Source organism: Podarcis raffonei, chromosome 3 (genome assembly GCF_027172205.1).
Source record: "Podarcis raffonei isolate rPodRaf1 chromosome 3, rPodRaf1.pri, whole genome shotgun sequence".
Lineage (NCBI taxonomy): Eukaryota > Metazoa > Chordata > Lepidosauria > Squamata > Lacertidae > Podarcis > Podarcis raffonei.
In genome coordinates, this window is record NC_070604.1 from 109,636,781 (window position 1) to 109,780,959 (window position 144,179).

The window sequence follows — 144,179 nt, forward strand, 5'->3', positions numbered from 1 at the left end:
AGTCGTTGACCTGTGATGGCTCATTCACAGCTAGAGCTGCTGAAGAGCTGCTAGTACTCTCACTAAAGACAGCATGGGACTTAGATGAACCATCCAACTGAATTTGCTGCATTAACCCCAGTGTCATTTGCAGAAATGGTGACGGTCAACTTTGAGCATATTTTATTGACTAATATAGATCTGATTTGTGGTCTCCCCCCTGCAAGCACTAGCACCAGATAAGCTCAGTGTACGAGACCCATTTTACAGTTATTAAAGTCATCCACATCCCATGCTCTCCCTGGCCACCAATAGAACCAACTGAAATAAAACATCTTACAATACTTCCAGAATATGTTGTTGTTTAGTCGTTTAGTCGTGCCTGACTCTTCATGACCCCATGGACCAGAGCACGCCAGGCACTTCTGTCCTCCACTGCCTCCCGCAGTTTGATCAAACTCATGCTGGTAGTTTCAAGAACACCATCCAACCATCTCATCCTCTGTCGTCCCCTTCTCCTTATGCCCTCCATCTTTCCCAACATCAGGGTCTTTTCCAGAGAGTCTTGTCTTCTCATGAGGTGGCCAAAGTATTGGAGCCTCAGCTTCACGATCTGCCCTTTCAGTGAGCACTCAGGGCTGATTTTCTTCAGAATGGATAGGTTTGATCTTCTTGCAGTCCATGGGACTCTCCAGAGTCTCCTCCAGCACCATAATTCAAAAGCATCAATTCTTCGGCGATCAGCCTTCTTTATGGTCCAGCTCTCACTTCCATACATACATGTATGTATGGAATACATACTTCCAGAATATGCTCAACCTTAATTTTCATGTTAATGGCTGATCTGGATGCCACCAGGAATGCTTCAGCTGGTGTTGCAACATGTGTTAGCCACTCCTTATGTAAAAATGCAAAAATGCAAAAATGTGTAAATCTGGTAAAGTTGCGTTTGTATGTTAGGAAAAAAATGGCATTAAAACGCTGATGAATTTAACGAGGATTTTTCTTACTGTATAATAAAATCGTTAGGTTGTCATCATGCTGTAGTTCATGTGGCCACCAATAGGCAAGTAGAAGGCACTTTAGAGAGCAGTTTGCCAAACTTCTATCTAAAGCAGCTCACCGCATCATTAAACACCACAGGAGTGGTGATGTTAAAAGGGGTGGGGGGTGAGCTGTGCAGGAAGTGGGTGGTGGTCTGGGGCAACCTGTGATCAGGTAGGAGTGAGCTTATACTAATCTTCCCCATCTTCCCCAGCTGTTTTGGACTACAACTCCCATCAGCCCCAGCCTGTATGAATACATGCTAGCTGGGGCTGATGGGAGTAGTAGTTTAAAGCAGCCGGAGGGCAACTGGTTGGGGAAGGTTGCCTTGGCCTATCCAGCTCAATATTGCTTACACTAATTGACAGCAGGCTTTTAGGAAGGGTCTTGTCTGAGGATGCCCAGGGTTTAGCCTGGGACCTTCTGCATACAAAGCATTTGCTCTGCCACTGAGCTACATTCCATCCTCAAAGTTTATCCCTCTGCTCCCTCCAGGAAGACTGACAATCAGAAGCACTGCAGGGAACACTGTATATTAGATTTGCCATCCATGGAAATAATGAATAAATAACATGAATGAATGCCCCCTTATTGAAGTGTCCCTGTGTACATGTGCTGCCATCCTAGGTGTACCATATGCACCCTGCAGAAATAGGCCTGGACACTTTGTACTCCTCATGTAGCTAAACACAACTTGACTGTTTCTGCAGCTGTGTGTGGGAGACAAGTGCCTGGCATTCCTTTTTCTTTTTTTTGAATGGCTCCCTCCCAGGGTTGGCAGGGAACTGTGCTGCTGAGAAAATTCTGTATCTATTAATTACTCCAGGGAAAGATGTTGTTTGCTTTGAGCAAGCACACACAGCACTGATGCTTGCTCACCAGTGGGCTACTTGGAATGAAGTCCCCAGCAGCACTCGGGAGATTTCAGCGATATTTGGTTCTCCCCAGGTCAACATCTGTTTTTGTGATTTCTGACTTTTGGTTGTGCTTAAGTGTGACCAAGGGACGTGGGTGGCGCTGTGGGTAAAACCTCAGTGCCTAGGACTTGCTGATCGTATGGTCGGCGGTTCGAATCCCCACGGCGGGGTGAGCTCCCGTCATTCGGTCCCAGCTCCTGCCCACCTAGCAGTTCGAAAGCACTCTTAAGTGCAAGTAGATAAATAGGTACCGCTTTATAGCAGGAAGGTAAACGGCGTTTCCGTGTGCTGCGCTGGTGCTGGCTCGCCAGCTGCAGCTTCATAACGCTGGCCACGTGACCCGGAAGTGTCTTCAGACGGCGCCAGCTCACGGCCTCTAGAGCGAGATGAGCACGCAACCCTAGAGTCGGACACGACTGGCCCGTATGGGCAGGGGTACCTTTACCTTTAAGTGTGACCAAGAGACTGGAAACCACTGTAGGCAGCAGAGCTCTGGGTGCAAAGTGCCAGTGGGTTTTGTATTCCCTGGGTAATCCCTTTTGGGGGAAAAACCTGGGAATGGGGAGAGAGATGGCTGGGGCATCAGTGGGGAGAAGTCCCATGCAGAATCCAGAGCCCATGTGCTCCAGGCCTATGAGATGGTGGTAAGAGCAGCAAAGATGCCTTCCTTTTAATTAATTAAATTAGCAGCTTGAGATAATTCATGCCCACCCTTCTACTGTGGTTGCAATAGGCAAGGTGGTGTACAAGAAATTAACATTGCAAGAAAGGCGCTAAAAAATAAAAACGTAAAACAGTAAGCAATGGAACTTGCAACCTACATGTAGAGACTGACAAGTGTGATGATTATACACATGAAACAAGAATTCTGCTCTGGATGTCACTGTCAGTATGCATACATGGAGCAAAATACAAAAAAGTGGTTGCCACACATGATGCTCTATGTGTTTGATGTTCTTCCACATGTGGAAGCATTTTCTATAGAGAAGTATAATATGCAAAGCAATCATGTGTGTGTGTCAGACTATATCAAGCAAAACATTTTTCTGAAACCTCTTATAGCAGTATTCTCCCACCCACCAGCCAGTTCCCTAATCTTCCCTTCTCCCTTGAACAATGTCCCTTGGATTAAAGGCTCCAGTCTTCTTCCTTAAAGATTTCACTTTTCAAGGTTCCGCTTTCTAAGACCTGTGTCTCAAAGACAAAAGGCTGTCCATTCATCACATCAAGCAAGCCAGATTCCCCGCTCTCCTGCTACGATTTTACAACTGCTGAGCAGAAACGGACAACCTATCCTTATAAATTCCTCTTGAAGAACTCAGGAAGTATACCTGTGTGAGAGAAAGAGAAGGCCTCTTAATCAAGGGTGCCGACTTGCCCCCCACATTGCAGGGGGTGAATCACGTGACGCGTCCCACTGCAGCGAAGCTGGGGCTCATGTGTGAGTCAGAGAATGCTCCATACCTGGTAGAGATCTTGTGCAGAAAGGGACTATCTCTTGGCCTCAGCATTGGGCCTGTCATATGGGGATGCTCGTAATGAAGAAGTAATAGTAATAGTAATTTATTATTTGTACCCCGCCCATCTGGCTGGGTTTCCCCAGCCACCCTGTGTGGCTTCCAACAAAGATTAAAAATACATTAAAATGTCACACATTAAAAACTTCCCTGAACAAGGCTGCCTTCAGATGTCTTCTAAATGTCAGGTAATTGTTTATCTCTTTGACAGCTGATGGGAGGGCGTTCCACAGGACGGGTGCCACTACTGAGAAGGCCCTCTGCCTGGTTCACTGTAACCTCACTTCTCGCAGTGTGGGAACTGCCAGAAGGCCCTCGGCGCTGGACCTCAGCATCTGGGCAGAATGATGGGGGTGGAGACGCTTCTTCAGGTATATTGAGCCAAGGCCATTTAGGGCTTTAAAGGTCAGCACCAACACTTTGTATTGTGCTCGGAAATGTACTGGGAGCCAATGTAGGTCTTTCAGGACTGGTGTTATACGGTCTTGGCGGCTGCTCCCAGTCACCAGTCTAGCTGCCACATTCTGGATTAGTTGTAGTTTCCAGGTCACCTTCAAAGGTAGCCCCACGTAGAGCGCATTGCAGTAGTCCAAGCGGGAGATAACTAGAGCATGGCAAGACAGTCTGAGGGCAAGTAGGGTCTCAGCCTGCATACCAGATGGAGCTGGTAGACAGCTGCCCTGGACACAGAATTGACCTGCGCCTCCATGGACAGCTGTGAGTCCAAAATGACTCCCAGGCTGCACACCTGCTCCTTCAAGGGCACAGTTGCCCCACTCAGGACCAGGGAGTCCTCCACGCCAGCCCGCCCCTGTCCCCCAAGAACAGTACTTCTGTCTTGTCAGAATTCAGCCTCAATCCTTTAGCCGCCATCCATCCAACCAACCGCCTCCAGGCACTCACACAGGACCTTCACCGCCTTCACTGGTGATCCTAGCTCTCTCTGTGTGCAGGGATTTATTTATATTTCAAGTAAGAGGAAGCATTCAAAGCTGCACTCACACCCCGCTGCAGTTTCAAATGGCACAACCCAGAAAAAGCCCCCCCCCCAGCTGGTCTGTGCTCTAAGCTAAGTCGAAGTCACACCAAAATCAAAGTACTCAGAGTTTGGATGCAACAGGGAACTCTGATTAGTTGAAAAGCAGAAGCTAACGGTTCTGATCTTCTCCTTGTAGCCACACTAAAGGAGAGGAAGAGGGAGCATGGAAACCTGAGACTGGTGCAAGTACCAGCACATATGCAACACTAAACTATAATTTAGCACAAGCGTGGGGGACCTATTGCCCAGCAGATGTTGTTGGACTCTAACCCTTCCTGCCCCCACAGCCAGCAAAACCAGAGGTTAGGGATGATGAGAGCTGTAGACCAGCAACATCTGGGGAGCTAAAGGTTTCCCATCCCTATTTTAGCATTTACATCTTAAGCAGCTCAGTGTCTAAAGGGAGAGATCAGAGACACAGCTGGACAGAGATCAGAGGGGAAGAAGGGAACGCTTTGGGCTTTTAAAAGTGCACCTTCTGAACTCAATCCTTTGCCAGAGTTACCTCTGAGAATTCCAGTGTCTTTATTGCACAAGCAGGCTAGGATCTTAAATGCGAAGAGCAATTTCAACTCCTCGATACAAATATTCCAGCGACCCTGATTTATTTGCTTAATAGTTTTCTCAACCTCACGCTGCTGTTGTGCTGTTTGAGTGCTCGATGACAGCCTTGGATTTTTTATGCTTTTTTTTGCAATTGGCCAGATCCTCCCAGAGGTTACCTTGACCCCAGTTGCAGAGGATGTACCAGATAAGTGGAATTGTAGATAAGTGAAAGCACTTCTTGCAGACTTCATCAACACACTCCCTCTTCAGCTATATATACTTGTCCTCGGCTGTTATTTATTATTTCTCTGATATTAGCTTGGGCAAAAGGAGATTTGAGAAGTGGAAGTACAACATAGTCAAAAGGCAATTGTATCAATAAAGCTCCTTGGAGAGGCTGCAGTTTCCAACGGACTGCTAATGTCATTTGCCATGGCTATCAGCGCCCTTAGAGAGGGCATTTGGCCACACTTTGTTGTTGTTTAGTCGTTTAGTCATGTCCGGCTCTTGGTGACCCCATGGACCAGAGCACGCCAGGCACTTCTGTCTTCTGGCCACATTTTAAAGGCCCCCTGACCATTAGGTCCAGTCGTGGCCGACTCTGGGGTTGCGGCACTCATCTCGCTTTATTGGCTGAGAGAGACGGCGTACAGCTTCTGGGTCATGTGGCCAGCATGACTAAGCCGCTTCTGGAGAACCAGAGCAGCACACGGAAATGCCGTTTACCTTCCCGCCAGAGAAGGTATATACCTATTTATCTACTTGCATTTTTGATGTGCTTTCGAACTGCTAGGTTGGCAGGAGCAGGGACCGAGCAACGGGAGCTCACCCCGTCGCGGGGATTCGAACCGCCGACCTTCTGATCAGCAAGTCCTAGGCTCTGTGGTTTAACCCACAGCGCCACCCGCGTCCCTGGCCACATTTTACTTATATGCAAATAAAGACCTTGCTTTTGAATTTCCTGTTACTGTGCCAACATTCCACCCATATACTACTCAGTTCCTGAACTTCCTCCAAAATTTCAGGTGAGGAACCTGTGCCTAAGTAAGACTCCAACTCCTATCAGCCTTAGCCAGCATGGCCAAAGGTCAAGGATGATGGGAGTTATGATCCAATGATGGGCCACGGGTTCAAATCTTCGCCAGAAATTATTTTACTTAATATCAGTCCACAACACGTAGCTGGTATTCCTGCTTGGCATGTGGAACATTTTGCAGTGACCTTGTTAATTCCTGCCCTTCTATGCAGTTTGCCTAATCGCACTGGACTGGTAAATGTTATAGTGTGTGTGTGTGTGTGTGTGTGTGTGTGTGTATGTATGTATGTGTGTTTGCAAGACATCCTTAACTTCTCAAATTTATTTCCTGACCGTTCATCGTTCTGTAGTCTTCCAACAGAACACCAACCCCAAAGTTCTCGGTCACAAAGATGAGACTTGGCGAAGCCTCAGGAACCCAAATCAAATAGGAAACAGCTTACAAGCTGCTTCCACCAGACATGGAAATTTAATAGTACCCAATTGCCGCTGGCCAGTTTTAAGCTTCTTATAGAATAGCTACTCCGTTTCCAGACTTGTGGAATCCAAATAACATTCTGTAGCCACCAGCACAGTCCCTGTGGGGAATATACGGTTTCTTTAATTGGAGGTTTTTTTTGTTTTAGCAAAGGTTGGATAGTCATAATAATAATAATAATAATAATAATAATAATAATAATAATAATAATAATAATTTATTATTTATACCCCGCCCATCTGGCTGAGTTTCCCCAGTCACTCTGGGCAGCTTCCAATCAAGTGTTAAAAATACAGCATTAAATATTAAAAACTTCCCTAAACAGGGCTGCCTTCAGATATCTTTTAAAGATAAGATAGCTACTTATTTCCTTCACAACTGAAGGGAGGGCATTCCACAGGGCAGGTGCCACTACCGAGAAGGCCCTCTGTCTGGTTCCCTGTAACCTCACCGCCAGAAGGACCTTGGCGCTGGACTTCAGTGTCCGGGCAGAACGATGGGGGTGGAGACGCACCTTCAGGTATCTTCAGGTATACCTTCAGGTATACTGGGCCGAGGCCGTTTAGGGCTTTAAAGGTCAGCACCAACACTTTGAATTGTGCTCAGAAACATACTGGGAGCCAATGCAGATCTCTTAGGACCGGTGTTATGTGGTCCTGGCGACCACTCCCAGTCACCAGTCTAGCTGCCGCATTCTGGATTAGTTGCAGTTTCCGGGTCACCTTCAAAGGTAGCCCCACGTAGAGCGCATTGCAGTAGTCCAAGCAGGAGATAACCAGAGCATGCACCACTCTGGCAAGGCAGTCTGCGGGCAGGTAGGGTCTCAGCCTGCGTACCAGGTGGAGCTGGTAGACGGCTGCCCTGGACACAGAATTAACCTGCGCCTCCATGGACAGCCGTGAGTCCAAAATGACTCCCAGGCTGCGCACCTGGTCCTTCATGGATGCTTTAGCTGAGATTGCTGCATTGCAGGAGGTTGGACTAGATGACCCTCAGGGTTCCTTCCAACCCTATAATTCTATGTTTCATAGTGTATTCTTCCCTCCTCACCACAGTCCTGATTATGACTGCTCCCCCTGCAATTTAAGGGGTGGAGGAGAAAAGAAATGGATATAAAAGCAATGAGGTTAGGAAAGCAAAGTGTTAAAGAGTTGATTCCCAGAAAGTCGAGATGAACCACAGAGTTGGAAATGGGCAGAGCAATCTATAGAGGCCATAACATATTGGGGGATATTGTGGGGGAACTGTTCCATTGCATTCAAGATAATGTGTCCCCACCCCCCGAGCTCTGGTGGGAGATATGATAGATGAACAGAGAAAACATGTTCATGATGCCATGCAGTGAGGGAATGAAGTGGCGCTATTCCATAGGGCAGCACAAGACACAGCTCAAATAAGGATTTTATTTTATATGGCATCCATGCTGGCCATTTATGATAATATGAAATACAGTAGAAAATGGGGTCTGCTGCGACCCACAAATACACATTCAATTTCAGTTTCTTATTTTTCCAGTCTTAAATTCAGTTCTTTACATTTCCACATCAGTTTCGTTTTTTTAAAGTCCTCGTGAAAATTCACCAGCATTTTCATGTGGATTTCTTCTAATATACACATGTGTCTGTACTTTTGCCTAACACGTAATTTCCCCCAATATAAAGCAATATGTTATTTTCACTAATAAATGCTTTTTCACTCGCTTTACTCCAGCACGTGTGTTTTAGTACCCATTACTTGGCTGCAAAAGGTGTAGAAATGCAAATTTTGGTCCGTGCGTTGTTTCAGAACGTGCAGCTTAGGCGCATTCACCTGAATGCAATTGGAATCGGATTTCTTTCCTCCCTCTAAAATTCTCCCCCATCCTTCAAACCAGTTTCTTAATTCACAGTCGTTGCTCCACCATCAAGTTAACAGTTTTCAAAGTTTGTCTCCGTGAACCCTCCAAGTTGTGTTGGTTAGTTACCTGATCCTTCACCCTAAGGTCACCAGGGTGGGTTGAAACATTAAAACATAGTATTTGAAACAGTTTAAAAGAAGCTTATAATCACAAATATAAGGTGGGTCCTATTAAAGATATACCTCAAATGTCAAAAGCCGAGCTTGAGAGGTCTTCAGTGTTTGCTGGAAGCTGTACAATGAAGATGCCAGATTCACCTTTGTGGGGAGGAAGTTTCACAGCCTAGGGGACACCACAGAGAAGGCCCTGTCCCAGACAGCCACCCCTTGAACCTCTGAGGGCAGAGGAACTAACAAGGGGGCCCCCTCTGCCGATCTCAGCACCTGAGAGGGTTTGCAGGAAAAGAGGTGGTTTTTTAGATTGAGTTGTTTAGGGCTTTAAACACTAATGTGAACACCTTGAATTGGGCCCAGAAATGAATGGGCAATCAGAGCAACTGTTTTAAAACAGGAATTATGGGAGATCTCAATGGAACCCCAGCCAGTAACCTGGCTGCTGCATTTTGTACCAATTGACGTTTCTGAGTAGTCTTCAAGGGCAGTCCCTTGAAGATCCAACCTGGAAGCCCCTTGCCTTGCAACAATCCAACCTGGAAGTTACTAGAGCAGGAATCCCCAACCTTCAGCCCTCCAGATGTTTTGGACTACAATTCCCATCATCCCTGACCACTGGTCTTGTTAGCTAGGGATCATGGGAGTTGTAGGCCAAAACAACTGGAGGGCTGCAGGTTCAGGATGCCTGTACTAGAGCATGGAGCACAGTGGCTAAGTCATCTCTGTCCAAAAGGGACCATAGGTGGCAAACCAGCTGGAGCTGTAAAAAGGCACTTGTTGCTACTGAGGCCACCTAAGCCGCCAGTGACAGTGCTGAGTCCAGGGAGTCAGCTACATTAGACAAAAAATGCTTTGAATTCATTATAAACATGCAACACCAGATGGTGCCAGAGAGCAAAAATAATTTTATGCGATTTTTACATAGCGTTTCCCCCCCTTTTTGTTATAACAATTTAATTTCTGACTTATAGCGTTTCCCGCCCCCCTGTGTGCAGATCCATCCCAGGAGCACCCCCAAGCTACAAACTTGCTTCTTCTAGGGGAGTGCAACCCCGTCCAGGGCAGGCTGCTTCCCCACCTCATGGATGTGAGAACCCAGGACACGCAACACCTCTGTCTTTTCAGGATTCAGCTTCAATTTCTCTACCCACATCCAATCCATCACTGCCTCTCCTAATTCAGATGAAACAGAGCTAGAGCTATCACCTGCATATGGATGACACTTCACACCAAATCTCCTGATGACAGTGGCCATAGGCCTCAGACAGATTTTAAATAACATGGGTTGACAAGATGGAGCCAGGACAACTCTCATGGTGCTGAACAGTATCCTCCCATGACTACTTTTGGAAATGGTGATGGACATAGGAGAGGGACCGCTGAAGCACTGTGCCCCCCACCTGCCTGAGAATACCTCAGAAGGATACTGCGGTTAATGGTAACGAGAGCCACCAGAAGATCAAGAACAATCAGGGTCACAATTCCCCCATCTCTCTCCCGATAAATGCCATCAAAAAGGGGGACCAAGGCAGTTTCAGTGCCATGACTAGGCCTGAAGCCAGACTGAAATGAGAACAACTGAAAGCACCGGTACATAAGACATGAGAGATCTGTGAACTATTCCATTAGGGTTTTTTTAACTTAAAAGAAGCTGTGAGTCACATCAACTTCATAGTATTATGTGGGGAGTTAACCCTTTACCCAACACCATTTTTTAAAAAAATAATACTCTAAGCTTCCCCCTTTCTTGCCACATGCTGCTGTTTGTTCTGGTCAAGAGAAAATACATGTACTATAGCTCACCTGATTTTTTTCCTTGTGGGCAAGCGGAAGCATGAGGGGACGTTTAAATCAGGGAAACAGCATAAGAAGAAAGGGTTAACCCCCCCTCCCCATGCAATATAGATAATCCATTCCTTGCCCTGCTGGCAGCTTTCAACTTTTAAAAATGAAGATGCTGATCTTCCAGGCTGTATCTATTGAAGTGTGACTCTGAGCCTCCTTGAATATTACCAAGAAATTACACTGATTTGGAGAGTTAATGCTCACTCTTACCTTTGGTTTAGGTTCTGGGAACCAGGATATGAAAAAAGAGGGTGAATCAAGGGCCTGCAGTCCCCATAGTGTAGGGAGCCAGTGTATCACCTAGAGAGCTTCTCATGAGACCCACAGTGCTTCCCTTTTATTACCGAGGCAAACATGTAGACAGGGCTAAATCAGCGATGGAGCACACATTTTGCATGCAGAAGGTCTCAGGTTCAACTTTCAACATATTTGGTTCATAGGTAGCAGAACCACTTGGAAAGACCGTTGCATGAGAGTTTGGAGAGCGTCTACCAATTCAGTAGATAAGGGGTGGGCAAGCTATGGCGAGATGTTGTTCGATGGCAGCTCTCATGGTCCTTGACCATTAACCACATGGGCTCAGGCTGGTGAGAGTTGGACTCCCACAACATCTGGAGGGTCAGATTTGATACAAAGCATCTCAAAACATTCATTTGGGGCTCACCCAGACTTCCTTTTGCACTGCACTTTCCAGGCACAGGTCAGGCGGTGCCCTGTTCAAGGCCAAAATTCGGCAGTCCCCGGCTCTTGCCTTCCATGCTGCTAAATTCATTATGTGATAGCTGCAACGCCTTATGGCCCCACCCTTAGCTTAGCACCTGGTGTGGGAGAACTGGTTGTGCTGCCCTAAATCTGCCTCTGCTCGGACCCCCCCCCCCCCGTTTTACTACTGAATCAGAGCAAACGACAATTCGCGGAAAACCCAATTGCCTTTTTCTCCGATTCAGTGGTAAAGTGTGGGTTTTCCTGGGTAAAGTCCCAGGACAAACAGACAGCTACAAAATCTGCTCAGACATGGAGCTTTAAAGCCCAGACCTGGGCCTAGAAATGCAATGCAAAAGGAAGTCTAGATGAGCGCTAAGGAAGCTTTTGGTTTGTGGGTTCACACAGCAAAGGGGGAAAATAAAACCTCCCCAGAAGTTTGAAAATCAAGTTTTTGTTTTGCAGAATCAGTTTGAATACCTGGCAAAATCAAGTCGCAACACAACTCACAGGTAGGCATACTTAATCCTAAGAACACTGAGGTTTGGTACATTTTGGAATGTAAATGGTAAGAACAGAAGCTTTTGTCTTCTTTTGTAATTCTCTGTCTCTCCCGGAAAGCATGGGTCCCTCTTTGATAATTCTTGGCATAACTCCATGGATCATAGAATCATAGAACCGCAGAGTTGGAAGGGACCCTAAGGGTCATCTAGTCCAACCTCCTGCAACGCCAGGAATCACAGCTAAAGCATTCATGACAGATGGTCATCCAGCCTCTGCTTAAAAACTTCCAAGGAAGGAGACTCCACAACCTAGAAAGCTTTTTCGTATGTTTAGTCAGAATCTCCCTTCTTGGAACTCGGAGCCGTTGATTCGGGTCCTACCCCCGTGTGTTCTGAGTTCACATGATTCAGGGGGACTAACGCATAGGCAGGTCCCTCGCTGGCTTTGGGAGCAGGTGTACAGTGCCCGTTTTTCATATGAGAGGTAGGAACGGTGGAGGAGGTTTCTGTTCGGTAAATCTGAGCTTGCTTTTCGCAAAGGCCAAATTTGCTCAGCAAAATGAAAAAATCCTTGCGGAAATTCTTGGTGAAGATGGCGTACAGGAACGGGTTGGCGCACGAGTTGATGGGGTAGAACAAAACCAGGAGGATCTTTGAGTTGGAGACGGTGATGAGAGGGTACTTGAGCGATGCCGATATGGCGAAAAAGGAGATGGGCGCCATGCAGAGGAAGTCCGTGAAGATCAGGACCGCCATGCGCTTGGCAATTTTGGTGTCGCTGTTGGATGAGATGATGTTGGGGTTCCTCACGGTGATGTAGATGCTGATGTAGCAAGTGCAGATGATGAGAAAGGCCAGGATGTTCAGTACCAGCAGAAACATGATATATGCCTGGGCAAGGCGAGTTTCTATATCCATGGGTAGGCAGATGCTAACTTTCATGTAGCTGCTGACTTGGAAAATGGGGAGGATGGCCACAGTGAAGGCAAAAGCCCATCCGACAAGCATGAAGGCCACAGCGTGTCTGAAGCGGACTTTGCGTTCCAGCTCCATGGCATAGGTTATGGTGTGCCACCGCTCCAATGTAATGAAGGTCAGGGTGTAGACGGAAAGTTCGCTGGCAAAGACGGTGAAGAAGCCGGCTGCCTTGCAACCCGCACCCGTTTGCCAGTCGATGGCATAGTTGTAATACTGGCTTTTGGTCTGTATGTCTTTGATGGCGATCAGCAACAGATAGATGCCGGTGCAGAGGTCTGCAAACGCAAGGTTGCACATGAGGAACCGAGGGACAGTGAGCTTGGACTGGCTGTTGACTATGATCAGGAACACAACCAGGTTCCCCATGACGGCGAGGATGCTGATGAACCATATGAGAACCCGGAGGACGTTGTAGCCCATGATGTCTTCACAGGGGTTGAAGGCATCCGGCTCAGGGAAGCAAATGACTTCAACCTCTTCCTTGCACAGGCTTTGGTAGTAATCGTGCTCGTCGTCCAGGTCAAAATCTGTCCCGTCAATATCTAGCAGAAGAGATAACTTATTGCATATGGGGTGGAAAAAAGAACTGGAAGGGAAGAAAAAGAATATGGTCACAAACCTCAAAAACGCAGCAAGAAAGAAAGAATTGTGCATACGCAGGTACACACACAAATACAAATGCCAACTATTGCATTTTCCCTTGTTAACTGTGGCAAAACCCTTTGCAGTTCTCTTTTTAATGACAAATTACACAGGGCTTTATATTGAAACCTCTGGATCCAGGTCAAGGTGCAGATACTTACCTTTAGAATCCTAAATGGCTTGGGATTCAAATATATGAAGGGGCACCTACTCCCATCTCAACTTAATTCTTTAAGATCATCTCCCCTATCCATGTTCATTGTCCATTGGCAGCACAGAGATAACCTACAAGGCAGAGGCCTTTCTCACCAATGGTACCCCTCCCCCCAAGAACTTGGTCCATTCCCACTAATTATACGCATGCTCATGTGCAATTTTGCACAATGCAAACATTTTTGCAAAGCAATTTCCCCCAATATAATGTAAGTTATTTTATATATCTTTTGTGCTTTTAAAAAAAATAACATATGCACTTATATGGACAGTTTAAGAGCCCCAATATATGCATTTATGCATGCATTGCCTAATAATAATAATAATAATAATAATAATAATAATAATAATAATAATATATTATTATTTATACCCTGCCCATCTGGCTGGGCTTCCCCAGCCACTCTGGGAGGCTTCCAACCAAATATTAAAAACAATACAGCACCAAATATTAAAAACATTAAAAAGAAAATACAACCTGTACAATAGCCTAACAAAATAGTAAAAGTAAAAACAAAGCCAAAAACAATTGTACTAAAATAAAACTAACCCCTACCCCAACTCGACATTTGTCCCACCCCAAACAAAAATAAAAATGAAAATAAAATAAAAAATATATAAATAAAACCACCTTTCACAGTGCAACAAAGTAAAAACGCTTTTAAAATATGTAACACAATTTTTGACATTTGCTGCAGCAGTAGCAGCAGCAGCATCAGTGTCCTGAGGCCTCGCTGGAGCCTCTTAAAGCAGTGGCGGTGAGTGTGGTCCCCACCCCCTAGGAATTGGCTTCCGGGGGGAGTGGCCTTCCTCAACACCCACAATGCCTAGCGGCAGAATTGCTCTGCAAAATTCAGAGAAGTCTCCATTTCAGCTATGTTTTGGTTCGCATATTATTTCAGGAAGTATGAATTAAGTGAGCTCCCCTTCAAATGCGAAACGAACCGAATTCTCTCTCTCCCACCTCCCCAATCCCTAAACAGCCCCAGCTTCATCTCTCGTCTTCCTCGTATGTGTGGGAGGGAAGCCTATCTTGAACACAAAAGCTGACTTGAAGTCTCTGCCGCCGAACTCAATCCCATGAAAGAATCATCACCTTTCTTTGATTTCTTTGATCAAAGCTTAGGAGGAAACAACAGCAACTCTCTGGATGACTGACTGCAGAGGAGGTTTGGAAACCGACATTGCATTTCTATGCCAAGTGGAGTGGTGTGTGTGTGTGTGGAGAGATAAAACAGCCACCCAGCCCACACTCCCCTCTGTGTGGGAGAGAGGTTGTTGGCTAGAAGAAAGTCTTTCTCTTTCTGAACGTTGAGGAAGAAAGCATTGCTTGAGGTGGAAATCTTTTACATTGGCAAATGGAGAGTCCTGAGAGGGCAGCACCTTAATGAGGTTTCGTGCAATCCTATTCTGATTCCACCAGCCTTTCTCTCTCCTGTTCACTCTTGTTATATCTCCCTTGCATACCTCCACAGAAATTCCCAGGAGAATTGTCTCGGTCTTGAAATAAACGCAGAGCAAATACTCAGGATATTTCTAGCAATATGATGTGCATTATTTATCGCCTTTGGCCAACTTGGGAGACTGGGGCATGGATCTGTGTTATACGTTCGACCTCCACAGTCAGAGGCAGCAGTGGTTCTGAATACCAGTTGCTGGAAGCCACAGAAGGGCAGAGCGCTGTTGCATTCAGATCTCGCTTGTGGGTCACCCATGACTGCCATGAGAAGAGGGTAGAATCAAAGAATTGTAGAGTGGGAAGGGGCCCCAGGGGCCACCTAATTCAACCCCCTGCTGTTATGTACTGAAGTTCTCACCCTGGGCCAGCAGGGGGATACTGTAGATAGTTATGCAAATAAGGGATCGAAAGTGACGTTCAGTGATTGGATAGTTTTAGAAAGTGGTTACAGTAACGTTGTACTGGAGCTCTATATAAGCAGGCTGACTGAACCCATCAGTTTAGTTCTGTCCTGGCTTGTGAATAAACAAGAGCTGTTTGAAGAATCGTTGTGTCGTCTGATATGTTCACCCACAACCTAACACCTGCAATGCAGGAATCTCAACTAAAGCATCCATGACAGATGGCCAGCCAGCCTCTGCTTAAAAACCTCTAATGAAGGGCAGATCAACACCTTCCAAGGGAGTCCATTTCACTGTTGAACAGCTCATGAGTCGAGGACCTGCCACCCGCATAGGATTATAATAAGACACAAAGGCACATTATTTTAGGTTAATGGGCAAAATAAGGCCACAACTTTATTGGTTACAGCATTTGAGTAGTATTGGCTTAGGCACTGGATAAAAACAGCAGTACATGACTCCACCCCGCTCAGCAGGGAGTCATTTCAGGGTTAACAACCAGTGGGAGGAGCTTGTTGATGCAAATACAACTGGAAGCTTCCCCATTACGTCACCAGGGGTCGTGCCATGGCCCTGGCCACCAGCAGGGCATCAGACAGGATCCATGACTGCCAGATTCCTTTAACGGAATACCCAAAAGAGGAGGGGTTGATGATGGCCATACCCAATCCTCCAACACAGCACACCTATTCCAATGCCTAATACCAGAAAGTTGTGACGAGTTGCTACAAGGTAGGCGGAGAAACCAAGAGACTTGTGCCAATTCGCCAAATGGATAAAAAAGTCCTACCAGGCCCCTTGGGCAACCAAGGCAACCATAGCAAGGTCAATACGCAAAAGAAGCTGACCTAAAAGGGAGGAAGGGTGGGAGACCCGATGCAAGCAGGAACAGACTGATATTAAGCTGGAATCTCCTTTCTTGTAGCTTGAAGCCACTGGTTCGGGTCCTTGTGACAGCCCTTGAGATATTCGAAGATTACTATCTCATCTACTCTCAATGTCCTGTTATCCAGGCTGAACGAAGGGTTTTCTTGTGTGAGTTTCTTGTGGCTGATTAGCTGCTTTCTCTGTGCAAAGGTCAGAGGGGGCAGGGCTTCTGTTGAGGTAGGTGATTAGCTGTGGGAGGAGCTTGTCAGAGCTTGTAGGGCAGCAGCTGAAGAAGGAACAAAAAGGGTTTTCTTGTGTGAGTTTCTTGTGGCTGATTAGCTGCTTTCTCTGTGCAAAGGTCAGAGGGGGCAGGGCTTCTGTTGAGGTAGGTGATTAGCTGTGGGAGGAGCTTGTCAGAGCTTGTAGGGCAGCAGCTGAAGAAGGAACAAAAAGGGTTTTCTTGTGTGAGTTTCTTGTGGCTGATTAGCTGCTTTCTCTGTGCAAAGGTCAGAGGGGGCAGGGCTTCTGTTGAGGTAGGTGATTAGCTGTGGGAGGAGCTTGTCAGAGCTTGTAGGGCAGCGGCGCGCGCCTAGCGGCGCGCGCAGTTTGATCCGTCTTTTAGATTTAGGGGAGCTAGTCTCAAACGTTTGTTGGGGGAGATATAGGTTTATTTGGGGGGATTTATTTGTCCTGTCTTCACGCTTTTTATGATGGAGGACCGCTGTAGTCACCCCCAACAACACCTTCTCAAGATGGAGGGTGAGGGAACAGCTGCAGTCGCCTGTGGTTCCTGCGCAATGTTTGCCATCTTGCCAAAGGTTGCAGGCAGCTTTACCTGCAGCAATTGCATGTTGATTGCCCTCTTAAAAGACAAAGTCCAGCAACTGGAGGAACGTGTAGCTACGCCCCAAAGAATTAGAGAGCTGGAGCTCTTCTTGGAAGCAACAGAGCACACCGTCTCCACCAAGGAGGAGACAGGGGACTCCCCTGAGAAGGAGGCTAGTTCACCAACACAGGAGCCAGATATATGGAGAAACGTGACTCAAAGAAGTAGGAGGCCCAGGGTTCGCTCTGATTGTTTAGAAATACGCAATCGCTTTGAGGTCCTTTCCCCTAGCATGGAAGACGAAGAGCAGACTCCATTTGAGGATCTCTCCCTCATTACAGTAGATCAGGTACATGAAGACGAGCAGCAAAGGCAGTCCTCAGGGAATGTGCAGGCGACCTTGGAACGGACAGCTCACGGAAGAACCCCGACCAGACCTAAGAGGAGGCGTGTAGTGGTGATAGGGGATTCCCTACTGAGGGGAACAGAAGCAGTGATCTGTGGGCCTGACAAGATGTCTCGGGAAGTGTGCTGTCTCCCCGGGGCTAAGATCCAAGATGTAACTGAACGACTGCAAGGAATCATAAAACCCACTGACAAATACCCCTTCCTCTTGGTTCATGTGGGAACCAATGACACTGCAAGCAATAGCCTCCAGAAGATCAAAAGAGATTACGAGGCTCTGGGCAGGAAATTGAAGCAATTAAATGCACAAATTGTCATCTCATCTGTCCTCCCAGTTGAACGACGTGGCCCAAGGAGAGAGGGAAAAATAGTGGAAGTGAACAACTGGCTTCGCAAATGGTGTAAACAGGAACGGTTTGGATTCTTAGATCACGGATTGCAGTTTCTTGAAGATGGACTTCTGGCAAGCGATGGGCTGCACCTCACAACGGTTGGGAGGAATGTTTTTGCAAAAAATCTCAGAAACCTCATCAGGAGGGCTTTAAACTGACTATTGTGGGGGAGGGAGACAGTGCTCCTGAAGGTAGGAGTCTATCAATTGATGAAGATGATCATCCAAATGTCATAGACCGAATGGAGCAAACAGCACGCAGACCTAGTGGTGGGAGGAAAAAATCCTTAAATAAGAGACACGGGGGAATGATTAATGGACTTCAATGTCTGTACACTAATGCGCAAAGTATGGGAAATAAACAAGATGAGCTTGAGCTCTTGGTACAGCAAACTAAATATGACATAATAGGAATCACTGAAACCTGGTGGGATAAGTCCCACGATTGGAATGTAATAATGGAGGGATACAATCTATTTCAGAGAAACAGACCAGACAAGAAAGGAGGAGGAGTGGCGTTATATGTCAGGGATGTGTATACCTGTGAAGAGATCCAAGATTTAGAACCTCAAAGCCAAAGTGAGAGCATTTGGGTCAAAATTAAGGGAGAGAAGAATAACAGTGACCTCATTGTGGGAGTTTACTATAGATCCCCAAGCCAAACGGAGGACATAGATGATGCCTTCCTGGAACAGATGGCCAAGCATGCAAAAGGAAGGGAGATAGTAGTAATGGGGGACTTCAATTACCCGGATATTTGTTGGATGTCAAACTCAGCCAAGAGCATAAGGTCAAACAGATTCCTCACTGGCCTTGCAGACAACTTCATTGTCCAGAAAGTGGGAGAAGCAACAAGAGGAACAGCCATTTTAGATCTGGTCCTAACCAATGTTGATGACCTGGTTAGTGGGGTAGAAGTGGAAGGATCATTAGGCGCGAGTGATCATGCTCTTCTGAAGTTTACTATACAGCGGAAAGGAGCAGCCAAGCATACTAGGACTCAATTTCTCGACTTTAAGAAAGCCGACTTCATAAAACTTAGGGAAGTGCTGGGTGAGATCCCATGGACAGTAATACTAAAAGGAAAGGGAGTTCATGATGGCTGGGAGTTTGTTAAGAGGGAGATAGTAAAAGCACAACTTCAGGCAATACCAATGAGACGGAAACATGGAAGGTGCCTAAAGAAGCCAGGGTGGCTATCTAAAGAACTTTTAACTGAGTTAAGATTAAAAAAGGATGTGTACAAAAAATGGAAAAGGGGGGAAACCACCAAAGAGGAATTCAAACAAATAGCCAGCACGTGTAGACACAAAGTCAGAAAAGCTAAAGCACAGAATGAACTCAGGCTTGCTAGAGAGGTTAAAAGCAACAAAAAAGGCTTTTATGGGTATGTTCGTAGCAAAAGGAAGAACAAAGAAACAGTGGGGTCACTCAGAGGAGAAGATGGTGAAATGCAAACAGGGGACACAGAAAGGGCTGAACTCCTCAATGCCTTCTTTGCCTCAGTCTTCTCCGATAAAGAAAACAATGCCCGACCTGAAGAATTTGGAGCAAATGATTCAGCAGAGGAAACACAGCCCAGAATAGCTAAGGAGATAGTACAAGAATACTTGGCTAGTCTAGATGTATTCAAGTCTCCAGGGCCAGATGAACTGCATCCAAGAGTATTAAAAGAACTGGCAGATGTGATTTCAGAACCACTGGCAGTCATCTTTGAGAATTCCTGGAGAACAGGCGAAGTCCCGGCAGACTGGAGGAGGGCAAATGTTGTCCCTATTTTCAAAAAGGGGAAAAGAGAGGACCCAAATAATTACCGCCCAGTCAGTCTGACATCAATACCAGGGAAGATTCTGGAGCAGATCATTAAGCAAACAGTCTGTGAGCACCTAGAAAGGAATGCTGTGATCACCAATAGTCAGCATGGATTTCTGAAAAATAAGTCATGTCAGACTAACCTGATCTCGTTTTTTGACAGAATTACAAGCCTGGTAGATGAAGGGAACGCAGTGGATGTAGCCTACCTTGATTTCAGCAAGGCATTTGACAAGGTGCCCCATGATATTCTTGTAAAGAAGCTGGTAAAATGCGGTCTTGACTATGCTACCACTCAGTGGATTTGTAACTGGCTGACTGACCGAACCCAAAGGGTGCTCATCAATGGTTCCTCTTCATCCTGGAGAAGAGTGACTAGTGGGGTGCCACAGGGTTCTGTCTTGGGCCCGGTCTTATTCAACATCTTTATCAACGACTTGGATGATGGACTCAAGGGCATCCTGATCAAATTTGCAGATGACACCAAACTGGGAGGGGTGGCTAACACCCCAGAGGACAGGATCACACTTCAAAATGACCTTGACAGATTAGAGAACTGGGCCAAAACAAACAAGATGAATTTTAACAGGGAGAAATGTAAAGTATTGCACTTGGGCAAAAAAAATGAGAGGCACAAATACAAGATGGGTGACACCTGGCTTGAGAGCACTACATGTGAAAAGGATCTAGGAGTCTTGGTTGACCACAAACTTGACATGAGCCAACAGTGTGACGCGGCAGCTAAAAAAGCCAATGCAATTCTGGGCTGCATCAATAGGAGTATAGCATCTAGATCAAGGGAAGTAATAGTGCCACTGTATTCTGCTCTGGTCAGACCTCACCTGGAGTACTGTGTCCAGTTCTGGGCACCACAGTTCAAGAAGGACATTGACAAACTGGAACGTGTCCAGAGGAGGGCAACCAAAATGGTCAAAGGCCTGGAAACGATGCCTTATGAGGAACGGCTAAGGGAGCTGGGCATGTTTAGCCTGGAGAAGAGGAGGTTAAGGGGTGATATGATAGCCATGTTCAAATATATAAAAGGATGTCACATAGAGGAGGGAGAAAGGTTGTTTTCTGCTGCTCCAGAGAAGCGGACACGGAGCAATGGATCCAAACTACAAGAAAGAAGATTCCACCTAAACATTAGGAAGAACTTCCTGACAGTAAGAGCTGTTCGACAGTGGAATTTGCTGCCAAGGAGTGTGGTGGAGTCTCCTTCTTTGGAGGTCTTTAAGCAGAGGCTTGACAACCATATGTCAGGAGTGCTCTGATGGTGTTTCCTGCTTGGCAGGGGGTTGGACTCGATGGCCCTTGTGGTCTCTTCCAACTCTATGATTCTATGATTCTATGATTCTATGATTCTATGATTCTATGAACTTACTCAGCTCCCTCAACCGTTCCTCATAAGGCTTAGTTTCCAGACCCTTGATCACCTTGGTTGCCCTCCTCTACACGTGCTCCAGCTTGTCAACACCCTTCTTAAATTGTGGTGCCCAGAGCTCTATCTTTATGTTCTTAAATAGTCACCTGGGGTGACATCTCAGTTAGCAGGGAGCAAAAAGCTCCTAGCCGCTCTTATCCGTGCTTAAACAAGCTATGGGGCCAATTCATATTTCCTTGTCTTCTATCTGCCTCCCATGTTATGGCAGAGGGCTTTAAGCTTTCCAGCCAGGCCTCTACCATGGCACATGTATGTGTTTGTGGAAGAGCCCTTCTGAGCTGCCCTAACCATCCACCTGAATCTAAGGGAACAAGGGAGGCGGAAGTGCATTTATTTGACCTGCACCAGAAGCAGGGGAGACCCCCAAATCAGCTAGGAAGACAGCTTGCTGTAGTTCTTAGAACCTCTGCAGGTAGCGAACATGTCTGTTGTCAAACCAGCATCTGTTCAGGGCTGCCCCAAGGTGCCTGGTGACGTATTGTAACAACTTCACGGTGAGTCCCGGCACCTATTTTTCTTGGGGGAAAGCACTGTACACACACTTCTGTCTGTCTACCTATCTGTCTATCTATCTATTCTAAACACTTATCAAGTGAAAGAACCACTGTCCATTTGCTCGTGGATTACTTGTCAACTGCAAAGACAGTTGCAAAGCTGCAATCTTACACACTTACCTGGGAGCAAGTCGCATTGGACTCAGCTGGGCTTACTTCTGAATAGTCATGCACAGCATTGTGCTGTCAAGTACTTCTTAAGCGAGGAGTACATACTCAGGATCACTTAAAGCAGATTGGTTGTGCCTTAAGCGCCAGGACATCCTGAGCATATGCACTCTTGGTCTGCAAATTTCGAACGTGAGTGGTGGACCAGGAGGGTCCTCATAAATAATAATAATAATGGATTTTGCAAGGCTGAAGCCAGCCCACCTGTGCCGTGAAACACTGAACCGAGAAGCAGTTAAATGCATGATCGGCAACATAAACCAACAGAGTTTGTGGGTTAATTAAATCAATCAACGTGCAAATCTCAAAGAATACTTGAGAAAGATGGAGATAAATGAGGAGGACCCTTGATGCTCGAAGGCCCGGCGATACCCCACTGGTGGCAAATCATTTGTAGGGAAGGTTGATTTAAGAGGCTGAGGAGGCCCTGTGATTAGCATTGGTAAAGCTCCACGGGGGTCTTGCTAATGAATCTTTTCGAAAATCAGGGACGCAAATGCACGCTGTGAGTGTATCAATTTCATCGCGCCCACTCCTATCCTGTCCTATGGCTGCCCAAATGTCTATGGTCCTCTTCCCATCTGCCAAAGTGATAGAGAGCCTCTGGAAGCAGCCTTTTATGCAGTCAGTTCTTTTGTGAAGGCAAGTCTTGCAGACTTGAGGATTGTTTCTAATTTGCCAGTGTCTGTCATTTACATACATATTCTACATGGGAGGACCAAGCAGGCATTCAGATAGACTGAATAACATCAGCATCCCCCCCCCCCCAGAGGCAAACAATGTGTACCTGAATGTACCACCCAAAGCCTGCTTCTTTTTGGCAAGCTGCAAAAAAGGAAAGATTTCTCTTTCTTCTGTTGGCTGGATTCAAAATGGCCCAACAACTTTCTTGGTCTCTCGCCTGAGCAGGCAAGGGTCTGTCTGGTAGCGAGCAGGGATGAATGAATATGTCAGTTTCGGTTTATCTCAGATTCTCATTTTCCTAGTCTTAGGTTCAGTACTCTACATTTCCACACCAGTTTGTACAGGTTTTGTACAGGTTCGACAATTTGTCAGCATTTTGGAACAAATTTCTCTTAATGTACACATTTTTGTATGCTGCTATAATGCAACTGTATACATTCAGAGCCGTAGCTAGGTGATCTTGCGCCCCTGGCAGAACCGTCCAGATTACGCCCCCTAGCCGCAGACAAATTAGCTCTCCTTTCCCCCTCTCCTCCAACCTCCCCCCTCCACCCATTCAATTCACCCTCTATTAAAAACCTTTTTCTATGAGGCAATAATTGATATTTTTATTTATAGGCATGTTTATGTACATGTTTTTAGCTGATTTTTGCGCCCCCTCCTCGCCTGTGCCCCTGGCAGGGCCCCACTTCACCACCCCCTAGCTACGGCCCTGTATACATTATTTCCACCAATCTATGCAGATTTATGCAAGCTTTACATAGCAAATGTACTTTTTGTACTTTCCCGGAGAGCTGCACTGCAGAAACGAGTGTGGTTTTTGAAGGATATCTGATTTATGATAGCCACATTCAAATATCTCAATGGCTATCCCATGGAAGAGGGAACAAGCTTGTTTTCTCCTGCTCTGAAGGGTAGGGCTTGAACCAATGGCTTCAAGTTACAAGAAAGGAGATTCCGACTCAACCTCAGGAAGAACTTTCTGACAGTAAGAGCTATTCAACAATGAAACAGACTCGCATGAGAGGCGATGGACTCGCCTTCCTTGGAGGTTTTCAAGCAGAGATTGGATGGCCATCTGTCATGGCTGCTTTAGCTGAGATTCCTACCTTGCAGTTCCCTTCCAACTCTATGATTCCATGATTCTACGATTTTTAAGTGGTGTGTGAAAGCTCTTGGGCCCTCTCCAGCCTCCTCTGCCTTATAAGAAAAAGGCCTTAGCAAAAAGGAAGAGGAGTTGCCTTGCACCGGTGGCTAACTAGCAACCCTCCATGCTGTTGAATTCCCACTCTCATTGGTGAATCCTTTAAAACAGGAGTGGGAAACTGCGGCCCAACATACCTTGCTGGGCTACAGCTCCCATCATCCTTGACCACTGGCTATGCTGGCTGGGGCTGATAGGAGCTGGAGTCCAACAAATATATGGAGGGGTTACAGGCTTCCCAATTTCTGGTCTAATGGGTAGTCCTTACATCTGGAAAGGTGACCATGTTGGGAAACTGTGTACATGTAGTACATTGACACAGAGTCAATTAAGGTTTGGCAGACAGCCAGAAGGCAATCTGAAGGAGTAAGTCTGCCTGGTGATAACAGAGACATGGAGACCGCTCCCTGATTGGTCAAGCTCTCTCAAAGGAGTGATAATTAATGGCCTACTAACTGTTAGTTCAGTGTTCAGAGGTTCAGAGTTCTATGTCAGTGTAGGAGTTGAGAGTTGAGAGAGAGAGCTAGCAAAAGATCTGTGTTCTGTTCCTGTAAATGGTCCACTGTATATAATAAACACCTAACTACAAGTTCCTGGTTCCTGCTTCGTCTATCCTGTCTGCAGCCAAGTTGCCAATTGCTTCCGTGGATTCTGCGTTGACTCTGCTAGGTCTGGCTAAGGTCCTGCAACTAGTCAGAAAGTTGCGAAACCAATAGGTTTTACCAATAGACCATACTTGACCATTGGTATCTCCTGCTCAAAGCATGAGAGCTGGGAATTCTGTGAGCCTGCGTGTTTTTGAAACTGCTTGAGAAACTTTAAAGGTACTACACCAGTCTCTTTGGCATAGCAGGACAGAGAAATGGCACGTGACAAACACCATCTAACTCAAGACAGACTCAGACACTTACAGATAAATTCAGACTCTTAAATGCAAAGAATTGGGGCCACTCACTTTTGTTTCGTCCAGTTTGCAAATGCACAGCAGTGGCTTGGATAGGTCAGGTTTGCCTCAATCAAGGAGCGGAACTTGTCCAAAGGAGGTAGTTTCTTTAAGTTGTACGCAGATCTTGCTATCAGCTTGTTAATTTTCTCCAGTCCAATGCTGGGCAGCTGGCTGATCTTGGTCTCTGAAATATCCCTTTAAGAAGAAATGCGATTGCTTCATAATTCCAAACAAACCAATTCACTACTTACATGGAACGCTGGAGACATTTTGAGAATCTCCTTCATTAGCAACGGAAAATAAACTAGCAAGAAACACGAAAAATAAGAACTGATAATATGATCTTGTGCAAGCTTCCTTGAGAGTAAGCCCTACCGAAGACGTGGGTCTTACTTGTAAGTAGGGACATCAGAAGGCATTATTTTTTATCGTGCCCTCTCACATGTAGCAGTGTTTCCATTCTGCTGCAGTTCATCTTCTGCCAAAACCCAGGTTACTTGTCTTACTGTCCTCTGTGGGGACATTACCAACCTTAGGTCATCAATTACCTAAACTGCATCATCATTCTGTCATTCTACCCCATTCATATCAATGTAAAGGGAACACAATGCAAACGGGAGAAGAAATGTAATCAATAACGTATTGCTTGTGGGCTGAAAGCCAAAAACAACAGGGAATACCGGTCATATTCACTGAATTGATTTCTGTTTCGGACATGGGAATAAGCAAACACTGGCAATTTCTGTTCCCATTTCTGTTGGAGTTCTCCAACACCCCTATTTGTAGGTAAACTCTCCTGGGCTCAATACATAGTTTCTCATCTATATGCTCTGATCCTTGTGTTAAAATACTAGAAACCTGCAGCTAAAGACTTGTACAGATACTTGAAGACATTGAGAAAAGCTCCTAGCTATGGTCTTCAGCATCCAGCTATTTGCACCACCAGCCCTCTGGGTCATCAGAAGACCAGGCTGGCTAGTCCTTAGGATGGGAGTAGTTTTTGAACACACCTCTCCAGCCAGCCAGGCAAGAGGCTTTTCAAGGACACCTTCCCATCTAGACAAAAGCATCCAAGGAGGGTTCGAAGAAGGGCATGAAAGGGGTGTGGCCTAATGAGAGTGGGTGGTGGCCTGGGGAACACCCCACCTTAAGGGAAAAGGTGCCCTTAAGCTGCATATTTAGCCTGAAGGGAGTCAGCTGACTCTACAAGCCAATCAGGACACACCAGACTCCATAAAGGCCTTATATCCAAGCCAGTTTCTCAAGCGGTGCAGTGAGTCCTTACAGACTCTGCCTGTTGTGGTTCCTGATTTCTGACTGTCTCTGATCATGTCTGGATCTTGTTTTCTGCAATTGAGCCCCAGCTGCAACCTGCCTTGGAACTGGGCCAATGCCTGGCAGTCACTTCAACAGACACAAAGACGGATAGGGCTCCTTAATCTTTCAACAATTTTGTGGGAAGAGGGAATTTCGGCAGGTTCACCCATGTCCATGCCAGATTAACTCTGCTGATAACATGTTAAAGGTACACGTGCCCATTCTCTGTTGCCTGCCCTAACTTCAACCTGTACCCCATTGAGCATCACTTTGTTCTCCCTGGTCCTCAGGGCATCTATCTCCAAAGCTCCTTTGCCTATTGGTTCCTTCTCTGCCGTCAGCACCCAACCTGTTTTGTCTTTAGATCCTGCGTGAATTTTCTGCCTCACCCACTTCCTTCTTAGAAATCACACTGTTTGCCAAAGTTCTAGCAAAGCTGACACATTTGATGCATTTGTCCTGGGCAGTTAGAATGTTCATGAGCATCCCATGTTAGCCTGTAGACAGGCAGCCTGCAGGTAATAGCTGGCTTTTAGCTTTCTTTCTTTTTTGGGGTGTGGGGTGGGGTGTGGAGGAAACTCATATAAAGGGATAGGGATGTCAAGGTTGCTAGTACCAAGCCCAGTTTTCCAGGAGGGAAGCCATGCTGAACAGATATGATTGCTTTCTGCAAGAAAATAGCAATGAGAGCTGACAAGGAGGAGACAACAGGCAATCTGTTTGGCTTCCATGCCCGCAAAATACAGTTCTTGCAGCATTAGCACAACAAGACATTGACACTAGAGGGGTGTGTGTGTGTGTGTGTTTGTGTGTGTCCAGATGAAGCTTCACAGCTGCAAGGCCACAATACATGGAAACAAACCAATGTATGAGGAAAAGTGCCAAGCAGAGAATTCAAGTGGATTGCCATTTGGTCAAGGACTGTCTTCACTGTGCATGAGTGGTCTGAAGGAGAGAAGGCACCCCAAAAATGAATGGGTGTTGGATGATGGCACAAAATGAGTGGTGCAAGGAGGGATGATTCCCTGACAGATGCTGAAGCTGAAGGGGCCTGGAGAGGATAAAAACTTGAGAGCTTCTGCTCATTGCAGAAAATTGACCATTAGGTCAACATGAAAGCGGGTGGGGTGGGGTGGTGAAAATCTGAATATGACCACTGTTCATTGCAAAGGGACGAGGGCAGACATACTGGTAAAGCTGATAAAGTGGCTGCTTCGTAAGCCCAAGACATAACGAATGACATTAGGTCAAAAATGTTGTCCAACTGGATGCTGGCGATGAAGCTTTCATCTTGGGTATTGAATTGTTGTGCATTTGCATGCTCTTTGGAAAGCCCCAGGGATAGAACTTGTTCCTTTTCATGGGCAGACTGCACAACTAAATTTGGGCCAGGTAAGGGAACCAATCTCAGGTCCAAGTATAGAAAGGGCCGGTTCTACCATTTGGCAGGCAGAAGTGGCCCACCTTGATCAGCATGTAGATTTGGAGGTGCCAATAAAGCAGGGACTGGGGAGACGGCAGCCCTTGAGATACAGTTGGACTCCCCATCAGCCCCAGCCAACAGGACCGATCATCAGGGATGATGGGAGTTGTAGTCCAACAACATCTTGAGGGCCACAGGTTCTCCACCTTGGTGTGAACCGGTCTTCTTGCTTGCCCGCCCAATCTCTCTGAAGCACCTTATGTTGGTTAGAGATGGATAGGAGAAGACAGGGTGGATACCTGGCTAGTACCCCACATTGTCCCGAGTTCCAATTCCATTGTTAGCTTGAGCGGCACCACCTTGCAACTCAATGTTTTACGCAAATGCTGGCTCTGGATTCTTCTTTTTGAATATAAACTACTTGGCATTGTTAATTGTCACCTGAATACTGATTTGGGAACAACAAGCCTTAAATCAGCCTGTCGGGCAATTTAATAAAAAAATACCATTTGTTGTGCTGGTAGAAAAGAAGAAGAAGAGGGGGGTTGGAAAAAGAAAGCAAGAAAAAGAATTGATTTAGTCAATTCTGTTTTCGCCAAGCAAAGATGTTATTATGGGTCAATCATTCCTGTAAGTGAAAGTACGTTTGGGTGTATTCTCCGGTGACAGATGAGTAGAAAAACTCTCTTTCATGATCTTGGCCAGGATAAAAAAAAGAGAGAAAAAAGGCAATTTACCATCCACAGAACGATGTAATAGAACAGAATAATTCTCATAAAAATAACTCAGTGTTTGAATTTGAAGTATCGGATGAATCTGAACTGCAGTGAAATCAATTTGATAACCCATCAGAATGTGATGGTGTTTGGCTCCTGCTTACAAAGGCGTCGCGTTAACTTCTCGCTACAGGGAAACGGTGGTTATTTTCCTCCCCCCTCCCCGCCCTGCCGTAACCCCATCTCAAAGAAATGTTTATTGCTTGGCTGCTACAAAGAAGCTTCAGTTACAGCCTTATCCAAATATTAAAATCACGGATAAGGAAGAGCTCGAATCCTGTGCAGGGAAAGCAAAACAAAACAGGGGGGTTGGAATAAACATTATCAGGAGCAGAGGACAAATACAGATGGTGAGATTTACATAAGGCTGGTGATGCTGTGGGAGTCAAAGGCCTTTCCGCTGCCCAGAAATGGAGGGTTCTGCCCGAGAGAGGCAAGCACTGCTGAACATGATCGTACGATTAAAAAACCCATTAGCCTGGACACACAAACAGAATAACCACAGGGAGCAGGTCTTGCTGGTCCATGCCCCTTAAGACAGCAGGCTGGGGTGCGGCATTTTTGAATTCTGAATATGTGCCTCCTTGTCTGTCGTGACCACTCATCTGAGATATTGACATAACGGCAGCAAAAAATTAGTGAGAATTATTACTTACAAAACGGCTGGTCCATTGGCTCCTAGGAAAACTTCATTAGGTAATTTTTCCAGCTTGTCATTACCACTCAGATTTCTATGTTAGAAAGAAGAAATAAATAAAAGTTATGGTTACTGTTTGATTTTTTTCATCATCAACTAGCAGCTAGGGTTGCTTAAATGGCTAATGTTTAATTGACTAGTCAGTTGTTTTGAAAGAAAGGCTATGAACCGATCCAGGCCCTGAGACCATCATTGGGAGCCCTTTAACTTTAAGCACGAGCGCCTGAGTTTGCTTTTTTCACCTCTTCCCTCCTCTCCCCCCTTTTGTCTTGTGTATTTTAGACTGTAAGTCTGCTCTGGACAGGGGCGGAGGAAGGGGGATGCGGTGGAGGTGCAGTGGGGCTGCCCCAGGTGTCACCACTGAGGGGGGTGACAAAATGCCAGGCGGCACTCACCGCAGGGCCTGCAGCATGCCTGAACCACATGTCTCTCCTGGGAGTGACACGGTGGCTTGGGCGCCCACAGGCTCGGCTCTGCCCCAAACGGTCCGCCCGCCGCCTCCCCCTCAGCTGTAGGGTGGCTGAGTGGGAGGAGGCAGGCAGACTCCTTGGAGGCCCTGCGGAGTGTCCTACTCTGGCTTGCCCGGCCCTGTGGGCAGCTGGCCCCACCCCTGGGCACAGGGCACGCATGCCGCCCCAGGGTGCCTGATCGGCTTGCTCCACCGCTGGCTCTGGGGCAGAACAATCTGAAATGGAGTCAGCGGGGCGTGAAGTGTCAGTCCCACAGCTGGACCTCAAGCCCTGCCGGCTTGTGACAGCCAGGGTAGAAGGTGGGGAGGGTATTCATTATGCCAGTTCCAGAGAGACATAGGTAAGGGGCCCAAGGATCAGCCCCCTCAGAGGACCCAAAGGACTTTGGCTCCAGCTTTGGATTGGAGTTCCAATAAACAACCCTGTTGTCAACAGTGCTTGGTGGACCATTGTGAGACTCCATAAAGCAACGTCCACTGTTCCTCTCTCTGTTATGATTTCACTCCACGGTTGTAGGATTTACACCCCTGTTTTGCCACCTCTAACAACACAGTGATCCTTAGCTGTGTGTAAGCTACCTGGCTTAAGACTCAATATCCTATGCAAAGAAAGAACTTAAACACAAACACAGAGATTAAGCTGTATACCATGGGTGGGCAAACTAAGGCCTGCGGGCCAGATCAGGCCCAATTGCCTTCTGGATCCGGCCCACGGACACTCTGGGAATCACTGCGTGGATCGCCAGCGCATGTGCGTTCTTTGCCTCTCCATCCCTCTCCCTCACACACCGGCGCCTCCTCCCTCCCTCCTCCTGGCTTCTCCCCGCCCTGCCTAGAGGAGGAAGGGGACTGGGCTTTGTTGGTGCCAGCAGCAGCAACGCTCAAGTGGCTGCCATTTTAAGCAGCCCCTCTCCGGAGCCCTTTCGCGTGCCGCTCAACGTTCCTCCGCTGCCGCCGCCAGCCCCTGCCGCTTGCAAGACACAGGTAAGCAGCCCCCCGGGATCGTGGTGCTCTTGCATCATTATTTCCCCCCCAAAATATAGTCCGGCCTCCCACAAGGTCTGAGGGACAGTGGACCTGCTGAAAAAGTTTGCTGACCCCTGCTGTATATGAAGTCTGTTACCTAAAGAAATACACTGAGCACGATCCAATTACAGTTAAGCATTTTAAAGCACTAATTCCTATCAATGGGAGATGGATGTCAATGGGTGGCATTCAACCAAGGTTTACTCAGAGTAGAAATTATTGGGCCTAGCATAAACTGCATACCCATCAAATGCCTCATAAAAACTAGGACATCCCTCCCCCCCCCCGTCGGAGCACAGCAGCCATTTTGGGTGCCTTGCTTTCATGTGATTTTGGGCTGAGATCTCACATGGGTCACATGAATCACATGGGATTTCCGACCCAGAAGATGGTGTCCTGGATTTGGGCCATGTCACACTGGAGGGGTTTCAACTGCTGTGTCTCTAATCTGAGTTCAGCTCAGTTGAATCCGCCCTCTACTTAAATCTGTTCTATGGAAAACAAAACTGTAACAGAATAACTGCAATATATATCTCCCATGGAATGCCCTCCAAAGAGTCAAATCAGTAGAATAATGAAATAATACACACAGATCAGACAAGATGGTCCCATTGAAGGCATGGTCTTCAATTTCGGTGAGTCCATTTTTATTTAGCCTTCTGCAATAAAGAGACAATGGCTGTTAGACTCTATTCTATGTTTTTTTTTTAAAAAATGGCAGCATTCTACTGAAATTCTCCTTAAAACAACCCCCCCCCTTTAAAAAGGAATTTGTGGTAAATAACTTTTTTTCATAAAACAACAATAGCCTTTAAACTGTGACACTCCCACAGAAAGTCAATCAGACTGTCTCTGGAGCAGTGATAAGAATTCAGTGAGTTGCATCTACCATGTGCCACACATTCTGCAGGAAAAGGAGGGTGTCAATCAAAATGTTAGCAAAAGGATAACGGAAGGAAGAAAGTTATTTGCTTCATTTATATACCACTTTTCCACCCAGGAATTCCAGGCGGCATACAAGGTTTATCCCTCTCCCCATTTTATCCTCACGGCTGTGCTCTGTGGTAGGTTAGGTCGAAAGAGAGTGAGTTATCCAAGATTACAAAATGAACTTCATAGCTAATTGGGGATTTGGACCTGGGGCGGCCTGAAAGACATGAAAAGAAGTGTCCCATTTTTTGCAATGTAACAGTTCTTCAAAGTTTGATTTGCTCATTTAAAGGGGGCAATCCTGCTATGCATCACATCATTTGCAAATATTCTAATTTTCTAATTGGGTTCTTCACCTCAAAATAATGCATTTATCAAACTGACAAGTAACTTCATTACCTTTACATTTATAGACCAGAATTACTACTTAAGGTTGTTTCCAGATGGCCTGTTAATTGAACATTCATCCTGATTGGCTTGCAGGGAGTTCAGACAATATTGCGCCAAGCAAAACTTATCCCACGCTTTCCAGTGCATTTTCTGGACACTTTTGTTATACCAAAAACACAATTTCTCAAACAAAATATTGCACATTTTGCCCTAGTGCATGCACTTTTGCACACATTACTCACCAAGAAAACTGCACTGCACTGCCAAATTAAGGAAAAATGCAAATTTTGAAAGATTGCTATGTTTTGATTTGCAGATTGTTTAGGAAAGTGTGAATTAAACCTGAATGGAATCAAATTCTCCATGCCTACATTGCACAAATAGCAATAGCAAACCTTGGCTACAGTTCACGGTTAATGCGGAGGGCGCTTGACCCTGGTGCTTCCCAGTTGGGATGACACAGCATGCCATGGCAGGAAAGAGAGCCAGGGAGAAGCAAAGCAGTTGCAAGCTTCAATCTGGTAGCAGGCATGTTCCTGCAAAGTCATAGTTTGGCTTACCACGTTGTGCAAACCAGACTGAGGGATGAGGCAGGAGAGCATTCAGTGCCTTATGCAATTGCAAGTTTCTTTGGAAACTCAAAGCGCTTTCCAAAATGACGAAAAAACAGTAATACTAGGGAATCTCGACAAGCTTGCAGAGGAATTTTTCTCTGAGGGAACGACGATAGCTAACCTGCCTTTCCCTCTCTCGGGCTCCTCGATTCATCCCAAACAATCTTCTTCAGTCAGTTGTATTTATCACTTCCACCCCATAATTTGCCTCCTCCCCTGCTCCTATTGTGACTCGGCAAGACTCATCCACTCTTAACCCAAAGTGGCAGGCTTGAGTGATGGGCTGACAATGAATCATTTAATTAAACTGTCAGAAAGCCTCCATGCTTGGCCTCTAATCCAGAGCGAAAGCTGCCCATTCGAGCGATACGCTTATCTAAGGTCCAAGAGGGTGTGCGAAGGTTGACATGGAAATCAATTACAGTCATGGTTGGAGAGATTACCCTTTTGACTGTGAAAGGCACGTGCCTGGTAGTGTCACGTCTTTGATGCATGTCAGAGGCGATCACGGCTTACGAGGAAACCTCCCGTGATGCCTCTGGAGGTGACAAGACAAGCCAGAGAGAAATGGCTTCACAGCTAGGCTCCCTGACATGAGTGCTTGTGTGAAACCAAGAGGGTGAGCAGGAGAGAGAACAAATCAAGATGTGGACCCCCTGAGGCCTAGCCTGCAGCCGTTGAGGGGAGAGTCAGACAGGGAGTCATTCGTCAGCCAGGAAGCTCCTGACAAGACTTTCCAAACAAGGTCAGAGCACTGATGATGATAATAATGAAGACTAATATTGCAATAGTTTCCATTAGCCATTAATTAGTCATTTTAGGTAGGTGCGTTCATTGCTTTGTTTATAACTCCTGCAAAACTTCCTTGTTTAGACCATTCTTTCCAGACAAGTAATCTTAATACGTAACATTATTTTATTTAAAATTGCTAATACTGGGCAATACCTTGCCAACAAATGTCTGTATAGTAAAAGCTATGGTTTTCCCAGTAGTGATGTATGGAAGTGAAAGCTGGACCATAAAGAAGGCTGATCGCCGAAGAATTGATGCTTTTGAATTATGGTGTTGGAGGAGACTCTTGAGAGTCCCATGGACTGCAAGAAGATCAAACCTATCCATTCTGAAGGAAATCAGCCCTGAGTGCTCACTGGAAGTACAGGTCCTGAAGCTGAGGCTCCAATACTTTGGCCACCTCATGAGAAGAGAAGACTCCCTGGGAAAGACCCTGATGTTGGGAAAGATGGAGGGCACAAGGAGAAGAGGACGACAGAGGACGAGATGGTTGGACAGTGTTCTCGAAGCTACCAGCATGAGTTTGACCAAACTGCGGGAGGCAGTGGAAGACAGGAGTGCCTGGCGTGCTCTGGTCCATGGGGTCATGAAGAGTCGGACATGACTAAACGACTAAACAACAACAACACCGGGCAAGAGTTGCCCAAATGAAGCCTGTCATTGGAAGCCTTGTTCAAGGGGTTCTGCTTTCATCCCTTCCCCTTCAAACTGGCTTGGGGGTGTTCCAGAAACCCCCCAGAACAGCTCACAGGAGGAGGAAAAGCCGATATGTTTGCTCAGACAGAACATCTGTAATACCACAACGTTGAATTCCACCCAATGGTCCATCGCACTCACCACAGCTACTTCTAAGATTGCTGGCCTGATCTAGTGGTCAAAGAGAGCTACAAGGCTGGATGCCTTTGGATGGAATTGCAACTCAACCCTACTATGTCCTCACTAGGTGGACTTGGACAGGACACTTTCTCACAGCCTCGATCTCCCCATCTGCAACATGGGGGATAACAATACTGATTTACCTTGTTGCAAGGATGACAATAGTGCCATGCATGTGAAGCATGTTGAATGCTTAAAGGTTTTTTTTTTTTACACATCCTAAGCACCCAAGCTTCTCAGAGTAAACATATAGTCTTATTGAATAGGGCTCTCTCTCTCTCTCTCTCTCTCTCTCTCTCTCTCTCTCTCTCTCACACACACACACACACACACACACACACTCACACATTTGCTTTTCTGTTTTATCTCGTCGTCAGCACATACTATGTTACAGCCATACATAAAATAATAGGAAAAAGATAGCATAGGTATAAAACAAAAACATATGATAGTAATAATAACATATCTAAATTCTTCCAAGATTATTTCAATCCTCTATATCTTAAATTATACTTCCCTTCCGCTCTTTCCATGGTTTCCTATCTACTATCCTTTCAACTGCGTTTTCTTACTCTACTAATTTGTTTTCATTACCTTACACAATCTCCAGTTATAACATCTACTACTGAGTATTTTTTCAGCCCGTTATGATTGTTTTCTTGTTATAATATCCCCCCCCCATATAATCCGTATATAATATCCAATCCTCTTTCAGTGTTGGGGCCTTACACTTCTTAGCAAGCAGGCTGCACATTGTACCTTTGCATTTCCCCCCTCTCGAAATTCACACGACACACCGAAGAAGGGGGAGCTCTATGAAACTGAACTATGTTAGGTTCGGTTGCCCTGTGGCCCTCCATCAGCACCAGCCAGCATGGACCAATGGTCAGGGAATGATGGGAGTTGGAGTCCAGCAGGACATGGAAGGCCACAGCCCTCCTGTCCCTGCTCTAGGTTCTTTTTATTCCTTTTCTCCACCCCATTCGTAATTGTATTTGTTGTTTAGTCGCTTAGTCGTGTCCAACTCTTCGTGACCCCACGGACCAGAGCACGCCAGGCACTCCTGTCTTCCACTGCCTCCCGCAGTTTGGTCAAACTCATGCTGGTAGCTTCGAGAACACTGTCCCACCATCTCGTCCTCTGTCATCCCCTTCTCCTTGTGCCCTCCATCTTTCCCAACATCAGGGTCTTTTCCAAGGAGTTTTCTCTTCTCATGAGGTGGCCAAAGTATTGGAGCCTCAGCTTCAGGACCTGTACTTCCAGTGAGCACTCAGGGCTGATTTCCTTCAGAATGGATAGGTTTGATCTGCTTGCAGTCCATGGGACTCTCAAGAGTCTCTTCCAGCACTATAATTCAAAAGCATCAATTCTTCAGCGATCAGCCTTCTTTATGGTCCAGCTTTCAGTTCCATACATTACTACTGGGAAAACCATGGCTTTAACGTGTAATTGTATATGCCCCTGCAATATCTCACTGACCCTGGCTTGCCTCTTCATCTTTTTCATACAGGATTGTGGTTGGGATACTGCCTTGAAGAACTGCCAGTCATGCCACTCAGGTTACATATGGCTCAGATCTGATCTGGCAGGCTGAGGGGGCTGGGGAGGGATCTATACTGCACAGCAATTCTGCACATCCTTGGACAAAATGGCCGTCCACGAACGACCCGCATGGAAACTTCTACAAAGGCACAAACAAATGGTGACCATTGACTTGGTGATAGCAACAATGCAATGCAAGCATCTGCTTCAAGGGGACATTTAGATATGCTCACCCCACCAAAAGAAAGCGAAAAAAAGAGGGAGGGGGAGGAGAAATCAGGAATGGTTCATTAGGAAACATCATTGTTCCTGCATGACGAGAAGGCTTCTTAAGGCCTCAGCGTGGCACCGGACTGCGAAGTCGCCTGTGACAATATATTAACATTATGCACAAGCGTAGCAAATTATCAGCCTCTCTGCCCATTGCTTGTCTGAGTAATGGAATGTCTGCAGCCAGCAGGAAAGATGAAGTCGTCCTGCTGTCCTCTAGAGCACCGCTTGAATGATGTGGGGCTGCCTTGGCAAGTGTAAAAAGAGAGACTACCCTGGGCATCATTACTTTTTAAATTTGCTGCACGTTGCGATTCGAGAGAGAGAAGGAGAAGTTGATGAGTGGAAAAGAAAAGAAGAAATCCAGTTTGTTTGGCGTGGAGAAGGCCTGTTTTCATGTCCGTGAAACCTAATCGGCTGGAAAGTTGCTGTGGATGCAACTGCAGGGTAGTTCTTCCATTTTCCAAAAACTAAAAAACAAAAATAAAAACCCAGGATAAACTGCATGGGCTTGGGGAGAAGGAGCAACGCAGCGGAAACACAGAATCATAGAATTGTAGAGCTGCAACCCCTTGCAATATAGGAACCTCAGTTAAAGGATCCATGGCAGAAATACTGAAAATGCAGCAGGAAAAGAGCTGGAAGTGTGTTGATGAAGAGTATAGTGATTTTTATATGGAATATGCATCAACCAGTCCCTTTTTATCTAGGACAGTACAGTGGTACCTCAAGTTAAGAACTTAATTTGTTCTGGAGGTCCGTTCTTAACCTGAAACTGTTCTTAACCTGAAGCATCACTTTAGCTAATGGGGCCTCCCGTTGCTGCCGTGCCGCCGGAGCACGATTTCTGTTCTCATCCTAAGCAAAGTTCTTAACCTGAGGTACTATTTCTTGGTTAGTGGAGTCTGTAACCTGAAGCGTCTGTAACCCAAGGTACCACTGTAATCATTTACAGCATGTTTAGCCTGGAGAAAAGGAGGTTAAGGGGTGATATGATAGCCATGTTCAAATATATAAAAGGATGTCACATAGAGGAGGGAGAAAGGTTGTTTTCTGCTGCTCCAGAGAAGCGGACACGGAGCAATGGATCCAAACTACAAGAAAGAAGATTCCACCTAAACATTAGGAAGAACTTCCTGACAGTAAGAGCTGTTCGACAGTGGAATTTGCTGCCAAGGAGTGTGATGGGGTCTCCTTCTTTGGAGGTCTTTAAGCAGAGGCTTGACAACCATATGTCAGGAGTGCTCTGATGGTGTTTCCTGCTTGGCAGGGGGTTGGACTCGATGGCCCTTGTGGTCTCTTCCAACTCTATGATTCTATGATTTCCCAGGGCCAGGCTCTGGTAAAGCAGTGTTTTTAATTACTACACAGTATTGGGTAGGATTCAGACTTCACCTTCCATGGAATGGAAAGCTTTTGATCCAGTAGACAGATCCTTTGGTCAGAGACAGATTTTCCCACCCTCACGGCTCCCAGCACCAATTCCTACATTGCTCTGGAAGATCCCATGACTGTATAGAACAGTGTTAGTAGCCACTGTGCTATAGTGGTTAGAGTGTCAAACTAGGGCCTGGGAGACCAGGGTTCAAATCTCCACTTAGCCATGAAGCTCATTGGGTGACCTTGGGCCAGTCACTGCCTCTCACCTTAACTGACCTTCCAGGGTTGTTGTGGGTATTGAACGAGGAGGGGGAGAAAAAAGGTGGGAAATAAATGCAATAAAATAAAATAAGTTCTGGAGGCTAAAGAGGGAGGGGGGAATCATAAAAGGTCACCTCCCCAATCACCAACACCACTCACTAGCAGGAGTGAAGGATCCAACCCAATATTAGTTTGTTTACATGAGCATCAAAACCCTTGTTTAAAGTTGGAAGTAGGTTAACATGAGCACATACATGGGCAAAAATAAAATAAATCCTATTGACCGGAGAGTACTTACATATCAACACGTTCAGAACTGAGCCCCAGGAAAGAATTTCTTTCAATCTTGTGTATGTTTATGTTGTCTTGGACGTCGCTGAGATTTATAGAAAAAATACATTTCAAAAAAGGAAATTAAAACGCGCCCTTTTGATGCGTTGTTGGCATACAAGGCATCAAACTTTCCTTGGTCTGGAAGATTTCTAATCCGCCTTTCAGTGCTAAGAGCGAAATAAAATCTAATAAAGTCAAATACTGACACATCTGCAAGTAAGAAAGAAGCAAATTATCTTCAATGTTTTGACAATGTTGAATGTTGACAGTGAGCTGCTTTGGGAACAGCTCATTGTGGAAAAGGAGCACATAAGTAAACTCAAATCAATCACTGATGCCCTCCCATTGCTATTGCAACAAGGGGAGCAGGAGCGGTGTTGCTATGGTCCAGCCATTGCCATATGGGTGGGGGCACCACCCCAAAGGACCCCTGAATCTTGTTGGGATGTTCCGTTCCACCTTAAGGAACAGGCATGATTGTTGTGTGTCACATGTCTGTTTACACTCCAGCACAGCTTGCTGGGAACGTCCGTTTGTGTATAGCGTTGCCCTGTTTTGCTTTGGACACGAAGGAGAACAGACATGTTTCCTTTTGTCCTAATCTACACTGAATAAACCTGCTTGTAAATATGCTCACACAGCCTCTCGTGCCACTTCTGTTTGTGCAGCGTTTGCTCTGCTGAATAGCGTGCTCAGTCTTCTAAAGCCTGGAGCCGCAGATTTATGCTGCACCAAGGACCAGAGTTCTTGGGAGAAAAGCAATGACAAACCTAGACAGCATCCTAAAAAGCAGAGACATCACCTTGCCGACAAAGGTCCGTATAGTTAAAGCTATGGTTTCCCCAGTACTGATGTATGGAAGTGAGAGCTGGACCATAAAGAAGGCTGATCGCCAAAGAATTGATGCTTTTGAATTCTGGTGCTAGAGGAGACTCTTGAGAGTCCCATGGACTGCAAGAAGATCAAACCTATCCATTCTGAAGGAAATCAGCCCTGAGTGCTCACTGGAAGGACAGATCCTGAAGCTGAGGCTCCAATACTTTGGCCACCTCATAAGAAGAGAAGACTCCCTGGAAAAGACCCTGATGTTGGGAAAGATGGAGGGCACAAGGAGAAGGGGATGACAGAGGATGAGATGGTTGGATAGTGCTCTCGAAGCTACCAGCATGAGTTTGACCAAACTGCGGGAGGCAGTGGAAGACAGGAGTGCCTGGCGTGCTCTGGTCCAGGGGGTCACGAAGAGTTGGACACGACTAAACGACTAAACAACAATAACAAAGGACTGGAGTTCACCTGGCACACTGGCTGGTGGGCTGGAGCCAGCTGGGGGCCTGCCAATTGCCCCTGTTTCCTTGGATGCATGGCAACAAATCTGACCTCAAGGATCATGCATTCTTATGGATATACAGTATGGATTTGCAGCCCTCTTCAAGTGTTTTATCTCCACTCAATCGCAGTCACACGTAGAGAAGCAAAGGCCTAGCATCACCCCTCCCTAGCACTGTTGGGGAGGCTTGCCATACATCAGGAAAATTCCAGACATGTCCTGTTTTTCAGGTGTAAAAATGGTGTGTGTGGTGGTGGTGGTGGGGAGGGATATTTTGCCAAATCGGCAAAATGTCAGGGAAAACCCGGATGTAACGCAGTAAACATTCAAAGACATTAAAATGTTGAAGATCATTGGTTTCTTTTTTACTTGCAGATGTTTCAATGCAAAATTCAGTGTGGAAATCTGGTTGAGATTTCTTTCAACGAACTAGAACTGTTTCAACTCTTGGCATGGACGAATTCAGTTTTAAATAATTCCGCCTCCCTCTTTCCTTCATGGGCAACCCAAGAAAAATGGCCAAACCTCCAAAATATTAGAATAATCCAGTAAAAAACTTACAGCACAAACTTCACGGAAGAATGTATCTGGTTAACAACGGGTAAATACATGATTGCAGTGTTTGATAGCAACCTAGAGGGAATAAGTAGAGGTTGTTAGCACATCTCTGAGGAAAACTAAAGAATAACAAATGACTGAAATGAAATTGAGGAAGAAAAGTTGCAGGCAAATTTTTGTTATCCTCATTTTGTTATTCAATATTTAGTTGTTGTCCCCCCCCCCCAACATTCCAAATTCTGGGTAGTATTCGATGTCTTTTATAACTCTGCTTACATGTTTTTCATGTGCAGGACATATTGCGGACATATGGCTTCATTTCCAATTGGTTCATGTCCTGCAGCTTCCTGCTGAAATCCTGCAATGTTGTTGTACCACACCTTTGCTGCACACAAGAGCACCTCTCCATACGACAATAATGCAATAATGCTGGGGAAGCATCACCAGAGCAACTAATAACATGGAATGATGTGCAGATGATCCAGTATAAATCCACCATTAATGTACTACTATTGATGTGTTGCTTTAGTCACAAGAGACTAGGGCCCTGCGGGATTTTTCCGCAGTGCCTGCAAGACGGAGCTGTTCTGCCTGGCCTTCGGCTTAGACTGACACTGACCCCTTATATGGGATTTGGTTTATAAATTTTCCCTGGGCTTTTTTTCTGCCCCTTGTAGGACCAGCATGGCTAGTTGGCTCGGGTGAATATCTGATGTTTCCTCCCTTTATGGTCTTGATTTATGGGCTACTACTAAAATGAGGCTGTATTTTAATTAACTGGTTGTTGTTGTTTTTCTATTACATTTTGTTGTAATTCATATTTGGTGTTAGATGCCCTGAGCGGGGTATAAATAAATTTATTATTATTATTATTATTATTATTATTATTATTATTATTATTGAAAAACAAACAAAACCCATGCCAGTTTGGAGGCATCATATTAAGCCTACAGTTCCCAGGGTTCCCCAGGGAGACGAAATTATGATAAACCCAGTTTAAGCCTTGGAAGAGGAAACTGCAGCCATCGTTTCAGAACTTTTGCTGTGCTTTATATACCAAAAGAAAAGCATCAAAACAATTTAAGAAACATGCAATGCCCTTAGGCACCTAGAAGACTATTCAATATTGGAAGAAGGTAAGAAGATTCTGAGGGCAACAGGGCTCTGCCCCCTTGTGATTCCTAGCAATTGGCTGACAGTGGAGGTAAAACAAGGCTACGCCTAGCAGGGGTCAAGAACGGCAGCGATAGAATAAAGGATGCATCATCTTCACGGCTGTGCTATGGCTATGATTCCAAAGTGCTTCTGACAGCACAAGGAAGAATCATCAGGTATTCATGTACAAATGTGAGCATCGATGCAATGCGTCAGCCAGTCCTAATGGCATTCTAGCCGACATCGGGATGAATGGAGCCGCCATTTCCATTCCAAAGTGAGCCCTCAAATAAGGTGTCTGTAATGCACGTTATCAAAACGTTCTGTAGAGTTTCAGCTGGGCCATTCACAGTCTAATAAGGGTTCATTATCCTTCACATTTCCTATCCTCCGTGCATTTGCTTCACAGGAAAGCAGCATGCGAAGGAGGGATCATGCGAGGGTGAGCATGCGAAAGCTGACGAATCTCTGCAATCGTTATATATCAGAAGGAACAGCGACGGGCCTGATGTCTCATTCAGTACGGTTCATCTTCCTGACTGTGCTTCGTGGGAGCAAAGGCATCATAGGAATCTTTCACTCCACATGGGGCTCAAACCCACGACTCTGAGATTAAGAGTCTCATGCTCTACTGACTGAGCCAAATGGCTGGAGCGGGATTGAACTTTGCCATGTGGCTGCTGCACCTTTCCAGCTTTCTTTTATAAAATTATCTGGCCGATTGGCTCTTTTGGCTCCTTAGCAGGACCTCTAGATAGTGCACAAAACAGATGAAATACTGTGAAAATCCCTGAAACGAGAAGTAATCAGCTAGGAATATTATCTTATAAATAGACTAAATAATAAAAATCAAAAAGTTTAAGGAAAAAATTAGAAAAACCTAGATAGTGGCAGGGATGAAACTCAGGGGCAGGCCTGGTCTACTTAGTTATTTTAAAGGGTGAGCCCAGTCTACATGGTTGTTATCATCCTGCGGTTTCAGTATTCATCTCATCTTCTACTTGCACTGCGTTCTTATTGAACCTTTGACTTGCGTTAGGCGTATGTTTCCCTTTTCTTGACAATCTCTCAGAATGACACCTTGTAACTGACTAACATGGCTTCCTCTGCATGTCAGCTTTGGTATAATAAGTGCAACCTGACTCATCGTGTCTTTAAACATTGTATGGTTTTTGGGGTAAAAGAACTACAAGATTTTTCACTAAGGCTGGGTGGTTTGATCATATGAAGCCTCTGTTTGTCAGCTTCACTAGCTCCCACTTGAAGGCCAATTTAAAGTGCTGGCTTTAATCTTTAAAAAGTCCTAAACAGCTGGGGGCCTGGTTGCCTTCTTTTCTGTTAGAGCGTTTATTAATTTTCCAATAAAAAACATCCAATTAACATATCAAATCATAATCCAATAAAAATAAAAAATCTAAAATAAAAAAAGATCCAATTGTCTTCCGAATTTTAATTCTGATTTTACGGCTTCCCACAGTCTGAACGTCAAAGCATCTCCAAACCTCAGTCCTGCCTCTCACGATGTTTCCATATTTCCATATCCGATTTCCATATCCGATTTCCATATCCGATTTCCCCCTGCTTGGCAGGGGGTTGGACTCGATGGCCCTTGTGGTCTCTTCCAACTCTATGATTCTATGATTCTATGATTTTCCATATCCGATTGCCTTCTTTTCTATCTGGATATTAAGATCCTCTTTGGAAGACTTGCTCCAGTTCTCTCTGCCAAGTGAGGTTCATAAGCCTTCTGGATCAGGCCAAAGACCTATCTAGTCCAGCATCCTGTTCTCACAGTGGCCAACTAGTCGCCAATGGGAATTCCATGGACAGGACCTGAGTGCAACAACAGAGCTTCGCCCACTTGTGATTCCCATCAGCTGGCAATCAGAGCGGAGGCAGAACTCCGTTATCATAGCTAGTTGCAAATAGAGTTGTCAAAAGATTCCAGCCAAAATAGAAACGAGTGGATATTGACAATGTCCACTTATTTGTCCCATGTCCAGAACAGAAATCAGTCCAGCAAATGTGATCAGTAGATCAGCATTTGCCGGCATCGTTGCTTTCCGTCTGCAAATCATGTTTCTTTCCCCATTTGCATTGTGTTTCCTTCATGCTGATATGAATGGGTGGAATAATGTCATTTATAGAATTTATTCAAGCTATGTTATGTACGATAATTACACGATTATGTAATTGTGCTTCAGTAAGATGAAAAATGTAGTTTTGGGTGGAAGATGAACTGCAGCGGATCAGAAACAACGATGCATGTCTAAAATACAACAGCAATATTTTCCTGGTAGTGAGGGCAGGTAACCATTAGGAGAGAGTCTTTTTTGGTAGTGGCACCACAGTTATGGAATAGTCTTCTCAGGGATGCTCACTTGGCACTATTTTTGTGGCCTTTTCAGCACCAGGTGAATAATTTCTGTTTGTGAAGGCCTTCTAAACAACTTAAGTAACATGGCTGGGCTTCTCAGTTTTTTATTTTTTTTTAAAAAAGTGTGGTATGTTTACATATAGGTTTTCTAACACACTTGTTTCTAAGGGCAGCACAGGGCAGGCTACTGCAGAAGAAATATACACAGCGTAGGTCAGGCAGAAGGACCATAGCTCAGCAGTAGAGATTCTGCCTTGCATGCAGAAGGTCTCAGGCCACTGAACCAGATGGGCCAAGGATCTTATTTCGGTATGAGGCTCTGTTCCAGAGCCTTTTCACTAAAGTGGGCTAGAGCAGGCATGACCAAACTTGGCCCTCCAGCTGTTTTGGGACTACAACTCCCATCATCCCTAGCTAACAGGACCAGTGGTCAGGGATGATGGGAATTGTAGTCCCAAAACAGCTGGGGGGCCAAGTTTGGCCATGCCTGGCTAGAGGAACAGAGAAAAGTGTTTAGAGGGTGATTCTAAATGGCCTCGGTCCAGTATATCTGAAGGAGTGTCTCCACCCCCATCGTTCTACCCGGACACTGAGGTCCAGCGCCGAGGGCCTTTTGGTGGTTCCCTCACTGCGAGAAGCCAAGTTACAGGGAACCAGGCAAAGGGGCTTCTTGGTAGTGGCGCCTGCCCTGTGGAACACCCTCCCACCAGATGTCAAAGAGAACAACAACCACCAGACTTTTAGAAGACATCTGAAGGCAGACCTGTTTAGGGAAGCTTTCAATATTTGATGCATTACTGTATTTTAATATTTTGTTGGAAGCCGCCCAGAATGGCTGGGGAAGCCCAGCCAGATGGGTGGGGTATAAAAATTATTATTATTATTAATTATTATTATTATTATTATTTTAACACAGTCGTTGTTGGCTTCTGTCGAGAGACAATGGAGCACGCCTCTGGGGCGAAGTCGAACCACTGGGTTAGCAGCACCAAAGTGATCCCCCTGGGGCACAAGCCTATGCAATGTGTCTGGAGGTCTTGGGCTGCCCCGATGACAAGACCCACCCCCCTCAGCCTCACTGATGTGGTCCAAAGGAAGGCAGAGCAATATGTTTGGCACCAGCTTGGCTGCAGGAATTGCTGGAAGCCATTTATTCTTCCGAAGATATCTCACAAGGAGATTTAGGATCAGAGTTTTCCTTCTCTTAGATGGGCTACCTTCCCAGGTTGACAAGCCCCATCTGCCCCTCACTCCCCTCTACAGCTTGTGCAGAAACCGCCGTCTGGACCGTTGGACCCACTACAGTGGTACCTCGGGTTAAGAACTTCATTCGTTCTTGAGGTCTGTTCTTAACCTGAAACTGTTCTTAACCTGAAGCACCACTTTAGCTAATGGGGCCTCCTGCTGCCACCGTGCTACCGGAGCACGATTTCTGTTCTCATCCTGAAGCCAAGTTCTTAACCTGAGGTACTATTTCTGTGTTAGCGGAGTCTGTAACCTGAAGCGTCTGTAACCTGAAGCGTCTGTAACCCGAGGTGCCACTGTACTGGCCTTATCCATTCAATCTGCCGAAGCCTCTCTTCACATGCAGGGGCAGTCAACAAGGGTTTGAGACCTGTTGGCTACCCACACCAGGTTCAGCTGGCCAGTTGAAGCCATTCGCAGGGTGTAGCCGCTGTCGCATGCTGACAGCTTGTAGGAGCCACAGGTGAGAGCTGAGTGGACAAACTCCCACAGAAGGAGCACAACGTGTCACCCCCCACCAGAGCTACTACCCCTCCCCTAACACCCCTGTTAAAACATATTCACAAGAATAACCAATATGTTAAGAGCCAGTGCCACTGTTTCAGGGGGTGTTGTTTTTCAATCTATTTTCTCTTTTTGAATTTGAATTGTATATCTGAGGATGAGAGTGGAAGAGATAACAATGGTGGTTTCAGGGCATTCTGGCGCCTCGATTACAAATGCAAAGTAATTTTGGAAACAAAAAGAGTCCAGTGGTGTGATCTGAAAAGGCAAAGATATATTATCCCAGCAGACAATGCCTCCATTTACTCTTTTCCTCTAATGAGGCTTGTATCTGTGAAAAGGGCAGCAAGTTACCATTTGGAAACAGATTTGCATCCACTCAGGAGGAGCAATTAACAATTTCATCCTCTGTGTGAAAAATCTTTGGAAGCAAGTCAAGGGCTGCCTTTCATTATTATTATTAATATATACATATATGAGCCCCTAACAAACATAATCGGACTCTAATGATGTTTATTAACTTCTGCAACTTAGGAAAGAATGCCGCCTAAATAAGGGATTGGCCAGCTTGAAAGCTTTCTCAATCACCAGCATGGATGCTTTATTAACTACACCTTTAAAGTTAAGGGTTGTGGGTTTTTCCCCCCAATTAACACGTGGGAGAAGATAATTGAGTAGCTGCAATTTCCCCATCTCAATTTAAACAAATATTCACAGGATTAAAAACAAGACGTAAAGCCAGATCCTGCGCCTCTTTTTATTCTGTAGCTCAGTAAAAGAGGACAACCCTTGCGCTCAGAAGACCCCCCAATTAGGACAAGATTCACATCACTAGACGTGATGAAACCCCTGAAAACAGGGAAAGCTCCATGAATGGACAGGAAAAGGTTCTGTGAGAAAGTGAGGCAGATGGTAGGCCTTTTCATATCTGAATTCAATAATAATAAAATAAAATAAAGTAAAGTAAAGTAAAGTAATAATAATAATAATAATAATAATAATAATAATAATAATAATATTTCATTTATACCCCACCCTCCCCAGCCGAAACTGGGCTCAGAGCAGCTAACAATGATAAAAGTAACACAGCATTCTCAAATCAATTCATTCTAAAATCAATTCAAAATCAAATTAATGGTAACGATTGGGCTAGAGTTCTATGAGGATTACCAAAGGAGGGGGTCAGGCTGTGCCTTGGCCAAAGGCCTGGTGGAACAGCTCTGACTTGTAGGCCCTATGGAAAGATGTCAAGTCCTGCAAGGCCCTAGTCTCTTGTGACAGAGTGTTCCACCAGATCGGGGCCACAGCCGAAAAAGCCCTGGCTCTGTTTGAGGCCAGCCTAACCTCCCTGTGGTCCGGGACCTTCAAGATAATAATAATAATAAATTTTATTTATATCCCGCCCTCCCCAGCTGAAGCTGGGCTCAGGGCGGCTAACAACAATCAAAATAATCCAACATTCTAAAAACATTCATTATAAAATTAATTAAAATCAAATTGATGGCAACCATTAAGCAAAATTCTGTGCAGATTGCCAGAGGAGGGGGTCAGGCTGCGCCCTGACCAAAGGCCTGGTGGAACAGCTCTGTCTTGCAGGCCCTGTGGAAAGATGTCAGGTCCCGCAGGGCCCTAGTCTCTTGTGACAGAGCGTTCCACCAGATTGGAGCCGTGGCCAAGAAAGCCCTGGCTCTAGTTGAGGCCAGCCTAACCTCTCTGTGGCCTGGGATCTTCAGGATGTTTTTATTTTCAGACCGTAAATTTCCCTGTGGGACATACCAGGAGAGGCGGTCCCGTAGGTATGAGGGTCCTAGGCCGTATAGGGCTTTAAAGGTTAATACCAGCACCTTAAACCTGATCCTGTACTCCACCGGGAGCCAGTGCAGCTGGTATAGTACCGGATGAATATGATCTCGCAGCGAAGACCCCATAAGGAGTCTCGCCGCGGCATTCTGCACCCGCTGGAGTTTCTGGGTCAGTCTCAAGGGCAGCCCCACGTAGAGCGAGTTACCATAATCCAGTCTGGAGGTGACTGTCGCGTGGATCACAGTGGCCAGGTCAGGGCGAGAGAGATAAGGAGCCAACTGTTTAGCTTGGTGGAGATGAAAAAATGCCGCCTTTGTTATAGCTGTAAACTGCGCCTCCATAGAGAGGGAGGTATCGAAGATTACACCCAAACTCTTAACGGATGATGCTGGCACTAATTGCACCCCCGCAAGAGATGGGAGTTGCCCCCTCAATCCCATATCGCCCTGTCCCAGCCAGAGGACCTCTGTCTTCGAAGGATTTAACTTCAACCGGCTCCCACGTAACCATCCAGCCACAGCTTCCAGACATCTGGTCAGTGTGTCTGGGGCCGAGTCAGGATGGCCATCCATCAACAGATAGAGTTGGGTGTCATCGGCATACTGATGGCAACCCAGCCCAAAACTCCGGACAAGCTGGGCGAGGGGGCGCATAAAGATGTTAAAAAGCATCGGGGAGAGAATCGCACCCTGAGGCACTCCAAACACCAAGGAGTGGCGCGATGACAATTCCCCCCCCAAGCGCCACCCTCTGTCCCCGACCAGAGAGAAACGAGCGCAGCCATTGAAGGACTGTGGCCTGGATCCCCACGTCGGCAAGGCGGTGGTCCAGGAGTTCGTGATCGACCATGTCGAAGGCTGCTGACAGGTCTAGAAGAATCAGCAGCCCCGACCTGCCTCGATCCAGCTGCCTGCGGAGATCATCTGTTAGGGCGACCAGAGCCGTCTCGGTCCCATGACCAGCATGGAAGCCGGACTGGAATGGATCAAGAGCCGATGTTTCATTCAGAAACCTACCAAGCTGTTCAGCAACCGCTCTCTCAACCACCTTACCCAGGAATGGAAGATTCGAAACCGGGCGGTAATTGGATAGATCTAAGGGATCTAATGATGTTTTCTTTAAGAGCGGACACACCACTGCCTCCTTCAGTTCCCCTCAGAATATCCCGGTGCCAAGCGACAAATTGATGATATCACCCAGGGGGGGCCTGCACCTTGTCTGGACACGCTCTAATCAGCCAAGATGGGCACGGGTCAAGAGGACAGGTGGTGGGCTTTCCAGCTCGGAGGAGTCTGTCCACATCGGCTGGGGATATCCGGTCAAAGTGGTCCAATACTGGACCCGAGGACAGTCGAGGGGCCTCCAGTTCCTTTATTGTATCCAAATTGGCAGGGAGGTCATGGCGGAGCAACAGAACCTTCTCTGCAAAAAAGCTCGCAAATGCCTCATAGCTGTGTGTCAAATTGTTATTTAAATTTGGCTGTCCTTCAAGGGACGTTAAAGACCTAATTATACTAAATAATTGCGCCGGGTGAGAGCTAGCGGAGGCAATGGAGGCCGAGAAGTAGGACTTCTTAGCGGCCTTCACTGCCATCTCGTAGGTTTTCATAAAAACCCTATAAGATGTTCTTGAGGCTCCGTCACGGGCACCCCGCCATACTTGCTCTAGCCGTCTGAGGTCCCGCTTCATTTTCCGAAGCTCCTCGGTAAACCAGGGAGCCCGGTTTCTGCGGGGTCGCAGAGGGCGCTTAGGTGCGATCTCATTGATGGCTGCCAGGAGCTGGATATTCCAGCCCTCAGCAAGCTCAGTCAATGAGTCGCCAGGGGGAGCAAGGTCCCGCAAGGCTTGGCGGAATCTATCAGGGTCCATCAGCCTCTGCGGGCGAGCCCAAATTGGCTCGCCACCTAAGCAGGGTGGGGGTGGAAAATCAATCCTGGCTTTCAGAGCGTAGTGATCAGACCATGGCACCTTCATCGAAGGAGACATGATTACATCTATACCGACGCCAAAGATCAAATCCAGCGTGTGGCCTGCTTGATGTGTGGGGCCCGAAACAAACTGGGAGAACCCTAGTGTTGCCATGGAAGACACCAGGTCCAGAGCCTGTGAGGAGGGAGTGGCATCAGCATGGATGTTGAAGTCCCCCAATAACAATAGGTTAGGGAACTCCAAGGCCCAGCCGGCCACCACCTCCAGCAGGCCTGACAGGGTGGCTGCTGGTGCGCTAGGTGGTCGGTACACCAGCCAGACAGTCAAGCTCACCTCGGAGCCCCACACTAGGCCAACACATTCAATGCCGGGGATCGATGGCGATGGTAGAGCCCTGAAAGAACAGTCTTCCCGGATTAATAAAGCCACCCCTCCCCCCCGTCCCACAGTCCGCGACTGGTGGAGGACGGAGAAACCCGGGGGCGCCATCTCTTGTAAGGTAACAGTTTCCCCTTCGCGCACCCAGGTCTCCGTCACACAAGCCAGGTCAACCCCCTGCGAGGTGAAGAAGTCTCGCAGGGTGGCGGTTTTGTTGTCTATAGACCTGGCATTGCACAACACCAGTGACGGAGGTGAGTAATCCTTGCTCACCCTACCTTCTTTCCTCGGGATGGGGCGCAGATTGGAAGGGGTACGAGCATATCCGTATCTCGATCCCCTTCGCCTATGACATCTGCCCCCACCACCATACCTCCCTCGCCCCACTACGGTAGCAATCCCAAGCCTCAAACCAACCTCCATTTACAAAATAGAAAAACAAATCAAACCAAAAACAATTGTACCAAACAAAACCAATCCCCACCCCACTCAATATCCAACCCCAAACCAAAATAAAACGGAACAAAATAAAAATACATCAATAAAAACCACCGTTCACGGTGGTACAACAGAGTAGAAAGTAAAAACCCCTTTAAAACACTTTAAAATATATAAAAACATTTTTAACATTTGCTGCAGGAACACCAGTGTCCTTAAAACTGTAGCGGTGGCGAGTGTGGGCCCCGCCCCCTAGGCCTGGTGGAATGGGCCTACAGGAGGGAGCGGCCTTCCCCAACACCCATGGTGCAGCAGCAGCAGCAGCAGCAGTGTCCCAGGGCCTCAATGAGGCCTCTTAAGCTGTGGCGGTGGTGAGTCAGTCTGGGCCCCGCCCCCTGGGCCAGGTGGAATTAGCCTGAGGAGGGAGCGGCCTTCCCCAACTCACAGTGCAGCAGCAGCAGCGGTCCCGCACCAGATGTTTTTGTTTGAAGACCGTAAGGGCCTCCATGGGACATACCAGGAGAGGCGGTCCCGTAGGTACGAGGGTCCAAAGCCGTATAGGGCTTTAAAGGTTAAAACCAGCACCTTAAACCTGACCCTGTACTCCACCGGGAGCCAGTGCAGCTGGTATAAGCACCAGGTGAATGTGATCCCACGGCGAGGACCCCGTAAGGAGTCTCACCATGGCATTCTGCACCCACTGGAGTTTCTGGGTCAGTCTCAAGGGCAGCCCCACATAGAGTGAATTGTTAGGATATTTCCGTTCCACCTTAAAAGGGAGCAGGCTTTGTGAGTCACAGAGTCTGCGTATTTCCTGTTGCACAGGATGTTTCTGTTGTGTCAGTTGCTTTCGTTTTCTTCTTGCCTGAGCATACCGATGCAGGCGGTCATGGTTTCTTTGTTCTGACCAACGCTGAATAAACTGTAAATATGCTCTCCTGCTGTGCATCTTTTGCTGTGTGAATTCTGCTGATAGAGTGTGCACCAGCCTAAGAATGTGGCAATCTATTTCTGAGGCTTCGTGTCGCTAATTGCTGATACTGCGTGTCTACGGGAGATTGATGGATCGTCCGGCAGCCGGCTTGGGGGCTCAGATGGACTTTGTCTCCCTGGCAGTATCCCAACATGAATTACAATATGAGTCTAGAATATGTCCATGGTTTAATGTGGAGAATAAGCTTATAAAATCATAGGATTGTAGAGTTGGAAGGGACCACGTGGGGTCATCTAGTCCAGCCCCCTGCAATGCAGGAATCGTTTGCCCAACATGGGGCTCAAACCCATGACTCTGAGATTAAGAGTCTCATACTTTACCAACTGAGCTATATTCTTGTGCCACCATTCATTTCCCACACTTCATAGGTCATTCTCCTCTGCATCACTGCCTTTCCACAGCCTCCCCATCCTGGGTTTGGATTTTCTTATACCAGAGATGCTTCATGAAGGAGATGGTATAGAAAACCCAAACAGAGGGAAGGGAAAATGCAAGAGGGCAGTGATTTGGAGGAGAACATCATCCGGACAACGAAGAGTTAACAGGCTTGTCATCCGCATCAAACAGCAGTATGGATGAGCCTTCTGGAAAGTGAAGGAGAATAACTGATATCAGCTGAATGAAGGAGATCACAAGCTGTAAGTTTAGAATTGGGATATTGCAGCTGGTGGGGTGTGCTGGGATTGTGAAAGCCATCTGAAAAGAGCTGCTGTGCGACTGAATTAAAGATTAAGGAATAAATGGGGAATGGATAAAATCCTGACTCAGAATGTGTGCAACTGGTATGTAGGGGGGGAGGGGCTATTGGGCTCCTTTTATTGGAAAATTTGGTAGATAAACATCTCCCCGCCACCAAGGTGAGAGGTCAGAGGTTTAGGCAAAGCGCATGATGAACCAGGGGGATGTTTGGAAAAGAAACGGATGCGGGGAACAGATCTCCCAATCTGCACTTGTTTCTGCTGCTCAAGTGCCTTGTCTTTATTCATGACTTTCTAAAAAGCCACTTGAGGTTTCTCAGCAGAGTGTGCAATGCTGTGATGAAGCCCGCAGGTTTCCCTGTCTTTTCTCTAATTCCATTCCATCAGCTGACCAGCGTGAAGTGAAAACGGGCGCCAGGGCTGGACCGGCACAACATTTGTAAACACATTACCATGCCGGAATGAAAAATAATACAAAGTCACACGGCAGAGCTGGCGCCAGGTGCAGGGGGCCTCAGCTTCGAAGTGATGAATGGCTGCTTGGCCTTTGAATTTGTCACAGCTCTTAAGAACCAAATTGAGCGGCTCCCTCCCTCCCTGAAGCTGGTCTTGTTTCCGTGCAATAAACAAGAGCCAGGGTGGGGAAATTGAAGGCTACGGGGGCACACTGTTGCCATCTCCTCCTCAAAGTTCTCTCTCCGAGCACGAGGGTTTGATGCTTGTTAACCTTTCTTTTACACGAAAGCTACTAACAAGAGGAAATGAGCAGCCTTCCCTGCAAAACGCTCTGTGGATCACGTTGTCTGCAAGTTCAGGTCTGCAGCAGGAGCTACATGGCATCTATACAAGTGGATGCCCACTCTGTTTCCTAGGCATGCCCATAGCTCAGTGATTAGAGCATCTGCTTTGCATGCAGGAGGTCTCCGGTTCAATCCCCAGCATCTCCAGGTAAGGCTCAGAAATCCTGGAGAGATGCTGCTAATCAGGGAAGGGGAATTATGAGACTCCTTTTGGAAAAACAGAAGTCAGGGTCTGGTCACCAGCAAGTCTGGTTTCCCCCATCAATGTTGTCTGCCTTCAAAATGCTACAATTCTGCGATTTTATACTGGTACAGGGATGCGGGTGGCTCTGTGGTTAAATGACAGAGCGTAGGACTTGCCGATCAAAAGGTCGCGGTTCGAATCCCCACGACGGGGTGAGCTCCCATTGCTCGGTCCCTGCTCCTGCCAACCTAGCAGTTTGAAAGCACATCAAAGTGCAAGTAGATCAATAGGTACCACTCCGGCGGGAAGGTAAACGGCGTTTCTGTGCGCTGCCCTGGTTCGCCAGAAGCAGCTTAGTCATGCTGGCCACATGACCTGGAAGCTGGCTCCCTTGGCCAATAAATCGAGATGAGCGCCACAACCCCAGAGTTGGCCATGACTGGACCTAATGGTCAGGGGTCCCTTTACCTTTACCTTTATACTGGTACTAAATGTACCGCTCAGGTTTTCCAGTGGGTGGCATTGCGGCTAGGCTTTTGGGACTCTGCAGTGATCCAGCAAGGGGGCAGAGAGTTGACACCCCCTTCCATGTTGTCCCAGCTGCGGGGCCATGCCCAGTGTGGCACTGCTGGCCAATCAGTGCCGGGCGGGGGTGGGGCTGTGGGAGGGCAGACCCTCCATTCTTGCTGGTGCTTAGGCATTGGGTAAGCCTTTGTTTGGATGGAGGGGAGGTTGTAGCCTCCACCTGCCGCTCCTCAGTAAGAGTATCCTGCCGAAGGGATCCGCGGGTGTGGGTTCTTTCCGATGTCCAGACATGGGCTAGGGCCATGTCACTGTTACGAAAAAGGAGCAATGCAGAAGCGAGCTCCAGGTGGCTGGAATGCAAAACAGGATGTGAATGTTATGGGACTGTACCGTGGGAACAAGGGACAGTCTATTCTGTGCACTGAGCACCGGATGTTAGCTCAGAGTGTCACATGACCCTGTACTGGAAGTACATGGGTGGAGTTATTCTCTCTCTGCTGTTGGTAATGAGAGAGTACAGACACGTTTCTCTGTACTGCTGGAAAGACAGGAATAAAGGCATGTAGATACATTTCTGTCTGTCTCTTTCCCCTCCCTGGCAATGGGAGGGGTGAAGTGGTGTGTTCTTCTTCACGTTGAGAAGGATCGCCGATAAAGACCTCGCCTTGATCTTGCCGGGAGTCGCAGACAGGGAGGTCAACAAGGATTCAAGCCGGGCACCTGGAGGGTGGCCAATTCCTCTGCCTTTACTGGCTTGAATCAACAGTCACAACCCCACCGGGGACCCCTCGGAGTGCCCCTATTGGATGTAAGCCATAGGGCTCCCCCTATTGGTGGTTTACCCTTAGTTGGACTCCCTGCAGGTGGGTGGGAGTCAAGATACAGTCTGGCTTCACTCAATGCCGAAGCCAAACCGCTCACATCTTTAACCAATAAATTCGTGGCCTATTCGAACCCCAAAACCAAAATACTCGTGTCCATGTGCTTATTGTCCATTAGACATCTGAAGGCAGCCTTGTTTAGGGAAGTTTTTAATATTTAATGCCGTATTGTTTTTAACACTCAATTGGGAGCCACCCAGAGTGGCTAGGGAAACTCAGCCAGATGGGTGGGGTATAAATAATAATAATAATAATAATAATAATAATAATAATAATAATAACAACAACAACAACAATGAAGAAACTGTGGGGCACATAATTAGGGTTTTCTCATATAGCCAGACTTTCTCCTCTGCAGCAAGGAGTCTCCCATGTAGGAAATTTGTATCATACCAGCTGTGCTGAATCAGGGCTAAGAATAAAAACTGCGATGGTGTGGGGGGCAAGGAGGGGGGAGTGTGGTCTACAAAGCCCCAAAGCCGCCCTTTCCATTTTAATAGAGTCCGCTGGATTTCATTATATTTCCTCTCTTTACTTACGACCGAAGAGATATTATCAGTCAGATTCAGGTCAGATGCTAACAGCAGCTTGACTATTTTTGGAGGGTACTTTGTACAGAGGGTAGGATTAATTATCCACGAATTATGATGGAAACCCCATGGGAGCGGATGTGGCAAGCATATCGGGAGACCTGCATCCATTGTGAAGGGTGCCATTCAAACAGATGTGGAATTAAACTTGACAATCAGATGCTTTCTTATTAAAAGGCATCTCATCACCCAGCGCTGCATATAAATGGGAACCGCAGCTCATGGCTTTCCATGTGAAGTTTAAATGCTCATTGTGAAGTCAGGAGAGAAAAAGCGTTGAGTAAGTAAGAAGGGAAAACATCACTTGCTTGGACAATTTAGATCAAAGTTTTCCAAACTGTGTGTCATGACACACTAGTGTGTTGGCTGCAGTGTGTAGGTGTGTGGTGTGAACGCTCCTTCTAGGGCTGGAAAGGAGTTAGTTTAACCTCCGGTTCGCTACTAAAATTGAATTGCTGTGTCGTGAAATGATGCATGTCTAAAAAAGTGTGTCGCCAACATGAAAAGTTTGGAAAGCTCCAATCTAGATTATTAGGACCATTTTATCCTTTGCCCAATACAGTGGTACCTCAGGTTACATACGCTTCAGGTTACAGACTCCGCTAACCCAGAAATATTACCTCGGGTTAAGAACTTTGCTTCAGGATGAGAACAGAAATCGTGCTCCAGCGGTGCGTCAGCAGCTGGAGGCCCCATTAGCTAAAGTGGTACCTCAGGTTAAGAACAGTTTTAGGTTAAGAACGGACCTCCGGAATGAATTAAGTACTTAACCCGAGGTACCACTGTAGCTGCCAATCCAGTTCTCATGTGGCACCTTGATTCAGCACTTCAGAACAGGAATAAGGCAAGAAAAAGTCTCTGCAAAAGGACAATTTCCCAGGAAATACAGCCGCAATGTCAGGAATACTCACAAATATCTGAGACTGGGAAGATTTTGGAAGGCATATCTATCAATATACACCAGATGGTTTGCTTTCTCGATTCTTCTGTGGGGGGGAAGAAAAAAAGAAAAACATCAGTTATAATTTGAATTGTCTCGTTTTTCCACAGTATGAAATTTGGCTGTGGAAAGCAACATGATCTGCAAAGCAGTATGGGTGAGACCCAATGTAAGGTCAGCGCAACTGGGGTTAAGCAACTTCATTCACAAGTGCACTTTATCTATTGGGTCTGGTTGATGCGCCGTGCTAAGAATGAGACTCCTCTTTGCGGAATGGCTGCTGCGCAAGTGGTCTGCTGTGAGTGGATATCACCCAATATACCTCTTCAGCTAAAAGTTTTTCTTGTTCTTTAGATTCTTGGTACCAATTCCCATGCTTGCAGATGGACATATGAGTTACTCCTTCCAGTGGCGTAGCGTGGGGGGTGCCAGGGGTGCCGGCCGCACCGGGCGCAACATCTGGGGGAGGCGCGAGTCCAGAGGGCCCAGCCGCGTCGTGCCCTCGGCCCGCCCCTATTGTCAGAGCGGCCGGCCAGCCTCCGCCTGCTCCTACCTTGCCCACCCGAGGACTGCAGCAGCGCCCGCCCCCGTGGCCACCTACCCCCGCCTCGCCCATTGGCTTGCCTCCCTCGGCCCCGCCTCTCTCCGATGGCCGCGGGGGTGTCCTGCTCGGCGCCGGCGCCTTTTTTCAGGAGGTAGGGAGGCTGAACGGGGAGGTGGGGTCGGAAGCGGGCAGAGAAGGAGGGGAGCTCGTAGCCAAAAGGGCTGCGCCGGCCAGCAAAGGGCCGGGGAAAGTTTGGAGAGGAGAAACGCACCGTCATGATTTCCCGGTGGAAGCGGCAGGATTAGGGATGGCGAAGCGTAATTACGCATGAATTTCGCTGGGTGAGAGCTTCGGGGATCGATCGGCGGAAATGGGAATCAAATGGAATATGAGAAAGAGAGAGAGAGAGAGGGACCATCATTCATAGGCATAGATTTGTAGGGTTAGGGGGCGCAAATCTACGGGTTAGGGGGCGCAAATTACTTGCCTTGCCCCAGGTGCTGACAACCCACGCTACGCCGCTGACTCCTTCTAGTCCAGAGAACCACTAACCTGACAGTGCAAGACAGTGCATTTACCCTCTCCACAAATATCTCTCTTCCTGCCCTGCCCACCACTTGTTTAGTCGTTTAGTCGTGTCCGACTCTTCGTGACCCCATGGACCAGAGCACGCCAGGCACTCCTGTCTTCCACTGCCTACCGCAGTTTGGTCAAACTCATGCTGGTAGCTTCGAGAACACTGTCCAACCATCTCGTCCTCTGTCGTCCCCTTCTCCTTGTGCCCTCCATCTTTCCCAACATCAGGGTCTTTTCCAGGGAGTCTTCTCTTCTCATGAGGTGGCCAAAGTATTGGAGCTTCAGCTTCAGGATCTGTCCTTCCAGTGAGCCCACCATTACATTTACACAAATGCGTTTGTGATGTGATATAAGCAGTTTGTCACTGTTCAGCTGTCATGGGCAGAGGCTGATTAACACAGTAGCTCTCAATGGAAGCAGCTTATCACTTGACTGCTACCACCTCTGATTCTGGTGAATTTGGGTTTCGGGCTGGTCCAGATGACCCAATTGCTACAGGTGTTAGCATTTCCTTAGCAAACTCTCACTCCACTCCAATCATTTCATTCAATACATGTGCCTAATTAAATTGGGGTCATCTTTCACATGGGCATGTTCATTATTTTAGATTGCCATCAGTGGCCCTGCTTCAGGTGCTACTGCCCTCAATTGTCAACTTTGGGTTTTTTTTAAAAAAATGGGTTGTTGGTTTTGTTTTGATTTTATGTATTTGATATTTTATGTGAACCGCCCTGAGACCTTCTGGTATAGGGCGGTATAGAAAATCAATCAATCAATCAACCAACCAACCAACCAACAACAGCAACTACTACTACTACTACTACTGCAGACAACAAAAAGAGAAAGGGCCTTTTTAGTGGTGGCCCCCTGCAAACTTGACACGTGAAGCTTTCCCCTCCAAAGGCCACACCCCTCACCAGACAGGCTCTACGCTCCCCTTGAGTGCTTTTATCTAACTGCATGGACTGCAACCTTGAATGGTGTACAATAAAGCCTTTTGCTTAGGGTTGCCATACGCCCTGAATTTCCTGGACATACCAGTCGGAAGCAATGTCTGGGAAGGAAATCGGAAAAAATGTCCGGGAAAATCTGGACATATGGCAACAAACCCGTATGTTCTGAGCTCCTTTTAATTAAGATGCAGAACTTTTAAATGTTTTATATCGCTGCTGGTTTTAAACTGTCCATTTTCAAAGTGCTTTTTTTTTAAAAAAAAAGCAATTTAAATACATTTTGTATGAGTGTGGTGCTGGCTTCCGAAATGTCTTAACTGCTGCTTTAACTTTAATTGCATTTTATGGGAATTACGTTTTATCCTCTCTTTTTAAAATGGAAGCTGCTTTGAGAGGGCTTTGCCCTAAAAGGCTGCCAAGGAATGTTTGAAGTAAATAAAATGAAAAACCAATCAAGCCCGGTGTGTGGTCAGGCACCTGTAAGCAGGGGGCTTACCACATGCAAGACCCACAATTGCCAGAGTAGTGAAGCATACCCTCCAACATTTCTCCAAGGAGAATAGGGATGTCCTAAGGAAAAGCAGGACATTCTGGGATCAAATCAGAAACCAGGACAACTTCGGTACATCCCGGACCGTCCCTGGAAAATAGGGACACTTGGAGGGCCAGGACCTGTTCACTTCTCTTCCTTCGGTCCTCAGTCTCCATTATGGGATGGCAGAAGCATCCCCTCTCACAGCCCTCGTTGTTACGAGTTACAGAGGGTGGTTATCTCCTTCTCCCTTGAAATGCAAATAGAGCCAAAGAAGGAAGTTGGAAGAGTGACACTCTGCCCCACTTCCTCTTTCACCTCTATGTGCTTTACAGGATCTTAGTTTTACCTAGATTCCTTGGAAAAGCAACGTGTGTGTATGTAATAATAATAATAATAATAATAATAATAATAATAATAATAATATATTATTTATACCCCTGCCCATCTGGCTGGGTTTCCCCAGCCACTCTGGGCGGCTCCCAACAGAATATTAAAAACACAACAAAACATCAAACATTAAAAACTCCCCTAAACAGGGCTGCCTTCAGATGTCTTCTAAAAGTCAGATAGTTGCTTATTCCCTTGACATCTGATGGGAAGGTGTTCTACAGGGCAAGTGCAATTACCAAAAAGGCCCTCTATCAGGTTCCCTGTAACTTCGCTTCTCACAGGGAGGGAACTGCCAGAAGGCCCTCGGTGCTGGACCTCAGTGTCTGGGATGAACGGTGGGGGTGGAGATGCTCCTTCAGGTATGCTGGACTTAGGCCGTTTGGGGCTTTAATGGTCAGCACCAACACTTTGAATTTTGCTTGGAAATGTACTGGTAGCCAATATAGATCTTTCAGGACTGGTGTAATATGGTCTTAGCAGCCACTCCCAGTCACCAGACACATTATTTCTGTCTCTTGGAAGTGTGTCTGATCCAGGGGAGAGGGTGAGGGAAGTGACCAAAAGGTCTGGTACCTACAGAAAAAAATCAAATGTGCTCATGAGCCTAAAAATTTTGGCAACCCTGCAATAGCCAATTCACACAGTACATTGAGCACAATCACCATTGACGTCTAGTAGGATGAGCCTGAAGACTGCAGAAGGAAAGAAAGACACACAGAGAAAAACTAGTCCTAGATCTATTTTGTCCCCATGGAACCACCATGTTGCATTTTACAGTTAGTCCACCAGTATCTTGGAATGCCCCAGCCCTCCAATTCCGTTTATTGACTTACATTTCATAGAGTTTTGGAAGGTTGGCGAACACGTTCGATTCTATAGTTCCCAAGGCATCGTTCTGAGAGATTTCTCTGTCAAGAAAAAGGAAACATCAGCCATGGTGGCCTCGCTATTTATCAGAAGCGTCAACATTACAAATGTACGTGAAAAATGAAGGGAATAACTTAAAACGTTTGCCGGCACCAAAGGATCCATAAATCCTGGACTACAACCCATTGAAACACAAAGCTAGCTTAAAAGAAAAGAATATTTGTAAGAACCTGTTGCAGGAATAGAGGATGGATGTGTGTGTGGGGGGGGGGGGAAGGGAAAGTACTCCAGTACCTCAGATAGCGTAGCAAACATCTCTAGGAGTTTGCAGGATAGAATGCACCAGTCAAGTGAAGGTGGAGTATCACATTTTTTGCTGCCCCCCCTACTGAAAACTGAGGATATTCTAAGAACCACTATTTGACTTTACGAACTGGTGGCCAAGTTTGTTTTCCCCCTCCTTTTCTCTCTTTTGTGTCAGGTAGGGACTGCCTTATTTTAATTTATTGCATGTAAGTTACTCTGGGAGTCTTTGTGGCTGAGGAGCAAGATACAAATGCAATAGACAGACAGACAGACAGACAGACAGACAGACAGACAGACAGACAGACAGATGATAGATAGATAGATACTTGAAAAATGAGCACATCAGGAAAATGAATCTCTTTGTTGTGATTATTTACTACTTGCAGGGCATTTGTTATGCATTCAAAAGCAATATCCCATTTGGACCACGCCAGAAGAGAGAGTCAGCCAGGAGAGGGCCTGCTGCTTCCTTCTAGAAATAGCATTAGCTAGTTGTTTCTATGACAACGTGGCCAACTCTTTAGTCATGTAAGAAGAGAGCTTAACAGCTTGGCTAGGGCCATTAATTTAACAAAGAGACTGGTTTAACCGCTTCATCACTTCTACTGAAGAACCCCATCTTATAAAACCACAGCCCTAGAGGGGACCCAAAGATGGTATCCAAACCAACCAACCCCATTCCCCCAAATCCTATAACAACATATTAACTGAATAGTAGTGCTGGGCTGAAGTTTCTGGCACATTCAAGGGATGGGGAGAAAACCTTTCCCAAAGTTTGGAAAAAATTTCAGGGAGAAGAAGTTCTAGCATGTCTTCTTCTTCTTCTTCTTCTTCTTCTTCTTCTTCTTCTTCTTCTTCTTCTTCTTCTTCTTCTTCTTCTTCACTGAGCACCGACAATACTGTCAAAATGGCCCATGGCAGCACCGATCCTTCCCATGGGGCATTCTGTCAAAGGAAGTTGCCTTATACTGACTCAGATCAATGGAGCACCTAGCTCAGTATGGTCTATGCTGATTGGTTTCAGGCAGGGTTCTCTCCCAACCCTACTTGGAGATGAGAATTGGCCCTATGATCTTCAACAGGCAAAACAGATGTTCAGCCACTGAGCTACAGCTCTTCCCTCCTTGTCAAAGAGCTCTGAAGCTGGGCTTCAGAAGGAGAAGAAAGCCACCCTCCATCACTGTGTTGGGTCCTACCCCCACCCCAAGGTGCTGTGAGGCAGAGACACATATCTCAATTAACCTTATAAACCACATCAATGGTGAATGGAAAATGCAAAACAACTCACGACCCAACATTAACAACCTCATGTTTAAATTCCCCACTCATGTCAAGAAATGCGATTAAGTGAAAGTTCTATTGCTAATTCCACTACATTACACATTATGATGAAACGGGTAACAGCAGGTGCTTTTACAGCGACACAGTATATATCAAGGTTTTTTTGTTTCGTTTTTTTAAAGTAAACCTCGAATGGTAAATTAAACAAAACTTAAACACACAAACGCGCGCGCGCACACACAGTCTAGCTACGATAAAATAAAACTAAAAATGTGTCTTTTATGTTTATGATCTGTCTCCCGCAATTCACCCAAGCTAAGCAAGTGGAAGCAGCTCTTGCTTCCTTGAATACAAACCCCTCTTAAAGGGATCATTTATTATTTCAAGCTATGCTAGGTTTGAAGTAATTATCATCTTTATCTAGCAGGAGCGAGGGAGGAAGGAAAAGAGCGTTGCACGGGGAGAGCAGGGTGGGATGTGGTTTCTAGAAGGCTTTGCAACGTGGGGCTTGGTTTAAACATGAGTAGTACTCTGCGTGCTCTCAGATCAAAATCCTCCACCCCACTAGCTCAAATTCTTTGCCAAGAAAAGTAACACTCTTTCAGCTGTCACAGTTTTGTGGTAGAGCCCCATCATTGCTCCAAGGCTTAATCTTCTAAAATGATAAATCGGGTCCTCCCTTAAAGAGGGCACGTATTGCGGTGAGACCTGGACAACTGACACCCTGTGTTGTGGGTGGGTACAATTGGTCAGCCACAACACCTGATTGGTAGGTCCCTCGAAGCTGGGTACAATCTGGCCAATGGGAAGCAGTCCAAATAGTTTGAGGGACCTATTTATGCCCATGCACGTGACCCAGAGCTTCCTCTTTCGGAACACCCGCCCACCTCTCCTTATTTTTAGGGCTTTGCACTTGACCTTGCTATGCCGCCATGTGTTTGTCGTTGGGACAGGGGCATGGCAGGAATTTTCCCCACTTGGCTGATTGGCTGTTGCCATTTGGGTTTCGCTTGCTGCGTAGCAAATCGCCACAACTTGTAAGGTTCCGGATAGGCTCTGGTTCTGGTGATAGGGATGGGAGAACGCTCTTGCCATCCCTATGTGAAGGGTATTCCGTTAAAGGAATCCAGGGACTCGATCATTTGGTCAACCCTTGGGAGGGGGTTGTGCCCATGCCTGAGTCCAGGGGGACATTTGGGTGATGGAGATAGCCCGTTCCTGGCTTTCCGCTTATCCGGGTGTTCACCCTTGGCTGACCTATGCTGGTGCCCTGGGTCAGCACTACCTGCAGGGAGCTAGTCGAACCAGAGCCTATGCAACCAGTCACTTTCTGTAATCAACAAAGTTGTGGCCTACATTCTGCCAAAAACCAAAACCAAAATTTGAGTCAAGTGTGAATTTATTTAGGGGGGAGGTTTCTGGGTCTGAACACACAAGAAGAGACCCATCTAGTCCAGCATCAAATTCTCACAGTGGCCAACCAGATGCCAGTGGTAAGACCACAGGCAGGACATCAGCGCAACAGTGCTCTGCTATCCTGCTATTACCAACAACAGGCTTTCAGAAGCAATGCATTTCCATGGCCTGCTCCCCTTTCCACCCCTCTTTTCTTAGGGTCCCTGCTGCTTCTCTTGGCACACGGTGTCAGCATACCCTTCTCTCCATCTTTCCTAGTCCTGCACAGCTTTCCTTTCCTTGATTTCTCCAGTCTTCTCCCTTCCCTCCCTCAATAATAATAATTATTATTTATTATTTATACCCCGCTCATCTGGCTGGGTTTCCCCAGCCGCTCTGGGCAGCTTCCAACCGAATATTAAAAACAATATAGCGTCAGACATTAAAAACTTCCCTAAACAGGGCCACCTTCAGTTGCCTTTTAAAAGTAAAATAGTTGTTTTTCTCTTTGACATCTGCTGGGAGGGCGTTCCACAGGGTGGACGCCACTACCGAGAAGGCCCTCTGCCTGGTTCCCTGTAACCTCACTTCTCGCAGCGAGGGAACCGCCAGAAGGCCCTCAGCGCTGGAGCTCAGTGTTGGGGCTGGATGATGGGTGTGGAGACGCTCCTTCAGGTATACAGGACCGAGGCCTGTATACATCGGCACTGAGTAGGTAAGCACTGCCTCCAACCAAGAGGTGTGGCTGTTCCTATCCTTAGCATCTAGCTAAAGGTTTGGAGACTATCATAGTTAAGCGATATATAGTTCGAAGGTCATAAGTTTATCCTTCTAGCCAAAGGCTATGACAAACCCTTAGCAACAGTATTAATAAAATAACACAGAGCATACAACCTTATAATAAGCCAACATCCATGGTGAAAGGGACCAGAGAGACACCAACATGCTTAAATTTGAAGCCACAACTTCAGAACTTCAAAGCGCCCAATCACACAATGTCATTGAGGGGCAGCAGGTACGTGTGCAGCCCCAACTACCCATCAAATTTGGCCCATGTCTCTAGATTCTGGTAAGAATCTTGGCTTGTGGAGCCAATGACATTCTGTACTCTTGCTTTAACCCTTTGCAATGGTCCTGATCCAAATTAGGGAGGCTGCCACTGAAATCCACATTAGAAAATCAGGCCCAGTCACTTCGATGGAAGATGCCATCCGACAAATCCAAACTGCAGAAGCGATCGGAAGCTATGAGTTGTTTGCAACCCTTTGCACTTCAGTGGGGAGGAAGGGCAGCTGTCAGGCTCACAGACTGGTAAAAGGGAGGTGGAGGGGTTGCCGAATCTCATTTGCCACTTAACAAACTAATTTATAGCAACCTCCCACACCAAACTTAGAATTTGTGGCAGTCCTGCCTTTTGCCAGCTGAATCAGAATGTGCAGCAACTTCATGCTTAACACCTCCTCCCAAAAAGACCCCGTCTTGTGGCTAAGGTGTTGTTGTTGTTGTTGATGATGTTACATTCACTGGTTCAGAAGATGTAGATCATTTAAAGAACTTGAAAAATGAAAGGAAAATAATTGGGGTGGTGGAGGCAGCAAGGGAGAAAATAAAAATATGCCCCATTGACCATTGCATCCCTCCAGACTTGATCGTAATGCGTTATCTGTTAGTTTCCAAAAGCTCAGCATTTTTTTCATCCACCCTCCATAGATACCCCGCATTGTCTCTTTCGGTGCGTGACCCAAGCATTGCCATAGCAACTGGTCTCCCAATTAGCCTTCAGCTGGTCACAATCAATATGATTAGACAAGGTCAGCTTCAGAACCAATACTATGGATTTTGTTAAAAGGCCATGGCAGATCAAAAATAGCCAGGAATAAAGGAGAGGGCAACCTAATAATTTGCCTGCAGACGTGAACACGACTGTAAAACAGTTGCACAAAATCATCACCATAACCATCATTTAGCACAGGCTTCCTCAAACTCGGCCCTCCAGAAGTTTTTTTTGGCCTACAACTCCCATGATCCCTAGCTAGCAGGACCAGTGGTCAGGGATGATGGGAATTGTAGTCTCAAAACATCTGGAGTGCTGAGTTTGAGGAAGCCTGATCTAGCAGCATGTAGATGGTTGTCTACATTATGAGTTTCCTGAATGCTTCTAAGAAGCAAATTCTTCGAATCCTGCTGTTTCTCTGCATCCAAGGGTAGACTACTATAGCTGGAATCAATGACCTCCATTTAAAGAGAAGCCAGCTGCATCTATTTTGGGGTGTCCATTTTGCAGATGAAGGGCAGGGAATTTGTAACCCTCCAAATGCTGTTGTGCTACAAGACCCATCAAGAGCCAGAGTCCAACATCTGGAGGGCTGCAGGATCCCACTCCTCCCCAGTGCTGGTGTTGGTTGGCTCCCATAGAGTTTTTTGGGGGGCAGGTCATTTGGGACTGCAAAGCAGAGACACAGCTGAGAAGTGAGGAAACCCTGCCCTTGTGGCTCAGACACAAAAGCAGAGGACTGGTTCAGCCAGTGGTGTAGTGGTCTGGGGTCGGAGGTAGTAAAATACCTGCTATTATATCTTCAGCAGGGTCCCTGGCTTCAGCACCAAATCAGCAGGAAAGGGGAGCTTTTCAGCCACTGCATTTAAGAAAACTGAAGACACAAGGTGTTTCAGTTTCAAGGGAATAGCGGGCATGTTCTGTGATCATGGAACTCCAAGGATGGAACTCCAAGGAAAACACAACTTAAGTCACTCCAAAATAGGATATTGGTGCACTCCAAATTATTTGTCCATGTGCATGACTGGAAAATCATAGATCTTGCTGAAAGGCATCAAAGTGGAGATCTGCATTGAAGGTTGTAATACATCCCTAATTATAATTATTAGAAGGGGCAGAGCTGAGAGGGGTTGTGGCTGTGGCTATCACAAAGGGCCCCTGAACTTCTGAATTTGCCACTACAGTACTGGGCTCAGCCCTTGCTCCCATGGTGTCTGACTGTCCACCACATTACATTCCTATGCAATCATCATACATAATAACATCGAAACTAGAAGAGGTGGGTCTTGTTCTAGGGGTGAACAAGCCCATCGGTGTTGCTCTCCTACCTGCTTTCCTCATCAATTGATAGAGAATGGTCTGTAAAAAGTAGGAAGGTTGTATCCAACTAAGCCATACTCAAGAGATGACCCACTGAAAGCAATGGATGCAACTACATTAATTTCAATCAGTCTATTCTGACTAGGAGAAGGATGCGGGTGGTGCTGTGGTCTAAACCACAGAGCCTAGGGCTTGCCAATCAGAAGGTTGGCGGTTCGAATCCCTGTGACGGGGTGAGCTCCCGTTGTTCGGTCCCAGCTTCTGACCACCTAGCAGTTCAAAAGCACGTCAAGTGCAAGTAGTTAGATAGGTACCGCTCTGGCGGGAAGGTAAATGGCATTTCCATGCGCCGCTCTGGTTTGCCAGAAGCGCCTTTGTCATACTGGCCACATGACCCAGAAGCTGTCTGCGGACAAATGCCGGCTCCCTCGGCCTATGGAGTGAGATGAGCACACAACCCCAGAGTTGTCCGCGACTGGACCTAAAGGTCAGGGGTACCTTTACCTTTATTCTGACTAAGTTTGGCTACAATCCATAATCTTTGGCAGAACACTAGATTGTAGATACAGCCTTCAAAATTTGAACAGTTCTCTGAAAGCTTGTTATGGACAAAGTGTGTCCATATTTCTTGTTGCTGTGTGTTATCCCTTGCCAGAAACGGAATTGCAATGAACAACACTGACCTTTATATACGTGACACTATACAGAGGATGTATTTAGGTATCATTTTGATAAACTCAGGGGATTACTGTGCTCTCTCTCCTTTGATACCTTGCAAACTACATCACTGCCGACTTCATCTCATGCCTCCGTGTTGCTGAAGAGCAACACTTCCTGTCATGTTCAATATGTAAGGTAATTAAAACAATGTGACTTCATTATCTTTATGTAGCCTCCACTGTATGCTGAAAACACTCCTCTTTACCTGGCCTTTGATGCTGAGAGAGTGATTTTAGGACCCACCTTATTCTTTGGATTGTAAAAATTGTACTTTTATATTTCTTTAACCCACTTTGGGATCTTACCTCAAGGAAGCGGAGACCATGATCCAAGAATGTATAAGCTCCATTTTTACAGAGCACCGCTCTTGGTCTCTTCATTCAAAAAGTTTTAAAACAAGCCAAGCGAAAGCTTTGCTCTTTGATAGCAGCTGTGAGTTATTGGCAGGAATAACAAATGATCAGCTCCATTTTTAAAAATTATTACTTCTTCAAGGAGCTGTAAGGGTATCGCAATAGTCAAGGTCTCTCCTACTGATAGGCCTTGGCAAGAGAAAGCAAGCTGCCAGGTGTTCCACTTGCAAGCCAGAAGAGGGATGGGAGAAAAGAAACAAATAAGACACCTAAGCGATGCTATTGGACCATTGTGGATTTCAGAAGTCACATACAAGGCCTTGCATTGCCAAAATTTGGCTTCATTACGGCAAAGCTGTGCCAGCTGCGCTCCCACAAAAGACAACAGGCCACCTTTCTTCCATGGCCAAGTTTTCCTTGGCAGGGTCAGCAATTTTTGCAGGAATCTACCGCCGTGAAACTCGCTAGATGACAGATTAGGCTCCATGTTTCAACGTCCAGATGATGTAGCAAAGTTTTTTGATCAGTTGAGTCAAATCTCTATTGTAGTCTGGATGGGTCTAGGGGGGCAAAAGCAATTTCCATTCTACCCTACATTTGTTACAATCAGTGCTGCTTCGGCTCATATTTTGCTACAACCTACACCATTCGTTTTGCTATCTGCTATGGCCAAGGCAAATTGAATTTATTATGCAATTCATTACATAATTAATTTCAGCACAACGGATGGGAAATGCCAAAAACATTGTGGGAAACAACATATCTATTTACGTGATGTGTGCATACTAAAATACCTATGATAGTGAACACCACTCCTATTCATTTGTGTGCTTTCCACTCCTGACCTTGGATGTGCATGAGAATTACAGCAATTTCTGCTCCTGTTTCCATTTGCGACGGAATCCTCTAGCATTCCTGCTTGCAGCCAGTGATAATGTGATTGGAGGACACAGACCTGACTGGCCTATCCCAGAACAGTTGGAGTGCTAGCCCTACTAGACAAAGACAGAGAGGGGGAACCAGTGGCCCTCCAGATGTTGGAGTACAAACCCTATCATCCCTAACCATTGGCCATGGTGCCTGATGCTGAAGGGAGCTGATAGTCCAAGGAACAGCTGGAGGACCATGGATTCCCCATCCCTTAACTAAGCGCATAGCTGTGCATCTGCAATGAGATCATCTTTCTGTCTCCAAGAGACTGGCTATTGAGCAACTAGGAATTAGAAGCAACGTCCTTCTATATCGGGGTGGTGGAAGATAGCCAAATAGAAATGGCACCTAGGAGCCCAGTCAACTGTTATGGAAGCCACTAACCTTGCAGCTCAAATATCAAGGCCTGAAGGCTCTGCAAAAGTGACAGATTCCTCAGGTTTGCTGGATGGGTGCTGTCCCTCAAGGAGATCCTAGGTTCAAGGTCTGGGCATCTATCTAGAGGAAAAGCTGGCTGTGTCTAGCACCTCTGGTGCCTGATGGAAGCAAAGCTTACAGCAAAATCTCTGACCAAGAACTGGAGAAATGAGTCCAACCCCTTGGTTTTGGCCCCTTTACCCTGGTCTGGAGAAACTGTTCTTAGACCCCCAAATCCTATCAGTCTCAGGCAGCATGGCGAAGGTCCAGGAATGTTGGAAATTGGACTCCAGCAACATATGGAAGGCAACCAACTGGTTCCCCATTCATGTTTCACCCCCTTCCCTGGAGAAAGGGTCTCAATGCCTGGAACTTTAGGTCAAGCCCTGAGACGTGGCAATTTTCCTTCCACCTAAATTTAGAACAGATAGCTCACATTTCTCCATCATTTTCCCTACTGCAGAAAGCCTGGTTCTTTTTTTCCCTAGGGGAGGGAGAAAGGGGAGCATCTTGACTGCACGAGAGTGCCAAATCCACTTTAATTGCACCACCTGAATTATCTGGTATGTGACTGAATTCCACCTGCTAAACAGCGACAGTCTGAAAGTGTCTGCGATCTGCACCTCGCATACCAATGTGCGGTGGCTTAGTTATTCACAAGCTTTAACCGTATCTGAACACCCCGGTGCAGATCTCGTTACATTTATGCAGATCCACACCCTGTGGGATGATAGGCTCGAAACTCTTACCAATGCAAAAGCTTTCCCCTCTGTGGAAAAGTTGTTTTTCTCTCCCCCTACAAAATTCAGCACAATGACGTTTTTCCATTAAGCTCTCTCTTCAGTCGATAGGCCCTGCAGATGGGTCCTCGAGAGCCTGTTTGAAGTCATCCATTCCCTTCTCACAGACATGAAATTTTTAATTCACTAAACTTCTGCAGCGAAGATATCCATTGTGGGAATTTCTTTCCCCGCTAGCTTCGTGCTAACACAGTGCGCCGCATGTGTATTGAAGTATCTAATTTGTATACTCTAGGAAAAATACATTTTACCACATGGAGGCATCACATTTCTAATAGCCATTTCCTTTAAATAGCCTACCGTTGACTTTAATCTTGGTTTTTGTGTGTGTGTGTATGATATTGCGGGGCGGGGGGAGGCAGGTGGAAGAATCTCATACAAGGGGGTCTCCTTTTTTATATGCAAATATATCACTTGATTATATAGTTGGTGCCCCTACATTATCATGAATATTTCCAATGAATGTTTTATGGGTTATATTTTTGATTTGTGAGCCATTTCACATTTCATTGCTGCTTCTCATCTGCAGACGCCGCCGATGCTGATTGGTCTCGTTTGCATATTCATCAACCCCCTATTTTCATTGCTGCCGCACTTTAAACTGTTTCCCCACAGAGTTTCCACAGCACATTGCTATATTTTCAAATGAAAGCCACTTCCCCTGCTTAGCATTGTGTTTCTTCTCCCCCCCCCCACCTCCCGGCTGCTCTTTTGCTAACAGTATTTGTCAGTTTTGTCACAAGCTTCCTTCCTCGTCAACATCCCCCTTTTCGCACTTTATACAAGGCAGACATATGGTTTCTGCAGGTAACGAACAACAATAGAAATAGTTTACAGGTGGGCTCAGCAGTCATCTTCATGCTTCCATTAGCCCTGCTGGGAGGCAAGGGCTTTGCAGCAAAAATGAACAAGCCAGTATTGGCCCACAAGGATGACTTGCAGCGTGGAGACTAATGGCAGGAACATAGTAAGCTGCCTTTGGTCCACCTAGTTCAGTGCAATCTACACTAACTGGCAGTGTCTCTCCAGGATTTCAGACTCTGTCCTCTCTTAGTCTTACCTGGAGATGCTGGAGAAGTTCTGCATGCAATACAGGTACTCTATTACTGAGCTACATTTTGGACTCAGAGCTGTCCATGGAGGAGCAGGTCAATTCTGTGTCCAGGGCAGCTGTTTACCAGCTTCATCTGGAACTCTGGCTGAGATCCTATCTGCCCGCAGACTGTCTCGCCAGAGTGGTGCATGCTCTAGTTATCTCCCACTTGGACTACTGCAATGCGCTCTACGTGCGGCTACCTTTGAATGAAACTGCAACTAATCCAGAATGCGGCAGCTAGACTGGTGACTGGGAGTGGCCGCTGGGACCACATAACACTGGTCCTGAAAGACCTACAGTGGCTCCCAGTACGTTTCCAAGCAAAATTCAAAGTGTTGGTGCTGACCTTTAAAGCCCTAAATGGCCTTGGCCCAGTATACTTGAAGGAGTGTCTCCACCCCCATCTCTCAGCCCGGACACTGAGGTCCAGCTCCGAGGGCCTTCTGGTGGTTCCCTCACTGTGAGAAGTGAGGTTACAGGGAACCAGGCAGAGGGCCTTCTCGGTTGTGACGCCCACCCTGTGGAACGCCCTCCCATCAGATGTCAAGAAAAGAAACAACCATCTGAAGGTAGCCCTGTTTAGGGAAGTTTGATGTTTTATCATGTTTTAAATTTTCTGTTGGGAGCTGCCCAGAGTGGCGGGGTATAAATAATACATTATTATTATTATTATTATTATTATTATTATTATTATTATTATTCCAGCCAATTGCCAGTGGCAGGTAAAGTCAACTGATCCTAGTTTTGTCCCCAACCTCATCTGTGAGGGGTTCCTACAAAGGCAACCACGGAGACTTAGCAAGAAGCTGACAGGCCAGTGCTCTCCCCTAGACTCCTTGTAAATAAGAAGTCAGGCTGGTGGGGCAGAGGCAAGTTCACCCTCATGGCCCAACCTCCACAACTGAACTAGTACCAGTCTTTGCCAAGGACACAGAGTGAGGCCTGCTAGATCAGTCCAGTGGCCCATCTAGTCTAGCATCCTGTTCTCACAAGAGCCACCAGATGCCTATAGGAAACCTGGGTGCAAGACCACTCAACCTCCTGAAGTTCTCAGTAACTAGTTCTAAGTAACCGCCATGCAAGGCAGGTGAGAGAGGCATGGTGCCAGCAGTGGGGCGGCAATGAGGGGGGCAAAATGGGACACACCACCCCTGAATGAATGAAGGAGTGCAGGTTCAGCGTCAGCAGATGCTTAAGACAGCTGTCAGTCTATGCACCGCCTTTTGGGATACTGCCAGGGAGACAAAGGCCATCATGCCTCCACGTCATCTCCCGGTCTCCCGTGGAAACAGTATCAGTCAATTAGCGACAAGAACCTCAGAAATAGCTGTCTACATTCCAGGACTCGTGCACGCCCTTGCAGCAGACTCCGCAACAAAAGATTCACCCAGGAGAGCATATTTTACAGATTTATTCAGCGTTGGTCAGAACAAAGGAAAAACATGACCGCCTGCCTTCACGTCGGGGCAACAGAGTGAAAACGAAAGCTATATACAAGACAGAAGCTTCCTGTGAGCGGGAAGTGCGCAGGCTTGTGACACACAACAGCCTGCCCCCCTTTTAAGGTGGAACGGAAATATCCTAACACCGCCTGCCCTGGACCCTTCACAATGGACAGTTGGATCGGTGAGTCCCTATTTAAAACCTCCCAGTGCAACTACTTTGGGTGCCCTAGAACTGCTAGGTTGGCAGGAGCTGGGACAGAGCGACGGGAGCTCACTCCCTCATGCGGATTTGAACTGCTGACCTTCTGATCGGCAAACCCAAGAGGCTCAGTGGTTTAGACCATAGTGCCACCCACATGAAGAGAAGCAGCCCTTAAGTCGCCTTACAGATTCCGCTCTTCTCTTGTGATCTCTTATTCTGTTTGTTTCTTAAGTGCCCACCAATCAACTCCCTATTGAAAAACCTATTTCATAAGGATGCGCAGATGTAATTGTGGCAACGCCGCTTTGGAAGATTGGCTTTGCGAACTCTCCTTCAGCCCCCCCCCCCCAGTCCTTAAGTGAATGGAGAGGAGGCTCCTATGGGAGTGGTGAGCTGATAGCTTAACTAAAGCACAGTGCAGGTCTAGGGAAGAGAGGGGGAAAACAACCCCAAACCAAAAATAGCCTTCTAAATCATTCTACAAATGTAATGAGTGAATATGGAGGTACATACATTTTTTCAACTTCATTGAGTCCCAAGAAAGCTCCTTTCGGTATGATTCTTATTTTGGTGAGGAAAAATACCCTGAAAATACAAGGGGGGGGGGACACAAAACATATTTATGTATTAAGCATAGCTTGATAAGTAATTAGTACAGTTCACGTTTTGGACAAAGAGAATTAAAATTCCATGACAAGACAATGTTAAACTTCATAGGAACACATTTCGATGCCAACTTTCACATCCCCCCCCCTTTCCCCCCAAAATTACTTCAGCATGAGCTTTTATTCTAATAGATGACTAGTTGAAATACACACACACACACACACACACACACACACACACACACACACACATATTATTTGAAATATATACTAGTTGAAATATATATATTCTGTCTGTGATTCACTTATTTTATTCTGTTTTTCTCTCACACACCCCTAACAGAATATATGGTTGGCAAAACATGATCCCAGAGTGATGTAGCTGATGTAATGCTGGATGAGCACAAGGCAAGGCCAGGAATGGGAGACAAATTCTCTTCAATTTGCATTCGAAGGAGACTTTACCTAATCCACACTCTCCAAAATAATACACAGTACAGTGGTACCTCTGGTTGCGAATGCGATCCATTTTGGAGCCCCGTTCGCAACATGAGCGGAAGGCAACCCGCGCATGCGCGGGCCATGATTCGCCGCTTCTGCACATGCGCGTGACGTCATTTTGAGCACATGCGCAAGCGGCAAAATCCGGAGGTAACGCTTTCTGGGTTGCCTTCCATGTTGCCATGGGACGCAACCTGAAAAGATTTAAATTAACCAAAGCAAAAGTAACAAGAGGTATGACTATGTGGAATGAAACACAGCCACCAATCAAAATTCACATTTTTTTTTGAATTTTGCAGAGCACTTCTCCAGTCGACCAATGTGTACGAAACTTCATACGATTTATAGTGTGCATAGATGTGCCTATATACTGGGGGAAATAACACCATATGGATTATATTAGGGAAGACTGCTTTGCGAAAAGGCAAAACTGTATACAAAAATTAAAAATTAGGAGAAAGTCACATTAAGATGCTGATGGGTTTTCATGAGGACTTAATTCTCTGCTCCCGCTTTCCAGACCAATGCATAAGGACTGATGGACAGCTGAAGATTGGAAAAATGAGAAAGTGAAATAGGTGGATTCCCCTATCCCTGTCCCCAGCACACAGGACAGGTCCCTTGTCTGAAACCTTGGAGAGCCAGCATGGTGTAGTGGTTAAGAGTGGTGGACTCATAATCTGGTGAACTGGGTTCGCTTCCCCGCTCCTCCACATGCAGCTGCTGGGTGACCTTGGGCCAGTCACACTTCTCTGAAGTCTCTCAGCCCCACTCACCTCACAGAGTGTTTGTTGTGGGGGAGAAAGGGAAAGGAGAATGTTAGCCACTTTGAGACTCCTTTGGGTAGTGATAAAGCGGGAAATCAAATCCAAACTCTTCTTCTTCTTCTTCTTGGAGAGTGGCTGCCAATCAGTGCAGACCTTGATGAGCTAAATGGGCCAATGGTGTGATTTGCCAGAAGGCAGCTTTCTAGGATAGCTGCATTTCAGTTCTCATATTGTTTCAGGAAGAGCCCTGAGTCTCATGGAGGTGCCATGGAAGGGACGGTTGGATCCTTGTGGAGTTCAAGGAGCTGGATGTAGATGACACCAGAGAGTGTTCTTGTGGGAAGGGAGAAGTGAAGCCAAGACCCCAATAAGTGTCTGAGCCTGGGGAGGAAGTCAGAAGCCCAAAGACTGGAGATCTGGGTCCAGGAGAGGGGCCAAGCAGGTTGACAGGGGAGTGTTATGCCCCTATGGAACTGGGCACCCTGATCAGACACCTCTTGCTGTGGAGAAACCTCCAGCATCTCCTCCTACCAATGAACAGCCTCTTCAGGAGGCAAACTGAGGGTAAATTGGACACTGAGCTTGCTCCAACCCCACATGCAAGGACATGGACATGGAGATGTTAGCGCTGGTGGAAACAGACATCACAAGCCCAACCTACTCAAAGAAGTGTCCTTTTGCTTGTCCAATCCTGAGACGCTGGCCACTAACTGTGTCCAGGGCAGCTGTCTACCAGCTCCATCTGGTACGCAGGCTGAGACCCTCCCTGCCCACAGACTGTCTCGCCAGAGTGGTGCATGCTCTGGTTATCTCCCGCTTGGACTACTGCAATGCGCTCTACGTGGGGCTACCTTTGAAGGTGACCAGGGAACTACAACTATTCCAGAATGCGGCAGCTAGACTGGTGACTGGGAGCGGCCGCCTAGACCGCAAAACACCGGCCTTGAAAGACCTACATTAGCTCCCAGTACATTTCCAGGCACAATTCAAGGTGTTGGTGCTGACCTTTAAAGCCCTAAATGGCCTCAGTCCAGTATACCTGAAGGAGCGTCCAGTACCGAGGGCCTTCTGGCGGTTCCCTCACTGAGAGAAGTGAAGTTACAGGGAAACAGGCAGAGGGCCTTCTCAGTAGTGGCACCTGCCCCGTGGAACACCCTCCCATCAGATGTCAAAGGAAAAAACAACTACCAGACTTTTAGGAGACATCTGAAGGCAGCCCTGTTTAGGGAAGCTTTTAATATCTGAAGGACTATTGTATTTTAATATTTTGTTGGAAGCCACCCAGAGGGGCTGGGGAAACCCAGCCAGATGGGCAGGGTATGAATAATGACGACGACGACAACAACAACAGCAACTGCTGTTCCCACTCCGTCTTTCAAAAGGAAAAGGCAGGGACCAGTGTACTTGTGGGATCAATGCCTTAGTGTGTGGGATCAATGCCTTAGTGTGTGGGATCAATGCCTTAGTGTGTGGGATCAATGCCTTAGTTTGCACTTAGTCTCTTACATACCTGCTGTGCCTTACCTAGGTACCAATCTGATTTGTGCATTAAATTTTGAGGTTGAGTGCTTCAGGCATAGTGAGGGCCAGGACAGGTGTGTTCACATGGAAAAGCCGACAGGACTGCATTTCTCCCCCAGTCGCTATCCATCACCTGATTCTGCCAACTAAATATGGCCGTATAATCAAAAATGGCCTCACGCAGGATTGACTCTAGATTCACCTCCCCCGCCATGAGAATTTTCTTCCAAAGCCAGTCATAATACAAAGATTATATCACCATCTAACTACTTTTCACAGTCTGCTACCTCTGAGAAGTGACAGCTAATTGTTTCTTGAATTACTGGAGGGTTTTTTCTTGTCTTTTTTTTGCCTCAGCAGCCTTGCCCAAGAGATGAATCTCCACTTTTTATCTCCTCGGAGCACAGATTTCTTTCGTAATAACAATTTTGAATCAACCTGTCCTTCCAACGTTGTTCCAAAATCACCCTTTTCTCTTTCTTCTCCAGCCCTTACCAAATTAAATCTGCGTCGGCTGTAGACCTGGATCTTCGACTTGGTGATGCGAGCAATGGCATAACATTGCCGCATTACAGTTCATGCCTGCACTCTCTGAGCCACATTCTCTAGAACTGGCCTCACGGTAGCCTGGAGAATGATCTCTGATGGCTGCAGCTGGCACTAGCGTGTCATATATCCTATAAATGTCAGATCGGGGGAATGTATATCAGATCAGTGCATATACTTCTGTGTTAAATATATATATATATTTAAAAATACCAATCCATGCAACTACCCAGGGGCGTAGTGTGAGAAAGGACAGGGTAGCCCTGGCCCTGGCACAGATTTTCAAAAGGGCACAAGGGGCACAACCTGGCACCCCCTATGACAGGTTCCCTCATTCTGGGAAGGGGGAGAGAGACATCATTTTGATTTCTGGAGCTATCTTCTATTTTTAAGATGCTGAGCCTGCGCTAGACAAACAGAACAATATACAGTGGTACCTCAGGTTAAGTACTTAATTCATTCCAGAGGGCCATACTTAACCTGAAACTATTCTTAACCTGAATCACCACTTTAGCTAATGGGGTCTCCTGCTGCTGCCGTGCCGCCGGAGCACGATTTCTGTTCTCATCCTGAAGCAAAGTTCTTAACCCGAGGTATATTTCTGGGTTAGCGGAGTCTGTAACCTGAAGCGTATGTAACCCGAAGCGTATGTAACCCAAGGTACCCCTGTATTGCATAGATGTTCATAGAATCATAGAATCATAGAGTTGGAAGAGACCACAAGGGCCATCGAGTCCAACCCCCTGCCAAGCAGGAAACACCATCAGAGCACTCCTGACATATGGTTGTCAAGCCTCTGCTTAAAGACTTCCAAAGAAGGAGACTCCACCACACTCCTTGGCAGCAAATTCCACTGTCGAACAGCTCTTACTGTCAGGAAGTTCTTCCTAATGTTTAGGTGGAATCTTCTTTCTTGTCGTTTGGATCCATTGCTCCGTGTCCGCTTCTCTGGAGCAGCAGAAAACAATCTTTCTCCCTCCTCTATGTGACATCCTTTTATATATTTGAACATGGCTATCATATCACCCCTTAACCTCCTCTTCTCCAGGCTAAACATGCCCAGCTCCCTTAGCTGTTCCTCATAGGCCTTTGACCATTTTGGTTGCCCTCCTCTGGACACGTTCCAGTTTGTCAGTGTCCTTCTTGAACTGTGGTGCCCAGAACTGGACACAGTACTCCAGGTGAGGTCTGACCAGAGCAGAATACAGTGGCACTATTACTTCCCTTGATCTAGATGCTATACTCCTATTGATGCAGCCCAGAACTGCATTGGCTTTTTTAGCTGCCGCGTCACACTGTTGGCTCATGTTAAGTTTGTGGTCAACCAAGACTCCTAAATCCTTTTCACATGTACTGCTCTCAAGCCAGGTGTCTCCCATCTTGTATTTGTGCCTCTCATTTTTTTTTGCCCAAGTGCAATACTTTACATTTCTCCCTGTTAAAATTCATCTTGTTTGTTTTGGCCCAGTTCTCTAATCTGTCAAGGTCGTTTTGAAGTGTGATCCTGTCCTCTGGGGTGTTAGCCACCCCTCCCAGTTTGGTGTCATCTGCAAATTTGATCAGGATGCCCTTGAGTCCATCATCCAAGTCGTTGATAAAGATGTTGAATAAGACCTGGCCCAAGACAGAACCCTGTGGCACCCCACTAGTCACTCTTCTATGGATTATGTTATGGATCTAGTTACAGGTAGGTAGCCGTGCTGGTCTCTAAGATGTTATGGATGTATCATTTGATGTGTTTTGTCACGTTTCTGAAAAGTAAACTTTGAATAATATTTTTATGGGTCTGAGCAATGTCGATTTCCGAAAGGAGCAGCATGAGGTGACTAGATGCGTAAGAACCGACTCCTTTCAGAAATCGACATTGCTCAGACCCATAAAAATATTATTCAAAGAGTTCTTACGCATCCAGTCACTTCATGCTGGACAATATTAATGTCTGCAAGAAGGGTGTGTGGTGTTTAACCTGCTGCCCCTCCTTTACCTGCTGCTTCCTCTTGCACTGCTTCCTTCAACCCCTCCCCCACTCCCTCCATGACAAGGCAAACAGGTCTGGAACCCCAGCCAAGATGAGAAAAGCAGCTGGAGAAGAGGGCTGTAGAAAGAAAAGGCTATGAGCAAGAGAAGGGTTAAGCAATCCCTCCATCCAGCTGTTTCTCCAGGGCAAATTGCACCTTCCCCACTAACACTTTGCACTTCCTGGCCGGCAACCTGCATTTCCTACAGCTGAATCTCTGCTTGACACATTAAGATTATTCATTCATTTTCTTGTGCAACTCCGATATACTGTGAAAGAGAGAGAGAGAGAGAGAGCGCTGCTTGTTACAGGTAACTTTCAGCATCTTGGGGAGTTACGACAACAGCTGTAAAGAGATGCTCTATCTTTTATTTATTATCCTTTTTTAAAAAATAAAATAAAAAGTGCATTGCTCAAAATGCATGCCGGGCCATCAACTGGTAATAAATATTTATCACGGCATTCTGCAGCTTTTCTTCCTCTTTGTGAAGCAGGCTCTCCTGTTGTTCCAGGAACTCTAATCTAGGCCATTACATGAAAATAGAGATCTTGTTTTGAACCATTTTCTCTGACCAAAATCCAACTTACGGATTTGAAGACTGAAACACACCATCACCCCAGTCCTAGCAAACACACACATTTCTGATGTCTCTCTCGGTGCAGTTCTGCGCATCCCTGTCTATGAGACTTGCTTACATTATTACAGGACTGACAGATCCCAAGCAGATCTCCCCAGTGGCTTAACTTGGTGAGTTTCCCTCTGCTCTTTACATAGAAATTCGCTACAAGCTGAGTTATGGGTAGAACAAAACTTCATTGCTGTTGAGGCCTGGGAACTTGCAGAGACTACCAATAACTTTTCCAACTAGACCACACCTCTGAGTTTGCTCTCCAGGAGCTGGCCTTCTGAATACAGTGGTACCTCAGGTTACATACGCTTCAGGTTACAGACTCCGCTAACCCAGAAATAGTGCTTCAGGTTAAGAACTTTGCTTCAGGATGAGAACAGAAATCGTGCTCCGGCGGCGTAGCAGCAGCAGGAGGCTCCATTAGCTAAAGTGGTGCTTCAGGTTAAGAACGGTTTCAGGTTAAGTACGGACCTCCGGAACGAATTAAGTATGTAACCAGAGGTACCACTGTAGCTGCTTCTCTGAAAGGGGCCACATGTCAGATTTTTAGTTGATAATGCATATTTCTGGATTAGGCGATTTGTACACATTTCTGCCCCGGGGAATTAATACAAGCAAGCCTTGAAATTTTCATGGTTCAGATCATGAAAGACTACAGAATATTCATCTCCATTTTAGTGCACATTCCCCCCTAATATGCACATTTTTTGCAAGCAGTTTTCCCTAACGCACAGCATTTTCACATGGTATTTTTACAAATCGATGCATTCTTATGCACCCTTCCCTCTGCTGTGTGCCATTTGGTACACATTACTTGCATTGCAAAATCCAGAAAAGTGTGAATTTCAAAGAATAGCTATGTTTTGATTTGCCCCCAATCCCTGTGCTTCTTCCCCAGCGGCACCTGAGAAGATCCACTCTCTCAGTCTTTTCTCTCACGAACGCAACATACAAACACACCCACCCTGCAGGTGTTTTGTACGCACCTCCCCTGAGACTGAGATTCTGCTCCGTAATTGCAGAATCCAGGAAATTGGGCCATTAGCTGTACTAGCAAGCAACGTCTGATCCATGGCTCATAATGCCACATTTTTGTTTAGGTTGTTGCAAAGCCCTCCTCCAAACCCATTTATCTCAGCCATTTGAAAGCTACATGCAGTTAATCAGAAAGAACACGTGTTGTCAAATTATTCCCTTTAGCTTGCCCAAAACGCCAAGTCATGATATTTATCCTGATATTTATCATCTCTTTTAAACATTATAGCTTATGTAAAGCACCACACTAAAGCAGGTTTTTCCCCCTTCTTCTTAAAAAATACAAAAATTAAACTCCAGCAAGATACAGTAACTGTAATCCTATGTCACCGGTCTCCGTTCCAAAGCGATAACTGTGAAAGGGTTCTGAAGAACATTTTTGCTTTCATCTTGGAAGTAATAGTGTGATGTTATCTTTTCCTAAGCCTCTGAAGCAATGTGTGTTTTGTCAGGAGCAGATATTTGCTGAGGAGTTTAATTTCCTAAAAGAAGCCTGTTTGCAATGTGATTAGTTGTGCGCCTCCTACCATCCTGGAGATGCTTCCCTGTCTCTTACAATGGCAGCGGAGACAAAACAGGCATGGAAACAAGGATGCCAGACAAGGATTGGCTCATCACATCCAACTCTCCCTCAAACATCAGCTTATACTACAGATTGTGTTATAAAATCAGGAGCAAACAAACCTTTTTTTCCATTCTGAGGGCCGCATAAAATTCAGGGCGAACTTTTCAGGGCCACATGCCAGTGGCGAGCAGGGCCAGAGGCAACAGTGAGCAGAGCAATGAATATATTTGTTAACCTTCACACAGCAGGCTACTTTCAACATACGAGGGATGCAGATGGTGTTGTGGTCTCAACCACTGAGCCTCTTGGGCTCGCCACTTGGAATGGGCAGTTCGAATCCCCACAATGGGGTGAGCTCCCATTGCTCTGTCCCAGCTTCTACCAACCCAGCAGTTCAAAAGCACACCAGTGCAAGTAGATAAATAGGTACTGCTGCGGCAGGAATGCAAACAGCGTTTCCTTGGGCTCTGGTTTCTGTCTCAGTGTTCTGTTGTGCCAGAAGCGGTTTAGTCATGCTGGCCACATGACCCGGAAAGCTGTCTGTGGACAAACGCTGACTCTCTTGGCCTGAAAGCGAGATGAGCACCACAACCCCATAGTCACCTTTGACTGGACCTAACTGTCCAGGGGTCCTTTACCTTTACCTTTTCAACATACACTATGGGGGAAATTCCCCTTGGAGGGTGATCAAGTACAGATGCTCACACCGAATTCCTACTCGGTCAGACTTGATTCAGCAATGCATTACAGGACAGAGTTCAAAGAATCTGCAAGAGCATTTCAATTAGGACACACATTATTTAAGTAAAATATATGTCATTTTGCCTGTTGTCTTTGTCCATGGAGTTTTCTTGGCAGGGATACTGGAGTGGCTTGCCAGTTCCTGCTCCAGGTGGATCACGTTTGGTCAAAACTCTCCACTATGACCTGTCCTTCTTGGGTGGCCCTGCATAGCATAGCTCATAGCTTCTCTGAGTTATTCAAGCCCCTTCGCCATGGCAGATCAAACCTCTCCATTTTGAAGGAAATCAGCCCTGAGTGCTTACTGGTAGGACAGATCCTGAAGCTAAGGCTCCAATACTTTGGCCACCTCATGAGAAGAGAAGACTCCCTGGAAAAGACCCTGATGTTGTGAAAGATGGAGGGCACAAGGAGAAGGGGACGACAGAGGACGAGATGGTTGGACAGTATTATCAAAGCTACCAGCATGAGTTTGACCAAACTGCGGGAGGCAGCGGAAGACAGGAGTGCCTGGTGTGCTCTGATCCATGGGGTCATGAAGAGTCGGACATGACTAAACGACTAAACAACAATATGTCATTTTAGCTGCTCTTTCTCTGCTCAATTGCCTTCTGCTACCCCAGTACATCACCATCTCTCATCCAACCACTGGCCTTGCAATACAACTTACTCAACCCACTTTCCCACCCACTTCAGCCTTAATCATGAATTTGTCCAATCCTCATTTAAAGCCATCCAAGCTGGGGGCCCATCACTCTTGTGACAGTGAGTCCCATAGTTTGTGTGCTGTGTAATGAAGTTCTAGCACAGGGGTAGGCAACCTAAGGCCCATGGGCCACAAGCACCCCACGGGGGTTGTTTAACTGGCCCACAAGCTGCCCCCAAACCAAGCCACCTACTCGGCGAGTCCCCGTGTGCTGTGCCGGTTTAGCTTCTGTGGCGCTGGAAATCACGTCTGCACAGACACAGACATTGGAAATCGCAGGTGCAATCTGGCCCATGGATTCATCTCTGCTGGAGTGAACCAGCCCAGGCAAGGTAAACCTTCTCAACCCCTGTTCTAGCATAATGAGAGAGGGAAATTCTTTTTCTTTGTCCTCATTTCCCCACGCCATGCATAATTTGGGTTTAGGGCTTTCCCCAGCAGATCCTCAAAGAAACTGCACCCTCTTTGCTTTCTCTCCAATAAGAGAGTAATTTCTGTTTCATTCCACGGAGAAAAAGTAAAGCGATTCACTCGAGGATTCTTGCAGCGAGTGCAAAGATCTACCTTCCCCTCCCGATATGGGTGGAGGCTGCGGTAAGGCAAGGCATCTCTGTGGGTGGGCGTAGAAATAGTTGCCGAAATATACAGGATCTCCTTCCACAAATCTCCTGCCCGTGACAATGATGGGCATTTTTGCCAATTAGGTAATCTGAGCATGAGGTGCAGGGCAGAGACAGAAATAAAGGCAGATAGTTGCATGGGCACTTCTGGAAGAATCTGCAACAACACAAAACATTTCGCAACATGCCCTTCAGCAGCATGGGTTAGTCTCCAAAACATAGTGCTCCCAGTCTCAACACCGATACTCAGGACAAAGAATTCACTGTCTCTTTTATCACTTGCTGCACAGAACCACTCCACTTGAGTTATTCTGTGTTCAAGGCCACAGATGCAGGCAGTTAAAATAAAGCCAGAGAGAATATTTTTTCAAGCACCACCGATCTAAATTTAACTCATGCATTGCAGTTTGTTTTTTTAAATTTCCCTTAAGAAAATGAAATGGTTATTGCAGAAGTTAAGGTTTCATAGAATCATAAAATCTTAGAGCTGGAAGGGACCCAAGGGTCATCTAGTCCAACCCCCTGCAATGCAGGAATCTCAGCTAAAGCATCCATGGCAGATGGCCACCCAACCTCTGTCTAAAAACTTCCAAGGAACGAGAGCCCACCACGTCTTGTGGGAGTCTGTTCCACTGCCAAACAGCTCTTACTGTCAGAAAGTTTTTTTTCAAATGTTGAGTCGGAATCTCCTTTCCTGTAACTTGAAGCCATTGGTTTGAGTCCTACCCTCCAGAGCAGGAGAATACAGGAATGTTCCCACTTCCATGGGACAGCCCTTAAGGTATTTGAAGATGGCTGTTGTATCTCCTTTCAGTCTCCTATTTCCAGGCTAAATATACCCAGCTCTGCATAAGGCTTGGTTTCCAAACCCTTGATCATCTTAGTTGTGACCTCCTCTGCGCACGTTCCAGCTTGTCAACATCCTTCTTAAATTGTGGTGCCCAGAATTGGACACAGTATTCTTAGGCTGGACACTGAGGTCCTCCTCTGAGGGTCTTCTGCTGGTTCCCTCACTGAGAGAAGTGAAGTTACGGGGACCCAGGCAGAGGACCTTCTTGGTAGTGGCACCCTCCCTTCAGATGTCAAGGAGATAAAGAGTTACACAACTTTTAGTAGACATCAGAAGGCAGGCCTGTATTGGGATGTTTTTAATGTTTGATGCTATATTATGCTTTTATAAAGATGCTGTAAGCCAACCAGAGTGGCTGAGGAAACCCAGACAGATGGGCGAGGTATTATTATTATTATTATTATTATTATTATTATTATTACCCTCACAGCATCTACTCCGCTGGGTTGCCTGCCACCAGTGCTGCTTCCTCACTCACCTGCCTGCTGCCATCATGCTGAAGTTGGCATGGCTGCCTATTACAGCCACAGAACTGAAGCATGATGATAGCCTTATGTTTTTATGTCTATAGGAAGATAGAGAATGACATTAGTGATTGAAAGGGATGCAGTAGGGGCCTGCACTGTCCAGAACAGCTACACAGAGTGACACGGTGGAGATACAAATGTGAGTGAAGAAGCGTAACCACTTTATGTATAACATAAAATTTGTGTGCCGCTTAACTGTAGGAAAAAACCTCAGAGTGGTTTACAAAAAAAGATAAAACAATATAATTATCACTAAAATATATAACCGTCATTTAAAACATATGGAAAGGTTAAAGCACAACAGTATAGATGAAAACAAATTAAAACTCGTACACATTTTCTAAACATCTGGGTGGCCACCATCCCTGCCACAGAATATTCTCTAAAATTAATTCCACAGTTGGATTCATCCCCAGTCTTCTTCTACCATCACTCTAGCTGACCTGCCAGCTATTTCAGAGGCCCCACTTCTTTAGATGGAGGCAAATGAGTTTTGCCCAGGATTTGGGGGACACCATAAGAGTAGTTAAAGCTATGGTTTTCCCAGTAGTGATGTATGGAAGTGAGAGCTGGACCATAAAGAAGGCTGATTGCCGAAGAATTGATGCTTTTGAATTATGGTGCTGGAGGAGACTCTTAAGAGTCCCATGGACTGCAAGAACATCAAACCTATCCATTCTGAAGGAAATCAGCCCTGAGTGCTCACTGGAAGGACGGATCCTGAAGCCGAGACTCCAATACTTTGGCCACCTCATGAGAAGAGAAGACTCCCTGGAAAAGACCCTGATGTTGGGAAAGATGGAGGGCACAAGGAGAAGGGGACGGCAGAGGACGAGATGGTTGGACAGTGTTCTCAAAGCTACCAGCATGAGTTTGACCAAACTGTGGGAGGCAGTGGAAGACAGGAGTGCCTGGCGTGCTCTGGTCCAGGGGGTCACGAAGAGTCGGACACAACTAAACGACTAAACAACAACAACAACAACAACATAAGAGTGATTGTCTCAATTGCCTGAGTCACCTCTTGATTTCAGATACCGAATACGGAACAAGGCATCAGTGGCAGGGCCTGCTTGCCATATAGACAGGAAAAATTCCCCAGAGCCATCAGGAAACCTCTTGGAGCCTGCAGGTTCAGACCTTCCAAATAGGTCTGCCACTCCTGCAGAGTCACAGGGTTGACATAAGCCTAATGCCTTGTCTACGATGAAGGGACCAACCCATGTCCCCCTCATTGCGAGACCATTATCCTCCTGCCCTGAATATTGCTGTGTCTCTTTACACTGGGAATAACCGAATGCCACCATGACATCTTATGCAGAGATGGGGCAGAATGAGAGGCAAGATCAGAGCAATGAATCATGCAGAATTGCAACAGGAAGCCTCCTTTCTGAAGGAGTTCTCTGGACTCTCAGAACCCATTCTGTATTTAATAAATGTTTTTCTCACGGTGCGCAAGGAGTTCTCTGGCAGCCCATTGTTTAGGCTTACATTGTATACAATACATGAGGGTCCTTATCAGTGTTGAGGATGATGTATAGATAATCAAAAAAAGGTGAGAGGGACAACAGCCTTCGTTTTCTGCTCAACAGATCTTCTTTATTTCTACCAGGGTTTTTCTTCCCTCTTCCCACAAATGAATTTCAAGAACGCAACACTGAACCCTTGACAGTCAATTAAATCTCTCCAACTCCAGAAGTTGTTTCTCTGCTCTCCATCCATTTTGCAATATGCTTTATAATGTTCTGTGGCACGCTAATGTCCTTACCAACCGAAATACAGCGCTTTGGTAGAAATGCAAGGCCGGCAGAATCCCAGCAAGAAAAAAACAACCCAACAACCTTCAACCTAATACACAAAGTACTGTTTGTGATTCAAACGGGGCATAAAAGTTATTTTCTTTTCAGCGAGGAGCAGCTGATTTCCTCAGAAGTGACACTTAATGATTATTGAATGTGAGGAAAAATGATCCAAATAATAAATAACAGAAAAGGAGATGGGCTGTGGACTAGTAGCTTATCTGGGCTGCTTCAAGGAAAGAGCTAGAGAAACATTAAACACAGGAAAATATTGCAAGTGTTTGAAACCATTGCCACTTTCGGCCTCTCCCTCCCTCTGCTGAATCTCAAAATGTTCACAGCAGTATGGAAATCTGGATTATAAAATAACATTGACTTTTAATAAAACAAGAAACTGAAGAATCAATGTAGAATGTTGTAATTCTGCACACAGTTTGATTTCTCGGCTTCCAAAAAATGCTGTATGATTAAAGAAGAAGAAGAATCCATTACGATCAGAGTTTAAAATCTGAAGTGACCCAGGAAACCAGCCTTCCCCCGACCTGGGACCCTTCCATTTGTTTTGGACTTACAACTCCCTTGGTCTAAAAGATTTGGACAGCGCCAGGTATGCAAAGGTTGTAGCAGATCTTCCAGCCAGAGATTCATGAAGGGTGGTCAGGAGGCCATGATGGAAATGAGAGCAGAAAAGGCTGGAATTTTTTTCTGATATAGCAAATAATGACACGCGTGGAATTAAAACTAGGGGCTGGGGAGAAATTTCTCAGAAAATACTTTTCTGACCTCCCCCTTTTAATATCTTTTTTGAGCTCCCTTCAGTCTGTTGAATAATTTCAACCCCCCCTGAAGAATATTTGATGAAATACTTCCCCCTCCAAAAAAATCCTTCCTTACATGTGAAAAGTGAATGCAGCTGCAGATCCTGTTTTATTATTGTTTAATACAATTTTAATATTGTTTAAGAGCTTGGCCTCATCTCCTCCTGTAAAAATAGGGCAGAGAATTTTTGGAAGGGTTGGTTTTTGGGGTTTTTTTTGCATCTGAATTTAAGATGCAGTTGGATTAAACATTCAGCTTCATGCTTGAGTGGGGATGTGAACCCTGGTCTGTCGGGCCCTAGTTTGACACTCTAACCATTATGCCACATGGCTCTCAGTGGTCTGACTCAGTATGAGACGGCTCGTGTGCTCATGGAGCCCAGTTAGTTCACTGTGAATCATAGAATCATAGAATCATAGAGTTGGAAGAGACCACAAGGGCCATCGAGTCCAACCCCCTGCCAAGCAGGAAACACCATCAGAGCACTCCTGACATATGGTTGTCAAGCCTCTGCTTAAAGACCTCCAAAGAAGGAGACTCCACCACACTCCTTGGCAGCAAATTCCACTGTCAAACAGCTCTTGCTGTCAGGAAGTTCTTCCTAATGTTTAGGTGGAATCTTCTTTCTTGTAGTTTGGATCCATTGCTCCGTGCCCGCTTCTCTGGAGCAGCAGAAAACAACCTTTCTCCCTCCTCTATGTGACATCCTTTTATATATTTGAACATGGCTATCATATCACCCCTTAACCTCCTCTTTTCCAGGCTAAACATGCCCAGCTCCCTTAGCCCTTCCTCATAAGGCATCGTTTCCAGGCCTTTGACCATTTTGGTTGCCCTCCTCTGGACACGTTCCAGTTTGTCAGTGTCCTTCTTGAACTGTGGTGCCCAGAACTGGACACAGTACTCCAGGTGAGGTCTGACCAGAGCAGAATACAGTGGCACTATTACTATCAGTAGTGGACAACATAGTGGGACTCTGCCACTCACTTGACCTCTGGCCAGTTGCATTGTTGTTGATTCCTGGGAGGTAGATGTGGAGGGACTAGGTCCGCTGGGTGCAAATGAAACAGTGGGGCCAATCCAGGGCTCTTGCCTGTGTTACTGAACCATGCCAACCTCACCATCACCTTCCACTCCTGGTAAGTAGCAGGAGAGAATAGCTCAGACTCCTAATCTCAGGGTTCTGGGTTTGTGCCCCACATTGGGCAAATGATTCATCCATTGCAGGGGGTTGGACCACAGGATCCTTGTGGTCCCACCCAACTCTATGAATTGATGGTGTGACCAACCAACCGGTGGTCAGGTCAGTGGTGGTGCCCTCCCATGCTGTCTGCTCCTGCCGTGACCACGACACAGGGAGCAACTCAGATGTTAAAATGTTCCCTTTGATTCTCCATCAAACGCTGGCATTGCTTGCTTGCTTGCTTGAGCGAATGAACTGCCTGCTTTTGTATCTAGAGATTGCGGCGGACCTTGAATGCAATTAATTTGCAGTCTTTGAACCGCAGGACTATAGGCTGTGTGCGGCAATTCAGTGCTCTTAGCTTGATTTCAGTTTATACAGCTTGACAGCAGCATGTGTTTTGTTGCTGGAATTACCTCGGCCAAACGCTAGGTACAATAAATATAACTGGGGAAGGTCATTTCATCTCCAGCTATTTCAAGAGCAAAACGATACCTTCTGGAAGGAAGAGAACAAGCGCGGGTTTCTAAAAGTCTGTTTTCTGAAATGTCATTAAGTTTCCCAAAACCTTGTTTATCACACCCCACTGTTACTTAGGGCTTGGCAAGGCTGCAGACACAAATCACTTTTAACAACCATTCCCTCATCCCTGGGAACTCTGGGAATTGTAGTTCATGGAGGGGGGCTAGGAAGCAGAATTCTCAGCACCCTCACCAAACTACAGTCACCAAAATTCTTCAGTTAGAGTAAAATTGGTCTAAGTCTGTAGAACAGATAGGACCATACACAATTTGCAAGCAGCAGTCCAGCTGCAACTAACTGTTCTGTGAGATTAATTGCTGATAAGACCCCATTTATCCCCAACATGTAGCCATTTCCCCCTGTTTAGAAGACTTTGAGTAACTTTCTGTAGCTGGCATGACTTCCCCTCCCATTGCTATACTTGCTTCCTTACTAAAGTACTTGATAAAGTCCACCCCACACTGGGACATTCACAGGGAAACCAAAGGTATTGTACTACCAACCTTACTGTATGCTTGTGAAACGTGGACCACTTATAAACGCCATCTCCAACATCTCGAAAGATTACATCAACGGTGTCTCTGAAATTTTTTACACATCACTTGGGAAGACAGGTGAACTAATGCCAGTGTACTGGAAGAAACAAAGATCACCAGTGTCGAAGCAATGATTCTTCAACATCAATTTCGTTGGACTGGTCATGTTGTGCAGATGCCTGATAATCATCTTCCAAAGCAACTACTCTATTCTGAACTTAAAAATGGGAAGCGTAATGCTGGTGATCAACAAAAGAGGTTTAAAGACTCTCTCAAGGCAAATCTTAAAAAATGTAGTATAAACACCAACAACTGGGAAACACTGGCCTGCGAGTGCTCCAATTGGAGAACAGCCTTCATCAAAAGTGTCATGGGCTTTGAAGACGCTCAAACTCAGGATGAAAGGGAGAAATGTGCTAAGAGGAAGGCACATTTGGCAAGCCCTCACCATGATCAACTCTCACCCAGAAACCTATGTGGAAGGACGTGTGGATCCAGAATTGACCTCCACAGTCACTTACAAACTCACTGTTAAAACCGTGCTTATGGAAGACAATCTTACTCGGCTACAAGCGATCACCAAAGAAGACTAAAGTACTATTAGGAAAGGTTGCAGCGTCTGGGACTTTTTAGTTTAGGCAAAGTTTCCCAAACTTGGATCTCCAGCTGTTTTTGGACTACAGTTCCCATCATCCCTGACCACTGGTCCTGCTAGCTAGAGATGGTGGGAGTTGTAGTCCAGAAACAGCTGGAGACCCAAGTTTGGGAAACACTGGTTTAGAGAAAAGGCAAGGGAGAGGTAACATGACAGAGGTTTATAAAATCATACATGGCATAGAGAAAGTGGATAGAGTTTTCTTCCCTAGATGTTGTGGACATCCAGGGAAGCTGAATATTCAGTACTTTATCAAGTACTTTAGTCTTCTTTGGTGATTTTTGGAAGATCTCATAGGGTGGTATTCAACAGAGTATTACGGAGAGTAGTCCCATTGAAACTGATGGACCTAACTTAGCCATGATCACTAATTTCAGTAGATCTGCAGTGCCTTATTGATGTGTATGCACCCACTCACATATATGTAAAAGAGGAGAGATCTATGAATTAGATGAAGGAATTCTCAAATATATGACACACTGAACACGCACAGCGATTTGCTTAAAGTTCAGATTTCTCTCTCCCCACTGCATAAACAAACAAGCAAATGGAAAATTGCTAAGGCATCATTTCCCCATTGGAAACAAGGCCAAGTAATCTGGATTTCCAAAACCTCATTAGGATGAGATGGATTTCAGAAGTGTGCTTACACTCTTTTTGTTCAAGGTTTTGAGTGTTCTCCCCCCCCCCCTCCATCTACAGCCTGCTGAATAACAGCCTTGGGCTTTGGTGAGAGATCCAGCTGCCTGATGTCCTCCAGGGCGAAGGAATGCAGCAGCCGGTGGTTATCATCGGCAAAACAGGATTCTTCCAGCACCTGCAAGAGAGTTTCCTTGGGGGCATTTCACACTCCCATCTCAGAGCCCCCGTTCAGCCTTCTTTCTTGGAGAAGCACATTCTTCATGTGCCTCTCCAAACGCTGGCAAGATGACCTGTTTACCAAGCATTCATCCTGGTTTTCTTGTGCAAAGCTCATGCAGAGTTTAGATCGTCTCTGATCTTGGTGGAGCATTCATTCTGATTTGTTTGTGGGGAGCCTGTATGACAATGAGCATTTGTCCTGATTTGCTGACAGGGGCTGAAGCAATTCAGTTAAATTCATTGCAAACTTCATCTAGGGAAATCCCGTTGGCAAAAGATGGGACTCCACAGCACCATCTGGTGTCAAAGGGTGTCCTCCCATTAATCACTTGCTCATACGACCCTTTTCAACGCATTTCCAGGTCACTCCCCTCACTTTCCTCATCACTTTCCTAACTGCAAAACCTCTGTTTCTTTTTCTAAATCAGATTTGCAGCACAAGGCTGACAAAGTGCTTAAATCCACTTTAAATCGCACCACCTAAGTTCCCCAGTACCTTGGATTACATACGCTTCAGGTTACAGACGCTTCAGGTTACAGACTCTGCTAACCCAGAAATAGTACCTTGGGTTAAGAACTTTGCTTCAGGATGAGAACAGAAATCACGCGGCGGCGGTGCGGCAGCAGCGGGAGGCCCCATTAGCTAAAGTGGTGCTTCAGGGTAAGAACAGTTTCAGGTTAAGAACGGACCTCCAGAATGAATTAAGTACTTAACCAGAGGTACCACTGTATGCACTTGAATCTCTCCTGGAGCTGCCCTAATTCCAGAAGGAAGCTGCTATATACTGAGTCAGGTTACGGGTCCATCACAGCAATTATTGTCTCCAGGGTTCTTTTGCAGAGAGAGATTTTTCTCCCCATCTCCCAATTAAAATACTACCTGAATATTTTAATCGGAGGTGCCTGGAGTTGAACTTTAGACATTTTTCATCTGACTTCCTATGCTGAAAAAACCTGAAGCCCTTTCTTGATTTCCTTCTCTTTTGCCACTCTAGACTGTGGTCCCACCCCCTTTACTACAGGTTTGTCTGTCACCTGTTTTTGACATGATAGTGCTTTACAGAATCACAGAACTGTAGAGTTGGACGCCCCACAATGCAGGAATCTTCTTGCCCAATATGCAATTCAAACCCATGTTCCCGGAGATTAAGAGTCAGTAGTAGGTTCTGCCTCTGTTTCTCCTTCCTTCCTTCCTTCCTTCCTTCCTTCCTTCCTTCCTTCCTTCCTTCCTTCCTTCCTTTCTTTCTTTCTTTCTTTCTTTCTTTCTTTCTTTCTTTCTTGTTAATACTTATTATTTAAGGCCAGCTTTCAATTGAATGTCTCATCTCCCCACCCCCTGCCCTCCCCCAGCACCAAGAATTCATGACCTTTTACAAAGAAAGAAAATAGATCTAATTCCAAATTTGACAACCTCCTATAATTAACAGGGGGCAAACTAGACATCATTATATGTGGTTTTGCAATTGTTATGTTTCTGCTGGTGATCTTTAAAGCTTAACATTGCATAAGGGGGAAGCTTGTCATTTGAGTGGGGGGCTGCCAAGCGGGGATGCTATTTTTTCTGCAAGGGAGGGGAGATATGGGGAAACAGTGGTGTGTGGATGAGGGAGAGATTTCTGAGCAGACAAAAGGGAAGAAAGGAAGAGGTTAGGCAGGACCTTCTCTCTGCTGAGCTGCTCTCCCAACCCGAGGTTCCTTGCTTGCTGGTTTGCATTACAATAAGCCCACAGAGAAGAATCAGAGCACTGTGATGGATTGGGTCAGTGCATCTGGCTGCTAACCAGAAGGTTGGTGGTTAGAGCCCCCTGACCACCAGGGACGATGGACTCGTAATCTGGGGAACCGGGTTCGCTTCCCCGCTCCTCCACATGCAGCTGCTGGGTAACCTTGGGCCAGTCACACTTCTTTGAAGTCTCTCAGCCCCACTCACCTCACAGAGTGTTTGTTGTGGGGGAGGAAGGGAAAGGAGATTGTTAGCCGCTTTGAGACTCCTTCGGGTAGTGATAAAGTGGGATATCAAATCCAAATTCCTCCTCCTCCTCCTCCATCTCCTCTTCTTCTTCTTCTTCTTCCCTTCCAACTCTACAATTGTACAATTCTATGATTCTATACACTCAGCACTTATTTGTGTGCGCAAGGATTTCTGTTTGTGCAACAGAACTTACATGCCCTTCAAATGCAAACCCCCCAATGCAAAAAAAGATTGTGTAATTCCAGCTCCCCCTTTCCTCGCAGGACTGTACTCTAGAAGAAATATATCAGCACATGCAAACACACAAACAGAGTTTGCCAGCAAGGGGGCGAGAGAATCAGTTGCAGAACCAATGCAGACACATCTCCACCGTTCACCGTTACAAGTTTCAAATTAGTGTGCTACGAGTAGCTCCCGGGGGACTATAACTGATCTAACATTTATCTGTAATTGAAATGCGGAAATGCAAAAAAAGAAAAGAAAAAAAGCACTATCTCAGCTGTCTTTAAATTTACTGACTCTAACACAACTGTGAAATGCTTTGCCTTTAAGTATTTGGCACAATCTAATGGGAGAAAAGTAAACACAGAGACAGAAAGTAGAAAAATGAGAAGTTGCAGGTGCTTCAGGTAAAATTAGAAAAGAGATATTTTTCTTTTTCTTTCTTTGGAGGGGAGAGGAAATCAATTTTGGATAACTTCAGTGGTGGCGTAAGAAGCCAAGAAGAGACATCCTGGATCAGAGCAAAGGACAATCTAGTCCAACGTTGTGTTCTTGTAGTGGCTAAACAGATGCCTATGGCAAGCCTGCAAGCACAATCAGCCTCCATGGGTGACTCCTATTTGTCTATAATGATTTCATTCTGTGAATTGATTTTATTCTGTGAACCACCCTGAGACCCGCTGGTATAGGGCGGTATGTAAATTCAATAAATAAGAATAAAAATAATAATGTCTGATTGTAACCTTATTCACTGAGGAAAAAATGGCATTTCGTGTCACTCTCTCACGTGACCAAAAAGCAGCACCAATATGAGTGCTTTTTTTATTATGTTGACACCGAATGTTTGAAGCTTCCGGACTTCATGCAGTGCATGAAATTAACCTGTGGAACTCACACCCACAGGAGACAGAGATGACTGCTAACCAGTTTGGATGGCTTTAAAGTACTGTTTTAGGGGGACAGGGGGCGGGCTGGCGTGGAGGACTCCCTGGTCCTGAATGGGGCAACTGTGTCCCTGAAGGAGCAGGTGCGCAGCCTGGGAGTCATTTTGGACTCATAGCTGTCCATGGAGGTGCAGGTCAATTCTGTATCCAGGGCAACTATCTACCAGCTCCATCTGGTACGCAGGCTGAGACCCTACCTGCCCGCAGACTGTCTCGCCAGAGTGGTGCATGCTCTGGTTATCTCCCATTTGGACTACTGCAATGCGCTCTACGTGGAGATACCTTTGAAGGTGACCCAGAAACTACAACTAATCCAGAATACGGCAGCTAGACGGCAGCTGCCGAGACCACATAACATCGGTCTTGAAAGACCTACATTGGCTCCCAGTACGTCTCCGAGCACAATTCAAAGTGTTGGTGCTGACCTTTAAAGCCCTAAACAGCCTCGGTCCTGTATACCTGAAGGAGCGTCTCCACCCCCATCGTTCTGCCCGGACACTGAAGTCCAGCGCCGAGGGCCTTCTAGCCGTTCCCTCACTGTAGGAAGCCAATTTACAGGGAACCAGGCAGAGGGCCTTCTTGGTAGTGGCACCCGCCATGTGGAACGCCCTCCCATCAGCTGTCTAAGAGATAAACAACTACCTGACATTTAGAAGACATCTGAAGGCAGCCTTGTTCAGGGAAGTTTTTGTGTGACATTTTGATGTATTTTTAATCTTTGTTGGAAGCCTCCCAGAGTGGCTGGGGAAGAGTTTTTGGATTTGATATCCCACTTTATCACTACCCTAAGGAGTCTCAAAGCGGCTAACATTCTCCTTTCCCTTCCTCCCCCACAACAAACACTCTGTGAGGTGAGTGGGGCTGAGAGATTTCAGAGAAGTGTGACGAGCCCAAGGTCACCCAGCAGCTGCATGTGGAGGAGCGGAGATGCGAACCCGGTTCACCAGATTACGAGTCTACCGCTCTTAACCACTACACCACAGGGTATAATTATTATTATTATTATTATTATTATTATTATTATTATTATTATTATTATGCCTCTGTGGTTGGAGGCAGCAATGCCTCTGAATAGCATTTCTGAGCGCCACAGGAGAGGAGAGGGCTCTTGCACTCGAATGCTGCTTGTGGGTTTCCTACAGGCATCTGGTTGGCCGCGGTGAGAACAGGATGCTGGGCCAGATGGGCCTTGGGCCTGATCCCGCAAGCTCTTCTTATGCTACATCATCGTTTCATTTCTATTCCCCTCAGAGCTAAAATGGCTGGAGTGGCTTTAACAATCAATGCCTCTTTGCAGAGAACTCTGCAACTGTAGCTCTGTGAAGAGGTCTCCTAGCAACTCTCAAAAACCTTAACAATCTAGTTCCCATGATGCTTTGGGGGAAGCCACGGCTGTTAAAGTGGTATAGCACTGTTTTAAATGTAAGGTGCGGTTATGACAGGTCTGTGGATCCTCTTTGACCTGGAGGGCAATGGGAACAGTGACTGGGATGTAGCTAATGCGCTAGTCCTCACTGTCCCGACATTTCCTTTATGGTCAAGTTTAGGGGTGCCCAACATGGCATCCTCCAGATGTTGCTGTACTACAACTTCCATCATTCCTGACTATTAGCCATGCTGACTGGGACTGATGGGTGTCGGGAGTCCCACAACAGAGCAGCACACTGGCTATACCTGCTGAAGGTGCCTTCATTACATATCTTTAGGCACCGGGTGAAAACGTTTCTCTTCAACCAGGCATTTGGCTGGTTCACATCCTATGGCCTTTTAAATGTGTCTCTCTCTGTGTGTGGGTGTCCACTGGTTAGTTTGGCTTTTGTTTTAGCGTGTATTTTGAGCTTTCATTCTGTGTTTTTATGTTATGAACCGCCCTGTGATCTTCGGACGAAGGGTGGCATGCAAATTTAATAAATAAAAGGAAAAATAAGTACAGTGCCTAAAGAGGCCTTCTCCTCTCATTTCCCACTAAGTGTGTGATGATGGCTTTAAAGAAAACAATGCTGAAAGCGGAGAATTCTGCTTGCAGAGGCATTTTCTATTTGTGTTTTCTACAACTGTTTGTTCCCCTTTTTTGCCACATTTCTGGAGCTTTCGTTTCAATCACCTTCCATGAAGTACATCGAGTCCTTGTTCCCTTACCCATTGGAGACATGAACTCCAGAATCTCTGTGTTTGAGATTACTGATAAGTTTCTGCTTTTGCAAAACCAACTGATGTTGTTGTTGTTGTTCAGCTTTACCCCAGTTAATGCTTCCATATTGAGCAGAAGGGCGTCTATTCTTTACAACTAAGGAAAGATGGGTCAAGCTGTTTCAGGCCTGTGGCAGGTTTGCATGTGCTCATTCATAAGTCTGTTCCATCTCATTCAAAGGAACCACACAGGAGAAGAGGAAGCTGTCTTTTGCTGAGCCAGGCCATTGGTCTTTCTGGAGCAGCAATATCCACATATTGTTATGGCTTTTCAGGATTTCATACAAGGCTTTCTCACAGCCTTACCCGGAGGTGGCAAGGACCTTGTGCACGCAAAGCAGATGTTCAACAACTGAGATACAGCTGAACATACAGAAAGTATCATTTTGGGGGTATGCATTCTACCCTAAGGGATGCGGGTGGCACTGTGGGTAAAAGCCTCAGCGCCTAGGGCTTGCCGATCGAAAGGTCGGCGGTTTGAATCCTCGCGGCGGGGTGCACTCCTGTTGCTCGGTCCCAGCGCCTGCCAACCTAGCAGTTCGAAAGCACCCCCAGGTGCAAGTAGATAAATAGGGACCGCTTACTGGTGGGAAGGCAAACGGCGTTTCCGTGTGCTGCGCTGGCTCGCCAGATGCAGCTTTGTCACGCTGGCCACGTGACCCGGAAGTGTCTCTGGACAGCGCTGGCCCCTGGCCTCTTAAGTGAGATGGGTGCACAACCCCAGAGTCTGTCAAGACTGGCCCGTACGGGCAGGGGTACCTTTACCTTTACCTTTATTCTACCCTAAAAGAGGGGCATCAGAAACTACAGCTCTACAGATGTTGAACTCTCAATTCCTATTAGCTCCAGACAGCCTGGCCAATGAATGGTCAGGGATAATGGGAGTTGTAATCCAACAACATCTGGAAGGCTGCCCACACCTGTCTTAAAGCAAGACCTAATCACTGTTTAGGGACGCGGGTGGCGCTGTGGGTTAAACCACGGAGCCTAGGGCTTGCCGATCAGAAGGTCGGTGGTTCAAATCCCCGCGACGGGGTGAGCTCCCGTTGCACGGTCCCAGCTGCTGCCAACCTAGCAGTTTGAAAGCACATCAAAGTGCAGGTAGATAAATAGGTACCACTCCAGCGGGAAGGTAAACGCCATTTCCATGCGCTGCTCTGGTTCACCAGAAGCGGCTTAGTCATGCTGGCCACATGACCTGAAAGCTGTATGCTGGCTCCCTCGGCCAATAAAGTGAGATGAGCGCCGCAACCCCAGAGTCAGCCACGACTGGACCTAAGGGTCAGGGGTCCCCTTTACCCTTTAATCACTGTTTGGGATTTGGCAAAACGATGTCAGCACTAATTTTTTTTTTAAAAATGGACCCATTAAAATCCTCAAGTGTCCCTATTAAGAATTGCTTGAGAACAGCAGGAGGAGGGACAACAGCAGAGAAATTCAGGACAAAGGAAACAGACCATCAACTTATGGTACTCCCTGCTGCAAGGTGTGGTGGTGGCCAATGGCTGTCATGGACTGGCTGGATGCAGAAAAGGGGTGGGAGGCACCAGCTGGGGAACCCCCAGAGGAAGAAGGCTCAGAGCCAAGCAATTGGATGACGATGAGTGGTCAGAGAGAGCAGAGGGGGGAGAAGGTGTCAGAAGCTGAAAAAGTAATTGAGTTTAGCGAGCAGGGAGAGGCTGGGGCAGAAAGATGTTGAGAATCAGAGGCAGGAGAGGAAGTGGGGCAGGAGACAGAGATGAAGCAGGCTGCTGAAGAAGGCAGGGGGTCGCCCCCTCCTGCTGCAACTCGCTCCCCTCCTGTCTGGTCTCCCAGAATAGGCAGAGAAATGAAGAGGGCAGGGCAAAGAGAGAAAAGACAACACAGCCTTGGGCTGCTGGGAAAGGAATCAGGGGAGGAGCCTTAGAAAGCTATGGGAAGGTGAGGACCCTCAGTTCTCACAACTGCTTCATTGGGGCAAGACCTACTGGGGAGAGTTGCTGTGATCAATAGGCCTGCGCTATGTTAATAGCCCCAGACCAGACTGGCTTTGTCCCTGGCCGCAATATAACAGACCCCATCAGGAAACTACTGAACCTGATTGAACACAGAAAGGCAACGAAACTCCCATTGACAATTATGTCCCTAGACATCCTCAAAGCCTTTGATTGCTTAGAGTGGAAATACATATTAGCAGTACTAACTAACATGAAATTTGGCCCCAACCTCCTACAAATCCTCAAGCAAATATACTCCCAAGCCTCAGCAAAATGCAGAGCTAACAATATGGATTCTAATACTATAGCTATCCAAAGAGGCATGAAACAAGGATGCCCACTGTCTCCCTTCTTATTTATCCTAGCTCTGGAACCCTTAGCAATCCGAATCCGAGCAGCCACAGACATCAAGGGAGTGGAAATAAAAGGCAGAACCTATAAATTAGGGCTCTTTGCAGATGACCTAATGGTCACAACAGCAGACCCCATAAGCACAGCAACCTCCCTAATCAGAGAACTCAACACATTTGCAATGGTGTCGGGCCTACAGGTAAATTTTACAAAGTCAGAAGCTATGTGCTTCAACACCCCTCCTCACACCCAAAAAGAACTCACTAAGGTCACCAAAATAGGCCTGCACTGTTTGGGATTCTTAACTTCAATGAGACAAGTGTTTTTTTAATTGCTGGCCGGCTCCTGGCTCCGGCTCCTGACGACGGGTTTAAAAGGGAACTCATGGATGAGAGGTCGAATGGCCATTGGCCATGAAAGTACCAAGCACAGAGGCTTTGTGGCACTGACTGAATATCTGGGGACTGGGGGGGGGGGCGTGAGGGGCCACACAAGCAGCAAGGAAAGATAATACATCTCTTGATATATCTTTTCAGAATCATCCTAGCTGGCTACTCTTGAAAAGAGGGGGACCGACTGATTTATCACAGTTCTACACTGCCCCTTAATTAAACATTTCCAGGGTAATTTACAATAATCCATAAAACAGCAGCCCTCAATAACGCAGTTGACGATTGGCAAGGATTCCCGTTGCTAACTATTGAGGAAAACCACAAATCCTAGCTTTAAAAGAAAGTGAGCGGGCAATTTGGCACAAGATCCCGATGTATAAAATAACATGCTATGCTGAAAGGGGGGGGGGAGGGAGGCATGGGAAGGAACTTTCGATAAGCTAAAAGACTTGTTAAACCTGTGGTAGAAGTTTATTTGTTTTTTATTGGCGCAATGAAACAAAATGTACGACAAGCTGTTTTGGAGGTAATTTAAGGCAAAATTGAGCCGAGAAAGTTACATTGTAATTGTGCAAATTATGTATAACCATAAACTGTACATAAATGGCGCTAACTATAGCAGCCTCTGGAATATTCACAATGATTTATAAGTGTCTCTCTCCCCCCCCCCGCTCTCCTTTATTTACTCACCAGTTTAAACTATTTTCTTCTTTGTTAACACAAAAATGTCTGCATTTTTAAAAAAATGAAAAAACAAACAAACAAACGCATCCATGAAAACCATGTAGCCAGTAGCAGTAAAGGTCAGAGCTAAAAAGAAAACAAGGAGACACCTTTAGTGAATGGCCTGATGGAGTGGAGAAACTTACCTGACCCCCTGGCAGGTGAGTTGCTGGAGAGGAAGAGGGGAGGGCAGCATGGTGTAAGTGGACCAGCAGGAGAATCAGATTGCCTCCATTGGTGCGTTTGCACTGAGCTGACCTCCTGGCTGCCTTGCCCCTCCCACTCCCAGTAAGAAGTAGCCAATTACCTGCTAGGAGGTCAGGTAAGTGCCTCCGGTCCACCCCACCGTGTGCTATTGCCAGCCATATACAGAATGTCTCCCAGCCAGGCTGGGACTAAGAGCCGTTAGACTTCTCTGCTCATCCATCCATTGCCATTCCGGGTGGCTTCATTAGAGGGAGAGAAGCAAGACAGGAAAGCACTGTCCAATGGCCTGCCTGGGACCACCTGACATTCAGCTTCTCCCCTCTTTTTATGTACTGAGTTGAATAGGATACAAAATGCAGCAGTCTGATTGGTCCTAGAACAATAAGATTCAGAATGCAGCAGTCTGATTGGTCCTAGAACAATAGGATTCAAAATGCAGCAGTCTGATTGGTCCACAGGAGCCACCCAATCCAGCTCCAGGTGGAAGTGAATCCGCAACCTGATTGGCCTACAGGTGAATCCCGGAATTAGCCAATCACGTGGGGCCCATTGTGTAAATAATGTATATAAAGCAGACATTCGGGGGGGGGGACTGCCATTCCTCCTCACGACTATGAGCTGAATAAAGAGCATGAAATCCACTCTCGACTCCGAGTATATTTCACCTCTCTAGTGGTGATTGGAGGAAACAGTGAAGAGCTGTGCTTTCTGCTTTGTAAACCGTAGTCAGGGTTATTCAGTTTGAAAGATAGGGTGGAAATAAGATCAGGGTCAACTGTTTTGGCCGAGATTTTTCAGCCTCAGAGAGCTACAATTCCCAGAGTGAGTTAACAGTCAATCCTGCTTCCTAGGGAACTCTGGAAATTGCAGCTCTGTGAGAGGGAATGGGGTGTCTTAGCAACTCTCAGCACCCTTAACAAACTACAGCTCCCAGAATTCTTTAATTCTTTAAAAGAGGAGCTGACCTCCTCTTTTAACCTCTTTTAACCTGCGGCATCTACCTGGCATGCTGAATGTCTCAGATTTAACCCCCAGATCTCCAGGGATCCCCCTGCCTGTAACCCCAGAGAGATGCTGTCAGTCTTTGGAGAATATACATACTGAGTTACATGGACCAATGATCTGACTCGGTAGAGCAGCTTCTTTTGTTCAATCTCATTGCTTTCTTCAACAGTATTAAAATAATATTAAACACTGATTAAATCTGGACCCACAATCGTGGCCAGGATTCACAGATAGCGAAATTGTGTTCTCCAAAATATTCGCTAAATATTTGTTGAGTATATCTGTATTAAGTTCTGTGGCCTGCAAACAAAGTCTTCTGAAGGCGATCCAAAACTCATGCCACCCAGAAACTTCCAGTTTCACATGTTCAACTCCGCATGCTTGATTTACAGACTTTTCGGGAGATATTTGGAATATTTTAGTAAGGCCTTGGTTGGTAAGTAGGTATGCATTGGTGAATCAGACTTGTGCGGAATTCAGTTAAACAAAACTTATCCACGTCTGTATTTTATGTCTGAAAGAACTGGAGGCAGAAACAATTGAACAAAACTGCTTGTAAAAAATGTCTGGGTGGTTAATTTCAATCTTTCAGTACACAACTCGCTTTAAGGATGTAATTATGGTTTATGTTACCCACCTCCTTTACTCTTGATGAGAATAAAGTTTGGGGGTTTGTGAAAGAAAAGGATGTACCATCAACAAGACAGCAGATTTTTGAGGACAGATACCCCGAGATAAAACTTGGCAAGCAAAACAATTAACGCCGGAGACAATCCATTCAAACTTTTTGTTTAGGCGTCTCAGCTTTTCTGTCTAGACTCAATAGCTGCTGGATAGGAAACACTGGCAATCTTTATGCTGCAACCTTGATAGCTTGTGAAATTCATAAGATTATTTCAGATGAAGGAGGGCGAGGAACTCATTTAACCTCAACTGCTCTCTCTTCTAACCAGTGCTATTTTTCTAGAAGAAGAGGTGCTGAAGTTCACCATGAACTTCCCCCTTGTTCTCTTAGAATGACAATGGTGCCCACCTGAGAGGCGCTGGAGCTGAGCTCCGGTGAACTCCGGCTGAAAAAATATCTCTCTCTCTGCTTCTAACTTCAATAAAGATACCATGCACAGAGCCAGACTTACCGATGTACAACTTGCATAACGTTTTCTTCAATCATTGCCAGTCAAAGCAAAGGAATGGCATGGAGTGTGCAGGGACAAGGGCGATGGGTGGGAGGGAGGAAACAACTTGCTTCATGGATCATGGAAGATACACATAGCCTTATGATGATCTCATGGAGGATGAGGGGGACGAGGGGTTAAAATTTGCTTAATTCAATTTCCTGCATGGAGATCACTTGTGTACATGTAGGAAATTACCTGTACAGTGGTACCTCAGGTTACATACGCTTCAGGTTACATACGCTTCAGGTTACAGACTCTGCTAACCCAGAAATAGTACCTCGGGTTAAGAACTTTGCTTCAGGATGAGAACAGAAATCGGGTTCCAGCAGCGCGGCAGCAGCAGGAGGCCCCATTAGCTAAAGTGGTGCTTCAGGTTAAGAACAGTTTCAGGTTAAGTACGGACCTCCGGAACGAATTAAGTACTTAACCTGAGGTACCACTGTATTCTTCTTGGAAGCTAAGCAGGGTCTGACCTGGTTAGTACGTGGATGGGACACCCAATCAGCAATTCTTAAGGGTTTTTTTGCATTATCCTCCCATCGCTCCTCTCAAGAAGCTGTGATCTTTGCAGCCCCTTTTCCATTCTAACTTCACAACAACCCTTCAAGGTTGGCTAGAATAAGTGTGAATGGCCTACAGTCACTTAATACGCTTTGTGGCTGAACAGGTGCTTTCAACCAGCTCTGTCTAAATTTTTTGTATTTAATTTTTTTTAATTGGTAAGTAGTACCTTTACCTTTTAGAATTTCTGAAGCACCCACCTAGCAATCACCAGCATGACATTTCACAATGTTCGGCATGGTGAGGTGGTTAAAGTGTCTAACTAGGACTGGGAAGTAAAAGGTAAAGGTAAAGGGACCCCTGACCATTAGGCTCAGTTGTGGATGACTCTGGGGTTGCAGTGTTCATCTTGCTTTACTGGCCGAGGGAGCCGGTGTACAGCTTTCGGGTCATGTGGCCAGCATGACTAAGCCGCTTCTGGCGACCCAGAGCAGTGCACAAAAACGCTGTTTACCTTCTCGCCGGAGCAGTACCTATTTATCTACTTGCACTTTGAGGTGCTTTCGAACTGCTAGGTTGGCAGGAGCAGGGACCGAGCAACGGGAGCTCACCCCGTTGCGGGATTCGAACCGCCGACCTTCTGATCGGCAAGTTCTAGGCTCAGTGGTTTAACCCACAGCGCCACCCGCATCCCAAGGACTGGGAAGACCAGGGCTCAAATCCCCATTGTGCCTGAAATCTCGCTGAGTGACATTGGACCACTCACCAGCTGTCAGGTTAACCTTTCTCACAGGATTGTTATGAAAATAATGTGGAGTTGGGAAGAACCATTTTCAGCAGACTGAGTCCCTTGGAGAAATGGTGGGATGAAATTTTCAGAATAACATAATAACCAGATACATCTCAACGGGTGAGGTGAAGCCACAATACTAGCTTCCTAACAGGAAGGAGAGGGGCAGGGGCAAAGGGGCAGGGGTGGTTAAAGTGGTGCAAATTCAGTGGCACCAAACTGGCTCCAGTAGGACATTTTCACTGCACGAACTTCCCTGCCACCTCTCTCCAGGTAAGCAACAGGTGACGTGCCTGCTGGGAAGCTTGTGAAGTGGGTCGACCCCAGCTGGCAAACCACCTCTGATAATGGCAAGTTCTCAGTCTCTCAGAAGAAGGCATTGTCCCAACAATGATAAAAGCCAAACAAAAGTTTTTTGCTCAATATTTTGGCACAGGAGCACTTCGCCTATTAGGGGGTTGATTAATGGCCGCTTTTTTATCTCTTTCCTGCTTCCATCTGCCTTTCTTCCAATTTTGGATTGTTGAGTGATTAGTTTCACAGAGGAACAGATGAGAGGAACAGATGAGAAGAACAAATGTTACCAAAAGAGGGTGGGGGAGTTGCCATTGAAATTTAGCCTAAAACACAATTGGAAGCAACTCTGGAGGTTCCTCTTTAGGTGAAGAATCTAAAGAGTTTTAGAAGATAATTACAACTGAAATCTCTTCAAAGACGGGGGGTGATTCTGCTTAAGTCTCGACGGGAGGAAGCCATTATGGAGTTGCTGGACTCCAATGCTCCTCTGCCTATGGTCATGGGACTTGTAGTCCAACAACATCTGCAGGGCTCCATGTTGGCTACTGGCCTAACGGTTAGAGGCTAGAGTCTAACCAGATCATGCCTAGGACAAAATGTGAAGTGAATTTGTGGGTCCTTTGTGCAATAGAAAATATGAGAATGTGGTGTGAAATTTTGTGGACAAACGAAACATGGTTAAGAAGAGGCACTGGGTTCACATGCAATGCCAAGCTATAGATAAACAAGCAAAGGTTCGTAAGCCAACAACAAACCATGACTTCAGATCATGGTATGCTGGCAGTTAACAAACCATAATTAAGCCATTGGGCAACGTTCACGCGTAGCACGAAGCCATGGTTTAGTAAACCAGGATTTAATAAACTATGGCTTAGTGTTATGTGTGAACTGGGCCAGTACCACTTCTAGGCATAGTATGTCCATTGAAAAGAGCATTTTGGTGCCACTCAACAAGTGATGGAGGCTATGCATTATGTCCAGAAATCTCTCCCCTGTGTGACAGGCCTTGGAATGCACAGTGACGTAACTTCCTGAGGTATTTTTTTTTTTGCCAAGTTCTCTCAGTGAAGTGTTAAACCTCTATATGGGATGTACTACTTCAGATTTAGCAGATTTGACTGAATGCTGCTGCTTACAGGCATTCCTTCCACATAGAAAATTTGTCTAGCCTTTCCCTGATATGCTAGTTTTCTACATGAGGTCATTTGGGAGGGGGAGGGGATTGAGATGTCAAGATGTGTCCTGCCCCTCCTGCGGTCTAAAGTGGTACAGCCCAGAAACATGTCTACCAAGAAATGCAAGTTCTCTTCAGGCATTCCAAAAAGGGGAAAGTGAGGAGAACAGCAGGGACAAGCACACCCATCCACCATCATCATTTCCATCACCTTCCAACTTGGGGCAGGTGACTGCCTGCAGCTGGGAGCCTCTGGTACCTGTGCAGGTTCTCTGTGCTCCCTTCCCCTTTGCCCCCCCCCCCAACAGGTACACTTTCCCAATAATATGAAACACCTTCAAGAAAGTTAATATCGCTATCTGATCTCTGGAAAATGAACTATTGTCTCTGCCCTTATTTGCAATGGAGAAATAACTTATACAGGAGAAATAATTTTGTCAGATTTCATCTGATCCATGTCTGCTATGTTCTCTCTTTCTTTCAAAACCAACACAAAGGCCAATTCCCAAAGTAGTTTAACAGCTGTTCCTTCACCCCAGGGAACTCTGGGAGGAGAATAGAGGACTCTCAGCCCCCTTAACAAACCACACTTCCCAGAATCCTTTAGGAGAGAAGCTGTGACTGTTAAAGTGGCATAAGAGTGCTTTAAATGCATCGTGTGGCCACAAAGAAATTCCGTAAATTATACCTTTGTTGTGCATAACCGCATTGAGGTTTGCTGCTGAAAACAAACTTTGCTGAGATCTTATGCCTGAGGAAGAATCTGCACATGTTCTTTGCTCTTTCCCTTAGAAAGACCCCGACAACTTCTCCTCATTTAACCACCTTGACATGTGCAACAATGCTTTGCAATGATGCTTAAGTGATGTGGTCTACTAAGGCACAAATGGGGAAACTGTGACCTTCCAGATCTCAGACTTCAGCTCACATTGGCCTCAGCCAGCATGGCCAAAGTTCAGGGATGATGGGAGCTTTAGTTCAGGAATATCTTGGAGGACCACAGGTTCCCCATCCTTGGTATCAACTCCTCTCAAACCTTCATGGATACAGGGACAATTGTAGGGTCCCTTACTGGACCAAATCCTTGCTATGTATCTTTGGTGCATAGGGTGAGAATCTGCCATTTGTGCTTCAGCAAGAAGAAACCCCACAATTTTATTCCAGCAAGGTCACCGTTAAGTATTGGTGGTAATCTCTGTGTTACAGAGCTGCTGAAACATCTGATAAAGAACACTGCCTGTGTCAGTCCCCGAGAAATAAATGGGAACTTCAAGAAACTGCCTTGTAATTGAGAAATCCAACAGTGAGCTGTCTTCATTTATTCTCATTAGAGCTTCTTGTTCCATTTCATCCCATAAGGACCATTTGCTTTCCCCACTTTTTTAACATTTAAAAGAAAACCATCCTTATTTAGGACTCCCCCTCACGCGCCCCCCCTCCACTTTTAGGAAACTCCACAAAGTACTGTGAGATCATGATACAAACCACCAAAGTCTTTGCAAAGGAGAAAAGTTCTCAGCGGAGAAGATAGGAGCTAGTTGCTACAACGCTCCGGTTGAAAAGGTTGCCAGATTTTCCCCAGATAAGTTGTGCTGCTTTTCAGCAGACGGACTTTTGCTTTGTTCAGTTTCAGCTGTGTTCAAGCAAGGTTTTTTGCTTTTCGTTTTGGAGAAAACGCCAAGCGCTTAATATCATAAATTACTTTGGAAACCCCCACTGCTGTGGGAAACTCCGACTGAAACTTTTTTGCGCAGGCAACTTATCTCTCTCCAACGCTTGCAAACTGCCTTTGAGGAGGGTTGCCGTGGTCCCAGAAGAACCAGCAATCCCTCCCTCTGAAAATCCTCCGGAAAGAGTGAACCCAATTTATCAAAGGAGGAGATAATCTCCAGAGACCAAAGCAAAAAGTCTGCCGCAGAGTTCTTTTGGTTGCCCAATTTACTCACAGTTCCGTGGTGTTCCTGGGGATGTCCTGCGGCACTTGGGTCACCTTGCTATCCTGGCAGGTGAACATCAAGTTGTCCAAGAACTGACAGGTGGGATGCCCGGAGCCAGCCCCCAAGAGGAGAAGCAGGCAGAAGAAGGCAGAAGGGAACAGAGCCATGCTTGCCTCTGCAATGCCCTCTCTCCCGGCCACTGAAAGAGAAGCTCCTCCTGCCTCACTCCTTCCACTGAGGCACCGCCTTAATGGGCAGTGGTGAGTCATGCGACACCCAAGGAAGGTCTTCTGCACGTCAGGGGTGGGCCAGAAGGTAGATCTGCAGTCAATATGAGTGATTTGCAGCAAGGTTTCCTCCCTCCCCAATTGTTTGAGTAAACAGCAACGTAACATCAGAGAAGGGCTGTAGTTCAGTGGCAAAGCACATAGGTGTACTGATTGATTGGCTGATTGTATTTACTGTACTTTTCCGTGTATAAGACGATTTTTAATTATAAAATAATGTAAAAGAATTATATATACGGATATTTCAGAGGCGGGCAAGCAGGAGATTGTCAATGACGATTGGGTGGGTGATTGGTGGCTGTGTCAAGGGCTGGTGTCGATTGGCTGTTGCTTTGTCAATTGGGCGGGTGATTGGTGGCTGTGTGAAGGCCTGCTGTTGATTGGCTGCTGCTGCAGCAATTGGGTGTGGCTGGTGGCTTTGGTGACATGTGCGCGATTTGCAGTGTCAGTCAGGAGGCTGAGTGGTTTTTGGCAATTGCCCTCCCCAAAAAAAGCTCAACAACTCTGGGCAATCTCCCCCCATTATCTTAATTTGGGGTCCCCCAAAATAGGGGTCGTCTTATACATAGAAAAATACAGTATATGCTGCTTTTCATTCAAATGAATTTCAAAGAAGCTTAAAACCAATAAATAACCATAACATAATAAAACACAATAGCACATGACGAATACAGCATACATCATATAAAATAATTAACAAATTACCAATAAAACAGTTGCAATTTAAAAAAAACCACTTAACAAAACAGCAACTAAAAAATAAGCTAAACCTCACAATTATGGCAAGTCATACGATTAACAAATCAATGTGGCATCTAAAATCTATAAAACGATATTAAAAACATTAACAAAATAGCAACTAAAAATATAAGTTAAGCAATAAGTCCGTTCACACAATCTCTGCAACCCCATGACTCATACCCTCTCTCCTTTAAAACAAAACCGTACAGCAAACCAACAAGACAATCAATACTAATTGAAATAATAAGAATTACATTTATACTGAAACTAAACTAATCCCCAGCCCCATCAAACATCCATCCCACCCACAACAGCTCAAAAAAAACCCAAAACCAAAACATTTAAAACACCACAGATGAACAAGTATTTTGAACATTTAAAAACATTTAAAAACATTTTTGACATGCTCAGAGTGAGTGTGGGCCCCACCCCCTAGGCCAGGTGGAAATAGGCCTTGCAGCAGGGAGCAGTCTTCCTTCCACACTCACAACAGCAGTGTGGACCAGGGGTCTGACTTTGTATGTGGCATCTGACGACGTTGCTACCAAGGCAGGGAACCTCAGCTCACTTCTACTGGGGGAAACAGTTGCCCTGGCTCAGAAGGTGTCATGAGGTGGGGAGTAAGGAAAAACAGTCCCACAGGGATAGCTCACTCAGTAGAGCAGGAGACTCGTAACCCCAGGGTCTTGGGTTTGAGCCCATGCTGGGCAGAAGATTCCTGCATTGCAGGGGGTTGAACTAAATGATCTTTGTGGCCCCTTCCCACTCTGTATTCTAGGATCTTACTGCAAACCTACATATTTCACACTTCCCCAATCAATGTGCAAACTCAGACGAAGTTTTCATTTGAAAGTTGCACTTCTCCACCAAACCTTGCAATGCATTTTCCAAGCCAAAGAAAAAAGTGTGCCAAGCTTCATATGCTAGTGAAAATAAATTTTCTTAATGCATTATATTAGGGGAAATTGCTTGCAAGAAGGTGCGCATGGTGCAAAATTGCTCATAGAAATGTGTTTATTCAGTGCAATGTGCACTAAAATGCTGGCAGATTTTCATGAGTACTTTAAAAAACCAACAGCTTGATCTGATGAACTGAATGTAGGATTGGGAAACCAAGAAACTGAGAGAAACCAAAAGTGACAGTTATGTCCCTCAGAGGCATTCAGTTATTTCATGTTTTCTGCACCTGCCTCTGGTTGGTAGACCTTGGGATACTCATAAATATCAAAGTTTGCCTGCCCTTCTCTGTATGGCCTGTCAGGGTCTCGGGGAAGGTGGGTGATGATTTTTTTTGCTCATAATAATACTACAGTTGTACCTTTGATCGTGAATGCCTTAGTACTTAGACATTTTGGCTCCTGAACACCGCAAACCTGGAAGTGAGTGTTCTGGTTTGCGAACGTTCGTTGGAACCCAAAAATCCGCTGGGGCTTCCATTGATTCCGATTGGCCGCAGGAGCTTCCTGCAGCCAATCAGAATGCGTGCTTTGGTTTCTGAATGTTTTGGAAGTCAAATGGACTTCTGGAACAGATTTCGTTCGACTCCCAAGGTATGACTTCATTTTCTTTTACTTTCAGAGGTTCTCAGTTTCACTGATGTTCAGAGTCTGTGGATGTTTGGAGCAGAGGAACTTGACATTCTGCTTGTATGTGCTCAGGGTGTTCTTGCTTGTTGGATTTTAAATTCGTCCCTGAAATTTAGGGTGCTTGAGAACTGCTTGCTTTATAGCATCCTAGAATTGTAGAGTTGGAAGGGACCTTGAGGATGATGTAGCCCAGGGGTAGTCAACCTTTTTATACCTGTTGTTGTTTAGTCGTGTCCGACTCTTTGTGACCCCATGGACCAGAGCACGCCAGGCACTCCTGTCTTCTACTGCCTCCCGCAGTTTGGTCAAACTCATGCTGGTAGCTTCGAGAACACTGTCCAACCATCTTGTCCTCTGTCATCCCCTTCTCCTTGTGCCCTCAATCTTTCCCAGCATCAGGGTCTTTTCCAGGGAGTCTTCTCTTCTCATGAGGTGGCCAAAGTATTGGAGCCTCAGCTTCAGGATCTGTCCTTCCAGTGAGCACTCAGGGCTGATTTCCTTTAGAATGGATACATTTGATCTTCTTGCAGTTCATGGGACTCTCAAGAGTCTCCTCTAGCACCATAATTCAAAAGCACCAATTCTTCGGCGATCAGCCTTCTTGATGGTCCAGCTCTCACTTCCATACACCACTACTGGGAAAACCATAGCTTTTACTATATGGACCTTTGTTGGCAAGGTGATGTCTCTTCTTTTTAAGATTCTGTCTAGGTTTGTCATTGTTTTTCTCCCAAGAAGCAGGCGTCTTTTAATTTCACGACTGCTATCACCACCTGCAGTGATCATGGAGCCCAACAAAGTAAAATCTCTCACTGCCTCCATTTCTTCCCCTTCTATTTGCCAGAAGGTGATGGGCCAGTGGCCATGATCTTAGTTTTTTTGATGTTGAGCTTCAGACCATATTTTGCGCTCTCTTCTTTCACCCTCATTAAGAGGTTCTTTAATTCCTCCTCATGAAATTTTCATACTTACTGCCCACAATGCATTGATGGTAATATTTCCTTACTGCCCACCAGTGCTCGATGGAAGGAGGATTCAGCTTGTGCCGTAGAATCCCCTACTGCCCACCTGGAATCCTGAAATGTCCACTAGTGGGCAGTAGGGACCAGGTTGACACCCCCCCGATCTAGCCCAACCCCCTCCAATGCAGGAGTATGAAGCTATCCGATATAGGAATCGAACCCACAACCTTGGCATTATCAGCACCACACTCTAACCAGCTGAGCTATCTATGAGATCTGACCTCAAAAACTGGCCAATCTTATTGTTAGGTTAGTCTCTCCCAACCTGGTGTCTTGCAAATGTTTTAGACTTCAACTCCCATCATCCTGGACCATTGGTCATGCTGGCTGGGTGCATGTGGGAGGGGGCCAGAAATCTGGGAAATTCTGGGTTGGAGTCTTCAAGGTCTCAGGCTGAAGACCTTCTCGCTTGCTCCCATGAAAACGGGGGGATGCCAGTATTTCCAAGCCCATTGTCGTAATTTAGGCCTCAAGAAACACCACTTCAGAGAGAAGCGGTGTGTGTGTGTGTGTTTCATATGACTGGGTGCTCTTCTACACAAAAAGGTTTCCAAAAATCCACGCAGGTAGAAAACTAGCACTTCAAGGAGTGAGCTCAAGTTGAACACTTCCCCTTGACATTATTTACAGGGATTTATTTACTTTTTTTGTGGGGGTATGGAATATCATTCCAGTATGTCAGGACCCCCCTCTCCCTCATTCTGCCACCTGAGGTGGCGCAGCCCCGAAGCAGGTTTATCACCCTCATCTGCTATTTGCGGGAAGTCCCCCCCCCCCGTGTGGAACGCTCCCAGGTCATGCATACTGAAAGGAGCCCCATAAATATCCCTCTTGATAATGCTTGCTTGCCGTCCGTTTCAAAGTGTGCCAAGTATCTCAGTAGCATATGTCAACAAACAAGCAGGCACACAGCAGTATCCGTTTCTCCGTCTGACCTGACAGTGCCCTTATTGCCACTAGACAAATAATTTTTTAAAAAGATCCTGATGTAGGGGGGTTGCTTAGATGCTAGTAATTGCTGTGCGGTTGAGACTTGATCTATAGTGGCGTTTAAGGGAGGCTTGCATTGAGTGGAGAGAATGGGCGACTGCAGAGTTGTGATGCAACTGAAACGCACAGACACTAAATCAGCAAACAACCCAGAAACTGAAACAGAGTTTCTGGGGCGTGAATTTGAAGGTCATCAAGGACCTTTAAACCACCTCCCCGCCCCTTTTCCCATCTGGCAAGGGTTCATTTAGATTCTGCACCTCTTCTTAGACAACAAACTAAGGCTGGTGCTGGTGGGGAGGACAGCAAGCTCAAGGTTTTTAACTTTTTGCAGGATGCGGTAAAAGTGGAAGGATGCCCCCCCCCTTTCCTCGCTGATAAGACTAGAATTCAGGGTCACCCAATGGACTGGCAGCAGATTCAGAAGAGTCTAAATAAAAGTGCATGCAAAAAAAAGGAGAGAGCAGGAAATTCCAGGTGCAGGGGGAAAGCTTTGATACAGTCACATCATATTTGGAATATGTGGCTGCATTTCCTTTGGGGCAACCATTTTTTTTGGGGGGGAGGGACCCATGCCAGTGGCAGGCATAAAAAGGTAAAGGGACCCCTGACCATTAGGTCCAGTCGTGGCCGACTCTGGGGTTGCGGCACTCATCTCACTTTATTGGCCGAGGGAGCCAGCGTACAGCTTCCGGGTCATGTGGCCAGCATGACTGAGCCGCTTCTGGCGAACCAGAGCATTGCACGGAAACACCGTTTACCTTCCCGCCGGAGCAGTACCTATTTATCTACTTGCACTTTGACGTGCTTTCGAACTGCTAGGTTGGCAGGAGCAGGGACCGAGCAACGGGAGCTCACCGTGTCACGGGGATTCGAACCGCTGACCTTCTGATCGGCAAGCCCTAGGCTCTGTGGTTTAACTCACAGTGCCACCAGCGTCCCAGCTGCAAAAGTGGGTGGAGAAACCTTTGTACAGTAGGCTGTTTTGCAAACACACTCACGCAACCCTCTGTAGCCTCCATCCAGGCAAGGAAGACACATTGCCAGAGTTTTAGGACACATTAGAAGCCAGGCAAGTGGACCCAAGCAGGGTGCAAGGCAGGGCTGGTAAAGGATGTAGCCTGGGGGAGAGGAAGTATGATTTTGGAGAGAACTGGGGTGTGTGTGTTTGCCTATGGCCTGTTGCCCTGAATTCCCTCCCCCCTGCACTGCTGAATTCACTGCCAGATGTGTTGGCCACTGGCTAAGATGACTTCAGGAGGGGAATCAAACAAAATCAGTGGATATAAATATGGTTGCCTGAACCCCAATCTCTGAGAGGTTCCTTATGCAATGGCGTCTGATTGAAAAGAGAAGGGGAAATTGTTCAGAGCTGTTATTTTGAGATGTTTCTTGTGGAAAGTGACAAAGTATTTTAAAAAATCCTTAAAAAAGAATAAGCAATGGAACAGTCTTTAGCACAGTAGACAGAGTAAAATTACAAAAATATAGACAAAACTGACAGCTTTTAATAACAAATATGCATAACAACTTCATGGAGACTAAAGAATGATACACGCTCCGCAGGGCTGAATTTTCTGCATAGAATATTGCCTGACTTATGATTGACCCTTTCCTGTGTTCAATACAAAGGTAGGCAGACAAACAAACAGAAACACAGGCATGCGCTGAAATGCACATGTGCCTTTAGAAGTACTACAAAGCCAAAGCTTTATTTTATCAGTCAGAGACACAGCATGGGTGGGGTGGGAAGTCAAATTGAGTCTTCTTGGTGAATTTACAAAGAGTTTTGGAAAAAATTAATAATACTCAATAGGTTTTTTTAGCAGAGGGCCTTCTTGGTAGTGGCACCTGCCCTGTGGAATGCCCTCCCATCAGATGTCAAGGAAATAAACAACTATCTGACTTCTAGAAGACATCTGAAGGCAGCCCTGTTTAGGGAAGTTTTTAATGTTTAATGTTTTATCGTGTTTTTAATATTCTATTGGGAGCCACCCAGAGTGGCTGGGGAAACCCAGCCAGATGAGCGGGGTATAAATAAGTTGTTGCTGCTGCTGTTGCTGCTGCTGTTGTTGTTGTTTTGGTTTGCAGAAATGAAGCATTCATTTTGCTCAAGGGTAGGGAGCCTCAGTTCTGTGGGGTAGATGCAGCCCTCCAAGCATCTTTCTGTCACTCTTGGGACTCTCCCCATGCCACACACCCCCCTTTTCACAAGCCACACCACTCGCCGGTCCTGATTTTTCACTCCTTTGGCGAGTTTTTGCCTGGCTGGAATCTGTCCTCAGGCTATGTGCTTACTGGATAGAGGAAAGTGGGGGCAGGGAGTGTGTGCAGAAAACAGCCTATGGAAGAAAGAGCAAGATAGATGCACATTTGTTTCCCCGCCTGCTGTTGTCTCTGACCCCACCCACCACTGTCATGTGACACCCCCTCCCAGAACTTTGCCCAGAAGGAAACACAACCCTCTTTGACCTAACCTCTGCCTAGAACAGGCAATATGACGAAAACAACGTGTATTGCAGGCTCAGCTGCTTCAATTCCACAAGGACCGGCACAAAGCTTTTATCCAATCTCGCTCTTAAGTGGCGTTTGGCTACTTGGCCGGGTCAGAGGGGTACTTTTCTGATGCTGAAATAAAATTGCCCCTAAGTGATATTATGAGAGGCAGGCAGAAAACCATAATAAAGACAGGCACGAGGGACTGGTTTTGCTGAGGCTCATATTCCTGTTTCATTGCTGTCATTCCTAACCTAATAGTACTACGCCTCACAGGGATTTTTTTTAAAAAAGTTCTAGGTTAAATCTGTGGTACAAAGCTAGAGTGAGGTGATATTTCTATATAGCACCCAGTTTCCGAAGCAGTGAGATGTGGGAAACCTCAGCCCTCGAAGCTGAAGGTGGCTGGCTAGGCCTCTCTACTCACACACCAGCCCTGCTCTGCATTCCTTTGAGTGCCTCTTTGCCTAGTGAGAATGTGCCCTTGAGTTGCGATAACGCCTGGTGTTTGTCTGCTTGGAGGATGCTGAGATATGTGCGGACTCAGAAACCTCTGACATTTGCAGTAGCTAGAATGTGGCCTACTGGGCAAACGTTAAGAGTCCCTTTCATGGTTCTGGCCTCAAGCACTTTTTCCAGCAGTGGCCTGCAGCCCCTTCCAAGTTGCCCCTGAGGGAAATGTGGCCCTCAGCTTGGAAAATATTCTAGGGGTAGTGCTACTAGGTTTTAGCTTCGAAGTGCTGAGTAAGGACCTTTTTGGGAGCATTTGGTGGGAAGAACCCGCTGGGGAACGACCAGGGGAAGAAGGCACAGAGCCCTGGGAGAGGTGATGGGGTGACAGTGAGTGGTCAGAGGGAGGAGACGGGGAAGAGGAGGTGTAGGAAGCTGACGAGATAACAGGGCTTAGTAAGAAGGGAGAATCTGTGGCAGAGAGAAGTCAAGAATCAGAAGGTGAAGCTGAAGCAGGAGAGTGGGAGGAAGGAGGCCAAGAGGTGGAAATGAGTTAGGCTGGTGAAGAGTCACAAGTGCCCCCCCTCCTGCTGAAACAAGCTCCCCTCCCTCCCTGTTTCGCAGAACTAGAAGAGGGCTGAAACGGGCAGAGCAACAACAGGCTTCATGCAGGTGTAGTCTCTGATTGCTTGGAAAAAGTCCTGGAAAGTTGGGGATTTAAATGGCTGCGGGGAGGCAGGGACTTTCAGTCTCAGCAGCTGAATTCTTGGAGTAAGATCACTGTGCTCATTAGGCCTGACACTCAGTCAAGCCTGTGAAGATAGCATTTTTTGCTAATACAGTCGTACCTTGGTTCTCAAACGCCTTGTGATTCGACCATTTTGGCTCCTGAACGCCGCAAACACGGAAGTGAGTTTTCTGGTTTGCGAACTTTTTTGGGAAGCCGAATGTTTGATGCAGCTTACACAGCTTCCGATTGAGTGCGGGAAGCTCCTGCAGCTAATTGAAAACCTTGGTTTTCAAACGTTTTCAGAAGTCAAACTGACTTCCGGAACGGATTCCGTTCGAGAACCAAGGTATGACTGGAATGTGTCAGGAGTTCAGCCTACACTCGAGTAGGACCCTGGTAGAGACACATGCCCGACTGACATGTTCTCTCCCTCCTGGTCTTTTGTTCGGGAGCTTCAAAAACTTTCTTTTGCCCGAACATCACAGCGACCCATGGCAACCGACATGAGCACACTTAGGGATCCACAGAGTTTGTGCAGTTGCATAAGAGACCTCAGCAACTCAGCATATTGGCTAGTCTACTTTATTTACATATAAACACACACGGAGCACTGCAACATGGCTCCCTCTCTCTCTAGCATCAGACAGTAAAGAGAGAAAAAAGAACAAAGGACAACAGTCCCACTTCACAGAACACAGTAACACAAACATTCTGCCTCCATCACTTCCCACTCTGTGGAGTCAAAACACATACCATAATGTGAAAGACAACAATCCCATGAATGCAATCACGGAGCAGGAATTCTAACAGAATGAGTTGACTCCAACCGTGAATGGTGTGATGTAAAGGTAAAGGTAAAGGGACCCCTGACCATTAGGTCCAGTCATGGCCGACTCTGGGGTTGTGGTGCTCATCTCGCTTTATTGGCCGAGGGAGCTGGCGTACAGCTTCCGGGTCATGTGGCCAGCATGACTAAGCCACTTCTGGCAAACCAGAGCAGCGCACAGAAACGCCGTTTACCTTCCTGCCAGAGTGGTACCTATTTATCTACTTGCACTTTGACGTGCTTTCGAACTACTATGTTGGCAGGAGCTGGGACCAAGCAACGGGAGCTCACCCCGTCGCGGGGATTCGAAACGCGACCTTCTGATCGGCAAGTCCTAGGCTCTGTCGTTTAACCCATAGCGCCACCCGCGTCCCTAACACTCTGTGAGGCGAGTGAGGCTGAGAGACTTCAGAGAAGTGTGACTAGCCCAAGGTCACCCAGCAGCTGCATGTGGAGGAGCGGGGACGCAAACCCAGTTCACCAGATTACAAGTCCACCGCTCTTAACCACTACACCACACTGGCTCTCTCCTGGCTCAATCTGTGACACAGAGGGACCTACCTCTGTGGTCGGAGGCAACGTGCCTCTGAATACCAGCTGCTGGCAATCTCCAGTAGGCAGAGCTGGACTCAGGTCCTGCTTCCTGGCTTTCCACAGGCATATCTGGTTGACAAGGATTCTGAAGGAGATGGGGGACCCATCAGGGCTATGACTATGGTCTTATGTTATTATGTCCCTTGTTGATCCTGCCCTGGATCCCATTTTGAATCTAAGATTTCTCCCCTGCCCAGCTGATTCCTGCTCAGCTTAAGTCTGAATCATTTCTTTCCCCTCCTTCCATCATAACTTGCAAGGTACCCTGCAATTCACCATCCTCCTCTATGTCTCCTTCTTCCTTGACCCCATGCTGCTTTGGGGGGAGGTGGGGAGCGAGCTAGGCATGAAAGAAAGGAAAGGGGGAAGCTCAGCACTTGACTGAGACATGAAAGGCAAAGAACAGCCTTCCGGGAAATGCATTTTATCCTGACACTTAATGAAATAAATAGAGAGGTAAAAATGACAAATTAACATTTGTTAAACTCTCCCCCAAAAAGATGCAAATGAAGGACGAATCCCCGTAGTGGACTGATGAAAAGGAAGGGAAATTTGAAAGCCTCGTGCAATTACTGAAAGTTATTAATATTGATAGAAGACAGCTGAAAATGGCCTAATTACTTGGCGAGTCTTAAAAGATGCTGCTGATGAGAACTGAAGCGGGGAGGCTGAGGGGTTGGTTTCGTGGGGAAGCAGGGAGTCCAGAGTCGGAGCCGCAGTGAGCTGATCTCTGACTTCTCCACCTGGGAGAAGCGAGTCGAGGTGTGAGCAGATTTGTCGGGTCAGGGAGTGAGGCATGGGAGTGCCAGGGTGGTCAGTCATGAAAGAGAAGGCGGAATCAGGTCCTTAGACAGAGACTAGGTAAAAGCAGGTCCAGGAGCGCCAGTGTAATTAGTCAGGAGGAAGGGGGAAATGGAGAATGAACTCAAGACTTGAGGAAAAGGACTTGAGCTTAGGCAGATGGAGAAAGAATCATGAAAGGTTTGGGCAGTGGACAAACTGAACCAGGGGGAATCTACAAGAGTGGAGAATAGCCTCCTAGGTATTCATACTACTACTACTACTACTACTACTACTACTACTACTTTATTTGTGCCCCACCCATCTGACTGTGTTGCCCCAGCCACTCTGGGTGGCTTACAGCATATACAAAAACATAACACTAAACATTAAAAATTCCCAGGGCTGCCTTCAAATGTCTTCTAAAGGTTGCATAGTTACTTATTTCCTTGACAGCTGATGGGAGGGCGTTCCATAGGGAGGATTCGACTGTCGAAAAGTCCCTCTGCCTGGTTCCCTGTAACCTCACTTCCCACAATGAGGGAACTGCTAGAAGGCCCTCAGAGCTGGATCTCAGTGTCCGGGCTAAATGATGGGGATGGAGATGCTCCTTTGGGTATACTCGACCGAGGCCGTTTAGGGCTTTAAAGGTCAGCACCAAAACTGAACTGTGCTCAGAAACTTGCTGGGAGCCAATGTAGGTCTTTCAGGACCAGTGTTATATGGTTCTGGTGGCCAGTCCCAGACACAATTCTAGCTGCCACATTCTGGATTAGTTGTATTTTCCGAGTCACCTTCAAAGGTAGCCCCATGTGGAGTGCTTTGCAGCAGTCCAACCGTGGGTCACTTGATGACATCAAGTGATTGACAAATGGGAGCCCCTGCCCACATGTCAACATGGCCCATGTGTGGAGTGGGGTCAAGGAGGTCAGGATCTGCCCCCCCTTGCTAGATTCTATTCCCCATCTCTGCTCTAAAGTCTAAAAAGGTCCAGACAGTCATTTATTTGTAAGAAAGAACGTTGGGGTAAGCACCACGTCAATTTTTTTGCTGCTTGATTCCAGGGCAGCAATCGCAGGCACAAACCTGACCGTACATTCCATTGAATTCAGTGGCCCATTCCATTGAATTCAGTGGATAAACAGGAAAACAGGGATTGGAAGAATAAAGTTTTTAAGAATTTGTCTTTTTTTTTTTAAAAAAAGATATTTATTAAAATTTTCCATTGTAATACATTAAAAAAATCAAAAAAGAAGAAACAAAAAAGTTTAAAAACACATAGAATTCACAATCCTTATTTTCAATAACATATTTCCCTGACTTCCCCACACCTCCCCCTCTTGTATTCCAATTCAAATTGTTGGTTCAACAAGTTCTTGTCCCTAATTTTTAACCTTTTTATATTTTATATTTAGTTCATTTTGAAAAACCAATTTTGCCTTGTAAACATCAATGATTATACATCAGTGCTTATTCTTAAAACCTTTTTCTAAAGTCGGCCTAAATTCCCTTCCACGATTTCCTCAATTCTCATACAAATAACAAAACAAAGTAAAAGCAAAACAGATTATAATTATACACCCTTTGGATTCCCAAACTCCACCCCCCCTTTCCCGGTTCCAATCCCCAACAAGCGTCCATCAGTCAATCTACTATCAGCCTGGAGACCTCACGTCCGAGGCTCTTAATTCTCTCTCAATTCCTCTCTGCCGGTTTTTTTGATAGTCCTTGGTATTAAGCACCAAATCTCGGAGAAGCTCTAGTCCAATAGGGTCCATGTTTCTTCCAGCCAGACCTCCATACTTAAAAGTGGAGCCTGAATCTTGTTTCTTACTCCTTTCAAATCCAAATGTCTCCAAAGCTCCAACTTCCACCTTAATCAAATTTGTAATCCTTGGGTCTTCAGATCTCCACATAAGGAGATCTCTCCTTTCTTCAGTCTCCAATTCAGACCAAATTTTCACCATCAAGTTCTTATTTTCCTTTGTAGCCATCATGTCAGGCCTCTGGGTCTCCTTTATCATCTGCAAAGTTACAGCTCCTTCTTCCTTTTCCTCAGGAACAACATATATCTCTTTCTTCACACTCTCAAAACTCTCAAGTTTCTCTTCTTGTCCAGCTGCATGGGCTTCCTGAGTCAATTCCTTATCAAATTCAATGAATTTGTTTACTGTTAAGTCCAGAGTTGCAACATTTATAGCCAAAACATCAATTTGGCCTTGTAGCTTTCCCAAGAGAAGAAACACTCTGTCCAATTTAGCTTGAATTTTCCCTCCTTCAGCCATTCTTGTAATGTCCCAAAACCCCCTCTAGAGGGATTTTGGTTACTTAGTATTCTTTCCAGTTCAAATCCAAAAATCAAATTAGTTTGTATCAGTTCTTCCTTGTTTTCAACAAAATATAGTCAAATTGTAACAAATATAGCCAGCAGAAGCAGCAGAAACAAAGTTCTCTTTTTCCGTCTTGACAGCTAATTTGACAGCTGTCAAACTCTTCAATACCTTCAACAGGCTCTCTCGCGGATCACTCCTGGGTCTGGGGGGGGGGGGTGGCACTTCAGCTCCCAAAATTAGCTCTTATCCTCCAGTAAGGTTTCTTCTAGTGCCAAATCATGAAATTAATGTCTTTTGCCCAATAATAAAAGAAAAAATTCTCTCGACCTTAGTTAGCAGGTCCTTGCTTTAGGTTGTTTACAAGATGGGGAGGCGGACTTCCTGTTTGCGCCTTCCCCGATCGTGCCTAATTCACAAAAAAAAATTCTTTAAAAATCCAATTTCCGTACTACTCACGGGTTGTTATTTTGAAGTCCAAATCACAAGAAGAAGTCAGCGCTCTCCGGCCATGGCAGTGCGGCTTCACTCCGCAGGAGAAGCAGTCGACTCTCAGCACCACGCCGCTCACCCCGTCCCCCGTTCCGAAGCCTTTAAAAAGGCTCCTTCGCAGGTCGGGGGGGCGCAAATGGTGCCCGCCGAGTCACCAGGTTCACAGGCTTCACCGCCTGTGATTTTTAGGGGTCCCCACGTCGCCGCAGCGGTAAGACCCTGATCCTGTGGAGCTGATTCCCTCCGGAGCTCGGAGGGAATCTGCCATTAGCTGCTGGCGCTAACCCGGAAGTCTAAAGTTTTTAAGAATTTGTCAGAGGAATAAGCCGTTTTTACTCCTATGCTAGTTTTTTCCAGCATTATTTTATTTATTTGCCTTACTAAAAATGTATGCTGTATAGCTGAGCTCCCTGCATTCTCTCGCTCAGTAGCCTGTAATGTCTAAAAATAAACTACATCTCCTCTCTACTTGACCTCGCACTGCTTTAGACAAACTAGATCTGCATGTGGAAAAGAAAAGCTCCAAATGAATAGAGACATAACATATTCAGCGAATCCTTCTGGGAAATGCAGCCCTCTTACAGCAGCCTATCTTGATGGTTCATTAAAACAGAGCACATATGGTGTGTGTGTGTGTGCGTGAGAGAGAGCGAGAACAGGAAAGAAATGGAGCATTTTCAGAATCTTCCAAAAGGGATGCAAAGTTATTTGACCATTCTAAAGAGAGCAACAAAGACACTGAGATGAGTTGGACCACTGCTAGAAAGAAGGAGCCAGGAGGAAAGTAGATAAGAGATGCAAGGAGAATGTGGGACAGTCTGCGCATTTTTCCCCCCACCTGTGGAACTCCTGCACACCTGGTGAAGAGAGGCTGGGCTTCTTCCCCATCATGATACCTGAAGCAGAACACTTCCTGCCACTGTAAACCTGGCCCTTTTCTGCTTTCAAGGGTCTTTTGGAGTGCTTTGCAAAAGGCTCCGCTAGACATGACAATCACCTGATAGTTGGGACTTGTGGAAATCCCTTACAGGTGTGCTTTGCATGAGATGGGTTCCCCCCATACCTTCCTGCCCCACACCTGACTTCTTTATCTGTTTCTTCTTTATCTAGTCTTAACTTCAGTTTCCCACATTTCCATGTTATTTTGAAGTTTTTAAAGACCTCATGAAAATTCATCAGCATTCGAGTGAGAATTTCTCCTAATGCACCCATGTTTGCACTCAATTTTGCATAACATACACATTTTTGCAAAGCATTTCGCCCAATGCATTTTTGGTATGTCATTTTTAGTAATATGTGCATCTTTATGTGTACTTTACCCAAGTGTACACATTTTGTACACATCGCTTGGCTGGAGAAGTGCATTGCAAAATTCAGATGGGTGCAAATTTTGAAGGATGACATGTAACTCACAACTTACACACATTTTTTTAATATATAATTTTTATTAAATTTTCTGTTTTACAATTTCAAATACTCATTTTACATCTGTAAGATGTCAATGACTTCGTGCTTGACAATTATTATTATTATTATTATTATTATTATTATTATTATTATTACTATTATTATTATTATTATTTAAAGGGGTTGGGTGTTCAAGGAAAAGATTTCTGACAATCCCACCTGCCATTGAACCCAATGTGTTTTGACTATATATGATTTTGGCTTTAGGCACAATCCCCGGAACCTAACCCCTATGTAAACTGAGAGTCACTTGTATTGTTTCAGAAAGTGAAGATTAGGTAGGTTCACCTCTAAATGCAAACCAAAACAAATTTATCCCCCATCCCTACTCCCAGATTAGTGGTTCCTAACCAGTCCTGTTTATAAGGGCGACTGCTCTCCTATTGACTGGCATTTTCAGCATTCCCAAAATTCTGCATCTAGTGTTTGCTACGAATGCAACTGAGAGCATTCGTTGCCTTTGGTATAGTCAAGGCTGCCTGCTAATGCCCTCTTTGACCTTCTGCTCCCGCAGGTAAAATGGTAAAGGAACCGAACAAAACATGCATCTGTGATTCCAAAAATGGCTTTCGCTCTCAGAAAGCCTTCTTAAAAGGCATTGTTCTTGAATAATAACTAAACTGAAATGGAAAAGCAATGCTCATTTGCAAAGATGGAACGATCTCTATTCTTATCCCTTGCAGGCACTTTCAAGCTAGAATTCTGAAAGCATCAACTAATGTTCAGAGATATACTAAATCCCAAACAGTTGCACCCTCCATTTTCATCTCCCTTGAGTGCTGTGCCTTGGAGTAGGATAACAACTTTTTTGGGGTGTGTGATTTTTGCTCCACTGCACTTGCAACCCACTGGGTTGAACACAGCCAGCCAGCCGTTATGTTTTACCAGATGCATGATGACCCACCCCAATGAGGCAACAAAACCAGTGAATTTATTGAAGATGGAGCAAGCTTGTTTTCTCCTGCTCTAGAAGGTAGGGCTCAATCCAATGGCTTCAGGTAGCAAGAAAGGTGATTCTGACTAAACATCAGGAAGAGCTTTCTGACAGAATAATAATAATAATAATAATAATAATAATAATAATAATAATAATAATTTCTTTTCCCCAGCCACTCTGGGTAGCCTCCAACAAAGATTTAAAAAACATTAAAATGTCACACATTAAAAACTTCCCTAAACAGTGCTGCCTTCAGATGTCTTCTAAATGTCAGGTAGTTGTTTATCTCTTTGACATCTGATGGGAGGGCGTTCCACAGGGGAGGTGCCACTACCAAGAAGGCCCTCTGCCTGGTTCCCTGTAGCTTTGCTTCTTGCAATGAGGGAACTGCCAGTTTGGTGCTGGACCTCAGCATCCAGGCAGAATGATGGGGGTGGAGACGCTCCTTCGGGTATACAGGTATTAACTGTTTGATAGTGGAATGGACTTCCTTGTGAGGTGGTGGAGTCTCCTTCATTGGAGATTGTTACGCTGAGGTTGGGAGACCGTCAGCTGGACTCAGAGTTCCTTCCAGCTCGATGATTCTGTGACTGAATCGACCCACAGTACATGGTTGATGAGCTGCATTCAGCCTTATGGGTAACAAGTTATACAGGCAGGTTCTACGAGAAAACATGTGTTCTGCCAGCTGAGCCTACTGTTGAAAGACAATAGCGAGACAAAGGTATGAATGGGAAGACCGCATGCAGCGATGAATCCATCATAGTCTTCTTCCAGACTAGTAACCATGGCAGCCATCTGTCCCTCCCCTGCTCACATGGCATATGGAGATGAAAACATTGGTAAATCACCCACAGGCAAATGTTCCTCCTGACCATTCCATACACCAGCACATAAGGTCATGTTTTTCCTTAGAATGTCCTGCTTTTCCTTAGGATGCTCCTATTTTCATTGGAGAAATGTTGGAGGGTATGGTAGGATGCCCCTATTTTCTTTGGAAAGCTTTGGAGGGTGTTGAGCTATGTGACCCCCCGAGCCAAGGTAGCCCTGTATAAGGAAGTTTTTTAAAAAAAAGTTTAATGTTTTATTTTGTTTTTATATGTATATGTTGGAAGCCGTCCAGAGTGGCTGCGACAACCCAGTCAGAATAGCAGGGTATAAATAATAAAATTATTATCATTATTGAATAGGACTTCCCTATTTTCAGTAGAGAAATGTTGGATGGTATCTAAACCGCTTTTAATGACATCCAAGTAGGTGCCCATCACTGCCTTCTGGGCGAGGAAGTTCCATGGGTTGAGTAAACCTCAATGAACACAGTAGGGTTTACTTCTGAGTAAATATCTGCCATCTCAATTCTAGCCACTTTTGTTCAAAAGTAAATCCCTTTAAAATCCCTTTAATGTAAATGGAGCTTCTGACTAGGCTTGGGGAGGATTGGAGATTTGAGGTTCATAGATGTCTTCGCTGCACTTCTTCTTAAGAAGCTTATTTTATTTATCACCACTCAGCTTCCCCCAATTAAAGGCCATTTCTCTCTCCTCTTTTTAATTTCACAAGAGAGCAGTAATTTAAGTGATCATTTAATCAGGATAACCTCATTGCGCGGGTATATAAGCTATGGTGTGTGTGTGTGGGGGGTTTGGTTCTTTTTCACCATTAATTCTTTGGAGAGTTGTTCTTTATATTCTGGAGAACAAGTATGGCAGACAGTAAAAGCGAATGTTAACCAGAATTCATCGACCCCCAAACTGAATATTTTAATTCTGGAGGAAAGTTGTGCCAGCTTACCCTTTTTAGAATATGCGTTTCCTCTGCTGCTGCAAGATTTATCCCACTTTAGCTGCATTTATCCGGAAAGACATTTATTTTTTTTAATTTTTTTGGTTTTCAATGCACCAAACCCCTGTGGAATCCCCTTTTTATGTCTAAAAACTTCTGATCTTAAAGGACATGAATTATTCACCATAAATTCCATACATCTTTTGAAAATGATATTTTTTTTTAGAAAAATGAAACTGCATATTTAAAACTCCCCTCTTGTTCCTTGATTAACAGGAAACCATGATTAGAATTAAGATGCCGAATCAGAGGTGTGTGTGTGTGAAACTTTACAAAGAAATCATTGTATCTTAAAATAAAAAATAAAAAAAATCAGTATAATACAATGCAGCCTGGCTGAAGAGGGCCAAAAGACACCGTGCAGCACATTTTAATAAACATTGTTTAGATAAACGAGAGAGTTTATTTCCACCTGGATACACTGGTAAAAGAGTGTAGTGGCAAAGCAGAGATGGGGGAACAGAAAATGTAGTCCTCCAGATATTGCTGGTTCCCATCACTCACTGGCCTTGCTGGCTGGGGGCTGATGGGAGTCCAACAACCGCTGGAAGGCTACAGGTTGTCCATTCCTGGGTTAAAACATTGGCCCCATATTCTCCAACATTTTCAGTCCCAAATCCAGGACCACCCCCTCATGCAGCCCCCCATAGGTAGAAGGTAAAGGACCCCTGGACGGTTAAGTCCAGTCAAAGGCAACTATGGGGTTGTGGCACTCATCTCGCTTCAGGCCGAGGGAGCTGGCGTTGTCTACAGACAGCTTTCTGGGTCATGTGGCCAGCATGACTAAACAGCTTCTGGTGCAATGGAACACCATGACGGAAACCAGAGTGCACAGAAACGCTGTTTACCTTCCCTCCACAGTGGTACCTATTTATCTACTTGCACTGGTGTACTTTCAAACTGCTAGGTTGGCAGGAGTTGGGACAGAGCAATGGGAGCTCACCACGTTGTGGGGATTCGAACCGCCGACCTTCCGATCAGCAAGCCCAAGAGGCTCAGTGGTTTAGACCACAGCGCCACCCACGTCCTAGCCCCCCATATCCACCCCTCACCTACCCAGGCCAACTCAGCTTTTCACCCCCCCCCCACCTGCCCAGGTCCACCACCTACCGTCTGCCACGCCCCTTTGATGATTGCCAAAGCGATCCTGTTGATTTGTGCCAGGGTGCCAGTCTTAAATGGGACATGCCAGGATCCAAATAGAAGCCAGAATTGGCACCTGTGATTCGGGATGTCTCAGTTAAAATGGGGGTAAGCAGTTGCAGGGCCTAAGATGAGCTGGTCATGGCTTACCCTCTCAGTTTATTTTGAGGATAGCTCGACTGCCTTTTAGGGTGAAGCCTTCTCACAGTTACTGACATAAAGAGATTAAAACGCAATTCCAATAAAACTCTATCAAAGTTAAAACAGCTACAACATTTCGAAAGCTATCACTACATTCATTCAATATTAATTGAAGCAGCCAAGAAGAGCAATTGAAAGCCAGCGGTTTAAAACCAGCAGTGATGTAAAACATGGAAAAGTTCCACATCTTAAATTACAATTGGGTTTTCAATGCCACTTTAAAAGCCAGCACTGAAGGAGTCAAACGTATCTCCCCGAGGAGGGAGTTCCACAGATATGGGGCCACCACCAAACTGGTCCTCTCTACAGCTCAGCAATCTTAGAAATCTTACAGGAGGTCCTACAAGACTTTAGAAGATCAATACTTGGGTTTACCACAGCTTCCTGATTATGACATCCCACCCACTGAATGATCGGTCCTGCTTCACCTGGTGTGAGTAGAAGACACAAACCGGGAACAAGCAAATTAAGCCTGGCATCCTGTAGGGATGAGCAAACCTGTCAGTTTCAATTTCTCCCATTTTCTCACCTTTCCCATTTTTAGTAGTTATCCACATTTCCACATCAATTTGAGAATTTTTTTAAAAAAGAAATCCTTATGAAAACACATCAGCATTCTTGATATACACAGTTTTGTATGCAATTTTGCTAAATATACACATTTCCCCTAATATGCAGCTTTGTATGTCATTTTAACTAATATAGGCATTTATATGCCAAATGTACCCCAGTATATGCAATGTTTAAATGCCTTATTTTGCTGGAGAACTGCACTGCAGATTCAGAATGGTGCAGATTTCGAAGGATGGCCGTGTTTCATTTTGCAGAAAGTGCAAATCATGTACCGTAAGTTCACCTTTTAATGTTTATGAATCCAATTTCTTCCCATCCCTAGCTTACTGGGACATTTGAACTTGGGACTGTGATTTAGTTATGCCCTAACAAGCCAGAATTTGTAAACCAAAAATAAACCAGGGCTTAAGGTTGGCTAGGGGACGCGGGTGGCGCTGTGGTCTAAACCACAGAGCCTAAGTGTCAGGGCTGCCCCAGGTCCCAGCTCACAAAGGACCAACGCTGCTTCGTTGTTAAGTATAAAAGTCTTTATTGAAGTTCAGTTTCACTTCCAGAGCCGCAGCGCGCAGCCCCACGTCTAAAGTGTCAGACCACTGATGCTCCGTCTGAGTCTCCTCCCCCCTGACACCAATTTAAGATCCTAGCCTTGCTCCACCTTCTCCGCTGCTCCTTCCTCCTCTGGGTCCGCCTGCCCGCCGGGGTTCCGCCCTTTCTAGCCTCTTCTCCCGCTGATTCCCCTGAGCCTTCTCCCTCCCTCCGGCGGGCTTTAGGAGCTGGTTCCCCATCCGGGTCTCCTGCTGTTCCGCGCGCCTGCACATTTGAACTTGGCGCGCGCGCCCAGCCAGCAGCTTTCCTCCTGACCGTTTCACTGCTGCTGCCACTGCTTCCCCCTTCGGGGGGGCTAGCTGCTACTGACCTCCCTTCCGTTCCCCCACTCTCCGATGGAGGCGTGGTCAGCCCTGACTCCCTCTCTGGAGGAGACGCTGGCCCTGACACATGTGACTCCTCCCCCCCACTATGCTCTGGTGGGGAAACTGGTCCCGATCCTCCACTGCTGCTTTGGGGTTCCCCTCTGGCTCCTTGTTTCTGGTGCGTCCCCCCTGGGACCCCCCTTGCCCTGACCATCGGCGCCCCCTTCTGGGAATCTTCTGATTCGCTGGAGAAGCTCATGGAATCTCTCGGGCCACTGTCATACTCCCCTACGCTGCCCTCAGATTCTTCCCCTTCGCTCTCCCAATCCTCTCTCCCCAGTGCTCCTGCTCCTGATTCCCTGACACTAAGACTTGCAGATCAGAAGGTCAGTGGTTCCAATCCCCGCAACAGGGTGAGCTCCCGTTGCTCAGTCCCTGCTCCTGCAAACCTAGCAGTTCGAAAGCACATCAAAATGCAAGTAGATAAATAGGTACCGCTCCAGCAGGAAGGTAAACGGCGTTTCCGTGTGCTGCTCTGGTTCGCCAGAAGCGGCTTAGTCATGCTGGCCACATGACCCGGAAGCTGTATGCCGGCTCCCTCGGCCAATAAAGCGAGATGAGCGCCGCAACCCCAGAGTCGGTCACGACTGGACCTAATGGTCAGGGGTCCCTTTACTTTTACCTTTTAAGGTTGGCTACCCATCCTCACTTCTTAGGGAGCAAAACCCAAGATCCACAGGAAGCCAAGCTTAATTCCTTATTTGTTTTCTGCTTGTACCAAGGGAGCGATCAGGCAGTGTGTACCAACATACAGCTCACGCACAGCAAACCCCAGTAAGCCAGTAACTGTGGTTTGTGTTGAAAGGGGAAGCTGGTCCTCACATTTGCACCCCGTGAAGAGGGGTGAATCAGTATGGTTATGAACCAGTCCGCAGTTGTGCTGATCTCTTCTGTTTCGAATTCAGCCTCTTAACTGTTTCCAGTTTAACTTCACTCTCCCCCACATTTACTCAGGGTGGGCTAAGTGGAAAATCAATAGCGTGTCAGGAAACATCACTTTTGATTTTCATTTTCTGCTTTGCCTTTCATTCAGGGATGAAATTCAAACCTGTTTCATCCATGTAGGGGCGAATCAGGTATTTTAGGAAAGTAACTCGGGCTGTTTTGGTTTCTGATTTTCCTTGCATACCATCCGTGTGCAAGGCTTGTTTGCTCGGCCTCAGAGCAAAGGGTGCCGAAGACATCTTATACCCAAAATAGCCAAGCCTTTGCTAACTATTATGACATGCTATTACGTTATGTGACATTTTATCCAATAAAATATATCATTTATTTGTTTATAAAAGCATTTCTGTTCTGCCATATCCTATCACATCAGGGTGGTCTACCATGTTAAAACACAAAACACTGTTGGCTTAAAAGTCCTCAAGAGATGCATGAAAGTGAGGGTGCCTGACAAATCTCTGCTGAAAGAGTGATACTTCTTGTGGAGGCCAGTTGGGCCTTTGTAGAACTGGGGACAACTAATAACACTCCTGTTTATCTCAATGATCAAGCTGGGCTCAAGTGGTCCTTAACATCTCCTGGGCCCAAGTTGTTCAAGGCCTTGTAGGCCATAAAATCTCAAGCCAGGCCCAAGATGTCCTCAGCATGGATGTTTAAGTCACCCAGCACCACCATCTTGGGCTCTTCCCGCACTATGCCAAAGTTCACCCCAGCTAACCTGGCTAAGGAGGCTGTTGGGCACCAGGGAGCTGGTAGACCCAAAGCATCCCTGACCTGTCTCTTTGGCCCAGCATGAGATGCAGACCCACCCACCCCCAGTCATGCTGCAAGGAAGAAGGTGATGGAGTTCATTCTCCTAGGGAACTCCAGTGGACCACGGCGATTTAATGGGTAGATAGAGTGTGCTCTTCCCATCTACCCCCTTGCATGTTCACTAAACACGGAAAAATTCAAAGTGTTGGTTAAAGCCCTAAATGGCCTCGGTCCAGTATACCTGAAGGAGCGTCTCCACCCCATCGTTCTGGCCGGACACTGAGGTCCAGTGCCGAGGGCCTTCTGGCGGTTCCCTCACTGCAAGAAGCCAAGTTACAGGGAACCAGGCAGAGGGCCTTCTCGGTAGTGGCACCCGCCCTGTGGAACGCCCTCCCACCAGATGTCAAAGAGAACAACAACTACCAGACTTTTAGAAGACATCTGAAGGCAGCCCTGTTTAGGGAAGCTTTTAATGTTTAATAGACTACTGTATTTTAATATTCTGTTGGAAGCCACCCAGAGTGGCTGGAGAAACCCAGCCAGATGGGCGGGGTATAAATAATTTATTATTATTATTATTATTATTATTATTATTATTATTATTATTAGAATACCCGAGGAAGGCTAGTGCAAAGTTACCATGACTGTATTCCTTGTCACCGACCTTATTAAAGACAATTTTACTTTTCACTGGAATGAGAATTTCATCTTTGTACAATAGGCTAGTTTCTCATACCCTCCAACCGTCTTCAGATGAAAATAGGGGCATTTCTCACTCCACCCTAAATGACCCTCCTCGACTCCCCATTTTTGTCATCCCACTCCCTGCAGACCTTTTCCTGTCAGAAGACGGGCATCCACCATCCTGAGAAAACCCTTTAATCCTGATTTTGTTTTATTCTTTGGTAGATTTTGATGTAAAAATTGGGGTTTGGCTTCTGCTGCCCAACTCCCCATGGGACTCTTGAGTCTCCTAAGTCCATGATCGGTCAGAGAAGAATGGATGGAGACTGGATCCAGTGGAAAGCAAGGCAGTTATTTATTTTTCTGTTGCAACAGAGTTCCCTCCGCTCCTTCTAAGGAGGGAGAGACCCTGAACAAAAGTGTGCAGGAACCTTTAAAGACTTTTGACAATGCCCAACCCCTTAGCCAAAGACTACCCTAAAATCATCATACATGCATACATCATAGGAGGCGCTCTACAGCAGAAATCCTGCCTGCCAGGATATCTGATAATGGTCACTGTATTACCTGGGCAGCCTGGCCATTCTTTTGTGATGGTTAATACTTTAGTTCCTGAATCCAGGTCACATGCTCACCATATTCATACACAAATACACCCTTAAGACAAGATTTGTAAGCGAAAAGACAATGGGAAGGCTTTCCCTATTTGCCTCCCTTACTGCAGATAAATATTTAAGGTCATTGGGAGAGTCAACATGGCTTCAGGATTGTTCTCTTGTATGATTTCAGAAACATGGTTTATATATTTAGATATGTGTGCATTTATGAATATTTATTATATATTTGAGACCTTAGAAATTGTAAATAACAATTTACAAAAAAGAAAAGTAATAAATAAATTTTTAGAAAAGGACACTTGGAGGGTATGTTTTCTACACACACACACACACACACACACACCCTTCTCTATTCTCCATCGAAGCAAGCAGGGGGAATTATTCAAGTTCAAGGACAAATTCTAGCCAGGCGAAAACACTTGGAAGGGGGGGATAGTGAAGCAGGGTGGGTCTGTGAGGGGTGTGGCCTGGGAAAAGTTATGAGGGCCAGATTGAGAGGTCTGGAGGGCCGCATTTTGCTCCTGGGTCTGAGGTCCTCGATCTCTGCCTGTTATGTACTGAAGTTCTCACTATGGGCCAGCAGGCAGATACTATAGATAGTTCAGGTCCATATATGCAAATAAGGGATCGAAAGTGACGTTCAGTGATTGGATAGTTACAGAAAGTTGTTACAGTTACGTTGTGCTGGAGCTCTATATAAGCAGGCTGGCTGAACCCTTCAGTTCAGTTCTGTTCTGACCTGTGAATAAACAAGAGCTGTTTGGAGAATCGCTGTGTCGTCTGATATGTTCACCCACAACTTAACACTGCCCTCTGGACTGAATTGGACATGATACTCCTTAAGAACGGCTACGATATTTCATGAGGGCATCCTGCTGCGTAAGCCACAAAAAGTGGCGCCAGTGAGTACACACTCCCTTTTCATTAGGCACGCATTCTGTGTCCTTGCTTGCAAGTCATTTATCAAGCAGGTCTCCTTCTCTTCCATTTTGTGAGCTCAGCATATGGTGTTCAAATCTCTCTCTCTGCCCCCACCCGCCATTTCCCCTTAAGGGGAGAAAAGTTTATTAAAAGCATCTTATCTGCGACTTGCTGCAAATACAAATTTACATTTCATCAATGTTTTTGGCTTTGTTAAGAAACCATATCCTCAATTTCATTTAGTTTTAGAGGGTTATCTTTCCACTAATAATCTTGGGATGCAAACAAATAATTATGGACTTGGTTTTTTCTTTCTTTCTTTCAACCCTGAGGTGTTGTGCATGTTGACAGGTTTTTCATAACACTTGTGGTTTCCCTGTATCTCTTTTGACAGCAGTGGAAGGGATGGTGGGAAATTTGTTTGTTTTACAGGAAATAATTATTGGCAAGACGTAGTAAAATTTTAGACACATCCGTTTATAAGGGCGGGGGGCATTCCTTTCAATCCTAGACTGCAAATGATTTCCTTGCAAAACTAGTACGTTTCCATTCTTTTAATTCAGTTTCCTAAGAAAGTGTCATGTTCACTGTTTATATGGTGCAATAAAATCCCAGTCATGAGGGACCTGAGAAACTAGGCCAAGGACCGCCAATTATTTTGAGCCAGTAAGCACATAAGACATTTTAAGGCAAGTGCTGTGGATGCTAGTCACAAAATGGCTGCCATAAGGGTGTGGCATAGCACAAAATGGCTGCCCTTGTGGTGTGTAGGAGAGGCAGAACTAGTGCAAGCGAAGACGAGCATGGAGGAAAGGTTTTCTTCCTGCCTCATAACACAAGAACTCATGGGCACCTAATAAAGCTGAATATTGGAAGATTAAGATGGATAGAAGAAAGTACCTCAACACAGCGTTGGCAGTTTCAGTTGTATGGGCTGTTAGTTATAATTACTGTTCGATTTACAAAGAGGCATGGGACTAGCCTCATGGAAAGCTGTAACCATGAGGTGGCAGCATCTGCCGTTTTGGTCCACACCGAAAGTGCTTGTGGAGATGCCAGCACAAGATGTAGTGATGGCCACAAGCTTGGATGGCTTAAAAGTGGGATCTACTAGTTATGAAGACTACGTGCTCCACCTCCATCCAGTATCAGAGGTGCACTGCTTGTTAATGAGAATGGTTAAATTTCCTAAAATGGGAATGTTTGCTTATGTTGAACTGCTGTGTGTTTCCTGCACGCAGTTTTGCTTTAACAGTAGCTCTCATGTGATTGGCTGTCTGAGTCACATGGGAGAGGCATTCTATTCTGTTGTGACTGTTACTCAAGTCACAGTTGTTTTTAACTGCTTTTCTACTTTATCTCTCTCTGTGTGAGGAGAATGGCTGATGAGACTTCTCAGGACACTGCCGAGGACTGTTTGTGTTAGTGTGATCTGTCTGAAGTGAAACAGACAGAGGAGATCCCTAAACGTTAATAGGGAGAAACCTGAGCATGAGATTGTCAATATATTCTTCTAAGTTATATATGAAAGTAAAGTGGTTTTGTTTTGAAAAATATAAAGACTCTGGACATTACATATCACCACAATTTATTTATCTATGTATACACAACATTGCTTGCAGGCTTCCCACAGGGACCTGCTTGGCCAGGGTGAAAACAGGTTGATGGGCTTTAGGTCTAATTCAGTAGGATTTTTTATATATATATTCTTACAAACAATGGTGATATGATTATTGTGAAGCCAGAAACCATCGACAATGGCCACTCCAATGCTTAGAATCATAGGGTGGTAGTACTCATGCTATGGCCCACAGGCAACAATATATTTTAGTAGCTGATTTCTCTGCCGACGGCTACTAGCCACGACGGCTAGTTTATGCCTCCACTGAATGCCACTTTGCTGGGAATCACAATAAGGAGAGGTCGTGTCATAGTCCCATTGCTGAGCAACAGTGTTGAGGACAAAGAGAAGAGTCTCTGAAATATAGCCTTGGCAGCATCAGCGTATGAAGTCAAGTCCGTTCCGAGGGTTGGACAAACAACAGTCCACGTAGCCAGACAATCCAGCGGTCGGGGAGTCTGATGTTCACGAAGCCATGGGTTCAGATGGACAGCAGGAAGCAACAAGGTTGGACCAGGAACCACAGGCAGGGGCGGAGCAAGGTGGGTGTGGTGGTGGGTGCAGACTGCCCTGGGTGTCACCTCCAAGGGGGGTGACAAAATGTTGTGTGGCACAGCCGTAGGGGGGCTTTTCTGTTGAAAAAAAAGCTCAACAGCTCTGGCTCCCCCCAAAAATCTGAAAGCAAACCATTTTTGCAGGCAAAAAAATAAATTAAAAAAATCAATGTGTGGTGGGGTGAAAAGAACTTTTTTGCACCGGGTACCACTTGACCTTGCTACGCCACTGACCACAGGCATTGTTTCCATCCCCTGTCTGCTGCTGAAATCTTTGCTTCGGAAGGCTGAAGCCAGCTGGTTCTCATCTGTGCCTTCATCTCCGTGTCCTTGAAGGCTGATCAGCTGCAGGTGGAGTCCCCCCGCCTCCTCCCATTCCCAGGCTGCTGTTCAGCAGGTGAAGCTGACTCCTTGCCCATGACAGGTTGTTGCATTCAGGTCCTGCTTACAGGCTTATCATGGAATCATAGAGTTGGGAGGGACCACAGAGGTCCTCTAGTCCAACCCCTTGCAAGGCTGGAATCTTTTGTCCAATGTGGGGCTCGAACCCACAACCTTGAGATTCAGAGTCTCATGCTCTGCCGACTGAGCTGTCTTCTCACAGGCATTTCGCTGGCCAATGTGAGAAGAGGACGCTAGACTAGATGAGCCCCTGGCTTGATCCAGCAGGGCTTTTCCGACAATCTTATTTTACCCACCGATCGCCCAGCAAACACAAAGCACTTCCATCAATTTGCAGGAGACATTTGCTGATCTCCCTCACACTGTGTGGTTCTCAGGTGGTCGTGTAAGTTTGCATACATGTTTATCCAGCCTGGGCTGAATCAGCACTTTGCATGCTTATTAGGTCATGAGCCTTCAGGCAGGACCCTGTTTATTTTTATTCCATGTATATAATGAGCGCCAAGCGCAGTGCAGGTGCTTTTATAAATATTAAATGGCGATACTTTATTTTAATTTCCTAGGATTGCAGGAGGAATGAGATTTTAATGAAAGGAGACCCAGTAGGAATGTGAGCAACGAGCTCATAAGCCCTTGCTGGATTGTGTAGCTACAAGCTACATGGCGGAATGACACAAAAAGTAGAGTGGGGGGGATCCGTTTTGACATGAGGCAGACAATTCCACAGAGCAAGCACATGCCGTATGACAAGTTATCCATTTCTCTTAATATGGGGCTCTGGGGGCATGGGGTGGTGCAGAGAGCCCGAGAACCTATATATATAAATTCTTCCCTTGATTTAATGAACAGTTTCCTTGCTTAATGAGCTCCCTCAGTACTTGGGGTGGGGGTGGAGGGAGACAAGAAGTAGTCAGAACAGAATAGCTAGTGCTGAAAGTTTTTAAAATGTAGAAGTCATGATGGATGGAGAGAGAGAGAGAGAGAGAGAGAGAGAGAACATCTATCTCCTTACTTCTTGTTGTTTAGTCGTTTAGTCGTGTCCGACTCTTCATGACCCCATGGACCAGACCACGCCAGGCACTCCTGTCTTCCACTGCCTCCCGCAATTTGGTCAAACTCATGCTGGTAGCTTCAAGAACACAATCCAACCATCTCGTCCTCTGTCGTCCCCTTCTCCTTGTGCCCTCCATCTTTCCCAACATCAGGGTCTTTTCCAGGGAGTCTTCTCTTCTCATGAGGTGGCTAAAGTACTGGAGCCTCCACTTCAGGATCTGTCCTTCCAGTGAGCACTCAGGGCTGATTTCCTTAAGAATGGATAGGTTTGATCTTCTTGCAGTCCATGGGACTCTCAAGAGTCTCCTCCAGCACCATAATTCAAAAGCATCAATTCTTTGGCGATCAGCCTTCTTGATGGTCCAGCTCTCACTTCCATACATCACTACTGGGAAAACCATAGCTTTTACTATACGAACCTTTGTTGGCAAGGTGATGTCTCTGCTTTTTAAGATGCTGTCTAGGTTTGTCATTGCTTTTCTCCCAAGAAGCAGGCATCTTTTAATTTCGTGGCTTCTGTCACCATCTGCAGTGATCATGGAGCCCAAGAAAGTAAAATCTCTCACTGCCTCCATTTCTTCCCCTTCTATTTGCCAGGAGGTGATGGGCCCAGTGGCCATGATCTTAGTTTTTTTTTATGTTGAGCTTCAAACCATATTTTGAGCTCTCCTCTTTCACCTCCATTAAAAGGTTAATTCCTCCTCACTTTCTGCCATCAAGGTTGTGTCATCTCCTTACTTAACACCTTACATCTCCCACTTCACTGTGCAACAAAAGACAGTCAGGTTTCCTTCCACTGAAGAAAGTACGGCCACATTCGCACACTACATTTCAGCAGCCAGAAACACCATAACCAGACACTGGAGAGACCTGTCAGGAGTAAGCATGGACCAATGGTACCAAATAGTATGGGAAACAGCCTTACTAGAAAAAGGAACCAATAAACTGAAACTGACACGGGGACAAATAGAAGAAGACGCCTTCACCCCAGTATGGCTCCCCTTTATCACATACACAGCCCAACAAGACAATGACAATAATCCACCAACAGCATACAAATCAATATGGCTAACCTGATCCAAAAAACCCACCCACCCCACTCACACATGAAAACAAAGACCACCACAGCCAATCACAAACAAACAATCACACCCTAGGCCAACCCCAACCTCTCTCACCACCAAAGGAACACAAGTGAATAGCAGAGAACCTGCACAAGCGACGCTGACACAAAACCCCACATATATTAAATAAAATAGTAACATCGCCACCCACCCCCACCCCCACCTATCTCCCCCCACCTTTTCACTTCTTCTTCCTAATGTCTCGACAAATGAAACTGATCTGTAAAAAATGTTACCTGCAGAAAAAAAGAGAGAGACATTGCACATACTTTTATAAACTAAGAAAATATTTAATAAAAATACATGTAAGAACTACATTTAAAGGACAATCATAGAATCATAGAGTTGGAAGGGATCCTGAGGATCATCTAGTCCAACCCCCTGCAATGGAGGAAAACACAGCTGTCCCATATGGGGATCGAACCTGTAACCTTGACATTACTGGTGCCACGCTCTAACCAGCTGAGCTATCCAGTGACATCAATTGTAGCACATTTACAAAAGCTACAGTTTCCCCCAAAGAATTCTGGGAGGTGCAGTTTGCTAAGGGTGCTAAGAGTTGTCATTCCCCTCCCCTATTCAAAGGCCACTTTAGTGATCATGGGGAATCCTGGGAATTGTAGTTTGGTAAGGGCATTAAGCAGGGCTTTTTTCCCAGCCGGAACTCGCTAGAACTTGGTTCCGGCACCTCTCAAATGGGTGCCATTGCCGTTATAAGAGAACAAGGGAGGCAGGCGTTCATGGTGAGCTGCTAGGCAACTCCTGTTCCCCTTTCAGAGCTCTCAGGGTGGTTTAAGAGTCAATACTTTTTCAAAGGGAACTGGGAACTGTAGCTCTGGGACGGGAATAGGGGGTCTCCTGAAAAACTCTCAGCACCCTTAAGAAACTACAGCTCCCAGAATTCTTAGGGGGAAGCTGCAATTGCTTAAAGCGGTGTGATAATGCTTTAAATGTTAGGCATGAATGTGCCCCATGCGGTCAAAGTTCCTTATTTTCTGGAAGGAAGATGTACAGGCCAAGTACAGGTGGCTGCATCAGTTCTGTGCTGGCAAGAACCCCAGCTGGGACAATCCTGCCTGGCCCAGACTGGATGTAAGGGCTCGTTAACAACTCACCTTTTTAATTAAAACCCCCTCTTTCTCTCTTTCCCCTCCCTTCACCCTCTTCCTGCCCCTTGTGCGTCCTGGGCTTTTGCCTTACAAGTCTGAGGGCAGGGCCTGGCTCTCGTTTTTGTTGTTTCCCAGCTCCTGCTGGTAGAATTGTGTCTTGAATTTTAATTGATGTGAGCTGCTTTGGGAGATGTTTTTTCTCTTTTTGAAAAAGTGAGCTGCTGACAAGTATCCCTATTTTCCGGGGACAGTCCTGGATTTACAGAAGCTGTCTTGGGGTTTCTGATTTGATCCTGAAATGCCCCACTTTCCCTCTATTTTCATTGGGGAAATATTGGAGGGTAAGTTAGGACATCCCTATTTTCATCTGAGAAACGTTGGTGGGTATGGAGTTATCCGACCCCCCAAGCCATCTGAAAGCAGCCCTGTATGGGGAAGGTTTTTTGTTTTTAATGTTTAATGTTTTATTATGTTTTTTAAAATGTTGGAATCCTCCCCAGAATGGCTGGGGCAACCCAATCAGATGGGTGAGGTATAAATAGGAAAACAACAACAACAACAATTATTATATAGGATGTCCCCATTTTCATTGGAGAAATGTTGGAGGGTATGCTATCGCCAAGCACTGCTACCCTTCACACTACCAAACAGGGCTCTTCTTGTGTCTAGACAGGAGATTTATACGGGGAAAAACATGGTTGCCCCCTGGGTCATGTGAGTCTGTTTCAGAAACCTAGTTTGCTAGAACTTGTTCCTATCCCTATTTGTTTGTTTGTTTGTGTGTGTGTTAACAAAACCTTGCCAGTGAGGACAGCAATCCTATTTCCCCAAGAATTACATAGTATTCTTCCCAGGAGCAGCCATTCATGGAGGATAAGTGATTATACATTCTTTATCAACCTTCTTCGAAAAATACAAAGCATTCAACAAAGCCACAGAGCCTTGTGAACTACCCAACCAAGATGAACTTATAATGTCTGGTTTCAATAGGTTTTTCAAATGTTTAACTCAGTCTTTTGGTTAAGTTCATGAAGATACCAACAAAGGTTCGGTGTTATTTGCAATACTGAGAAATGCTAGTGGAGTTGTAAAGGTAAAGGTAAAGGGACCCTTTCCCATTAGGTCCAGTCGTGGCCGACTCTGGGGTTGCGGCGCTCATCTCGCTTTATAGGCCGAGGGAGCCGGCGTACAGCTTCCGGGTCATGTGGCCGGCATGACTAAGCCGCTTCTGGCAAACCAGAGCAGTGCACAGAAACACCGTTTACCTTCCCGCTGGAGCGGTACCTATTTACTTGCACTTTGTCGTGCTTTTGAACTGCTAGGTTGGCAGGAGCAGGGACCGAGCAACAGGAGCTCACCCCATCACAGGAACTGCCGACCTTCTGATCAGCAAGTCCTAGGCTCAGTGATTTAACCCACAGCACCACCCGCGTCCCTTAGTGGAGTTGTAGATAGATGTTAATGAAGTTGTAGATGACAAGGTGCCGGCGTTTTGCACCTGTTTCGCCCTGGCAGTCCAAGTAATCAAGAGGCTTCTGTTCGCCCCCTTTTACTGGGGCTTGCAGGTAGCACACTCCCAATATAGTTTTCCGGGCTTCTTCAGTGGTCTGAAGTCTCAAAGTCTTGATACGTATATTGATATAGAGAATACTCTTTCTTGGCTTAAGTTTAAGAGACTGATTTGCTAGAACTTGTTCCTCTCTCTCTCTCTCTCTCTCTCTCTCTCTCTCTCTCTCTCTCTGTGTGTGTGTGTGTGTGTGTTGACAAAACCTTGCCAGTGAGGACAGCAATCCTATTTCCCCAAGAATCTCCCCAGGAATTACATAGTATTGTTCCCAGGAGCAGCCATTCATGGAGGATGAGGCTATCAATGACTGCTAGCTATGATGGCTATGCTCTGCCTCAACGATTGAAGGCAGTGATGCTTCTGAATATCAGTTGCTGGAAACCACAGGAGGGGAAATGTCTCTTGCACTCATGTCCTGCTTGAAGGTTTCCCACAGGCAACTTGGTTGGCCACAGTAAGAACAGGATGCTGGACTAGATGGGTCACTGGCCTGATCCAGCAATCTCTTCTTGGATTCTTAACCTGCCCCAGGAGTACAGTTGGGGTTGCTATATTACTACTGGAAAATGACAGCAAGGCTTATTGGGTTGCTTCAGAAAGGAAGATAAAACTCCAGGCCACTTCATTGTTAAGACCAAAAAAATAAATGCATTAATTTCCTCCCCAAATTGATGATTAGCTCCCCTCCCCACTTTAGCAGGGGATGAATCATGCTGCAAAAAGACAGCAGGGAGGGGAAAGTATTTAGCCCAGCACTAAAACACACGACCAATGTTTTTATCAGTAGCATTTTTATACCTAACAGTTGTCCTTTTGTTTTAAATCTTATCCTCCTACAATATAATAAAAGGGTTTTTTTTTTGTTTTGTTTAAAAAGCACCACCATTTAATATTCATAAAAGCACCTGTACCGCACTTGGCATTCATTACCCACTGCAGAAAAATAAAAAGGATTCTTGCCTTTAGGCTCATAAACTAATTTCCTTTATCCAATTTTAAGCGCTGGGCTTCTATGGAAAAGCAGTGGATTTGGCTGGTCCTCTTTCAAATATCAACCGCTTCAGGTTATGTAACAGTTTGCTTGCTATTATTTGGTTCTTTGCTTTCTGAAGTGCATTTGTAAAAAACAGATAATCACCCCAAAATACAAGCATTTTGACTTTGTCTTGATATCCTACTGCGAAAGGAATTAAGGAAACTCACTGAGGAGCAACAATAAGAATGTAGTAAGAAGAGGCCTGCTGGATCAGGAGAGAGAAAGAAGGGAAGCAAGACCATTCCATCAGCTCTCCCTAAATACAAGTTCTATCAGGCTCTGCCCTCAATCACCTGTTGCGTGGCAGCAGCTATTCCATCTGGTTGCAGCAGATAGATAGATAGATAGATAGATACATACATACATAGGAACCAGGACCATGCTTTTCAGCACTACTGAGAGTCCAGCTCCATTTGACTTCTCTTTTCCCTGAATTATCTCCATTCCAGCTGGTTGTCCACCCACACTGGGCAACCCAGACACTGAAGTCCCCCTCCAAGGGTCTTCTACTAGTCCCCCCACTGTGAGAAGTGAAGTTACAGGGAACCAGGCAGAGGGCCACCTCGGTAGTGGCACCCACCCTGTGGAACACCCTCCCTTTAGATGTCAAGGAAATAGCTATCTGACTTTTAGAAGACATCTGAAGGCAGACCTTTATCAAGAAGTTTTTAATGTTTGGTGTTTTATTATGTTTTTATATGCTGTAAGCGGTCCAGAGTGACTGGGGAAACCCAGCCAGATGAGTGGGGTATAAACAAAATAATTACAACAACAACAACAAAGAAACCCTGCTATTTATGTTTAAGAACTGGCGCCTGTTTGCTTGCTTTCGTCTTCCCTCCTCATGCCTTTTTTCCTTTTATGCCTTTTCTTTTTGATAATAAGCTTACAGGCAGGGACCGCTTTTCTACTGACTGTCTTTCTTAAAGGGAACCTTTCTGACTGAACAGGGTGAGTAAAAATGCTTTAGTTAAATAAACGCAGGTGGGAATTGCTTCCGCAACCGCTGAGCAAAATGACCCCAAAGAAGAATGATGGATGTTCTACTGCTAAAGCTGAATATATGAGAACACTGAAAAAAAGGCAGCGATTCAAGGAGGAGGAAGCAGAAAACAAAATGGGCAACATTTGCTCTAAATTGATAAATAAAATAATGAAGGTTACTGACTCCCAAAAGCCATCTCTTGCAGTGTCGGTGTTTAAGAATAACTCCGCGTACCTCTTTTGCAACTCAGTGCCAAGAAAAAGGGAAAAGAAAATGTATTGTTTCATCGCTTGGGTGCATTGATTTACTGACGTGATTTATCGCCATTGGACACCCGGCCCAACAAATCATGTTTTGCTGACACCGTCAGCTGACATAACTACGTTGTCAGTTCCCAATACTAAAAGGTAATGGATGGTGATTATTTTACTGTAATGGCTTTAATCAGCACTTTGAATGACTTAGCCGTGGTGTCATAATGGCGCAGCTCGTCGTTCATCACGGCAGCATTTTGTTTACCAACATCATCTATAATTCATTCAGTTGTTGACAGTCATTGGCAAACGCCGCTCAGGCAAGGGTTTATTGGAATGGAAGATCTGCACAGGGCCAGCATACTAACTAGTCCCCGGATGATCTAATAGCGTCGCCATTTGTCCATGCAGTGTAGAATGCAGCCTATTTTTGTTTCTACGCTAATGCATACACCAGCGGAAGTCAATGTAGCTCCCTCCAGATATTGTTGGACTTCATGGAGAGCCAATAAACTGAAGCATAATCAGATAAGACAGATAATCTGTGAGTGGGATGGATGGAGGTTCCCTGCTCTTGAGGGGGTTATTCTCTCTCTTAAGGAGCAGGTATGTAGCTTGGGGTGCTCCTGAATCTGTTGCTGTTGCTTAAGGTCCAGGTCGCCTTGGTGGCACGGAGTGGTGGCCCACCTACATTCCTATCTGGACAGGGATAGCCTAATTTCTGTGACCTAAGCTCTGGCCACCTCTAGGTTGGATTACTGCAATGCATTCTGTGTGGGGCTGCCTCTGAAGACGGTTCGGAAACTTCAGCAGGTGCAAAATTTGACGGCGGGGTTGCTCACCAGAACAACGGTTTGAGCATATAACATCAGTGCTGACCTGACTGTGTTGTTGTTGTTTAGCCGTTTAGTCGTGTCCGACTCTTCGTGACCCCATGGACCAGAGCACGCCAGGCACTCCTGTCTTCCACTGCCTCCCGCAGTTTGGTCAAACTCATGCTCCTAGCAACTTCCGGGTTAGCGCCATCAGCTAATGGCGGATTCCCTCCGAGCTCCGGAGGGAATCGGCTCCGCAGGAACCGGGTCTTGCCGCTGCGGCGACCCACAGAAATCACAGGCACTGAAGCCTGTGAACTTGGTGACTCGGCGGGCACCATTTGCGCCCCCGACCCGCGAAGGAGCCTTTTTAAAGGCTTTGGGACGGGGGACGGGGTGAGTGGCGCGGTGCTGAGAGTCGACTGCTTCTCCTGCAGAGTGAAGCCGCATGCCATGGTCGGAGAGCGCTGACTTCTTCTTGTGAACAATTGGACTCTAAAAGCAACAACCCGTGAGTAATACGGAAATTGGATTTGTAAAGAAAAAAAAAATTTTTTTTGAATTAGGCATGATCAGGGAAGGCGTAAACAGGAAGTCCGTCTCCCCGTCTTATAAATAATTTAAAGCAAGGACCAGCTAACTAAGGTCGAGAGAATTTCTTCTTCTTTATTGGGTAAAAGATATTAATTTCACGATTTGGCAGTATAAGTAATTTTACTGGAGGATAAGAGCTAATTTTGAGAGCTGAAGTGTCACCCGCCCCCCCCCGGACCCGGGAGTGATCCGCGAGAGAGCCTGTTGAGGAGATATAGAAGAGTTTGACAGCTGTCAAATTAGCTGTCAAGAAGGAAAAAGAGAACTTTGTTTCTGCTGTCTCTGCTGGATATACTTGTTACAATTTGGTTATATTTTGGTGAAAACAAGGAAGAACTGATACAAACTAACCTGATTTTTGGATTTGAACTGGAAGGAAGATAAAGTAACCAAAGTCCCTCTAGAGGGGATTTTGGGACATTACAAGAATGGCTGAAGGAGGAAAAATTCAAGCTAAATTGGACAGAGTGTTTCTTCTCTTGGGAAAGTTACAAGGCCAAATTGATGTTTTGGCTACAAATGTTGCAACTCTGGACTTAACAGTAAACAAATCCATTGAATTTGATAAGGACTTGACTCATGAAGTCCACGCAGCTGGTCAAGAAGAGAAACTTGAAAGATTTGAGAGTGTGGAGAAAGAGATATATGCTGTTTCTGGAAGAAATATGGACCTTATCGGGACAGAGCTTCTCCGAGATCTGGTGTTTAATATTAAGGACTACCAAAAATACGGGCAGAGAGGAATTGAGAGAGAATTAAGAGCCTCGGATGTGAGGTCTCCAGGCTGATAGTAGATTAAGACTGATGGACATTTGTTGGGGATTGAAACCGGGAAAGGGGTGGGGTGGGGTTTGGGAATCCAAAGGGTGCAGAATTATAATCTGTTTTTTCTATTTTTTTTGTTATTAGTATGAAAATTGGGGAATTCGTGGAAGGGAATTTGGGTCGACTTTAGAAAAAAGTTTTAAGAATGAGTACTGATGTTTAAATACTGTTGTTTGTAAGTTAAAATTGGTTTGTTTGTTTTTTTAAATGAATTAAATATAAAAAGGTTAAAAATTGGGGACAAGAACTTGTTGAATTAATAATTTGAACTGGAATATAAGAAGGGGAGGTGTGGGGAAGTCAGGGAAATATGTCATTGAAAATTAAGTATTGTGAACTGTATGTGTTTTTAAACTTTTTTGCTTTTTTCCCTTTTTGTATAAAATCGGAAACTTAATAAATATCTTTATAAAAAAACAAACAAACTCATGCTCGTAGCTTCGAGAACACTATCCAACCATCTTGTCCTCTGTCGTCCCCTTCTCCATCTTTCCCAACATCAGGATCTTTTCCAGGGAGTCTTCTCATGAGGTGGCCAAAGTATTGGAGCCTCAGCTTCAGGATCTGTCCTTCCAGTGAGCACTCAGGGCTGATTTCCTTCAGAATGGAGAGGTTTGATCTTCTTGCAGTCCATGGGACTCTCAAGAGTCTCCTCCAGCACCAGAATTCAAAAGAATCAATTCTTTGGCGATCAGCCTTCTTTATGGTCCAGCTCACGCTTCCATACATCACTACTGGAAAAACCATAGCTTTAACTCTATGGACCTTTGTGTACTGGCTGCCAATTAGTTAGCTGGTGGTTAGGGGGTGTGCCATGCTGCAACCCTTTGTTGCAGGGCCCCACTTGTTTGAGACCCATTTCAATTGTATTATCACTTTTGGACATCCCAGCTACTACACTTCACAGGTTCTTTCGTGTCTTGGCACTGCGGTTAAGAATTTCTGAATGATCGCTGCGCATTACTGCCATGAATCACATGTGCACTGCACTTAGCTGGGCACCGTTACCCTGTCAAAAGCACAGATCTGGCTTTGAAGTGCATCCTCTTTTCAAAAGATGAAATATGGCTTCTGTTGTGACGTGGGGTTTGTGATTTCAGCTCTCTTGACATAATATGCTGGAGACAGTTCTGTAGTAACACTTCTTTATTAAAGCAAACAAGACTGAGAACTGAGGAGGGGAGAGCTACATTTATAGGGACAGGGAGCTAGCTAGAAAGGATACATTTTGGAGGGAACAATATCAGGCAATCACAGTCCTGCCTTTTGGAGGAAACCAATAAGACAGAGGATCCAAATACAGCAGCTTAAATGAACCAATAGTAGCTGTACCCTCTGGAACCAAAAGGCAGTTACCCTAATGCAAATACAGACAATAATAATACAGATATAAAATCCTTTGACTCAATACACAACAGCTTCATTCTGCATCGTTGCCTTTGGTTCTCCCCCTTGTTTTGCTGATCACTATGCTGTTTCATTGTCTGACACGTGGAGCTGTTTGATATGTTCTTCTTTATATTGAATGTTGGAAGCTGTCCTGTTTTCGTGGGGAAAGGTGAAGGTATCAATAGTAAGACAATATAACAAAATAATGAAAAAGTGACTGACAACGCTCTCTCCAAATTTAGATACTTGGCTATGAATGTTTTCTCCTGTATCATGGAATAATATATTCCAGGTCTCGTTCGGGCTCAGTAGTGAAATCATTATTATGATTGCTAGTTGAATGCTTAAAATCAGATCCATGCCTCATGTCTTCTTCAATGGAATGGCCATTTCTGTCTTCAGAATCCTGATCATGTGCAGAGTGCTTTTCCCTCCCATTAACCTGAGATATACTTGGAGTCGAGTGTGAATTTCATGCTCTTTATTCAGCTCGTAGAAGCAATGAATGAAACTTTCCCCAAAACGTCTAGCTATATGTACATTATTTACACAATGGGCATTGTGTGATTGGCTAATTCCGGGCTGCTCCTGTAGGCCAATCGGGTTGCGGATTCACTTGCTCCAGAAGCCTGATTGGCTGATCCTGCAGGCCAATCAGTTTGCTTATTCACTTCATCCAGGAGCCTGATTGGCTGCTCCTGCAGGCCAATCAGGTCGCTGATTCACTTCCACCTGGAGCTGGATTGAGTGGCTCCTGCGGACTAATCAGACTGCTGCATTCTGGATCCTATTGTTCTAGGATTCAGCTCAGTACATAACACCATAGCCTGTCCTATTAAATTAGAACTGAAGAGCTCCTTGGGCACATGGAAATATTTCCGGAAGGCATATTCCTTTCCTCAAGTATTTTAAGATCAACAAGAACACAATAGTTGCTGTGGATTTAGCTGTGATCCCTGCCTTGCAGGGGGTTGGACTAGATGACCCTAAGGGTCTCTTCCAACTCCACAATTCTATGAGTCTGTCATTTTATCCTCAATAATGAGATGCTGAAGTTTTATTATAAATCATTTATTTAAAAAATGCTCCATCCATCTCCTCCTCCTCCTCCTCCTTCTCAAAAGAAAGCTTTTATAAAATTCTGTGCTATGCACTTTCTGGGATTATTCATGTGTCAGCTTCCTGGACTCTCTTTTCCCTAATACCTGTTAGCTTGTCAGTATTTCCTTGTATCAAGCAGCCCATCTGTATCTATTTACACAAATCCAATATTTATAGACTCGGAGCCTGATGTTCCCATACACTGTTTTGACATGCATGTAACTCACACAGGGTGGAATCCTGTCTCGGCCGAGCTTACCTATTGACTTCAGCAGACCGAGATTGGGATCGCGCTCACACAGAGAAAGCACACTCAGTTATTTAAAAAGCCTTTAAAAATTGTGCCCTGTGCCACGCTGGTACCTCTGTTCTAGCTGGAAGTGGAAGCAACCTCACAGAGAAGATCTGGGGCACGTTTGCAAACGGTTCTGTTCTCCACGATCCATTTTAGATCTGCTACTCGAATAAATTCTTTATAGCCAAAGCTCCGGTTCACACTATAGAGTTCTCTAGGAGGTGAGAAGCCCCTGAGAGAATGCAGTAGTTAGTGATACTGGCTGCTACTGCTACATCA

At 45.8% G+C, this 144,179-nt stretch overlaps 1 protein-coding gene across 2 annotated transcripts; it reads right to left on the reverse strand.

Annotated features, from left to right (window-relative positions):
* Positions 1-9,511: 9,511 nt before the first annotated feature.
* Positions 9,512-105,126, reverse strand: FSHR (follicle stimulating hormone receptor). 2 transcript variants are annotated; one of them, XR_008329765.1, is made up of 11 exons: positions 104,808-105,126; positions 71,451-71,522; positions 58,865-58,939; positions 55,005-55,079; positions 39,595-39,666; positions 37,672-37,749; positions 30,909-30,977; positions 28,783-28,857; positions 24,620-24,805; positions 10,712-13,180; positions 9,512-10,675 (listed from the first exon to the last, which is right to left on the reverse strand). XR_008329765.1 is itself a non-coding variant. In XM_053383571.1 (10 exons), the coding sequence occupies exons 1-10, from the start codon at positions 105,065-105,067 to the stop codon at positions 11,947-11,949; spliced, it is 2,196 nt and encodes a 731-aa protein (XP_053239546.1). In that variant the 5' UTR covers positions 105,068-105,126; the 3' UTR covers positions 9,512-11,946. The 2 variants fall into 2 exon arrangements, 1 of the variants encoding a protein (XP_053239546.1); XM_053383571.1 differs by having other exon boundaries at positions 9,512-13,180.
* Between the last annotated feature and the right edge of the window lie 39,053 nt (positions 105,127-144,179).

Coding starts and splice junctions, on each gene's coding strand:
- FSHR (XM_053383571.1), bottom strand. CDS start 105,067: ATGACTCACCACTGCCCATTAAGGCGGTGCCTCAGTGGAAGGAGTGAG. Junction 58,940..71,450: donor CTCAATGAAGTTGAAAAAAT/GTATGTACCTCC, acceptor TTTTCTTGACAG/AGAAATCTCTCAGAACGATG. Junction 24,806..28,782: donor GCCAATGGACCAGCCGTTTT/GTAAGTAATAAT, acceptor TTCTTCTTAAAG/GGATATTTCAGAGACCAAGA.